The sequence below is a fragment of the Aegilops tauschii genome, chromosome 5, assembly GCF_002575655.3.
Source record: "Aegilops tauschii subsp. strangulata cultivar AL8/78 chromosome 5, Aet v6.0, whole genome shotgun sequence".
Classification (NCBI taxonomy): Eukaryota; Viridiplantae; Streptophyta; class Magnoliopsida; order Poales; family Poaceae; genus Aegilops; species Aegilops tauschii.
Window position 1 is genome coordinate 371,754,087 of NC_053039.3, and position 144,179 is coordinate 371,898,265.

Below are 144,179 nucleotides of genomic sequence, written 5' to 3' on the forward strand. Positions count from 1 at the left end.
TTTTTGCAATAATATTGTAGACCACATTACTTACACAAGCTAATCAGTCTAAATTGATTATCTTTTCCGGAGAGTTAACCTTCAGAATCATTACAATAGCGGTGTCATTCCATCATGTAGGAATAATACACGTGACCACTTGCAAAACCTCCTCGATCAAATGCGCCCCTAACATGACGAGCCCCTACCATAGTCCTCTTGGACTACATTGACCAGGGTCATCAGGTGTCCATCCTATATCTCGCCTACTGCGAGGCATAGCTGTTGCTCAACTATAACGGCTCTAGCACGGGTCAGCCCAGTATCCCCAGACTGAAACGGTTCCTGGCAGTTTTGTTCCTAGTTTTTCCATATTTTCTACTTTGTGTGCACTCCAGCGATTTCACTTTTTGTTTTTTATCTGGCGTTTGTGTGGTAGCTCCAGTTTTTGTCTACTTATATGTTTTTCTCTTGTTTTTGTTCTTACTTTTTATATCTTTTCTTTCATTTTCTTTTTCTTTTTTTCACTTTACTTTACTTAAGTAAAAAAAATACATGTTAAATACTTCCCACTCGTTTCTCCTTCTTCTTATGTTTCCCTTAAAACAAATAACTATAAATAATATTTTAAAAATTTCCCATTTAAGGTTACAAGAACTTTTCCTATAAAAGGCTTGACCACTTCTTTTAAATCACATGGTCATTTTCAATACTTGAAACTTTCCCAATTACATGAACATTTGTTTAAAGTGCACCAAACCCTTTTTTAGTTACATGGTTTTTAATGTGGCAATTTTAGTTTTTTCAATGTGTCAAACATTTTTTTAATACATGAATATTTAAATGATTACCATTTCTCTAGTTACATGGATATTTTGTAAATGCATCAAACAGCTTCTTTATAATAAAATTATTCAGAAGAAAAAAAAGCTTGTGGACATTTTAGAAAAGGACATAAACATTTTTTATTACGCCCTGACTATTTTCTAAATGTGTGATTAATACCTTTAAAACACATGATGAACAATATATATATAGGGATTGACTATTCATCACCCTGGGTGAGGAATAGTTATTCTTCACCCCCTATATTTTACCACCAGTGCACTGTAATTTTACGTTCTATAAGTTTTATCTTATTTCTGACGTAAAAAGAGAGCGTAAGAAAATATATCATCGCCGTAAAAATATTTTATGTTATATAAAATTACAAACGTAAAAATATAGTGTAAAATATACATAAACTCCAAATTTTCTTGTCTTATGACCTATAATTTTATTTTCTTATACCAAATTTTATGTAGTGAATCAATAGGAACGTAACTATTTGAATTCCAAATGTAATTTAATTACGAAGTGATCATAAGATTACCTTGGGTGAAGAATAACTTATTCTGCACCCTGGGTGATGAATAGGGATCAGAATAGTTATTCTGATCACGATCGGCCCTATAAGGGCGCACGCAGGTCCTCCCGAACTCCCGAATCGGTGAAAAGAAAAAGAAAAAAGAAAACCTCCTCCACCTTCTCCCGCACCGAACCTCCACCTCCCCACGTCTCTGGATCCATCCCACCTCCCTCTCCCACGCGCCCCTCCCAACCCACCCCGGCCGGCGCCGGCCCGCCTCCACCCGAGTGGCCGCCTGCTTCCCACCGGCGCCGCTACTCCCAACCCACACTGTCGCCCCTCCGTACCCACACCGCTGCCTCTGCCGACCCACATCACCACCTGCATCCCAGCGAGTCGCCACTCCGGCGACCCGATCGGATCTGACACGATCCCGGCGATATACCTCCGCCCCGGCAACACGAGGCCCTCCCGGATCCACGCGCTGCCCCACCCCGCTCCTGGAACCACCAACCCAGCCGCCCCTAGATCTCCTGCCTCTCGACGAGCTCGAAGCCGGCGATGTGGGACGCAGCCCCCTCAATGAACACCACAGTCGTCGCCTCCCACCACCTGGACACGCAGCCCAACCATGAACCTCCGCACGAGCGGTCCATCACCTCGGGGACGAGCAATCCGTCGCCTCAGACGCTAGCAATTTGTGGTCGATGCTCCTCCTCTTGCTCGCGTAGGCAGAGTTGCTCCTATGTCGGCTGGCCGTCCTGGGCCCCGCCACCGGCTCCCACGAGCTCCGCTGCCCTTCTGCTCCATCCTCTCCGCATGAACCACCGGACCTCGAGCTCGACCAACCTCGGCTGTGTGTGCGAGCAAGCATTGGTGCGCTCTGTTTGTGGTGTGTTCGTGCGTGCAGAGCTACCATGTGGCCCCTGCTGCCAAGCAGCCTCCTTTCCCCCGCCCGGCTGCAAGCACCCTCCGGCGAGGCGTCAAGATTTCAAGATTTGCCACCTCTGTCGCACTCGACAAAATCAACCAAATCCCCTAGCTCGTCCTCATCGCTTTCAGCCGTGAATTTTCGCCAAAGTTCAGTCGAAAAGAGGCATAACCGTTCAGAGTTTCAGTGTTAGAAGTTCAGAAAAGAGAAAACGAACGAAATTTTAAAAACATGAGAAAATGTATTGTTTCCTGGCGTGATGAATGATGGGACAGTGAAACACGGACTTCATGTTTGTTACATTAGTTACCAAATGTTCACTGTGGGACGTGGACTTTAGCTTCTTGTCTCATGTATATCTGAACTTGATTTGTACTACACCATTGACAAAAGATTCAGGAAGCAATGATTTGCACAACTATATTCAATTCAACTCTCAAAAAAGATGGGTGCCCGGATCTAACATCGGCTTGGCCTCTGTCTGAGCTGTGCTGGCCGCGCGTTCCGACGAGCTCTTCCGTTCCAGAGCATCCTGCTATCATATGGTGGCGGAGCCTTTTACTATCTCTCTAATTTTTGTTGCTATTACTTTTACAGAGATAGCAAGGAGAAAGACAATAGTGTATGCACGTTCTAAAATAATTCTAGAAGTTCAGACATGCTAGCAAGAGAAGTAGAGACAACACGTTAGAAGAAAAAATTGTTAAACAAACACACAAAAAACAAGGAATTAAGAAAAAATAACACATCATAGTTGCACGCACAAAAAAGTAGATATACATTTTAGTTCAAGCTCATTTGTTTTCGGATAAACCTGCAACATTTGGAGAGAATACTGTGATACTAGATTGCATGAAAAAATAGAGGTTTACAAAAACTTACGAGGATGTTGATATTTAAAAATCTCAAAGTTCAAAATAAATTGAGCAAGAAGTTCAAATAAAAAATGTACTTCAAGAATCTTTATAATGGATTTTCCCCGTTTATAAAAAAAATCATAGAAGTCCAAATTAAAAAAGAGGAGCATTTCAAAAAGATTTTATAAAAACAGATTTCCCCCACTCTATAAAAACTAGAAGTTCAAATTAAAATAACGGTGCGGTTTATATAAAAAAAGGATTTTCCCCGTTACTAACCAATAAAACTAAGAAGCTCAAGTTTAAAAAATGGTGAAGTTCGATGTCTATAAAAAATTCAGATTTTTCACATTATAAAAGAAAATCAAGAAGTTCGAAATATTAAAACGAGGAAGTTCAAAAAACTCGATTTTTCTCGTTACTAAAAAATAAAACTAAGAAGTTCAAATTAAAATAACAGAGAAGTTCAAAGTTGATAAAAACCTCAGATTCTTGTTCTAAAGAATAACTAATAAGTTCAAATTAAAATAAGGGAATAAAAAAAGTTTTAAAAAGATTTTCCCCATTTTTTTTAAATTCGGATTTTCCCCGATACTAAAGATTAAACCAAGAAGTTCAATTTTAAAAAACTGAGTAATTCAATGTACATTAAAAACTCAGTTTTTCTCGTTACTGAAGAATAAAACCAAGAAGTTCAATTTTAAAACATGGAGAAGTTTGTACTACATGTGTTTAATATGAGAGAAATGAATTAAAAGGCAAGGTCCAAATTTTTAAAGAGAACTCACATTTCCCTTGTTATAGAAAACTCAGATTTTCTTCGTTATTAAAGAATGGAAACAAGAAGTTCACAAATAAAATAACAAGAAGTTCAACTTTTAAAAATAGAGCACTTCAAAATTTCATAAAAGATTAAGAAATAAAACCTGGAAGTCCATATTAAAAAGGTGGAGAAGTTCGAGGATTATAGAAAACTCAGATTTTCCTCGTTATTAAAGAATGGAAACAGGAAGTTCAAAAATAAAATAACAAGAAGTTCAAATTTTTAAAAAATAGAGCGCTTCAAGATTCATAAAAAGGGATTAAGTAAATCAGATTAAAAATTCATAAAAAAACTCAGATATTTTCACGTAACCGAGAGAAGTTCAGATTGATAACTGCCGAAAGTTCACGTACTACACGGTTTGCATTTTGTATTAAAAAAGAATAAAAAAGCAAAGTCTAGAAGTTTTGTTATTATAAGTTCAAGTCCTCCGTCGGAGAAAGTTTAAAAAATATTGTGAGAGAGGTTTGTACCAAAGGAATATCATTTGTGTAACACGGACGAATGTATGAGAAAATTACAAACGAAAATGCGTCACAGAAGTTCAACGTGAAAACAGCAGGAAGTTCGACTACTATAGTGAATGAATTTCAGATGAAAAACTTTTAAAATCGTCGCGAGTATGAAAAAATGATCAACACAGGAAAGTTGCGTGTTTATATCAGCTTTCCACCGGTATATTACTTGCTCAATTCTGGTGTGTGTTCCGGTGAGTGGATGGAGAGCTACGGGCAAAAAAAGCACGTGAAAACAGAGTGAAGTTCAAGTAGACATACCAAGAAGTTCAGGTTCTTCACGCGGTGCATTTTTGAAGAATATGTTTCGCGATAAAGGCAGAACAAATGATCTCGCCATTTTCAAAATTACTTGAAAACGGCTAGGAATCAGAGAAAACCATCAACATGAAAAAGTTTCGCATTTTCCTTAGCTTTTCAACGGTATATTATTTGCCCCATTCCGATAAAGTTTGTAGAAATTACAACGAAAATGCATTTTTAGCCATTTTCAAAATTGACTTAAAACAGTAAGGAATTAGGAGACGCAATATATACCAAAACGTTTCGCATTTCCTCAAGCTTTACAACGCCATATGATTTGCTAAATTCGGAAGTACGATTAAAAAAATAGCTCAAAAATACGAACTTGCTGCAACTTGGACCGTTTTCTAAATTGCTTTTAAACAGTTCAAAATTAGAAAAAACTTTAAATATGAAAACGTAGCGCATTTTCATAAGCTTTCCAACGCCATATCATTTGCCTCAATTGGATGAGCCGTTTAGAAATGACATCGAAAATACGAACTCGGCTGTTCCATTTGCAAAATTTTACAATTTTCCAAATTACTCTTTAACCGTAGGGAATTAGAGAAAACTTTCAACATGTGGAAGGAGCGGTTTTGCAGCAGCTTTCCAACGCCATATTATTTGCCTCATTCTGATAAACAGTTTAGAAATGCGATTGAAAATACGATTCACGTTTTTTGTATGAAGAAAAAACGGTTTTCAAAACTGCTCTTAAAACCGCTCACATTTTGCCAAAAATTTAACTTGGGTCATGATACTGGTGTTCATAGCTTTCCAACGGTATACCGCAAGCCCCATTTGGGCAATGTTGGCGGAAGTTCAACCTAGCACTGGGAGAAGTTCAGGTCGAACAACTCAGGCAATAAAATTGCAAAAAACGCAATTTCATCACGACCCGAGAGCAAAATCTGCCAACGAGCGAGATTCCTATTTAAAACCGGTATTTAGTTGCTAAAAACGTTTCTAGATTACACTAACATCATATAGAACACGACTAACAAGAATAATTCGCGGGGGAAGCCACGGTTGCCAGGATAGCCCGAAGGTCGGGTTCGTACACAGGGAAGTTCAGGCGCGTTACTCAGGCAGTTCAGGTTGTGATCAGAATATTATTCTGATCCCGTGATCAGAATAGTGTTTATGTATGTATATATATATAATTAGTAAATTAAAAATATTTACTCCAACAATTCAAATGTGTATTTCAAAAAGTAGAGGCAAAAAGAGAAAGTATGAAAAGAAAAAAAGAGAGGAAAAAGTGTGCATATGTGTGCTCCTTTGTGTGTGGCTGGGAGGGGGTGGGTACCTCGTGCATTCGGCCTACCCTATACACAAGGGTGGTCGCATATGATCATTATCTTCTCCCTTCCTCTGTCCCAGCCGCCTGACAGTCAAGTCAAACCCTAGACATTGTTGTCTCCCAACATGTCATCGAAGTGGACGCCCAGAGTGCACGACCACGAAGCCGGGGTCCTCCTCGGGGCGGCGCCGCGCGGCAACCTTCACTCTAACATCGTTGGGGGCTATGATGCTGGCACGCGACCATGCGTACGTGCCCCTCCGCCGGTGCCAGCACTACTAGGAGCACGCCATCCCTGTGCCCTACCGGGGCGTGCACTTGTCGAACGATTGGCATCTGAACCCGGATAGGGTTCCGCTACCGGTCATTCCGGCCTTCGACCGCCTGTGGGTGGCAGAGATCTGCCACCATCGCTCAGTTACCCGACGACCTCCATCGCGACCCGGCGTTCCCGTCGGATTCAACACACTGGGAGACTTGGTTCATGGACGAGCACGACCAGCATTGTCGGTCGTGCTTCGCAGCTCGTGCGCTAGCGCCCCCGCGCTTGCATGCTCTAGCACCATAGCCCGCGGTGAAGGAGGGCGAGGCCCTCAAGCACTCCGAGCTGGCCGACCCCCCCAATCGTCACCTCGGGAGTCGTGGTCAATGGCAGGGCTAGTGGCCCACGTGTGAGCGTGGATGTTCATGGTCCCTGGTACGCCGGAGCTACAGGAGGCGCCTGCCATGCCATCACGTGCCTCGGTGGCAGGACCGGCATCGTGGCCATATCCATGGCCGGCTCCGGTCTACATCGACCTGGTGGACGAGGATCATGACGAGGACGAGTAGATCTATGGTTTAGTGTTTTTTTACTTATGTTTCTTTAGTTTAATTAGTGTAATCAACGTAATTTTAGAGTCTAACAAATATATTTTAAATGGAAATCCGAAAAAAGTTGAATGTATCCCGCGCATTGGTTGCACCTATGGACAAGCAGACACGGACACTTTTTATGTCCATTTGGGTCGGCCCATTGGAGTTGCCCTAAAACAAACTTTAAAAAAACTGAATATATACAAATAAACACAAATTTAAACATTAGTATAACAATGAACAAAAAATTTAAAATTGCTCGTTTAAAATTACATGAACATTTTCTTTAAATGGCTTGAACACTTGTTTTATACCAATTGGACATTTTTAATAGGCGCACATATTTCTAATTACATGAAGGTCTGTTAGAAATGTGCCGAGCAACTTTTTTTATTACATGAACATTGTTTATAATGTGTTGAACATTTTTCTATTTACATGAATGTTATTATACATGAAATATTTTCCTAATTACATGAACATTTTTGTTAAAATGCATTGAACATTTTTTAATTGCATGAGGGGTTTCTTAAATGTGTTAATTTTTTTATAATTACATGGTTATTTTTAACAGGTGATCATTTTTATAATGACATGAGCATTTTTCAAAATACGTTGAACACCTTTTAAATGACATAATCACTTCTTAAATATTGTTAATTATTTTTAATTACATGACATTTTTTAGAAGACAAAAGTAAATATGGTAACATATTATAAAAGTACATGAGTTTTTTTTAAGTACAATACAAATAATTTTCTGGGAGAAAGACCTTAAATCGAGTAGCCATGTTTTTTGCAATAATCTATACACAGGCTAATAGGCCTAAATTGGTTATCTTTTCCGGAGAGTTAACCTTCAGGATCGTCACAATAGCAGTGTCATTCCATCCTGTAGGAATAATACATGTGACCACTTGCGAAACCTCCTCAATCAAATGGTCCCCTAACATGACAGGCTTCTACCATAGTCCTCCTGGACGCCAGGGTAATCGAGGTGTACATGCTATATCTCGCCACGTCAAGGTATAGTTATTGGTCAACTAAAATCGTTCAAACACGGTTCAGCCCAGTAGCCCCAGACTGAAACAGTTCTTAGCAGTTTTGTTCCTAGTTTTTCCATATTTTCTAGTTTGTGTGCACTCCAGCGATTTCATTTTTTATTTTTTTTATGGAGTTTGTGTGGTAGCTTCATTTTTTGTCTAGTTTTATATTTTCTCTGTTTTTTCTTCTTACTTTTTTCTTTCTTTTTGTTATTATTTTCTCTTTCCTTTTCCTTAAATAAAAAATATTTTATATAGTTTAAACACTTTCCACTTGTTTTTCCTTCTTCTTATGTTTCCCTTAAGAAATTAACTATAAAGAATGTCTTTAAAAAATTCTGTTTAAGGTTACCTGAACATTTCCTATAAACGGCATGAATGATTGTTTTATATCACATGGTCATTTTTCAATACTTGAAATTTTTCCAAATCCATGAACATTTATTTAAAGGGCATCAAACCCTTTTTACTAATTACATGGTTTCTTAGTGCTGCACTTTTAAATTTTTCAATGTGTAGAACCCTTTTCAAATTACCTGAATATTTAATAAATTAACATTTCTCTGGTCACATCGGTATTTTTGTAAATGCTTCAAATAAATTCTTTAGAATTAAATAATTTAAAATTAAAAAAAGCATATGAACATTTCTTTAAAGGACATCAAAAAATTTAATTACCCCTGACTATTTTTCTAAATATGTGATCAATACTTTTTAAACACATCATGAACCATTTTTCAAACACACAATGAACACTTATGGAATACACTTTTAACAAAAAAAATATTGTATGTTATTTTGTTATAAAAATACTAAATTGAAATATTTACTACAATAATTTAAATGTGTGTTTCTAGAAGTAGATGCAAAAAAAATTGCATGTGTGTGCTCCTTTGTGTGTGGTGAGGAGGAGGGGTGGCTACGTCGCTCATTCGGCCTACCCCATGTACAGGGGGGCTGTGAGTGATGCTCTCCTCGCGCTCGCTACAAGCGAGGCATAGCCACGCCCTTTGGGGAAAGAGGGTGCGAGTGAGCGGCCACATATGATCATTATCTTCTCCCTCCCCAGCTGCTCACAGCTAAGTTAAACACGAGACATTATTGCCGCCCACAATGTCATGGAAGTGGACGCCCGGAGCGCACGAACACGAGACCGGCTCCTCCACGGGGCGGTGTCACGCGACAACCTTCACTGTGATACCACCAGGAGCTGTGCCGCTGATGCACGGCCGTGCGTGCATGCCCGTCCATTGGTGCCAACACTATTGGGAGCACGCCACCCCGTGCCTTGACCAGACGTGCACCAACCAAATGGCTGACATATGAACCCGGATAGGGTTTCAGTGCTCGTGGTTCTGACCTCCGCGCACGCGTGGGAGGCCGAGATATGTTGCCGTCGCGCTCAGCTGCCCGATGAGCTCCGCCGTGACCCGGCGTTCATGTTGGATTCGACACACTGGGATACTTGGTTCATGGACAAGCACGGCCAGTGTCGTCGGTCGTGCTTCACCGCTCGTGCACCAGCGCCCCCCCGTATGCGCGCTCCAACGCCATAGCCCGCGGTGAAGGAGGAGGAGGAGGCCCTAAGAAGGCCATCGAGGACTCCGAGTTGGCCGAGCTCGCCCAATGGCCTGACCTGGAACTCGCAAAATCCCTCTGTCGTCGCAGACGGAGTCGTGGCCACTGGCAAGGCTAGTGGTCCACATGTGGGGGTTGACGTCCATGGTCCCTGGTATGCCGAAGTAGTGGAGGCGCCTACCACGCCAGCGTGCCGGTGGCAGGACTAGCACCATGGCCATATCCATGGTTGGCTCCGGTCTACTTCAACCTGGTGGACGAGAACGATGAGGACGACAAGTAGATCTAAGGTTTAGTTTATTTTTTACTTAACATTTTTTGTATAATTAATGTAATTGACAAACTTTTGGCAGCTAATATATGTATTTTAAGCTAATATATGTATTTTAAATGGAAATCTGGAAACTAAGTTGAAATGCGTCTCACGCGCCTATGGGTAGACGGATACGAGCGGACTTTCGGTATCAGCTTGGGCACGCAAACGGACAAAAATGGGACGATTTTTCTATCCGTTTAGCTTAGTCCCTTTGAGTTGCCCTAAATGAAACTTAAAACCCTTGAAACAAACACATAAAAGCACCTATTTAAACATTATACTAACAATGAAGTAACATTTTTTAATTTCTTGTTTGAAATTACATGAACTTTTTATTTAAATGGCTCAAACACTTGTTTTAAATCGATTAGACATTTTCAATACGTGAACAATTTTCTAATTACATGAACATCTGTTAGAAATGCATCGAGCAACATTTTTATTACATGAACATTTTTTAATAATGTGTCGAACACATTTACTAGTTACATGAACATTTTTAATACATGAAAATTTTCCTAATTACATGAACATTTTTGTTAAACTGCACTGAGCACTTTTTTATTTACATGAAAATTTCATAAAAATGTGTCAAACACATTTATAATTGCATTGACGTTTTTAATAGGTGATCATTTTCATAATGGCATGAGCATTTTTTTAAGTATGCTACAAACATTTTCTAAATGCACTATTAATACTTTTCAAACACACAATGGACATTTATGGAATAAACCATGAACAGTTTCTTAAATCTTCCTGGTGCGAAAATAATCTTTAGTCAGACTAATAATTTGTGGGAGGAAGTCCTTCAAACAAGTAGCCACTATTTTTTGCAATACTCTTGTAGACTACATTACACAAGCTAATCAACAAAAAATTGTTATCTTTTCTAGAGAGTTAAGCTTCAGAATCATCACAATAGGAATAATACACGTAGCCGCTTGCAAAACCTCCTCGGCCGAATCGTTCCCTAACATGGAACAAAATATCTTATAAAAAGGCATGGAGTCCATCTCACCTTGGGGCTTTTAAATCAATAATATAAAAAAGAGCCTTCCAAACATCTTCCCTCCCTCTCTCAGGCAACATGCATACATAATTAAAATATCTTGTTCGTATGTATATTTCTTCTACTTGCTACTATATATGTATAGCGACTTGAGTCTCCTTTGGTTCATAGGATTGGATTACCATAGGATAAGGAAACTAATAGGAAATGAGATGACATGTATCTCATATCCTATTATTGGATTAGGAAAAGTCTTGTCATTTGGTTCACATCATAGGAATTTTTTGAGTCTAAACTTATATTTATTTTCTTTGAAATGTGGAGGATAGGAACCAATTCTATGTAGGAATAGGAATTCATTCTTATGAACCGAAAGGATCTAAAGAAAAATTCATAAAAATCCCATCCTATAGAATTCCTCTGGTTTGGAGGCCCTAGAGCATCTCTAGCGGTTCCAGTAAAAGCTCGTCGAGGCTCATTTTTCCGACGGTTTTACGGGACAGACGAAATTGACGACCCGAACAGGTCCGCAAAAAATGGCCCGGCCCATAAACCGCCCTCCATTCCGCCATATATGCCGATGCCGGGGATATTTAGGGTATCCATCTACCTTTTCCCCCATCCCTCTCCACCGCTTTCCTTCAACTTCGGCGAGAAATCAATCGAGATCCGGCAGCGTTTTGCGGCGAGATTTTCCACCGGAAGCGAGCGGAGATGTCACCGGCGGGTGCGGGTCGGGGTGGCAAAGGGGGACTCGGCGGACGCGGCGAGAACGGTGACCCGCCCCACAAGCGCTGCAATCATGCGGTGGCCGGGAGCTCCTCCCTGTTAGAAGTATGCCCTAGAGACAATAATATTATATTATTATATTTCTGTGTTCATAATCTAGAGTTTATATTCTATGTTATAACTGCTATGATCTTGGAATATGCTATTCAATGGAAAACTCATATGCACGTGTAGAATGATAAATATTAAAATAAGGTTCGTAGTCTCGCCTCTAAGACTAGCTCAAGTGTTGTTGGTGATCACGTTTTCCGGATCTTGAGATATCGTTAACTGTAACGATAGCCTCAAAACAAAATTGGGAGTATGACGTTAGAAGAATGGTGAAAGGATAGATATGGTTGACTAGAGGGGGTGAATAGGCAACTACCAATTTTTAGCTTTTCTAAACAAATTAGGTTTAGCAACAAATACGTTGTCTAGATATGCAACTAGGTGAACAACCTATATGATGCTAGCAACAACAACAACAAAAGCAAGCACGAAATAACAAGTAAAGCTTGCACAAAGTAAAGGTAACAAGTAACCACAAGTGGAGCCGGTGAAGACGAGGGTGTGTTACAGAAGTTCCTTCCCTTTGAGGGAAAGTACGTCTTCGTTGAAGCAGTGTGGAGGCACAATGCTCCCCAAGAAGCCACTAGGGCCACCGTATTCTCCTCACACCCTCGCACAATGCAAGATGGTGTGATTCCACTAGTGGTGCCCTTGAAGGTGGCGACCGAACCTTTACAAACAAGGTTGGGTCAATCTCCACAACCTAATTGGAGGCTCCCAACACCACCACGAAGCTTCACCACAGTGGATTGTGGCTCTGAGGTGACCTCTTCCGTCTAGGCTGCTCAAACACCCAAGAGTAACAAGATCCGCTAGGGATTGGTGGGCGGAATCAAATATCCCTTGATGGAAGTGTGGATCGGGGCCCTCTCAAGGAAACCCTAGAAAATCAACAAGAGTTGTTGGCTAGGGACAGAGAACGGAGCAACAATGGAGCTTTTTGGAGCAAAAGAGATGAGTCCACTTGGGGAAGAAGACTCACTTATATAGTGGGGGAATGAATCCAACCCTTATGCACTGCCAGCCCGTGCATAAGAGATAGTACTGCTCAGGCGAGTAGTACTTCCGCTGGAATGGAAGTTCCGGACTACATGCACAACTGAACGAGTTAGAGAGGCGGTAATGTCGCCGGAGCGGTACTACCGCTTTCACCAGCGGTACTACCGCGTAGTGTTGAGCGAACAACAGAAACTGCGGTAGTATAGAAGGGCAGCGCAGTACTACCACTCGGTACTGCCCCTCTACTTCCGCTCGAAGGACAGAGCAATCTAGAGGGCAAAAAATGAGCGGTACTTCAAGCGGTAGAAGAACAACGGTGGTTCCGCCGGGTGATACATCTCCAACGTATCTATAATTTTTTATTGTTCCACGCTGTGATATTATCATTCTTGGATGTTTTACATTCATTTTATAGCAAATTTATATCATTTTTTTGGACTAACCTATTGACGTAGTGCCCAGTGCCAGTTGTTGTTTTTTGCTTGTTTTTCACTTCGCAGAATATCAGTACCAAACAAATTCCAAATGCCCCAAAACTTTTTGGAGATTTTTTTGGACCAAATGAAAGCACAAGTGCTCCCTGGGTGGTTTTGGCAATTAATGACAACATATCTATTGTTGGACTAATGTTTTTATCTAGTATATTTTAGACAAGTTCAACAGATGGAGTGGCATGGACAAGAGGATGTGGAACCCCTTCAAGATGCTAAGGACAAAGGATTGGCACAAGCTCAAAAGCTCAAGACTCTACATTTTATTTTTAGTGATCCAAGATCACATTGAGTCCATAGGAAAAGCCAATACTATTAAAAGGGGATGAGGTGTTGCTTAATGGCTTGCTTGCTCAAAGTGCTTAGTGATATGCTCCAAATCCCTCAACCACTTTCTCATATCCACATTTGTCCCCAACCAAAAGTCAAACTCGGTCCCATCGATTTGATCTATACGGCGCCACCGAGTTCAATTGATATAGCCACTACCAGAAACCCTAATCAATTCGGTCTCACCGATGGGATCCCGGTCTAACCGAGATGGGCCTGCAAACTCTTTGGTTCCTATTGCAATAAATTCGGTCTTACCGAGATTTGTAATCGGTCTCACCAAGTTTGCTTGACCAACTCTCTGGTTAGCTTATAACCAAAATTGGTCTCACCGAGTTTGTGTAATCGGTCAAACCGAGATGAGGTTTTACCCTAACCCTAGCACATCGGTCCCACCGACTTGATCATATCGGTCCCACCGAAATGCCTAACCGTCACATTATGAACTAAATCGGTCCGACCGAGTTTTCTGATCCGGTCCCACCGAGTTGGGTGAATTGTGTGTAGCGATTAGATTTTGTGTGGAGGCTATATATACCCCTCCACCCACTCTTCATTCATGGAGAAAGCCATTAGAACATGCCTACACTTCCAGCATATATTTTCTGAGAGAGAACCACCTACTCATGTGTTGAGGTCAAGATATTCCATTCCAACCACATAAATCTTGATCTCTAGCCTTCTCCAAGTTGCTTTCCACTCAAATCATCTTTCCACCAAATCCAAATCCATGAGAGAGAGTTGTGTGTTGGGGAGACTATCATTTGAAGCACAAGAGCAAGGAGTTCATCATCAACACACCATCTATTACCTTTTGGAGAGTGGTGTCTCCTAGATTGGTTAGGTGTCACTTGGGAGCCTCCGTCAAGATTGTGGAGTTGAACAGAATTTTGTACGGGCAAGGAGATCGCCTACTTCGTGAAGATCTATCCTAGTGAGGCAAGTCCTTCGTGGGAGATGGCCATGGTGGGATAGACAAGGTTGCTTCTTCGTGGACCCTTCATGGGTGGAGCCCTCCGTGGACTCGCGCAACCGTTACCCTTCGTGGGTTGAAGTCTCCATCAACATGGATGTACGATAGCACCACCTATCGGAACCACGCAAAAAATCTCCTTGTCTACAATTACGTTTGCACACTCCAATCCCATCCCTTTACATTCTCGCAAATTGCATGCTTTACTTTCCGCTGCTCATATACTCTTGTCATGCTTGCTTGGTATGTATTGTGAATGTTTAAACATGTGCTAAAACTCCACCTTAACTTGAAGAAAATAAAAACTGCAACTTTTCTTTGCTAAGAGTCTATTCACCCCCCCTCTAGACACCTCTTCTCGATCCTTTCAATTGGTATCAGAGCATTGGTCTCCATTGCTTTGGTTTAAACACCTTTGAAGGAAGATGGATGAGTCTAGGTTGGGGAGTCTTAGGCGTAGAGTGCCTATTCTTGATGGAGAGTACTTTCATGAGTGGAAAAATGAGATGCTTGTGATTTTCAATCAATATCATTTGAGCAAGTATATTACTAGCCCTTGTGCACCTCATGTTGATCCTATGCATCCTACCCTTGATGAGTCCATTAACATGATCCGCAACCTTAGAACTGTTAATCTTATCACTAGAGGTTTTCCTAGAAACTTGATTTGTTGCTTGCCTACTCTTTATTGTGCCTACACCATATGGAGATTTCTTGAGGAGTGATTTCCAAACTATTCCTTGAAAAACTTAGATGAGATTCTTCACAAGTCTATTGCTTTGACTAAGATGAGTCCAAATGATCCCAAGTATGGTGATTGTTTGTTTGAACTTCGTGACCTTATGCGTGCCAAAGGAGATGTAGGAATCATTAGCAATATCATCTCCGAAGTCATTAGAATCCATAAAGATGCACATTGTCCTGGTCATAAATCTAATGAATCACTCTCTCTAGGAATTGATGAAGGAAATATGCCCTAGAGGCAATAATAAAGTTATTATTTATTTCCTTATTTCATGATAAATGTTTATTATTCATGCAAGAATTGTGTTAACCGGAAACTTAGTACATGTGTGAATACATAGACAAACAGAGTGTCCCTGGTATGCCTCTATTTGACTAGCTCGTTAATCAAAGATGGTTAAGTTTCCTAGCCATAGACATGTGTTGTCATTTGATGAACGGGATCACATCATTAGAGAACGATGTGATGGACAAGACCCATCCGTTAGCTTAGCACTATGATCATTTAGTTTATTGCTATTGCTTTCTTCATGACTTATACATGTTCCTCAGACTATGAGATTATGCAACTCCCGAATACCGGAGGAACACCTTGTGTGCTATCAAACGTCACAACATAACTGGGTGATTATAAATATGCTCTACAGGTGTCTCCGATGGTGTTTGTTGAGTTGGCATAGATCGAGATTAGGATTTGTCACTCCATGTATCGGAGAGGTATCTCTAGGCCCTCTCGGTAATGCACATCACTATAAGCCTTGCAAGCAATGTGACTAATGAGTTAGTAGTGGGATGATGCATTACGGAACGAGTAAAGAGACTTGTTAGTAACGAGATTGAACTAGGTATTGAGATACCGACGATCGAATCTTGGGAAAGTAACATACCGATGACAAAGGGAACACTGTATGTTGTTATGCGGTTTGACCGATAAAGATCTTCGTAGAATATGTAGGAACCAATATGAGCATCCAGGTTCCGCTATTGGTTATTGACTGGAGACGAGTCTCGGTCATGTCTACACAGTTCTCGAACCCGTAGGGTCCGCACGCTTAACGTTCTGTGACGATTTGTATTATGAGTTATGTGATTTGATGACCGAAGTTTGTTCGGAGACCCGGATGAGATCGGGGACATGACGAGGAGTCTCGAAATGGTCGAGACGTAAAGATTGATATATTGGAAGGCTATATTCGGACATCGGAAAGGTTCCGAGTGATTCGGGTATTTTTCGGAGTACCGGAGAGTTACGGGAATTCGTATTGGGCCTTAATGGGCCATACGGGAAAGGAGAGAAAGGCCTCAAGGGTGGTCGCGCCCCTTCCCCATGGACTGGTCCAAATTGGACTAGGAAAGGGGGCGCCCCTTCCTTCCTTCTCCTTCTCCCTTCCCTTTTTCCTATTCCATGTGGGAGGTGGAATCCTACTAGGACTAGGGAGTCCTAGTAGAACTCCACACTTTGGGCGCGCCCTATGAGGGCCGGCCTCCTCCCCCCTCCATCCTTTATATACGTGGCCAGGGGGCACCTCATAGACACACAAGTTGATCATTGATCTCTTAGCCGTGTGCGGTGCCCCCTCCACCATAATCCACCTCGTTCATATCATTGCAGTGTTTAGGCGAAGCCCTGCGCCGGTAGCTTCATCATCATCGTCATCACGCCATCGTGCTGACGAAGCTCTCCCTCGACACTCTGCTGGATCGTGAGTTCGTGGGACGTCACCGAGCCGAACGTGTGCAGATCGCGGAGGTGCCGTGTTTTCGGTGCTAGGATCGGTCGATCGTGAAGACGTACGACTACATCAACCACGTTGTCATAACGCTTCCGCTTACGGTCTACGAGGGTACGTAGACAACACTCTCCCCTCTCGTTGCTATGCATCACCATGATCTTGCGTGTGCGTAGGAATTTTTTGAAATTACTACGTTCCCCAACAGTGGCATCCGAGCCAGGTTTATGCGTAGATGTTATATGCACGAGTAGAACACAAGTGAGTTGTGGGCGATAATAGTCATACTGCTTACCAGCATGTCATACTTTGATTCGGCGGTATTGTTTGATGAAGCGGCCCGGACCGACATTACGTGTACGCTTACGCGAGACTGGTTCTACCGACGTGCTTCGCACATAGGTGGCTGGCGGGTGTCAGTTTCTCCAACTTTAGTTGAATCGAGTGTGGCTACGCCTGTTCCTTGTTGAAGGTTAAAACAACACATACTTGACGAAAAATCGTTGTGGTTTTGATGCGTAGGTAAGAACGGTTCTTGCTCAGCCCGTAGCAGCCATGTAAAACTTGCAACAACAAAGTAGAGGACGTCTAACTTGTTTTTGCAGGGCTTGTTGTGATGTGATATGGTCATGACGTGATGAGATTTAAGTTGTTGTATGAGATGATCATGCTTTGTTGAAGTTATCGGCAACTGGCAGAAGCCTTATGGTTGTCTCTTTATTGCATAAGATGCAAGCGCCAAATAATTGATTTACTTTATCGCTATGTGAAAGCAATAGTTGCAAGAGCAATAGTTTGCGAGACGGCCATGTAACGACACGTTGATAGAGATCAAGATGATGGAGATCATGGTGTCATGCCGGTGACGATGGAGATCATGACCATACTTTGGAGATGGAGATCAAAGGCACAAGATGATGATGGCCATATCATGTCACATATTTTTGCATGTGATGTTTATCTTTTATACATCTTATTTTGCTTAGTTCGGCGGCAGCTTTATAAGATGATCCCTTACTAAAATTTCAAGGTATAAGTGTTCTCCCTGAGTATGCACCTTTGCGATAGTTCTTCGTGCTGAGACACCACGTGATGATCGGGTGTGATAAGCTCTACGTTCACATACAACGGGTGCAAGCCAGTTTTGGACACGCAGAATACTCGGGTTAAACTTGACGAGCCTAGCATATGCAAATATGGCCTCGGAACACTGGAGACCGGAAGGTCGAGCGTGAATCATATAGTAGATATGATCAACATAGTGATGTTCACCATTGAAAACTACTCCATCTCACGTGATGATCAGACATGGTTTAGTTGATATGGATCACGTGATCACTTAGATGATTAGAGGGATGTCTATCTAAGTGGAGTTATTAAGTAATTTGATTAATTGAACTTTAATTTATCATGAACTTAGTCTTGATAGTATTTGCATAACTATGTTGTAGATCAATAGCTCGCGGTGTACCTCCCCGTTTATTTTTGATATGTTCCTAGAGAAAAACTATGTTGAAAGATGATAGTAGCAATGAAGCGGACTAGGTCCGTGATCTGAGGATTATCCTCATTGTTGCATAGAAGAATTATGTCCTTGATGCACCGCTAGGTGACAGACTTATTGCAAGAGCAGATACAGACGTTATGAACGTTTGGCAAGCTCGGTATGATGACTACTTGATAGTTTAGTGCACCATGCTTTACGTCTTAAGACTGGGACTTCAAAAACGTCTTGAACGCCATGGAGCATATAATATGTTCCAAGAGTTGAAATTGATATTTCATACTCATGCTCGTGTCGAGAGGTATGAGACCTCTGACAGTACTTTGCCTACAAAATGGAGGAGAATGGCTCAACCAGTGAGCATGTGCTCAGATTGTCTGGGTATTACAATTGCTTGAATCAAGTGGGAGTTAATCTTCCAGATAAGATAGTAATTGACAAAGTTCTCTAGTCACTATCACCAAGTTACTAGAACTTCGTGATGAATTATAATATGCAAGGGATAACGAAAACAATTCCCAAGCTCTTCGCGATGCTAAAATCGGCGAAGGTAGAAATCAAGAAAAGCATCAAGTGTTGATGGTAAACAAGACCACTAGTTTCAAGAAAAGGGCAAAAGAATAGAAAGGGAACTTCAAGAAGAATGACAAACAAGTTGTCACTCCAGTGAAGAAACCCAAAGCTAGACTCAAGCCTGAAACTGAGTGCTTCTACTACAATGGAAATGGTCACTAGAAGTGGAACTGCCCCTAGATACTTGGCGGATAAGAAGGATGGCAAAATGAACAAAGGTATATTTGATATACATGTTATTGATTTGTACTTTACTAGTGTTTATAGCAACCCCTCGGTATTTGATACTAGTTCAGTTGCTAAGAGTAGTAACTCAAAACGGGAGTTGCAAAATAAACAGAGACCAGTTAAGGGCGATGTGACAATGTGTGTTGGAAATGATTCCAAGGTTGATAAGATCACCATCGCACACTCCCTTTACCTTCGGGGTTAGTGTTGAACCTAAAATAAATGTTATTTGGTGTTTGCGTTGAGCATGAATATGATTGGATCATGTTTATTGCAATACAGTTATTCATTTATGTCAAAGAATAATTGTTGTTCTATTTACATGAATAAAACCTTCTATGGTGATACACTCGATATAAATGGTTTATTGAATCTCGATCGTAGTGATACACATATTCATAATATTGAAGCCAAAAGATGCAAAGTTAATAATGATAGTGCAACTTATTTGTGGCACTGCCGTTTAGGTCATATTGGTGTAAAGCGCATGAAGAAACTTCATGCTGATGGGCTTTTGGAATCACTTGATGCTTGCGAACCATGCCTCATGGGCAAGATGACTAAGACTCCGTTCTCCGGAACAATGGAACGAGCAACTGACTTATTGGAAATAATACATACTGATGTATGCGGTCCGATGAGTGTTGAGGCTCGCGGCGGATATCGTTATTTTCTGACCTTCACAGATGATTTGAGCAGATATGGGTATATCTACTTGATGCAACATAAGTCTGAAACATTTGAAAAGTTCAAAGAATTTCAGAGTGAAGTGGAAAATCATCGTGACAAGAAAATAAAGTTTCTACGATCTGATCGCGGAGACGAATATTTGAGTCACGAGTTTGGTCTTCAATTAAAACAATGTGGAATAGTTTCACAAATTCGTGCCACCTAGAACACCACAGCATAATGGTGTGTTCGAACGTCATAACCATACTTTATTGGATATAGTGCAATATATGATCTTTCTTACCGATTTACCACTATCGTTTTGGGGTTATGCATTAGAGACAACTGCATTCACGTTAAAAAGGGCACCATCTAAATCCGTTGAGACGACACCGTATGAACTGTGGCTTAGCAAGAAACCTAAGCTATCGTTTCTTAAAGTTTGGGGTTGCGATGCTTATGTGAAAAAGTTTCAACCTGATAAAGCTCGAACCCAAATCGGAGAACTGCGTCTTCATAGGATACCCAAAAGAAAATGTTGGGTACACCTTCTATCACAGATCCGAAGGCAAGATCTTTGTTGCTAAGAATGGATTCTTTCTAGAGAAGGAGTTTCTCTCGAAAGAAGTGAGTGGGAGGAAAGTAGAACTTGATGAGGTAACTGTACCTGCTCCCTTATTAGAAAGTAGTTCATCACAGAAATCTGTTCCTGTGACTCCTACACCAATTAGTGAGGTAGCTAATGATGATCATGTAACTTCAGATCAAGTTACTACCGAACCTCGTATGTCAACCAGAGTAAGATCCGCACCAGAGTGGTACGGTAATCCTGTTCTGGAGGTCATATTACTTGACCATGACGAACCTACGAACTATGAGGAAGCGATGATGAGCCCAGATTCCGTGAAATGGCTTGAGGCCATGAAATCTGAGATGGGATACATGTATGAAAACAAAGTATGGACTTTGGTGGAATTGCCCGATGATCGGCAAGCCATTGAGAATAAATGGATCTTCAAGAGGAAGACAGACGCTGATGGTAGTGTTACTATCTACAAAGCTCGACTTATCGCGAAAGGTTTTCTACAAGTTCAAGGTGTTGACTACAATGAGTTTTTCTCACTTGTAGCGATGCTTAAGACTGTCCGAATCATGTTAGCAATTACCGCATTTTATGAAATCTGGAAAATCGATAAACAAAACTGCATTTCTTAATGGATTTATTAAAGAAGAGTTGTATATGATGCGGCCAGAAGGTTTTGTCAATCCTAAAGGTGCTAACAAAATATGCAAGCTCTAGCGATCCATCTATGGACTGGTGCAAGCATCTCGGAGTTGGAATATACACTTTGATAAGTTGATCAAAGCATATAGTTTTATACAGACTTGCGGTGAGGCCTGTATTTACAAGAAAGTGAGTGGGAGCACTACAACCTTTCTGATAAGTATATGTGACTGACATATTGTCGATCAGAAATGATGTAGAATTTTCTGGAAAGCATAAAGGAGTGTTTGAAAGGAGTTTTTCAAAGAAAGACCTCGGTGAAGATGCTTACATATTGAGCATCAAGATCTATAGAGATAGATCAAGACACTTGATAAATTTTTTTTCCAATGAGTACATACCTTGACAAGTTTTTGAAGTAGTTCAAAATGGAACAGTCAAAGAAAGAGTTATTGTCTGTGTTGCAAGGTGTGAAGTTGAGTAAGACTCAAAGCCCGACCACGGCAGAAGATAGAGAGAGAATGAAAGTCATTCCCTATGCCTCAGCCAAAGGTTCTATAAAGTATGCCATGTTGTGTACCAGACCTATTATATACCCTGCCCTGAGTTTGGCAAGGGAGTACAATTTTTTATCTAGGAGTAGATTACTGGACAACGGTCAAAATTATCCTTAGAGGACTAAGGAAATATTTCTCAGTTATGAAGGTGATAAAGAGTTCGTCGTAAAGAGTTACGTCGATGCAAGCTTTGACACCGATCTGGATGACTGTAAGTCACAATCCGGATACATATTGAAAGTGGGAGCAATTAGCTAAAGTAGCTCCGTGCAGAGCATTGCAGACATAGAAATTTGCAAAATAAATACAGATCTGAATTTTGCAGACCCGTTGACTAAACTTCTCTCACAAGCAAAACATGATCACACCTTAGTACTCTTTGGGTGTTAATCACATGGCGATGTGAACTAAGATTACTGACTCTAGTAAACCCTTTGAGTGTTGGTCACATGGTGATGTGAACTATGGGTGTTAATCACATGGTGATGTGACCTATTGGTGTTAAATCACATGGCGATGTGAACTAGATTATTGACTCTAGTGCAAGTGGGAGACTGAAGGAAATATGCCCTAGAGGCAATAATAAAGTTATTATTTATTTCCTTATTTCATGATAAATGTTTATTATTCATGCTAGAATTGTATTAACCGGAAACTTAGTACATGTGTGAATACATAGACAAACAGAGTGTCCCTAGTATGCCTCTACTTGACTAGCTCGTTAATCAAAGATGGTTAAGTTTCCTAGCCATAGACATGTGTTGTCATTTGATGAACGGGATCACATCATTAGAGAATGATGTGATGGACAAGACCCATCCGTTAGCTTAGCACTATGATCATTTAGTTTATTGCTATTGCTTTCTTCATGACTTATACATGTTCCTCGGACTATGAGATTATGCAACTCCCGAATACCGGAGGAACACCTTGTGTGCTATCAAACGTCACAACGTAACTGGGTGATTATAAAGATGATCTATAGGTGTATCCGATGGTGTTTGTTGAGTTGGCATAGATCGAGATTAGGATTTGTCACTCCATGTATCAAAGAGGTATCTCTTGGCCCTCTCGGTAATGCACATCACTATAAGCCTTGCAAGCAATGTGACTAATGAGTTAGTAGTGGGATGATGCATTACGGAACAAGAAAAGAGACTTGCCGGTAACGAGATTGAACTAGGTATTGAGATACCGACGATCGGATCTCGGGCAAGTACATACCGATGACAAAGGGAACACCGTATGTTGTTATGTGGTTTGACCGATAAAGTTCTTCGTAGAATATATAGGAACCAATATGAGCATCCAGGTTCCGCTATTGGTTATTGACTGGAGACGAGTCTCGGTCATGTCTACATAGTTCTCGAACCCGTAGGGTCCGCACGCTTAACGTTCTGTGACGATTTGTATTATGAGTTATGTGATTTGATGACCGAAGTTTGTTCGGAGACATGGATGATATCGGGGACATGACGAGGAGTCTCAAAATGGTCGAGACGTAAAGATTGGTATATTGGAAGGCTATATTCGGACATCAGAAAGGTTCCGAGTGATTCGGGTATTTTTCAGAGTACCGGAGAGTTACGGGAATTCGTATTGGGCCTTAATGGGCCATACGGGCAAGGAGAGAAAGGCCTCAAGGGTGGTCGCACCCCTTCTCCATGGACTGGTCCGAATTGGACTAGGGAAAGGGGGCGCCCCCTTCCTTCCTTCTCCTTCTCCCTTTCCTTTTTCCTATTCCATGTGGGAGGTGGAATCCTACTAGGACTAGGGAGTCCTAGTAGGATGATGTCTACTATGCAACCTTCTTCTTGTAGATGTTGTTGGGCCTCCAAGTGTAGAGGTTTGTAGGACAGTAGCAAATTTCCCTCAAGTGGATGACCTAAGGTTTATCAATCCGTGGGAGGCGTAGGATGAAGATGGTCTCTTTCAAACAACCCTGCAACCAAATAACAAAGAGTCTCTTATGTCCCCAACACACCCAATACAATGGTAAATTGTATAGGTGCACTAGTTCGGCGAAGAGATGGTGATACAAGTGCAATATGGATGGTAGATATAGGTTTTTGTAATCTGAAAATATAAAAACAGCAAGGTAACAAGCGATAAAAGTGAGCGTAAACGGTATTGCAATGCTAGGAAACAAGGCCTAAGGTTCATACTTTCACTAGTGCAAGTTCTCTCAACAATAATAACATAATTGGATCATATAACTATCCCTCAACATGCAACAAAGAGTCACTCCAAAGTCACTAATAGCGAAGAACAAACGAACAGATTATTGTAGGGTACGAAACCACCTCAAAGTTATCCTTTCTGATCGATCTATTCAAGAGTCCGTAGTAAAATAACACGAAGCTATTCTTTCCGTTCGATCTATCATAGAGTTCGTACTAGAAAAACACCTTAAGACACAAATCAACCAAAACCCTAATGTCACCTAGATACTCCAATGTCACCTCAAGTATCCGCGGGTATGATTATACGATATGCATCACACACTCTCAGATTCATCTATTCAACCAACACAAAGTACTTCAAAGAGTGCCCCAAAGTTTCTACCGGGGAGTCAAGACAAAAATGTGTGTCAACCCCTATGCATAAGTTCACAATGTTACAGAACCCGCAAGTTGATCACCAAAACATACATCAAGTAGATCACATGAATATCCCATTGTCACCACAGATAAGCACATGCAAGACATACATCAAGTGTTCTCAAATCCTTAAAGACTCAATCCGATAAGATAACTTCAAAAGGAAAACTCAATCCATTACAAGAGAGTAGAGGGGGAGAAACATCATAAGATCCAACTATAATAGCAAAGCTCGCGATACATCAAGATCGTGCCAAATCAAGAACACGAGAGAGAGAGAGAGAGAGAGAGAGAGAGAGATCAAACACATAGCTACTGGTACATACCCTCAACCCCGAGGGTGAACTACTCCCTCCTTGTCATGGAGAGCGCCGGGATGATGAAGATGGCCACCGGTGAGGGTTCCCCCCTCCGGCAGGGTGCCGGAATGGGTCTAGATTGGTTTTCGGTGGCTACAGAGGCTTGCGGCGGCGGAACTCCCGATCTAGGTTTCTTTCTAGAAGTTTTTGTATATATAAGAGGTTTTGGCGTCGAGAACAAGTCAGGGGGGTCTCCGGGCTGTCCACGAGGTAGGGAGGCGCGCCCAGGGGTGGGCGTGCCCCCCACCCTCGTGGGCAGCCCGGGACTCTTCTGGCCCAACTCTTTTACTCCATGGCCTTTTTCTGGTCCAAAAATAAGTTCCGTGAAGTTTCAGGTCAATTGGACTCCGTTTGGTTTTCCTTTTCTGCGATACTCAAAAACAAGGAAAAAAAACAGAAATTGGCACTAGGCTCTGGGTTAATAGGTTAGTCCCAAAAATCATATAAAGTGTATAATAAAGCCCATTAAACATCCAAAACAGAATATATAATAGCATGGAACAATCAAAAATTATAGATACGTTGGAGACGTATCAAGCATCCCCAAGCTTAATTCCTGCTCGTCCTCGAGTAGGTAAATGATAAAAATAGAATTTTTGATGTGGAATGCTTTCTAGCATATTGTTCAATGTAATTTTCTTTATTGTGGCATGAATGTTCAGATCTCAAAGATTCAAGATAAAAGTTTAATGTTGATATAAAGATAATAATACTTCAAGCATGCTAACCAAGCAATTATGTCTTATCAAAATGACATAGCCAAAGAAAGCTTATCCCTACGAAATCATATAGTTTGGCCATGCTTCATTTCGTCACACAAAATGCTCTCATCATGCACAACCCCGATGACGAGCCAAGCAATTGTTTCATACTTAGCCTTTTCAAACTCTTTCAGCTTTTACGCAATATATGAGCGCGAGCCATGGACATAGCACTATGGGTGGAATAGAATATAATGATTGAGGTTGTGTGAGAAGACAAAAAAGGAGAAAGTCTCACATTGATGCGGCTAATAAACGGGTTATGGAGATGCCCATCGATTGATGTCAATGCAAGGAGTAGGGATTGCCATGCAACAGATGCACTAGAGCTATAAATATATGAAAGCTCAACAAAAGAAACTAAGTGAGTGTGCATCCAACTTGCTTGCTCACGAAGACCTAGGGCATTTGAGGAAGCCCATCATTGGAATATACAAGCTGAGTTCTATAATGAAAAATTCCCACTAGTATATGAAAGTGACAAAATAAGAGACTCTCTATCATGAAGATCATGGTGCTACTTTGAAGCACAAGTGTGGAAAAAGGATAGTAACATTGTCCCTTCTCTCTTTTTCTCCCATTTTTTCCTTTTTTTATTTGGGCCTTCTCCTTTTTTTGGCCTCTTTTTTTCGTCCGGAGTCTCATCCCGACTTGTGGGGGAATCATAGTCTCCATCATCCTTTCCTCACATGGGACAATGCTCTAATGATGATCATCACACTTTTATTTACTTACAACTCAAGAATTACAACTCGATACTTAGAACAAAATATGACTCTATGTGAATGCCTCCGGCGGTGTACCGGGATATGCAATGAATCAAGAGTGACATGTATGAAAAATTAAGCATGGTGGCTTTGCCACAAATACGATGTCAACTACATGATCATGCAAGGCAATATGACAATGATGATGCGTGTCATAATAAACGGAACGGTGGAAAGTTGCATGGCAATATATCTCGGAATGGCTATGGAAATGCCATAATAGGTAGGTATGGTGGCTATTTTGAGGAAGATATAAGGAGGCTTATGTGTGATAGAGCGTATCATATCACGGGGTTTGGATGCACCGGCGAAGTTTGCACCAACTCTCAAGGTGAGAAAAGGCAATGCACGGTACCGAAGAGGCTAGCAATGATGGAAGGGTGAGAGTGCGTATAATCCATGGACTCAACATTAGTCATAAAGAACTCACATACTTATTGCAAAAATCTACAAGTCATCAAAACCAAGCACTACGCGCATGCTCCTAGGGGGATAGATTGGTAGGAAAAGACCATCGCTCGTCCCCGACCGCCACTCATAAGGAAAGCAATCAAAGAACACCTCATGCTTCAAATTTGTCACACAACGTTTACCATACGTACATGCTACGGGACTTGCGAACTTCAACACAAGTATTTCTCAATTTCACAATTACTCAACTAGCACGACTCTAATATTACCACCTTCATATCTCAAAACAATCATCAAGTATCAAACTTCTCATAGTATTCAATGCACTTTATATGAAAGTTTTTATTGTACCCAACTTGGATGCCTATCATATTAGGACTAGTTTCATAACCAAAGCAAATTACCATCCTGTTCTAAAAGACTCTCAAAATAATAAAAGTAAAGCATGAGAGTTCATCTATTTCTTCAAAATAAAACCACCGTCGTGCTCTAAAAGATATAAGTGAAGCACTAGAGCAAACGACAAACTACTCCGAAAGATATAAGTGAAGATCAATGAGTAGTCGAATAATCATGCAACTATGTGAAGACTCTCTAACATTTAAGAATTTCAGATCTTGGTATTTTATTCAAACATCAAGCAAAACAAAGTAAAATAAAATGACGCTCCAAGCAAAACACATATCATGTGGTGAATAAAAATATAGCTCCAAGTAAAGTTACCGATGAACGAAGACGAAAGAGGGGATGCCTTCCGGGGCATCCTCAAGCTTAGGCTCTTGGTTGTACTTGAATATTACCTTGGGGTGCCTTGGGCATCCCCAAGCTTAGGCTCTTGCCACTCCTTATTCCATAGTCCATCGAATCTTTATCCAAAACTTGAAAACTTCACAACACAAAACTCAACAGAAAACTCGTAAGCTCCGTTAGTATAAGAAAATAAATCACCACTTTTGGTACTGTTGTGAACTCATTCTAAATTCATATTGGTGTAATATCTACTGTATTCCAACTTCTCTATGGTTCATACCCTCCGATAGTACTCATAGATTCATCAAAATAAGCAAACAACACAATGAAAACAGAATTTGTCAAAAACAGAACAGTCTGTAGTAATCTGTATCAAACGCAAACTTCTGGAACTCAGAAAATCTGCCAAAATAGGAAGACCTAGATAATTTTATTATTGATCTACTGCAATTGGAATCAGTATTTTATCACTTTCTGGTGATTTTTAACAATTGCTTTCGTGAGCAGAAAGTTTCTGTCTTTTTCAGCAAGATCAAATAATTATCATCCAAGAAGATCCTATAGGTCTTACTTGGCAGAAACACTAATTAAAACATAAAACCACATATAACCAGAGGCTAGATAGATTATTTATTGCTAAACAGGAGCAAAAAGCAAGGAACAAAAATAAAATTGGGTTGCCTCCCAACAAGCGCTAACGTTTAACGCCCCTAGCTAGGCATGATGATTTCAATGATGCTCACATAAAAGATAAGAATTGAAACATAAAGAGAGCATCATGAAGAATATAACTAGCACATTTAAGTCTAACCCACTTCCTATGCATAGGGATTTTTTGAGCAAACAACTTATCTCTACTCCTAATGGACGACTTGGTGAATAGTCTCCGCGGTTTTTTTTCACTGTTTTTTTTTCGTCTCTCCTCCCACCTCCGTTCACGCGCAACCCTCCCGCGAAAAAAATTATACAACAAAAAAAACCTACGAGCGATGTCTCATGCCCACAGCAGATCGTTCTCCGCCGCCAACCATCCCTTCGCACGCTGATCCACCCCTTCGCCCCCGCCGGACATCCATCCTTGAGCCGCGGCCGATCCTAACCTTCGTCGTCGCCCTCGCACATCAAAGTCGCCGCCCGTCCATCGCTTCAGGATCACTTCAGGATCGCTTCAGGAGACGGCGCCGCGATCCCGTTTAGGAGACGCCGGCGATCACGCCCAGGATCCGACGACGATCCCCTTCTGGACACGCACGCCCATCCCCTACGCCGCCGCTGATGCCGCCGCCGATCCCCGTTGAGGAGCCGCCGATCACGCCCAGGATCCGACGGCGATCCCCTTCAAGAGCCGCACGCCCTTCCTCTGAGCTGGCGCTAATCCCCGTTCAGGAGTACGTATTGCAAATTCATACCTATCTTCAAATACCTAGCACTACATCCAGGAATAATCGCATGAGTTCAAATTAGAAATAATCGCATGAGTTCATATACATCCATAATAATCACACAGTACCTATCTTCAAATACCTGGCACTACATCCAGAATAGAGCTCAAATTAGGGATCCAACAGATCCGCTTAGTGTGCATATACATCCAGAGTTATTACTACATCTTTCGACTGTTGGCACAGAAAGACCCATTCGTCTTTGAACAGAGCCGCTTAGGACCTGCTAATTCCAGAATAGAGCTCACATTGGAAAAACATCAACCTCATGACTTCCTTTCTCGGAGCAACTGAGGCCAGACACCCAGTCTGAAAATGACAAGAAAGAACTGTTTAAGAAAGTTGGCACAGAACCGCTTAGGAGCTGCTAATTCCATACATCAACTTCATGATGAACTATTTATGAAAGTTGCCATACAACTTCATGCACGCTGTCACCAACACGAGCATACATTATTTGCAAAACTGAGTGTGCTTCTTGTACTTACTTGGCGTGATCGCAGTCGGCAACTTTCACAGCCTCTATTCTTCTCACTTGACCTGCTTAGTGTGCTGCTTATTCTTCTTACTTTGCCAGAACTGTAGGTCTGCAGCCTGTCCAAGAAGCAGACTCAAATAACCCAATGTAACAAAAAAATAGGGCATAGGTGCTTTTGCCTTAGAAGAAACCACCAACAAAGTATGAACACAACTTATGTGATATCTGTGTACAGTAAACCTCCCAATACAATAAACCTTGATACGTACTTGTGGTTCCACTCCCACCGATCTTGGAGTTTAAGATGTTTCTCATGTAGCAATACCCTACTTCAGCCCTGTTGTCCATACACGAAACTCGATCACATCTACATGAAATCTCAACCCGCTCCTGTAAAACACAAACCAAAATAAAATGAATCCAAAAATCTAACGGGAAGAAACTTGGCAATCTGTACTTATCTATTTGACAAAAGCAGTTCGCAAAGTTAGTTCACAAAATCAGTTCACAAGCCATTGTTAAGAGTTCAAAACCTGTACTTATAGGTACGTATGGGGAATCCACAAAGCAAAGCAGCGGAACATATGACATCGTCGGATGTACCTACAGGTATATGTTCGTCTATAAAACTTTCTATACATGTCCAGCTAGATCCCGATTGTGATTTCATGTACTGAAGTTGTTGCAGATAAGTTGGATGGGACAAATGATGATGAGAACTACCCAAGTATGCCAGGTATGAGGCTATGCGGATATAGAAATCATAAATTAATTCTCTTTATTTGATCAATTATATCTCACTTACTTGTATGAACAACCCTCAGAATGTTTGATACTTGAACCGACCGAACAACCGGTTGTTCCCCAACGCACTGACGGTGATCCGCATAATGAGATTGTGAGTACTGAAGTTGTTGCAGATCAGATGGAGGGGAAAAACGTTGATGATAATTACCCTATTAGTCTAGGTATGAGGCTGTAAAGAGAGAGTACTCATAATTTTATTCTCTTTATGTGATGAATTATATCTCAGTTACTTGTATGAACCAACTTCAGATCGGTCCATACCTGAACAGACCGCACAACCGGTTGTTCCCCAACCCACTGATGGTGGTATCACAAATGTTCAGCGGCCTTCCCATCTGATCTCAGGTGAGTATAAACATAATGAATAATTGACTCTCTTCTGTTAGCAGAAAACTGACTCGTTATGTCAACTACCGGTTATTTTTACATCAAGCAGACAACCCAGCAACCTCGTTCATATTAAATGAAGCTTCGTTTGTGCCTCTCAGTTGTCTCACACACGAGTGTGCCACAGACGTAGCACAAAGTGTGAATGGTATTACCTGATTCGTCTTTCGATGTGAACCGTATCATGCTTATAGAGGTTGTGTTGCAGATATTCAAGAATCATATTGCTTTTGTGTTGTTCCAGAGGCTCTAGATGTGTCTCATATAGATGGAGGAAGACACGTGTGCATTAATGCAACTGCTCCTGATGCCTTACAAGTTTTACCCCAATCCGATTCAACATCCGAGCACATGACTACAGGATCCGTCGTGAATGTCTCCAAACAAACTAAGAAAGGTATCTTGTCTTACGATAAAAGGGAGCAGCTAAACGCCAAGAGGCGAGCGAATTATCGGAAGAAAAAAGAGGAGGAGGCAGAAAAACTACAACGTGAATATCAACCTTCCCTTACAATGTCTGGTATGATTGTTTAATTTTTAAACAATACGATGAAGAATTAATACAACTTGCATTCCTGCGTTGACTACTCTCACATCTTGTTCCTTCGATGAGTAGAGGACAAGAGGGAGCTAATAAACGCACGGAGCCGGGCAGCGTATCGTAAGAAAAAAGAGGAGGTTGACGAAAACAAGGAGCAGATAAAAGCTCCGAGGCGAGGTGGTTATCGAAAGAAAAATGAGGACGCCGCCGTCAAGCATCTCCATGGAAATTTTCCTGCCCTTAACATATTGGGTACGAATATTTTATATTTCAGCACAACGACGAATGTATATACTCCCTTTGTTACCAACTACATGATTGTTATCGGAAGATAAATGAGTACAACACCTTAAATCGTCAAGCAGATATGCAAAGTGTTCCACGGAGCCTCTCGATGATATCACTAATGGAGAACAACCATCCTCTATGCTCCTTGACGATAAAAAGGAGCAGATAAAGGCTCAAAGGCGAGCTACCGTGAAGCACCAAGATGAAAATCTTCCTGCCCTTATGATATCAGGTTAGAATGCTTTATGATTCAGCTCGCCGTCATAGTATATAGTCATAATGTTTCAGATTACATATGGTTAATAAGTTTTCATGCAAGTCAAACTTTTGAACCTTTGTCGATGTTTTTGTTGACGATAAAGAAAATATGACTGCCCTTATAATAACAATCTACAATGTTTTATGTTTCAGCACTGCGATTATAGTATATACTCCTTCTGTTTCGTAGAATATGGTTAATATATTTTCATTCAATTCAACCTTATGAATCTTTGTCGATAATGATATTTTTTCAAAGAAAATGGTTTATTGTTCACTCGTTTGACTTCTGATAAGACAAATAGACCTTATGTAAATGGACGGAAGGAGTCAGATTCAACAAAGCATTACATATATAGATAGATAATATGCTGGTACCTTCGGTATCAATGACCAATTAATTCAGTTCTGATTATGTTTTTACACTGTTGTATAACCAGCCAACCCAACTAGGTCCAGCTATACATCATTGTCACAAGATGATGCGGTATTGCCTCATTCCACTACAATCATGCCTGATGTCATTCATGATAACCACCTAGCTAGGAGGCAGCGTGATAAGGAACGCAAATGTAACTTAACTCCTGAGCAAATGGAGCAATCAAACGCGCGGAGGCGAGCAACATATCGGAAACAGGTGGATGACGGAACGATCGATCTTCAAGAAAAAAATAACAAGCTGCGAGAATGGAGGTCATGCAGCAAAGAGAAGGGGGAGTTAAGTGCAAAGAGAAAGGCAACTTATGCTGCAAAGAAAAACACACCGTGTGCTGAATCGATCGCAATGCCGCGTCCAGATCTAACTAGCATATTGTCTAGCTCTCACGCTTTCAACCCACAGGCACATTGTCCGACTCTCACGCCTCTTACCCACACGCATCAATCCGAAAGTGAACAAATAGATCGTGCTCCTACCGTCAAGTCGGCGCCCACATACATTCGCAACAACGAAACCGATGGTAGTTATCCCATCAACGATCATCTTTCACTTTGTAATCATTCACTATCGGATTTTTATAATGATTCGAAAATGTTGTAGGTGCCTACCTAAGCCGAACCCTAGGTGATGGTGCTATAGATGACAACAGTGTGAAAATCAATGAGCACCTAAAAAGTTCCTACTAGCAAACGAGTGATCCGCTAACAATTGCGGAAGATGGAGCTGACGAGCGGAGTCATGAGTCCATATCGCAGCGCATGAAGAGAGAGCGAGCTTCCAAGGGAAGTATGGGGGTGAAGAGGCGTCAGGAGAAATGTGGCAAACGAAAACCAACTACGCATGTACCACGTGGTGAGAGGAACGCTCTGCTAGATCGTCGTAATGAAAGCTTTGCAGGTAGGGTGAAGACCCCCACCATCAGGTCCATCTCCATACTGGAAATGAGCTCAACTGGACAACCTACCGTAGTTGAAGCACACGGTGCCTCGACCTCATCTAGCACACCGGAGTACACGATCCGAAGTGAAGGTAACACTCCCATCCTTACTCTTCTTGCATCCCTTGAGACTGAACCCTCATTTATTGGTTTCGCACCTGAGCAGACGACATGGACGCTTACCTTAGTCGTCTCATGAATGATAATGTCAACCCTGACAGCCTCTTTGACGATGAGTATTACCTGTTTGCCGGTGAAGGTATGTACACCCACTTGAGCAACATCCACCCGTTGGGAATAGCACACTAATTATAAACATTGTTTGCAGGCTCAGATGCTGATGACATGGAGCACGACAAATTGGAAGACTCAAGTCACAATACCTATGTCGACCATGATCCATTGGACTATGTCTACTCAAACCTCCCAGACCACACACACATCCTGAAGCACGCCGCAAATTGCGATCACTGCAAGGCCAAGAAGTTTGTGTCCGAGGCCCCGGGATTCTGCTGTCGCAGTGGGCAGATCCAGCTGAAGCAACCGGAGCCCATCCCGGAGCTAATGAGGCTTTGGTCTAGCATGGACGCAGACTCAAGGCATTTTCGGGAGAACATACGGTTCTTCAACGGCCACTTCTCCTTCACAACCCTCGGCGTCAGCGTTGATGAAAGCTACACAAACATGAAGTCTGGGGTGTACACGTTCCGGGCGCACGTCACCATCTACCACAATGTTCATTCCTTCGGGCCAACATCACGTCCAGATCATCTACAGTTGTACTTCTACGATGACGACCCAGGCCTAACCCATCGCAAGGCTGCGACCGAGCAATTAGACCAGGATGTCATCAGAAAGTTAGTGGACATACTCAGGGAAAACCCGTACTCCCAACAGTTTAGGAGTTTGGGTGCGCACAGGGACAACCTCGACGATTACAGGATAGACCTCAACACTGACCAGAGACTAGACCAACGTAAGTATAATAGACCTCTGTCATCTGAGGTCGCTGCAATTTGGGTGGAGGGCACTGACCTAGCGAAGAGGTTCGATCGTAGGATTACACTTTGCGGGAATGACAACCAGAGGCACAGTATACATGTGACGTCTGGCTCGTATGACCCGCTCTCTTACCCACTCTTCTACCCAAGGGGGGAGCTCAGTTGGCACCCGAAACTTCCTAAATGTGATGTCCCTTGGCCAGTTGTGCAACAACCAAGAGGTAGACGTGATGATAATGATGATGAGGAGGAGGATGCAGGTAAGGCTTATGCGTATTCTGTCGTTTAGATGAATTGTATACTTCTCATATGAATCCTAATGTCCGTGTTACTCATCCATGTGCAGAGGGGAATAGCAGGTTATGCGTCTCGGTGAGAGACTACTATTGTTACATGCTCCAGACACGACCTGGGATATTCAATCCCATACTCTGTGGAGCACGATTGCTCCAGCAATGGGGGGTGGACATGTACATCAAGATTGAGAGTTGTAGGTTGAAATGGTACAGGAAGAACCAGACAAAGATCCGTGCCGACCTGTATAAAGGAGTTGTTGATACAATTACATCCGGGGAGACCTGGGCAAGTGCTGTTGGAGTAAGGATAGTGCTCCCTGGAACGTACCCAGGTGGCGACCGCGACATGAAGCGGAGGCATATGGATGCCATGGCAATTGTCCATACCTACGGGAAGCCTGACATCTTCTTGACCATGACCTGCAACCCTAACTGGGAAGAGATAACGAGTGAGTTGTTTCCTGGTCAAACAGCGCAAGACCGACCTGATCTTGTGGCTCGTGTGTTCCATGGCAAGTTAGAGGCTATGAAAGAGATGTTGTTCAAGAAGAATATACTGGGTGTTGTTGTCTCACATGTATACATAGTCGAGTTCCAGAAGAGGGGCCTCCCCCACGCACACTTTTTGTTGATCATGGATTCTGCCTATAAGCTTGTCGTTCCAGAGCAGTACGACCGACTCATTTCTGCCGAGCTCCCAGACAAGCAGAAGTATCCTGAACTCCACGCCTTGGTTGTGAAACATATGATGCACGGACCATGCGGTGCTCTCAACCCCAAAAATGTGTGCATGCAAAAGAACGAGTGCAAGTGCAGATACCCGCGGCCGTTCAATGAAAACACGGCATAGGGTAAGGACTCATACCCAGTTTATCGTCGTCGAGATAATGATCGGCAGGCTAAGGTCCGGGGTAAAATGTTGGACAACAGATGGGTTGTGCCGTATAACCCTTACCTTCTGCGGATGTTCAATTGCCACATCAATGTTGAGGTTTGCTCCAGCATAAAGGTCGTCAAATACCTTTACAAGTACATATACAAGGGCCATGATAGGGCTTCTTTCAGCATCGAGCAGCCCGACACCGATGGTAACATTGGTGAGATCAAAAGATACGTAGACGCGAGGTGGGTTACTCCTCCAGAGGCGATGTGGAGGATATTTGGCTTCCCCTTGTGTGCCAATGACCCGCCTATCCTACAGTTGCCTCTTCATCTCCCGAATATGCACAGGGTGGCATTCAATGAGCAAGCTCACTTGACTGACGTAGTCGCCTCTGAGAATGCTTCCAAATCCATGTTGACAGAGTATTTCAAAGCTAACCAAAACCACACGTGGGCTACGAATATATTGTACAAGGATTTTCCTAGAAGGTTTACATGGCAGAAGGGTAAGAAGTATTGGAAAGAGCGGGTGGAGCGTTATCAGATAGGTCGAATTGTGTCTGCCAATCCTGCCGAGGGAGAGCGATACTATCTGCGTGTGCTGCTAAACCATGTTGCTGGCAAGACATCCTATGTGGACCTGCTCACCGTGGACGGTAGGCTATGCGGGAGCTTTAGAGAGGCTGCCGAAAGGTTGGGACTCATCGAGGCAGATAACACGCTCGACGACTATCTTACCGAGGCAGAGCAGTGGGCGATGCCATGTTCGCTCAGGAGGCTCTTCGCAACAATTTTGGTGCACTGTGAGCCAGACGACGTGTGTGGTTTATGGGATAGGCACTTCGAGCCTATGTCTGATGACTATCGGCGATCACACACGTACCCGATTGAGGTGGAACAGATAGTGTTGCTTGACATTAGGGGTATGTTGCAGTCCATGGGCAAAGACATAGCTGATTTCGCTCTACCATGCATTGACGATGCGTTCGACCCAACCGAGGGCGAGGCCAGAGAAGTGATCGAGGAATCCAACGTCGATTTTGACATCAACGACACTAAATTGGCTTCGTCGCTAAACTCGGAGCAGAGGGCTGCATACGACGAGATACTAGTTTCTGTTGAACGCGGTGATGGGGGTGTGTTCTTTGTTGATGGCCCAGGAGGTACAGGGAAGACCTTCCTGTACAGGGTGCTGCTCGCCAAGGTTCGAAGCAAGGGAAACATCGCTATCGCTACCGCGACGTCAGGCGTCGCCGCTTCTATCATGCCTGGAGGCAGGACTGCCCACTCGAGGTTCAAGATCCCATTGAGCTGCAACGATGGCGCCTCATGCACCTTCACAAAGCAGAGTGGTACCGCCAAGCTATTGAGGATGGCCTCATTGATACTATGGGATGAGGCTGAGGGAGTCCTGGACTAAGGGGTCCTCGGGTGTCCGGCCTGTTATCCATGGGCCGGACTGGTGGGCTGTGAAGACATGAAGACCGAAGACCATACTCGTGTCCGGATTGGACTCTCCTTGGCGTGGAAGGCAAGCTAGGCGACCAGCTGTGAAGATTCCTTCTTATGTAACCGACTCCGTGTAACCCTAGATCTCTCCGGTGTCTATATAAACCGGAGAGCATAGTCCGGATAGGGGATATTCATTACCATATACACATAGGCTAGACTTCTAGGGTTTAGCCATTACGATCTCGTGGTAGATCAACTCTTGTAACACTCATATTCATCAAGATGAATCAAGCAGGAAGTAGGGTATTAACTCCATAGAGAGGGCCCAAACCTGGGTAAACATCGTGTCCCCCGTCTCCTGTTACCATCGATCCTAGACGCACAGTTCGGGACCCCCTACCCGAGATCCGCCGGTTTTGACACCGACATTGGTGCTTTCATTGAGAGTTCCACTGTGCCGTCGACAAAAGGTTTGATGGCCCCTTCAATCGTCGATGATGACGCTGTCCAGGGAGAAACCTTTCTCCCCGGACAGATCTTTGTGTTCGGCGGCTTCGTTCTACGGGCCAACTCGCTTGGCCATCTGGAGCAGATCGACAGCTACGCCCCTGTCCATCAGGTCAGATTCGGAAGCTTGAACTACGTTGCGGACATCCGTGGAGACTTGATCTTTGACGGATTCGAGACCGCGGCAATCGCTCCCCGCCGCCCCGATGGACATGGCTTAAACCTGTCATCGGGCTGCATCCAGGAGAGAGCTCCTGCAGCAACTCTGGCCTTAGATCCGGAGCAGATCAAGTCCCCCGAAGATGGGAAGCTCAACCCCATCGCGGGGGCTACCGATTCTGCAGCGTTGGAGCCGCTCGCAGATTCCACTGCGTACGACATCTGCATCAACGGAACCCCGGACTCTTCTCCGGTGTCGGGTTCCGAACCCTGCGAGCTCGCGGATACCGAACTCGATCGGTTATCGATCTTCAAGTTCAGCGCCGCAGATGTCTTCCAACACTCGCCCATGGGCGACCTAGTAAACTCATTAAAAAACCTATCCCTGGCAGATGGATCATCGCCGAACCATGTTCGGTTCGAAGTTACGGCGGATGATGGAGAATTTTGCTTCCCACCCGCCACCCACTCTATAGCCACCGTCGAAGACCCAACCAACACGCCTGACCACCGCTCCGAAGACATCGCCGGTATGGACGATGATGAGGGGCAGGGCCAGAGCTTTCTACCCGCTAGACACGGGATGGCCACTTCCTGGTATGATGTGTGTATGATAGACACACCCGACGACGCTCTCGACGATGCCAAGGAGGATCCAGTCGAGAATAAACCTCCTGGTACACAATCCGAACACCGGCACCCACGGCGCCGCTCCAAGTCACATTGCCCAAGAGAAAACACTGCTAGCATCAGAAAAGACAACACTACGGACAATGAAGACCCTGTTGAGGTAGAATCCGAATAGGAGGAACAGGAAAGCGGGTAAGACAGCCCTGATGAACAGGCCACATATGGAGACTCGGAGGACAGCAATTATCTCCCACTCTTCAAGGAAGAGGAGATCCTCGGCAGTAAGGATTTTATCATGCCTAAGGAACCTCTCGAACAGGAACGCTTTAAACGCCGGCTTATAGCCACTTCAAGGAGCCTAAGGAAGAAGCAGTTGCAGCTTCAAGCAAGCCAGGATTTGCTCAATGATAGATGGACTGAGGTCCTGGCCGCCGAAGAATACGGCCTTAGCGGCCCAGACGAAAGCCACCCCAAGAGTAGGTGGCTCCCTCGGTACGATGGCAGGGCGTTGGAACCCACACCACCATCAAACAACGCGGTGAGCCGACCACAATTTGGTCCGAACAAAGCAGCAGCCCAAGCAGAGCACCATACCAACCCATCCGGCCACCCGAGCAAGAATAAAACAGCTCGGGGGAACACTCGCGACATCCAACAAGACCTGGAGGGTAGAACAGGACAAACAAAACCGACACCCAGATCGCGCGGACATGCCCCGACCAGTAACGACGGTTATCTATTCGGACACAACAGACCCGACCACACTCGGTCCAAAAACCGTAAGCGGAGTCCGCCGGAGGTGCTCCACAGTGTGGCCCAACATGGAGGAACTGCACACCCTCTCTGCTTCACCGACGAGGTAATGGAGCACGAATTCCCAGACGGGTTTAAACCCATTAACATCGAATCATACGATGGAACAACAGATCCCGCGGTATGGATTGAGGATTACCTCCTCCATATTCACATGGCTCGCGGAGACGACCTTCATGCCATTAAATACATACCTCTCAAGCTTAAAGAGCCAGCTCGCTGCTAGCTAAACAGTTTACCAGAAAATTCTATTGGTAGCTGGGAAGATTTGGAAGACGCCTTTCGAGACAACTTCCAAGGAACATATGTCCGGCCACTAGATGCCGATGACTTAAGTCATATTGTCCAGAAGCCCGGCGAGTCAGCCAGGGAGCTCTGGACTAGGTTCTTAGTCAAAAAGAACCAAATTGTCGACTGTCCGGACGTAGAAGCCCTCGCAGCCTTCAAACATGGCGTCCGGGATGAATGGCTAGTGCGTCACCTCGGCCAAGAAGGACCCAAGTCCATGACAGCCCTTACTGCTCTAATGACTTGCTTTTGTGCGGGAGAAGACAACTGGCTCGCTCGTAAAAGCAACAACGCCAGCGACCCGGGCACTTCCGAAATTCAAGACGGCAACGGTAAGCCACGATGAACCGAACACAACAGTCGCAGTAATACATGCGACACAGCGATGAACGCCGGATTTCACAATCTGAAGCCCGGTCAACGGAAGAAGCCACTAAAGGCAAACCAGGATGGACCATCCACCCTTGACAGGATATTGGACCGACCTTGTTAGATTCACGGTCACCCTGATAGGCCAGCTAATCATACCAACAGAAACTGTTGGGTCCTCAAGCAGGCAGGCAAGCTCAACGCCGATCACAAGGGGAGGAGGCCACCAGGCGATAGAGACGACGGATCGGCTCGCTAGCCGAACACCAGGGGCCAGAAACACTTTCCCTCTGAAGTTCGACCACTCCCAGAACGGAAATAGCAGTTCGGCTTCCGCCACCCACCTACTGTACTGGCAAATTTTACACCACGCGTACATCACTACGCACTTAAGATACCATGGGCATCGGCGGAAGCACAATATGGACAACCCTGCAAGAATCCCCGTAACGTTTCTATCCATTTTTCTTATTTTTCTGTATCACTTCTTAAAAATAGGTGACCGTCAGGACAACATCTACATCAGACTCTATCGAAGTTCGGATCCACACACTCACCTAAGGGGCCACTCCCGTTAAGGATTCCCCTCCCCAAGGACGGGCGGCGCAGACGTGCGACAGGAGGTCCAAAATAAGCTTTTGTAGACCGCACTCTTTCTTTTGAGCCTGTACCATGCCCTTCTCCTTTGTTCCCAACCCCGAGCATGTCAAATAGCTGGGTTGTGGTTTTTACTCTTTATATATATTTATCAGTGGCATATTGCTCCGCTCCCAGTAAACTTTATCCGAACTAATCTTTTATGCTCTTTCTACAATGAGTCCAGCCGTAACGGCTGCCTTACAAGACGCGCCTCGGCATAACTAGTCAGGGGCTCGGTATGGGAACAAACGAGTCGCCAGTAAAAGTCCGAACAACTCTATAGCGTACTTCAGCGTCGCAAGTTTGGCCTTATATGCATCAGCTCCGAATCATTGTCTTTGGTCAATAGTTGGGTTGCCCGGCTCCTGTGCTTGCTACCCTACGTTCCGCTCTATCGGCTAGGGTAGTAAAGGGAGAACTACTGCGATTGTGCCCTGGCCTAGACCGGATGAGCACCTCAGTAGAGAAAGCCGAAAACTGACTGTCATGATGCGGCGAGAGCTGGTCAACCACTTGACGACCTATTCGAATCTTTAGTGATTCTCCGTGTCACACGAGGGATCTTTTTTAGATCAACATATGTAAGGCACTATGCGTCGTATACATACCAGGGGCTATGTCGTAGCCCCACCATAAAACTCCTATGGCTAAGTGAAAGTGTTAATGCCTTATAGTCCGATTGCCTGGTTCGCTGCATTATCACCTCCTTTACGGACCAAGACGTTGGATAAAGAGTGATTAAATGTTTTTTCGAACACCCCCGTACTTCCTACGAGGGGTCTGAAGCCGACGACTGGAAAACTTTCAGATTATATTTAAAAAAAGGCCGCACAGGAGGAATTCAAGCTTTGGAGCAAAAATATAAAATAGATCAATTATAAAATTGTCTTTTACAATTCTAATACACCTCACTCGAACATTATGTTCTTAGAGCATTGACCCTCTATCAGGCGGGCGGCTTCCAGGACGCCTTCAAAATAATGCTCCGGCTCATTACGGTCCTTGCCCTTGGGCGGACTCTTCGCAGCATCATCGACGGCCTTCATCTTCCCCCAGAATGTCTTGACTCGGGCAAAGGCCATCCGTGCACTCTCAATGCATGCCGACCGCTTCGCAGCATCGATACGCGGCACCGCATCAACAAGACGCCGCACCAGGCCAAAATAGCTCTTGGGAACAGGCTCACTCGGCCACAACCGGATTATGACGTTCTTCATGGCGTCGCCGGATATCCTATGAAGCTCGGCCCATTGGGACATCTGTTCATTTAGCAACAGAGGGCGCTTTGATGCGCCAAATTGTGACCAGAAAAGCTTCTCCGTTGCATACCCCTCTTGCGCTTGGTAAAATTGCGCCGCATCAAAAGAACTCTTCGGCAAGTCTAAAAATTCGGCCGGAGAACTCCAGACCTGGTTTAGCTGAGTATAGTCCAGATCGCCAAACTTAGTTTGAAGCAAAAAGGGCTTACCGGCCGCTATCTCCTTAGCCTGCCGAATCTCTTCACGAGCTGCCCTAGATTCAGACCGAGCTTCACTCGCCTCTCGTACGTCCTTATCAAGTTCAGCCATTTTGGCTTTATTCTCCTTCTCAAGGAATTCACAGCGGCTGGCAGTATTCTTCAATTCAAGCGCCAGTGCGGATATTTTCTCCCCACTTCGGCGCCGAGCTGCCTGTTCGGGTCTTAGATCAGCCGATGCCTTCTCGGCAGCCGCATCACTACACCGGGCCAGCTCCTTGGCCCGGACTAGCTCCGCCCGAAGAGCTTCAACGGCGGCAGCACCATCTGCAACCATGCACATTTCATATAAAACCCTTTTCGGTGTCAGGCCTACATTACAAGAACATTGGTGTAAGTAATGCTCGAACTATATACCTTGCGAGTCGTCAAGACGCCTGTTGATCAATGCAACATCATCCTCTGCAATATCTAGCTTTTGCTGCAGTTCGGCCACTTCCGTATTTTGGGTAGCTACAGGAGGGGAGGCAGCCTGTATTCCAAGTTAAATCAAGGTTAGTAACTGAGCATATCTTTTTGATCCTCCGATCGCTTCCTTCGGACAGCAATCCGAGTCTCAGAGGCTACTGCATATACAACAGGTGCATTCTGTCAATATCATTCAATTGGCAAAACTACATCACAAACCTCAAAACCTCTTAGAAGGCTCGAGAAGGCCTCGTTGAATCCGCTTTTCGCAGATAGAACCTTTTCGACCACCGTAACCATCAAGGCACGGTGCTTCCCTAAAATGGACGCGCGCCGCAGCATGTCCGTCAACATTTCCGGCGCCCGACGTCTTCGGAAACCGCTGCCGGAGTACGGCATTCCTTTGAAGGAATCTACCTATTCTCCCCCAGAATCGTCTCCGGCTGTAAACCGGACGGTTCGGGGCCATCATTCTTGATTCCCGAACCCTGGGTGACAGAGGCACCACCTTCGGGTAACGCCTTCTTTGTTTCCTGCACCGCTTGACGATGGGGAGGAGCTCTTCGGGATGATACCTCGGTATCATCCCCCCTATTGGGCGAAGATGCCGGAGATAGCGTGTCACTCTCCATCATCTCCGGAAGAAGGTCTCCCGAGGAGGAGGACGATTGAGAAACACCAGGCGTTAACCTGCGTGGATGTGCATATGTCGGATGATTACTTCACTAATAGGAAAAGAATGAGGTACGTTTAAAGTGCCCCAGCCTCACTTACGGTTTGGCGAGAGGTTCATCCTCGCCAGAAAGCCTTGCGGCAGCATCGCTCGCCCGGCCCGAACTGCCCGATGATGGCATTTTCCCTCTCTTGGAAGGCTTTCCCTCCTGATCTTCAGAAGCAGCCCTCTTTTTGCCATGGAGAGCTTCCTCCGCACCTTTGCCCTTGGGTAAAAGAGTTTCAGTTTCCCCGAACACAGCGTCTAATTCGTCCTCAGGGCGGGTATCACCTTCGGGCCCCCCGCTCTCGCCCCCCTCTGCAGACACCTGGTACGGTGTGGGAATCAGCATTCTCGTTAGCAGGGCGGTCGTAGAGTCTTCGAGAAGGGGCGCCGGACACCAGATTAACACCGCTTTCTTTATCCAATCCTGTATAGGGATGGATTGTTCAGTATCTTGTCAAGAGATTCTTGAATGGAAGGTGTTCAGAGTTTGAATACTTACTGCAGTGTCCGGATGATTGCAGTCAAGGCCGACGTCTTCGGTGGTGTCCGGCCATTGCTCTCATTCCCCGAAATATAATTTCCACATTCCTTCGTGCGTGGTGCCGAAGAAGTGCTGAAGAGGCCACCGCCCTTCTGAATTAAACTCCCACATACGGAGAGGCCGCTGACATGGCAGGGTCCGGCGGACTAACATTACTTGAACGACGCTCACAAGACCGATGCCCTTCTCGATAAGGCTTCGGATGCGACCTTGCAGAGTCTGCACTTCATTGACGGATCCTCAGTCCAGTCCCTTATTGATCCATGAAGCAAGCTGAATTGGAGGGCCGGGTCGGAATGCAGGCGTAGCCGCCCACTTGGAGCCCCGCGGCTCGTTGATATAAAACCACCCCTGCTGCCACAGGCCGGAAGACTTGGCGAAAGATCCTTCGAACCAAACCACGCTGGCAAGCTTGCCTATTGTGACGCTGCCACACTCTGCCTGCTCCTCCTCTGTCACCTGCGGCCTCACGTCAAAGGTCTTGAGCCATAAACCAAAGTGCGGAGGAGTCTGGAGGAAGGCCTCACACGTGACGATAAATGTCGAGATGAGGAGAATAGAGTCTGGGGCCAGATCGTGAAAGTCTAGCCCATAGTAGAACATGAGCCCCCGGACGAAGGGGTTAAGTGCGAACCCTAACCCATGGAGGAAGTGGGACACAAACACTACCCTCTCGCCGGATTTGGGGGTAGGAACGACCTGCCCCTGTGCAGGAAGCCGATGAAGGATTTTCGGGGTCAGATACATCGCTGCGCGGAGCTTCGCAATATCCTCCTCTGTGATAGAAGAAGCCACCCACCGGCCTTGACGGCTGGATCCGGACATGATTATGGCTGGTGGCGATGGGAACCCGAGGGTTGGAACTTGGGGTGGCTAGGGTTGAGGAAGAAGCAAGCGCAAAGGAAGAAGACGAGTCTGGGACCCTATATAAAGACCCCAAATACTAAGCGTATCCACCTGGGTCTCGAAACTTACCTATCCCCAGAGAGTTGTACCCAGGGAACGGTTGGGTTACCCACGCTTGCATTAATGAAAATCCCGTGAATAAGGGAACACGATCTCTGCCTTGGCAAGACGTGCCAGTAAAACCGCGTCCCGAGACGTGGGGCGACGTGCTAGCCAACGGTTGGAAATAGTAGCCGGGCAGGCGTGATGCGATGTCATAAACAGTTATCAACAAATTAGACTCATGGAATATTGTATTTTCTGCAATTATATACACAGGTCCGAATATATCTACTACATCCGAAGACTATTCCGGAGTTCGGAGGGAGGGAACCCGCCTTGCAATGCCAAAGACAATCTGCGCGCCGGACTCCTCGTCATTGAAGCCAGGTTCAGGGGCTACTAAGGGAGTCCTGGACTAAGGGAGTCCTGGACTAAGGGGTCCTCGGGCTGTCGGCGTTCTGGGAACGGGGGTCCCCAGAACTTGCCTGCCTGCGGCCCACGGCGTGGCCAGGCCAGCAGGCCGTACGGCCCATCTTCATCAACAAAGCATCCAAGACCCTAGCGAGGGGCCAAGCCTCGCGAGCCAGACGAAGCAAGACCTCCTCAGGAGTGGCCTGGTCAGGCAGGCTCACGAGGAGTGGAGATATCAAGGCGGGGCAAACCTCACGAGGCTCTCGTGACGTGAGCCATGACGATCGGCGCTAGGCGGGCGCCAGTGCGCGCAGCGTCCTTGTTTCCTCTTTGGTGCTAAGGAGGCCAGCGCAGGTGAGGAGTACCGAGGCATCAGTCAAAGGTTGCCATATCGGTGCAACGAGACCAAGACCAGAAAGACGGCAAGGCGGAGGTCATCGTGGAGCCCAAGACGGTGTCACCACCAGAGCCTTCTGCAGGCGAAGACCACTTTTGTCAGGATAGCTTGTACTAGCTGTCCCCCTTCAAATTTGCCCACCGTTGTTGGCTCCATTCCCGCTCAATATTTGGGGAGAGGACCAGGGCCTATATAAGTAGAGCTAGCCACCACAGTAGGGGGGATCGAGCAGTTCATCCAGCTCTCACCCGCTAAGTCACCAAGCACAAGAACACCTCAACCTCAGGAGGCTGTTCTTCCCTCTGTACTGTTCATCATCAGCCCAAGAGGCAATCCACCACCACCACACTGGAGTAGGGTATTACGCCACAACGGTGGCCCGAACCAGTATAAACCTCATGCCTTTCTGTGTTGCGAGTTCGTCGAGTTCGTCCGCGAGATCTTAGCGAGCTAGGGCGTAGATCGGTAGGAGGGAAAGACTTCGCGCGCACCCCAGTGTTCGAACCTTAAGGGTTTGCCGGAACCCCACATCCGACATTTGGCGCGCCGGGTAGGGGTGCGCCGGAGCTTCTTCTCCGCCAATCGACTTGCCGACGTTCCACGGTCAAGATGTCCGGCGACCCAAGAGCTGACTCCGACCGCTGGGCAGCCTGGCCGGCCCGGGCGACGACACCCGCTCATGAAGACCTCGACCCCGCGCTCCAGGCGGCGCGGGCGTCGTCCAACGCTGCACGGCTAGGTGTCATCCACCCCCACTCCACGACAGGTATGAGCCGCTGCAAGGGCAGCAAGCCACACCGTGGCAACGGCGCCGCACTCGCGGCGAGAGCAGGCGAACATGCGGGCATCACTCACCGTGGCAAGGGAGCTGCTGCGGTGCCGGCTGATGGAGAGCGGCCGGGCGGCACTGCTGGAACGTGTTGCCAAGCTGCTGGACGCGGCGGCCTCTGGAACGCCACCTTTCTATCATCAGCTTCCTACTCAGGCCTCTACAGGGATTCACGGCGGGCCGCGTGATACGTCTCCAACGTATCTATAATTTATGAAGTATTCATGCTATTATATTATCCATCTTAGATGTTTAATGGGCTTTACTAAGCACTTTTATATGATTTTTGGGACTAACCTATTAACCCAGAGCCCAGTGTCAGTTCCTGTTTTTTCCCTTGTTTCAGTGTTTCGAAGAAAAGGAATATCAAACATAGTACAAACGGAATGAAACCTTCGGGAAAGTTATTTCTGGAACGGAAGCAATCCAGGGCACTTGGAGTGCACGTCAGGGAATCAACAAGGAGGGCACGAGGCAGGGGGGCGCGCCCACCCCCTGGGCGCACCCTCCACCCTCGTGGGCCCCTCGTGGCTCCCCTGACGTATTTCTTCCGCCTATATATATCCATATACCCTAAAACCTTCGGGGAACAGAATAGATCGGGAGTTCCGCCGCCGCAAGCCTCTGTAGCCACCAAAACCCAATCGGGACCTTGTTCCGGCATCCTGCCGGAGGGGGGAACCCTCACCGGTGGCTATCTTCATCATCCCGGTGCTCTCCATGACGAGGAGGGAGTAGTTCACCCTCGGGGCTGAGGGTATGTACCAGTAGCTATGTGTTTGATCTCTCTCTCTCGTGTTCTTGAGGTGATACGATCTTAATGTATCGCGAGCTTTGCTATTGTAGTTGGATCTTATGATGTTTCTCCCCCTTTACTCTCTTGTAATGAATTGAGTTTCCCCTTTGAATTTATCTTATCGGATTGAGTCTTTTAATGATTTGAGAACACTTGATGTATGTCTTGCGTGGGATACCTGTGGTGACAATGGGGTATTCTATTGATCCACTTGATGTATGTTTTGGTGATCAACTTGCGGGTTCCGCCCATGAACCTATGCATAGGGGTTGGCACACGTTTTCATCTTGATTCTCCGGTAGAAACTTTGGGGCACTCTTTGAGGTTCTATGTGTTGGTTGAATAGATGAATATGAGATTGTGTGATGCATATCGTGTAATCATACCCATGGATACTTGAGGTGACATTGGAGTATCTAGGTGACATTAGGGTTTTGGTTGATGTGTGTCTTAAGGTGTTATTTTACTACGAACTCTAGGGCTGTTTGTGACACTTATAGGAATAGCCCAATGGATTGATCAGAAAGAATAACTTTGAGGTGGTTTCGTACCCTACCATAATCTCTTTGTTTGTTCTCCGCTATTAGTGGCTTTGGAGTGACTCTTTGTTGCATGTTGAGGGATATTTATATGATCCAATTATGTTATTATTGTTGAGAGAACTTGCACTAGTGAAAGTATGAACCCTAGGCCTTGTTTCCTAGCATTGCAATACCGTTTTCGCTCACTTTTATCATTAGTTACCTTGCTGTTTTTATATTTTCAGATTACAAAAACCTATATCTACCATCCATATTGCACTTGTATCACCATCTCTTCGCCGAACTAGTGCACCTATACAATTTACCATAGTATTGGGTGTGTTGGGGACACAAGAGACTCTTTGTTATTTGCTTGCAGGGTTGCTTGAGAGAGACCATCTTCATCCTACGCCTCCCACGGATTGATAAACCTTAGGTCATCCACTTGAGGGAAACTTGCTACTGTCCTACAAACCTCTGCACTTGGAGGCCCAACAACGTCTACAAGAAGAAGGTTGTGTAGTAGACATCAAGCTCTTTTCTGGTGCCGTTGCCGGGGAGGCTAGGTAAGCGGCACTCACACCCCGTCAACTAAGCTCTTTTCTGGCGCCGTTGCCGGGGAGGTGAGTGCTTGAAGGTATATCTTTAGATCTTGCAATCAAATCTTTTAGTTTCTTGTTTTATCAGTTTAGTTTATAAAAGAAAACTACGAAAAAATGGAATTGAGGGTACCTCATATGCTTCATCTTTTTAATGTCTTCCGTGAAAATAAGGATTCTGATAATTGTGCTCAATTGTCAGAGGAAGAATGCATTAGAATGTTTGGCACTAAATATGTGAATGATGAGCATGATTGCAATGTTCTTAGTATGAATTCTTTGAATACCCATGATGCTAATGATATGCAAAGCCACAAGCTTGGGGATGCTATGTTTGATGAAGATGATATGTTTAGTCCCCCAAGTTTTGATATGCAAATTTATAATGATGATGGCATGCCTCCTACTTATGATGATTATATTGATGAAAGTGGGTTTGGAAGAGTGTCAACTTTAGGAAGTAGTTATCCCACTATTTTGGAGGATGTTGAATCTTATAATATTTATGAAAGTGGATTTGGAGAGGTCATGACTTTATTTAGTGATGAATCCACTATCTTGGAAGAGGTTTCAATTGATTATGATGAGAACAAAGTTGCTACTTATGATGATTATTGTGATGAAACTTATGCTATAAAGAGTAGTGATGATTTATTTACAAAACTTGTCATGATTATGAGTACCCTTTCTCTGAACATTACTCTTTTAATGTGGAAACAATTTATAGTATTCAAGTCTCTTATGATACTCCCACTATTCCGAATGAGAAGAATTTTGCTTATGTGGAGAGTAATAAAATTTCTATGCTAGTAGATCATGAAAAGAATGCTTTAGGTGCTGGTTATATTTTTGAATTCATTCATGATGCTACTGAAAATTATTATGAGGGAGTAATATATGCTTGTAGGAATTGCAATAATATCAAGTTTCCTCTCTATGTGCTTAAAGTTTTGAAGTTATGCTTGTTTTGCCTTCCTATGCTAGTTGATTGTTGTTCCCATAAGTTGTTTGCTCACAAAATCCCTATGCATAGGAAGTGGGTTGGACTTAAATGTGCCAGTCATATTCTTCATGATGCTCTCTTTATGTTTCAATTCCTATCTTTTTTGTGAGCATCATTGAAATCATCATGCCTAGCTAGGGGCGTTAAATGATAGCGCTTGTTGGGAGGCAACCCAATTTTATTTTTGTTCCTTGCTTTTTGGTTCTGTTTAGGAATAAATAATACATCTAGTTTCTGTTTAGATGTGGTTTTATGTTTTAATTAGTGTTTGTGCCAAGTAAGACCTATAGGATCTTCTTGGATGATAGTTATTTGATCTTGCTGAAAATTCCAGAAACTTTCTGTTCACGAAAGCAATTGTTTAAAATCACCAGAACGTGATAAAATACTCATTCCAATTGCAGCAGATCAATAATCAAATTATCTAGGATGTCCTATTTTGGTAGAATTTTTTGAGTTCCAGAAGTTTGCGTTAGTTACAGATTACTAGAGACTGTTCTGTTTTTGACAGATTCTGTTTTTCGTGTGTTGATTGCTTATTTTGATGAATCTATGGCTAGTAAAATAGTTTATAAACCATAGAGAAGTTGGAATACAGTATATTTAACACCAATATAAATAAAGAATGAGTTCAATACAGTACCTTGAAGTGGTGTTTTGTTTTCTTTCACTAACGGAGCTCACGAGTTTTCTGTTGAGTTTTGTGTTGTGAAGTTTTCAAGTTTTGGGTAAAGATTCGATGGACTATGGAATAAGGAGTGGCAAGAGCCTAAGCTTAGGGATTCCCAAGGTACCCCAAGGTAATATTCAAGGATAACCAAGAGCCTAAGCTTGGGGATGCCCCGGATGGCATCCCCTCTTTCGTCTTCGTTCATCGGTCACTTTACTTGGAGCTATATTTTTATTCACCACATGATATGTGTTTTGCTTGGAGCGTCCTTTTATTTTCTTTAGCTTTGCTTGCTGTTTGAATAAATTACCGAGATCTGAAATTCTTAAATGAGAGAGAGTCTTCACATAGCTACATAATTATGTAACTACTCATTGATCTTCACTTATATCTTTTTGGAGTAGTTTGTCATTTACTCGTGTGCTTCACTTATATCTTATGAGTAAATGGTTGGATGATTTGAATGTCATAAATCTGAAATTATATATGTTTCATATGCTTATTCCTTGGGGAGTAATGACTTTACATACAAGAAGTAGAGGTGGTAAATTTTTTGAAGGTTAGCAAACGTTGTATTGGTCACTTGAACAATTCATGAAAGAATATTGAAGGAAGAGAGATTTCACATATAAATATACTATCTTGGGCATCTTCTATGATTGTGAGCCCCATTAATTATTTTCAAACCTGAGCAAATTAGTTGAAGTTGGACAAGGAAGACAACGAAATGAGTTATTCTTGGGTATATTTGTATAGAAATTATATTGTTATGGATCCTCCAACATGTGGTGCTTGCTATTTAGAATCCTTTGCTAGCCAAAAATATCCGTACTAAGTGGGAATACTGCTTGTGCATCCAAACTCCTTGAACCAAGTTTCTTCCATGAGTGACCACCATATCTACCTATATGTGGTATTTACCTGCCGTTCCAAGTAAATTTGCATGTGCCAAACTCTAAACCTTCAAATAATAATATGTTTTGTATGCCCGAATCGCTCATGTAGTGACTAGGGGCTAGCAGTATCTTCCATGCTAGGTGGGTTATTCTCACGATGAGTGGACTCCGCTCATCATTCACGAGAAAATGGCTGGTAACTGGGATGCCCAGTCCCATGATCAAAAGATCAAAATCAAATCAAAAATAATTGCAAAGAAAAGTCCCCTAGGATTGATGTTAGTTGGAGGCACCCCTTGTTTCGGGCAAGCCATGGATTGATGATTGTTGGTGGAGGGGGAGTAAATTTTTTTTACCTTTCTGTTTGGGAACCGCCTATAATGTATGTAGTATGGAAGATATTGGGAACTCTTGGTCGTTATGTTGACAATGAAAGCATACCTCTCAAAATTATTTTCATCTCTGTTTTTGCTTCGAGCTCTGGCACCTCTGCAAATCCCTGCTTCCCTCTGCGAAGGGCCTATCTTTTACTTTTATGCAAGAGTCAGTAGTATTCCTTCTCATTCCAACCTACTCTTTAGTTGGCAAGCATCATGTGATGGAAAGATCTAGGCATATATGGCCATTCAAATATATTTGAGCATGAATTATCACTGTTGACATTACCCCTGAGGTAAAAGGTTGGGAGGCGAAACATTAAGCACCTATCTTTCTCTATGTTCGATGAATACTATTTGTTCTAAAAATATGCTTTGAGTGGTAGCAATCATAGAAGACTAAATGATAGTTGAGTATGTGAAGTTTGCTGAATCAAAGCTCTGACATAGACTCTTCCTGAAAATAAGATGAATTATAATTGTTTGATGACTAATAACATGGTTTGTTAGTTTGCAAGAGAGTTTATGTTCTATACTTTAACATGTGAATAGTTTGTTACTTGATCATGCAAAGTTTTATGATATGAGCTACTGTTATGACATATAATGATGCTAGAAAAGGTGATTGAAATTATCATTGATCAAACTTGTGCACCTGCTAGCATTCACACTTCATAAATTCTTTCTTTTATCATTTACCTACTCGAGGACGAGCAGGAATTAAGCTTGGGGATGCTGATACGTCTCCAACATATCTATAATTTATGAAGTATTCATGCTATCATATTATCCATCTTAGATGTTTAATGGGCTTTACTAAGCACTTTTATATGATTTTTGGGACTAACCTATTAACCCAGAGCCCAGTGCCAGTTCCTGTTTTTTCCCTTGTTTCAGTGTTTCGAAGAAAAGGAATATCAAACATAGTCCAAACGGAATGAAACCTTCGGGAAAGTTATTTCTGGATGTATGTCTTGCGTGGGATACCTGTGGTGACAATGGGGTATTCTATTGATCCACTTGATGTATGTTTTGGTGATCAACTTGCGGGTTCCGCCCATGAACCTATGCATAGGGGTTGGCACACGTTTTCATCTTGATTCTCCGGTAGAAACTTTGGGGCACTCTTTGAGGTTCTATGTGTTCGTTGAATAGATGAATCTGAGATAGTGTGATGCATATCGTGTAATCATACCCACGGATACTTGAGGTGACATTGGAGTATCTAGGTGACATTAGGGTTTTGGTTGATGTGTGTCTTAAGGTGTTATTTTACTACGAACTCTAGGGCTGTTTGTGACACTTATAGGAATAGCCCAATGGATTGATCAGAAAGAATAACTTTGAGGTGGTTTCGTACCCTACCATAATCTCTTTGTTTGTTCTCCGCTATTAGTGACTTTGGAGTGACTCTTTGTTGCATGTTGAGGGATATTTATATGATCCAATTATGTTATTATTGTTGAGAGAACTTGCACTAGTGAAAGTATGAACCCTAGGCCTTGTTTCCTAGCATTGCAATACCGTTTTCGCTCACTTTTATCATTAGTTACCTTGCTGTTTTTATATTTTCAGATTACAAAAACCTATATCTACCATCCATATTGCACTTGTATCACCATCTCTTCGCCGAACTAGTGCACCTATACAATTTACCATAGTATTGGGTGTGTTGGGGACACAAGAGACTCTTTGTTATTTGGTTGCAGGGTTGCTTGAGAGAGACCATCTTCATCCTACGCCTCCCACGGATTGATAAACCTTAGGTCATCCACTGGAGGGAAACTTGCTACTGTCCTACAAACCTCTGCACTTGGAGGCCCAACAACGTCTACAAGAAGAAGGTTGTGTAGTAGATCAGCCTGGGCGTTCGGCCTTTTCGGTTTGCTCGGTTCGGTCTTTTCGGTCTTTCAAGAATTCGGTCTTCCATAATTGACTACCGAAATAATTTTGGTCTTTTCGGTTTTCCACTATTCGGTCTTCGGTCTTTACATACCAATGTTCGGTCCCGACCAAACAGACCAAATTTTGTGACACAACTCAGATTCATATACATTACTTCCAGTATCTGTACATGTTTATTTATGCAAAATTGAGACAACAAATGTATGTACAGAGGTGCGTGTGTGTATAAGAAAAATTAGACAAGTGTTAGACAACAAAAGTATGTAACAGGCTAACATCACAAATTCTGAACAATATAGCTTTGCACATACATAAGTATGCGTTAACATAGGTACGCACACACATTCAATAATCTGGACATGACACAAGGCTCTGCACTTAGGCATTATTGGCCGATCTGATGCACTCATGCACATACATAGGAGTCACTTGCTCATCTTCAAGCTTCAGTTGTGAGGTAAAGCACCGGAAAAGGAGAGTAGGCGGCGGCTAGCTTGGAAGAGACGGTGGCGACGGATTGACGCCAGTGCAGCAGCATGGAAGGGGACGAGATCTGAAGCACCACTGGCGGATGGCGATTCGCAGGCTGTGGAGCGATGTACGGGAGGTTGGGTTGCCGGGCGGTCGTCACCGGTCACGGCAGCGGATCGGCGCGGATCTCACCGGTCACGGCTGCGGATCGGAGAGCTCCTTGGGGAGGCGGTCGTCACGGGGCCTGGTCTCTTAGCGGCGGCTAGGGTTGGTCATTGGCAGAGAAGGGGGAGGAACGAGAGTGAGGCTGCGGTTCGTGCCTCTGTGTCGCTCGTCGTGAGGAGGTGAGGTAGTGTCTCGCTCGTGAGGATTGGGCTAGCCAGTTGGGCCTTAGGTAAACATTGTTGTGCGTGTGGGCTTTTAAAATAGATTGGTCTATATGGTCTTTTCGGTCCTGCAGGGTAGAGGACTGATTTGACCTTATTAAATTCGGTCATGTAGTTTTGCAGACCAAAGTTTATTCGATCTTTTTTAGTTTGGTCTTTTCGGGTTCGGTCTCGGTCTTTTCGGGTTCGGTTTTCGATCTTCGGTTTTTATGCCCGGGGTGAGTAGTAGACATCACCACGCCACCACCACGCGCCGTCAGGTGCGCCAGGGGGCTTCGTCAACACCAGCATGGCCGGCGGCGCCGGGGGCTCTGCCGCCCCCATACCGCCCGCAACAAGCATGAGCACAAGCGTCGCCTCCCATGGCCCAAGTGGGATGCCGCGCTATCACCCTCAAGATGCCGCGCTGGGCTGGGCAACATGGAGTGTGGGGCACTATGGCGAAGTGTTCGGGGTAACAACCCCGGAAGCCTACGTGCCCCGCATGACAGACCAGGAGTACACATCGGAGGACGACCCCAGCTCGTTCGTTGGAGAAGATTGGGAAGAAGGGACGCTAGGAGTCGAAGCCTTCCAGGAGCCATCGGGGAACCACCACGACCGCGTGTGCGACGACCACTACAGGGTACCCCTAATCCCTCAGGAGCAAGCTTACGCTAATCATGAGTCGCAGGAGGAACAGATCACCGCAACGGCCGGCGGCCCTAGCTCGACGGCCTCCCTGCCGGCAGGAGGATCGCGTTGGGGGTTGCAAGAGAGGGGTCGGGAGCCAGGCCCCTCCCCATGGCGCGCGAAGCCAGGGGACACCCGGAGGTAGGCCCTCTGCCGGGGAGGCTTCGACGACCCTTCCCCCGGCAGAGGACCTGTGGTCGCCGAGGGCACCGCTGGCGTCCCCTTTCCCTCCTTTGTGTCGTCCTCGTAACCGGTCGGCTCAAAGGAGGTCAAGGGTGGCGCAAGGCGGGGCCCTCGTCTGGCGATATGAAGCAAGGCCGGTACCGGTTGTGGCACCCCGGCTCAGAGCGACCGGTTTACCCTGCATTGCCAGCCCAGAGACCATGTCTTCTGGCAACACACAACATCTTGGTACAGAAAACAACCGCTTTATTGATGCTAGCGGATCAGAGTTTATATTACAACAGATGTCGAGGCCAAGCGGCACGCACGGTGCGGCTGAACAATATGTACATTATTTAGTGAACATAAAGGGGCCTCGATGATGACAACTACGCGGCAGCAGAACAACGTCGTAGCGGAAGCTCCATAGCACAGGGACACCGATGGGGACACGATCTAGACCCGGACAACACTCCTTTCCAACGAGACTTTCCTGAAATCTGGCATGATACGCCAGGTCATTACATTGAATGCACTTGCAAGCTCACAACAGACATAATCATAATGACAAACAATATCATGATAATTAACCAATTAATAATAATGCAACACCATATGTCCAACATGCTGTGATCATGCTCGAACGTCCCTCGGGATGGACTTACCAACCGTGATCATTTACAGATCACAAACAAATCACCATCGTGGTCTTGACAAGAGTAACTCATGATCCTTACGGCGATCACAACCACGACCAATATTTGGTCTCGAACATCTCGATGGCCTTTCCGCCATCATCAACAGTGCAAAGTTCATAACTTAGTGTGCAAATTTATTACATGTTGACTCATGGTGGGACCTACTACGAGGCGTCCGTGACCGTGGACTCGGCTATCGATAGATTATACACTCTGTAGAGGTAGCACACTGTACCCACACCACGGAACCCATGGCCCCGCACTCCCATTCGGGTGGACCAACGGCATTCCGACGAAACCCCTCCATTGCCATGACACTCGCCCGACCACTCTGACCCAATCCCCCAACGGGCTAGTCCTGGGTGGCCCCGTGTCTACCAAAGACACAACGACCACCGTCGTGGCCAAAACGATCCCACTCGGGGACCTGGTACCATAATCTCAACAACGGGCACACAAGATTATGCCTGCTTACCGGGCCAGGGTAAGCATGCCCATAACCTTCCCTAGTTGGAGGCACCGACCAGGGGCATGTCAATGGACCGAATCAAGGCCTTCCCACAAAGGCAAATGTGGTTCCACTGGGAAAAACTCGATTCAGCGGCACCATGACCCAGTCAACGATATATTCAAGTTGAGTAATATTTAGGTTCAACTTAAAATGAAAATGACCGGTGTCATAGCATGCCATGAAATGCAATAATACACATGCATCACATATTAACGAAAATGACTGATGTCAACCATATTCACACTAAGCATAAACAGCAACAACTTATATTACTTTCCTGGTCAGGGTAACTCTCACTTTAACAAGATATTTTGTAGCAAGTTTTATTATTTTTCTCATGCAAGAAAATAACTTCGATTAATTTCTCATATGCATAGCAAAAATTATACTATCATCACCACAAGCAAATCCTAATTTCTTTACCAACCAAGTTAGGTTCAAACATTCTGTAAATCAAGAAAAATGGCTAAACAAGCACTTAACAGAATATTTTCTAGCAAATTTTACTATTTTATTTGTGCAAGAAAATAACTTTAAGTAAATACTCATATGCATAACAAATCATTTTATCATTACCACAAGTAGATCTTAGCTTCTTTACTAACTAAGCTAGTTTCAAACATTCTGTAAATCAAGCATAATAACTAACAAACACTTAACAGAATATAAATAACATAATAGTTATTTAAATGCATGGATTAATCATTTCATTCAAGTAAGAAAATCATAAATATTGAAATGACACCATGAAAATGTTGTTGTGGCTTGCCTTAGTGCAGATGAGGTTCACAAGCCTTCTGGTGATCCTCAAGACAAGCCTCACCCTCTGAAAATAATTTTAAATACAAGAAGAAGATAGCAAGAACACTTCTAAAAATCACCAGAAAATCTAGGCAGCACAGAAAAATCTCATTTTTGGTGAGCTGCTAGATTTCTTTGCAAAGAACACAATGCAAAAAGAATCAATTCATTTGGACATATGGTTGAAGAGTTATGGATGTTTGAAGCTTTATGTAAATTCAAATGAATTTGAATAAAAATAAAACAAGCTGGGGGGTGACGTCGAAGGCATAAAGCCCAGGGGCGCCACAACTCGTACCGCTTCGCGCGCGTACAGAGTGGCTGACTAGCGGGCCCCGCTAGTCAGGTGAGGAGGAGGGGGAGAAGGAAACAAAGGGGGTCACGGCTTCGCCGGCGACGAGGGCTCCTTGGCCAAAACGAGAGGGAGGGATTGAGAGAGGGGACGGAGGCGCATCTGCCCGTACCTGTAGCGTAGCTAGGGGTGGTCGGACGGCGTCGGAATCGACCTCACAAGCGGAGGAAGAACGCGGTGGTCGACGGAGATGAGGAAGACGGCGAGCAGAGGCAACTCCAGGAGCTTCAAGTGGTCGGAACAGCTTCACCGACGAGAGGCGGAGGCTCTTGATGGGTCGCCCTGGCCTGAGAGGGGCTAGAGCTACCGCGACGACCAGAGGGGATCGCCGGCGAGCTCGAGCTCGGGGACGGCGGCCTGCCCGGCCGGGCTACGGTTGCCTACATGCTATAGGAGTGGGTGGGAGTGGTGGATGGTGCTCGAGGAGGCTGGGGGCGGATCCATTTATAGGCGAGCGGAGAGGGGGGGTTCGGGCTCCGCCGATGGACACCTGTCCACCGGCGCCCGGCGACGAGCGGCGTCAGTGAGAGGGGGAGAAGGCGACGCAGCTCACGCGGCGACTGTTGGCGAACGGGGACGAGCACAGGAGCGAGGAGAAGGCGACGAGCACAGTGTGCACCGCACTGTTGTGTTGGCCAGACCGTGCCCGTGCTCGCTGCGGCGAGCTCCGGCGTCGGCGAGCGCCAGGGGGGAGTTAATGGCGTTGAGATGAGGATGGTGGCGAAGTTTGGCACGCTCGGGCAGACGGGGGAAGCGAGCACGCGTGAACAGACCGCTCGGCGGCACTCAGAGCGCGTTGACATGCAGGCATGGCATGGTGGACATGCGTGGTCACCGCGCGAAATCTTCCCTCAGGCCAGCCTACGTCCAAAAATCATGCCTGGCTTGTTGTTCATGGTGGTTTTGAAGTTTACCACCCTTTGGTTTGGATTCAGGTGCAGTAGGGGAGTTTTTACAAGCCAAGTAAGTTTCTAATCAGTAGCTTTGAGAGGTTACTGAGGTCAAATGGCTGGGAGTTGGGGGCTGTGCTTTGGAGGTTAGCCATGATCTACATAGGTGAAGATGCACAAGAAAATTCAGGCACAATGGAGCAAGTAAAATGGTAGTTGCTGTAGAAACCACCATTTCTGTCCAGAACAGAAAATATTTTCTGTAGCAAAAATATTCCAAAAAGTGATGAAATATTTTTGCTCAGGAAGGTGTCCTAGGGTTCAAAGAATATTTGTGAATTATCTCAGATTTTTCTGGGCCATAAAAATTGGGGTTGCTTTGGAGCATATTGAACTAGCTAGGGTTTTTGAGAGGAAAATGAATATTTCATTTAAGAAAAATATTCCAAAGATTATTTTGGGGTGGATCAGAAGGTAAATGATGATTAGGAAGGGAAATGAAGGACTTGGGTGAAAGTCAAGGATACCCAAGTGTTTAAGTCCATATGAAAAGATTCAAAAATTCCAAATTTCAGAATAACTCCAAATGAAAATCAGGCAAATAAGAGGGGGCAAAAACCAGGCTGTCACACCTGTGAAGAAGGCCCAGTGCCTGTGAAGCTCGCCGCCCGTGACACTCTCACGTAATAATGAGTTGGGGCTGTACACGCCCCGGAGTCTCAGGAGCGCCGGCCTCAGGCCCTGGGGCTCCCTCCCACGCCTAGTGGCAGCACTTAGCTCCGCGCTGGTGAGAAGACTTGAAGACCGGAAGACTAGACTAGGTGCCGGACGCGGCCTTTCGCTTTGGATCTCTCTTTCTTTAGCTTTGCTTTCTGGATCTGGATTTAAGTTGAAGCCGAATTTTTATCGATGCGCGCGGGGGGTGCCTTTTCTCATTCGAGCAATTTCTTGCCTTCTGGATCTCGTTTTGTCTGGGACTCATGTCCGTCGCCTTCCCCTCACGAGCTCCTCGCAAGTTGGACCGCACGAAGCGCACGCTCGCCGAGCGCGCACCAGCGCTGCGGCTGGTGCTCACCTCTTGCGGGGCCCCTTCAGACGGGGCGATAAGCTCCGCAAGATTCTCAGAAACTCGTCGCTTCACGACCCAGCTCGAAGCTGGCACTGACTAAGGTAAACCACGACGGAAAACTCGCCCCTGGATTCACGAGTTCACGAGGGCACATACTCACATCGCATCGGAAAGTAAAAACTGCAATTTACTTACATGAGGCGCTCCCCCTCTCAAAATGCTCTTACAAGTTTTCCAAGGGCCACGCCCGAGTTTTCTGTGCAGGGTGAAACGACAGGAGAACATTGGATCAACCAGAAATGTCACTCGCTACATCACCCATGGACGCGTCACTCGCGTCGTCATCGTCTTCGTCGGCATCGTCGCCGCCGTCGGCGACGCCCCCATCGCCGTCGTCGACCACGTCGCCTTCGTCTGCGACGACCACCACCGTGTCATCCTCCGAAGTGAAGTCCCTGACCAACGCGTCCACATTGTCCTCAACCCAATGCGCCAGGTCGCCTCGGACGGCCGTGGGTACGGGGGCGATGGCGGCGTCGAAATCAAAGTTGTGGTCAACATTCAGAAGGTGGCTGAAGACACGGGAGAAAGCGTGCTCAAGCAGGCCACGACCCCTTTACTCCACAAGCTGGCGAGCTCTGGCAGATCGAGCCTCCAGGCGCGTCACCGCCTCGGTGAAGAAGGTCAGGTGGTTGGCATAGTCATTCGATTGAGGGGCCGGTGCATCCTCGTCGCATATATGGCCCAGGGCGGTATTGGCCCTGTTCCGGAGATCCTGAAGCATAGGGGCATGCTCGCGCTCCAGCGTTTGTCGTTGGAGCACTTGCTCCGTGTTTTGCCGTGCGACGGCCTCAGCGTCATCAACCCGCCTCCGAAGAGAAAGCATCTCGGCGCGGGCGGAGGCCAAGTCTGCCTGCGCCGTAATCAGGGCGGCAGCCGTGGCTTCCGCACGCCTCTCAGCCTCATCCAACCTGGGCCTGAGGGCAGCGGCCCTGCCCGCATCCTCCGTACCCGCGAGCTTGAGCTTCAGGTCGTACCTACCCTCCAGGTCTGTGCGAACCTCGGCCATCCGGCGATTGACCTCTTCCTCGACTCTGGCCTCGCGAGCCCCGACGGCATCTTCTGCTTGAGCAACTTGACGCTCCCTCGTCTCCAGTTGCTCGAGCTCGAGGCTGCGCTCCACAGCTTCCAGGGCTAGCGCCTCCTCGCGCTTTCGGACCTCCTCTTCCTCCGCGGACGTCCCCCTCAGCGATGCAAGAGCGGCCCTGCGCGCCTCCACCTGCTGCTCAAGGGACGCGCTCCAGGCCTGGAGCTCCCACGCGCGCTTCTCCGCAGCCTCGCGACGGCGGTCAGCCTCGCTAGCCTCTTCCAAGGCCCGCGAGCGGGCTTCATAGGAAACCTTGAGGGATGCCTCGGCCTTTGCATTCTCAAGGTCACGCTGATAGCGGCCGAGGTTGATGACCACCCTCAGCTTGCGCCGCTCCTCCACCAGCCGGAGACCTTCAGCCTCAAGGCGCGAGTCGACACCCGCGAGCTCTTCACCAAGTCGACTCACCGCGCCCATCGCCTCCTGGAAGAGCTCGGGATGAACTACGCTCCGCCCGCGCTCGAGCTCGAACGCTCGGCCCACCTCGTCCTCCACCTCGGGGGCTGCGGGTGGGGCGCCAAGTGGCGCGCCACCTCCCGGCGGGGGCTGGGGGCTGACGCCGCACCTGACGTCAACCAGTCCTCGCGAGGAGCCCGAGCCGATCGGGGCTCGCTGCTTGAAGAGGAGCCGAAGATCGAAGCCAACCAGCTGCTGTCCATGAGCAAGGGAGGAGTCTTGGGCACGCCTGCCAAGCTCCACGCCAGACCGTGGGGGAGGGGTGGCCAAGCCGCGGGCTCAGCGCGCCACGAAGGCGGAGACACTCCCCCAACCGACCCTGCTCCGGGGGCGGCAGGCGGACCAGGAATGCTCAAGGCCGATGGGGGAGTTGATGAAGGAGGAGGCCGCTTCTCAGAAGACGCAACAGCTTCAACGGAAGGAGCCCTAAAGGACTGACATCAGGATAAGAAGACTACACGCAAGAAGCCATGACAATAAAATACTTACGCGTCAATGGCGATGTACTTTCGTTGCTTCAACGGCCCGAAGATATTGCTGCCGCTGGGGGATCCCTTCCTCTTACGGAGCTCCTCGAAGTCCACACAAAGACGACCGAAGCGCTGGACGTGACGGCTGGTGCGCGGCGGGGCCGAAGAAGAGCTGAGAGGGATGGCTTCAGGGGTGTCCGGTTGCGGCGAACAGCCGAGCGCCATCTCACCACAACCTCCCGAGGCTCCTAGAGCCTTGGCCTCGGGAGCCGCATGCTGCGTATCCTCAGCGACCGACGCCTCAGGAGGGGGGTCGCATGCCCCCGAGGACGACGCCCAGGATCACCACTCGGCATGTGCTCCTCAGCAGTCGAGCCACCAGCCCCCGTCGGAGCTCGCCCTCCCGCACCGTCACCTGGGGCGAGCTCGGCACCGGCGGCGAGGAAGGGAACCACGACGATGGGGTTCTCGCGGGATCCCACCAGGCCGATTGGGCGCAGCCCCCACTCATCAAAGGAAGGCATGCTCGCGGCAAATGCGGCTTTGTTCTCGCAGCGGTACAACAGGCAGCTATTCCTGGGCATCTCATCCGCCAGGGGGACACCCGATAGGACCATGAGCACCGTTTGCCGCGTCGCAAGAGGAAGCCCCTTCTCCTGAAACCTCATGTGGTCCTGGCTGCGGAGCAAGTCCCACATCGGGCGGGAGTGGCGCTGAAGTGGAGCGACTCAACACTTGATGAACTCCTTCACCACCATGGGCGCAGTCACGCCGAGATCCTTCAACCACCTCAGCCTGGCCCAGACGGGGGCAAGGCAGGGGCTCGTGCGCTTCTGATGGCCCCAGTCGGAGTTTGGAATAGCAGGCCCCGCCGGAACTTGGAGCAGAGGGCTGAGCACGCCGGCGTCAACAAACACCCATCGTATGCAGAACTCGCTCGTGGATGAAGGAAGCTCGAAGTCAATCCCCGCGCCCGCAGTCGCAGCCACGGCCTGGAAGCCCACGCACCCCGAGCTCTGCCGGGGACCGGTCAGATGCAATGAGAAGAAGTGGCAGAGGAGGGCCATGGAAGGAGCGATGCCCACCATGGCCTCGCACAAGAAGGCGAAGACGGCAAGAAGGGTCATAGATTGAGGGTCGAGATGAAGCATGTGGATCTAATAATGCTCGAGCACCGCGTTGAAGAAGGCGGAGAAGGGAGGAATCAGACCAGCCCAGAGGGCATCAATGAAGATCGGGACCTCAATGGCTGCCCGAGCCATGCAAGTGTGAGACGCGGGCCAAGCCATCGTCTCTCCCCACTCATTGAAGCTGGAGGCAAGCATGGGGTGCACCTTGTCCATGGCCTCGTCGTTGAGCACACGAGGCCGGCCGAGCGCAGGCTCAAAGGGCGGAGGCGCAGTTGGCAAAGACAGAGGTTTCTTCCCCTTTTCAGCCTGTTTCGACGCCATGGCGATGAAGCAGGCGGAGCGCAAGTCAGATTGGAAGGGCAAAGCAGGGCCTCGAGGAAGCAGGGGACTGGAGGAGCCAGGCGTGGGCGAGGGAAGAATAACTGTGTGAGAGGCGGGGGCCGCATAGCCAGGCGGATTCAAGGGCAGCGTGGGGAAGCGGAGACACCCACGTCCAATCAACCGCCACGCGTCAACCGAGGCCACAGGCTTTTGGGGCCCGCGGTGCTCCGTACTTGACCCATGGCTTCGCCGCGAAGCCAAGCCCGAGCGCACCTTGGGACCGGGGGCTACTATCGGCGTTCTGGGAACGGGGGTCCCCAGAACTTGCCTGCCTGCGGCCCACGGCGTGGCCAGGCCAACAGGTCGTACGACCCATCTTCATCAACAAAGCATCCAAGACCCTCGCGAGGGGCCAAGCCTCGCGAGGCGGATGACGCAAGACCTCCTCAGGAGTGGCCTGGTCAGGCAGGCTCACGAGGAGCGGAGATATCAAGGCGGGGAAAACCTCACGAGGCTCTCGTGACGTGAGCCATGACGATCGGCGCCAGGCGGGCGCCAACGCGCGCAGCGTCCTTGTTTCCTCTTTGGTGCTAAGGAGGCCAGCGCAGACGAGGAGTACCGAGGCATCAGGCAAAGGTTGCCATATCGGTGCAATGAGACCAAGACCAGAAGGACGGCAAGGCGGAGGTCATCGTGGAGCCCAAGACGGTGTCACCACCAGAGCCTTTTGCAGGCGAAGACCACTTTTGTCAGGATAGCTTGTACTAGTTGTCCCCCTTCAAATTTGCCCGCCATTGTTGGCTCCCTTCCCGCTCAATATTTGGGGAGAGGACCAGGGCCTATATAAGTAGAGCTGGCCACCACAGTAGGGGGGGATCGAGCAGTTCATCCAGCTCTCACCCGCTAAGTCACCAAGCACAAGAACACCTCAACCTCAGGAGGCTGTTCTTCCCTCTGTACTGTTCATCATCATCCCAAGAGGCAATCCACCACCACCACACTGGAGTAGGGTATTACACCACAACGGTGGCCCGAACCAGTATAAACCTCGTGCCTTTCTATGTTGCGAGTTCGTCGAGTTCGTCCGCGAGATCTTAGCGAGCTAGGGTGTAGATCGGTAGGAGCGAAAGACTTCGCGCGCACCCCAGTGTTCGAACCTTAGGGGTTTGCCAGAACCCCACATCCGACATGGGCGTCTGGCCTGTTATCCATGGGCCGGACTGATGCGCTGTGAAGACATGAAGACCGAAGACCATACTCGTGTCCGGATTGGACTCTCCTTGGCGTGGAAGGCAAGCTAGGCGACCAGCTGTGAAGATTCCTTCTTATGTAACCGACTCCATGTAACCCTATATCTCTCCGGTGTCTATATAAACCGGAGAGCATAGTCCGGATAGGGGATATTCATTACCATATACACATAGGCTAGACTTCTAGGGTTTAGCCATTACGATCTCGTGGTAGATCAACTCTTGTAACACTCATATTCATCAAGATCAATCAAGCAGGAAGTAGGGTATTACCTCCATAGAGAGGGCCCGAACCTGGGTAAACATCGTGTCCCCCGTCTCCTGTTACCATCGATCCTAGACGCACAGTTCGGGACCCCCTACCCGAGATCCGCCGGTTTTGACACCGACAGAGGCCACCATGACTAAGCGACAGGCAGTCGAGGCACTGGACAACAGCATGCGCGACATCATGGGAAGATGAGACCGACCCTTTGGAGGAAAAACTGTTGTGTTTGGCGGGGACTTCAGGCAGGTGCTTCCGGTCAACAGGAGGGTGTCCCGGGGTCAGATAATCAATGCAACCCTCCGAAGTTCACACCTCTGGAAGGGTATGCGCCACCTAAGGCTCGTCACCAACATGAGGGCTCATAATGACACCTGGTTTGCAGATTACTTGCTAAGGGTAGGCAATGGCACCGAGGAAGTTGACGATTAAGGAAACATACGACTCCCTGAAGATATTTGTGTGCCGTCTACAGGCGAGGGTGACGACCTGGAGAAGCTGATTGACCATGTGTTTCCGAGACTAGATGGCAACATGTCCGATCCGAATTACATGACTTCACGCGCAATCCTCTCCACCACGAACGAAAACGTCGACAAGATAAACATACGCATGGTAGAGCGTTTTCGGGGAGAAGAAGTAATCTACCATAGCTTTGACAGTGCAGAAGACGGCCCGTATGGCTACTACGCTCCCGAGTTCCTAAATGGATTGACTCCCAACGGTCTACCTCCGCATGCACTCAAACTGAAGCTCAACTGCCCTGTCATACTTCTGAGGAACATTGATCCGGCTAATGGTCTGTGTAACGGGACGAGACTTGTGGTGCGTGGTTTCGAGAGGAACGCCATCGACGCAGAAATCATGATCGGACAACACGTGGGTAGGAGGGTATTCCTTCCTCGAATACCCCTATGCCCGTCTGACAACAACATGTTTCCATTAAAGTTCAAGAGGAAGCAATTTCCTATAAGGCTTAGCTTTGCTATGACGATTAACAAGGCTCAAGGCCCGACGGTTCGGATTGTTGGCGTGTACCTACCTAATCCGGTGTTCTCTCATGGTCAACTCTATGTCGCATTGTCTCGAGCCACCGCAAAGAGAAATATAAAGATCCTCATTGAGAAGGAGAAGGAGAAGGAGAATGCCAAGAAGCAAAGCGGTAAATCTAAGAAGCGAAAAAGACCTGCCTTGTCCTTACAGACCTCGATGAAGAACATCGTCTATAAGGAAGTCCTTACAGGCTGAAGTCCGCTCTTAAATATGTGAGAGGATTTACTCTTATGCTACAGGTAATTTGGTGCTCTTTGGTGTCTTTTTACATATCTCTATCTTTCGATGTTTGCATTTGAACTTTATTATGTTTATATTACAAGGTTACAAAACTGGACCACCACACAATATCAAAACTGGACCACAAAACTGGACCACCACACAATATCAAACTATATCTTTATATTATTTATCATAGGTGGAGGTCCCTGTATAGTCTCTTATTTCCCTGCATGTTGCAGCAGTCTTTGTATGTGACATTATTTTTCGTTTTGCTGGTTTGCTTATGTATATTATTCTTTTGTTGTTTTGTAATCAATCATGTACTACATCTAAACCCGGCTTTGTTTTCCTGCACACATATTGCACACTGCCTTGGTCACTTCGTCATTGTAAAACTAGACTCCACTCAAGGGTTCTACATTACAGAAATATTTATGATCCGGCCCAAAAGCGGCCACAAAACTGGACCACCACACAATATCAAAACTATATCTTTATTATATCATTTATCATAGGTGGAGGTCCCTGTATAGTCTCTTATTTCCTGGTTATTTCAATTTTATAATCCTGATTTTTCAATACATATATAAACAGCCATGCTGTGTTGCAAGTTTGGCGCAAGGAAACGGCTGTTATTAGTTGCGAGGTCCAACGGCGGTGATCGGATTCGGATGACTTGATCAAAGCTGTGAAAATTCATGTGTACCAAACAATGTGTCCAGATGCATGGCTATTCACCATGAACGCAGACTGTATGCTTACTTATTTTCATGATCTTTGTGGGTCTATGCCTACAAACTACAGCCTGAGCCACTTCACGACCAATCTGTAATCTGCTGTTCTTCCGTGTTTATGTACAGATCTTTATCTTTGGTCGTTAGCAATTGAACTTTGTTATGTTTATATCTGCGGAATGATACTGTTAGCAATTGAAAGCATACATGTATATGAAGTTCTTTTACTGCCTTGAGCTGTATGAGTGTCTAATATTTGGTTTTCTCCACTCAGTTCTAAACGTTGTTCAGTTTTCATGAGCAGATATAGCTAACATGGCTTGCTGTTAGTATATATAGTCATGTCCCCCCTCATTGGCAAGCCTTCCACTCAACTATCACGTCAATGCCTACTTATCAACATCAGCACTAAAAGAAAAGCAGTTGTCGTAAATCATAGGCTGATGGAAAGTATGTACCTCATGTTCAAGGCTTATTGAAAGCCAACAATCATTTCCTGCAGTATGTACCTCATGTTCAAGGCTTATTGAAAGCCAACAATCATTTCCTGCATGCTTTGCCTGCAAATTAAAGTGGAGCTTGACCCTATTGTCATGATGTAATGGACTCGGTTATCAAAATTTAGTGGAGCATACTCTTACATGAGAAGGCTTCAAGGCTCCCCATGATTGTACATTCACCAAGGTTTAGTTGATCAAGGAACACATTTACACTGAAAATAGACATATGTAATACTATACATTAGGCCCAAGGAAATCCCAAGTTACCAGGAGCACGACGAGTACAAGAAAGAAGAAAATATGTCATACCGGTCAAACGGGGTGTATTCTAAAAGCTTCATGTCGAATGTCTTGTGAACTCATACAAATAACTACCAGATCAGATGTGTGTCCAGAAGCTTAGCTTCATAATAAAAGCTGCCAAATCAACACATCAAAAGATTACTACAATGAGTTAATATACAGTCAACCAAACAAGTGACATAAAAGGCCAAAGCATTATTTTTCAGTGAGAAAAGAAGTGAACAAAAAAATCATTATTATTTCACCATTACCACTTTAATAGTTGATATGTTAGTGTGCACACCGTGAATTTGCTATTGCGGTAGCTAATCTTGGCGTGCAAATCAATGATAAGTTCATTATTTAATTAATACAATAATTTAATTATTTAGAAAGTTTTAATTTTTGACATCTTTTCTAATTTATTAACAGGTGTGCATTTGATCTCACAAGGAAATAGATCTGCACCATACAACAATATATGGTAGGACTGGAATAAGCCATGATCTCCTACCCAGTTGTCCTCCGCATGGCCTACCTATATATGTTAACCTCTGCCATCCCTCCTCCCCTCCTTGCTCTCCCTGCGCCCATCACTGATAGCACATGATCAAATTAGCCAGAACTGGAGGAAAAATTCCCGAGGAGTACCTTGTGTAAGCTAGGAGCATCAAGAAGGCGAGTTCCTCTAGGTATGAACATTTCTGGATTTATCTCTTCTCTAAAAGTATAATAGTTATTAGATTATGATCATGTTTTGTTCAAGTATACTACAACTGATTGTAGATTTAATCAAGCAGTCGTATTAGGTGGGTTGCAACTGAAGAAACATAGATTCATCATATATTTTAGGCTGCATAGCCAAGCAAACTATTTTCATAGCCAAGCAAACTTCCACCACAACATGATGAAACTCTGTCAGCATAGGTGAACCTGATGGACCCCCCATCCAACTTCCACCACAAAAACTCATCCTTGGGCAAAGATTAACAAAATAAATATTGGCTTAGATGACTCTAAGGACTTGTAGTGTCTCTAAGTCATGAAGCTATAGTCACATGATCGACCTCTGTTAGCTAAAAAAGATTATTTGGCATTAGATGGCTCTAATGACTTGTAAGCACAATGCAAAATTCAGTCATGAAGCTCGAAAATACAACGTGCTCATGACCCCCTTTGGTAGGGTAGTTAGATCATCAGTACTCTAGCAAGCAACTAACATTTAGAAGAAATTGACGAAGAAAAAATCAACAGCAAGAAAGCTCATAAATTGGTCAATGACTTACCTTTCCACTTCTTCATCGCAGCTTCGGTCGCCCTCGCCCAAGACCACTTACCACTGTTGCTGCCTCTCTCCTTGCTACTGGTTTTTGCAGTCCTGAAACACAGCATATATATATATATATATATGAGATAATATGCTTGCCAAAATCACAGTGTTGCATACTTCGAAAATCAAAGAGTTATCTGAGAAAATATGATTGCAAAAATCACAATGTTGCATGCATCGAAAATCAAAGAGTTATTTAAAAGGTAACTTGGAAATTCAAATCCAAACTGGTATATCAACTTAATTGTTGTTGTGATTAGGAGGGGGGAGGGGGCGTGGTGGACTGCGAATCTGCGATTGACAGATAAAACAGCATATGTGCACCTGATGGACCCCCCATCCAACTTCCACCACAGAAACTCATCCTTGGTCAAAGATTAACAAAATAAATATTGGCTTAGATGACTCTAAGGACTTGTAGTGTCTCTAAGTCATGAAGATATAGTCACATGATCGACCTCTGTTAGCTAAAAAAGATTATTTGGCATTAGATGGCTCTAATGACTTGTCAGCACAATGCAAAATTCAGTCATGAAGTTCACCACACACCTGTACATATGTACTGAAAACTAAGACATGTCAAAGCAGTAGACAAGCAGTTTTTAGGGCAAGCGGTAGACAAGCAGTTTTAGAGCAAGCAGTAGACAAGCAGTTTTTAGTTCAAGCAGTTTTTATGTAGCTGAAATTAAGAGAGCTCATGCGTAGACAAGCAGTTTTTAGAGCAAGCAGTAGACAAGTAGTTTTTAGTTCAAGCAGTACCAATTAGTGTTGGCTGGAAGGAACTTCAGTGGCAAGCTCTGGGTATACCTAAATGACTGAGCCAACCAACAAATCACAAACTTGCGGAACTAACAAGACTAGGTACATCTATCAATTGTTTACTGGTACTAGGACGCTTAGCTTATTGGATGGTATGACATCTTCTAAATATTAACTTCTAATCAATAAACCATGTATCATCCGTACAAAACTAAAGTATTCAAGTGAAATTTTGCAACAGACCAATAGTATAGGCCAGATCTGCTGTATTAAGGAGCAGGAATATAGTTTTATTGATCGGGTTACAGTGTCCGAGGAGATCATCTCAAACCTCGATATGCAGTATATTATGTAGTAATCAGTCACTTGTACTTATGGATCATTTCTTTAACCTCATCCATCACCAGCCATGCTTTATGGCATCCAATCACTTCCTCCTTCCATTCTCCATCCTTCCACAACTGGAAATGAATAAGAGCAAGCATCGTCATAAGAAATTCAGAATTTCAATCATAAAGGGACAAATGCAGAACTTCAGAAAACAAATATGAGGTTAACTGAATAGTCAGCATTTTCTGAAGATTGAAGCAGAGACAAATGGGAGCCATGACAGAATCAAAATAAACTTGTCAGATGATATCAGAGTCGTTGCGAACCAATAAGTAAATTTCCCTTTCAAATTGAAGGGGCTAAGCTCAAATTTGCTGACTTACGCTTATATTTCCTCTTTTTACCATGGCCTGTGGAACTTTATTGACATCCACAAAGTAAAACCTGACTCTGCAAAAGAAACGAAACTTGTTGTTTAGCCTGAATCAATAAGCTGGACCTCCACATTCCACAATGATTGATTGCATCTCAGTGGTCTCAGTACCAAGAAACATGAAATTGTACCAATACAGCATGAAATCATTTCTAGGAATTCAGACCAACCCAACACTCACATGTCCTGGCTTGCACGACGGCAACGGCGGCGAACTGGTAAGCTGCGCTGCTCCCCCAGCCGCTGCTGCTCCGCCGCAGGGTCCCTGTCCTTCTCATCATCTCGTCGGCTCCGCGCTCCACCACCCCCTACTGCTCCGACCAGCCGCTCCCGCTGTCGCTCCTGCTGAACCAGCTGGCCACGGTCGAGGACGACAAGCGCCAGCCGCGACCCACCCAAGCTACGCGATGAGGACGACAGGTGCCGGGCCGCGGCGGTCACCCTCGGGGCGTGTAACGCCCACGATGCGGCTATATCTCCCATGTGTCGAGGCACGACTTAGAGGCATAACCGCATTGTGGTTTTGTCGCAAGAAGGGTCATCTTCACACAATCCCATGTAATGAACAAGAATGGGATAAAGAGTTGGCTTACAATCGCCACTTCACACAGTACATAAATATAATTCATACATCATCCAAAATACACACATAGACCGACTACGGTCAAGATCCAAATGAAAATAAGATAACCCCAAATGCTAGATCCCCGATCGTCCCAACTGGGCTCCACTACTGATCATCAGGAAAAGACACATAGTAACGACCACGTTCCTCATCGAACTCCCACTTGAGGTCGATCTCATCAACTGCACTGGCATCGTCGGCACCTGCAACTGTTCGATAGAATCTGTGAGTCACGAGGACTCAGCAATCTCACACCCGCGAGATCAAGACTATTTAAGCTTATAGGGAAGGATGGTGTAATGAGGTGGAGCTGCAGCAGGCACTAAGCATATATGGTGGCTAACATACGTAAATGAGAGCGAGAAGAGAAGCAACGGAACGGTCGTCAACTAGCAATGACCAAGAAGTGAGCCTGAACTCCTACTTACGTCATTCATAACTCAAACCGTGTTCACTTCCCGGACTCTGCCGAGAAGAGACCATCACGGCTACACACACGGTTGATGTATTTTAATTAAGTCAAGTGACGAGTTCTCTACAACCGGACATTAACAAATTCCCATCTGCCTCATAACCGCGGGCACGACTTTCGAAAAATAATACCCTGCAGGGGTGTCCCAACTTAGCCCATCATAAGCTCTCACGGTCAACGAAGGATAAACCTTCTCCCGGAAAGACCCGATCAGTCTCGGAATCCCGGTCTACAAGACATTTCGACAATGGTAAAACAAGACCAGCAAAGCCGCCCGAATGTGCTGACAAATCCCGATAGGAGCTGCACATATCTCGTTCTCAGGGCACACTGGATGAGCAGTCCATACAACTGAAACCAATCCTCGAGTTTCCCCAAGGTGGCGCTGCAAAGGGCTCTAGTTTGGACCAGTGCTCAGAGGAACACTGGCCCGGGGGTTTAAAATAAAGATGACCCTCGGGCTCTAGAAAACCCGGGGGAAAAAGGCTTAGGTGGCAAATGGTAAAACCAAGGTTGGGCCTTGCTGGGGGAGTTTTATTCAAGGCGAACTGTCAAGGGGGTCCCATAAATCACCCAACCGCGTAAGGAACGCAAACTCGAGGAACATAATACCAGTATGACAGAAACTAGGGCGGCAAGAGTGGAACAAAACACCAGGCATAAGGCCGAGCCTTCCACCCTTTACCAAAATATATAGATGCATTAATATAATAAGAGATATTGTGATATCCCAAAATATCCATGTTCCAACATGGAACCAACTTCGTCTTCACCTGCAACTAGCAACGCTATAAGAAGGGCTGAGCAAAAGCGGTAACTAAGCCAAACAAAGGTTTGCTAGGAAAAGGTTGGTTAGAGGCTGACATGGGAATATGGGAGGCATGATATAGCAAGTGGTAGGTAGCGGAGCATGGCAACAGAACGAACAACTAGCAAAGCAAAGATAGAAGTGATTTCGAGGGTATTGTCATCTTGCCTGCAAGGTTCTCAGAGTTGTCGAAAGCTTGATCCTCGTAAGCGTACTCAACAGGTTCCTCGTTCACGAACTCGTCTCCCGGCTCTACCCAAGACAAGAACACAAGCAATGGAACCACAATCAATCACGGAAAATGCACAAGCAACATGATGCAATACATGAATGATATGCAAGATATGATATGCGATGCGTATGCGTGCTCCGGGAGGAAAATGATGAACAAGGCAGTAACTTGGCAAACCAAGCATTCCACTGGAAAGATGAGATGATTTCGGTCGAAATCGATATAAGGATCACCGGAAACGGATGCACGGTTTGCAAATGGCAAGCAAAACAAGAATGACACGAATCTGCGATTAACAGCATGATAGCACTTAGAATGCAACAAGTAACAATGCTACAGCACTCCAACATAGCAAAAAAGCATATGACAGTAATCTACAGGAGATGCTTGACAAAAGATGAACACTGAGCTACGGCTAGATCACAACATAACAAGCTCAAACGAGCATGGAAAAAGTGCAAAAGAAATCAGGTTCACAGACTTGGTGAAATTACTGGACATGCCTGAAATAGCATCAGGTAGCAATGTTCAGAGCACGAAATCAACATGCTACAGGAACTTAACATAGTAAAACAAGACATGGCAGTATTCTACTAAATGCATATGACAAAATTCCCTTACTGACCATAAGCAAAAAAGGACCAGAAGATATGATGGCAACCATGTAAACATAGCAAGTTTCGTTAACAGGTTTCAGACTTGGAAGAAAACAGAGCATGGCAGAAACAGTAATATGAAGGCATCTTGGTGAGCTTGATGCACTCACCACAAAGCAATGCATGACAAAACAAGAATACCTACATCAAGATGGCATGTTTATGAAGCTATCAGGTTCACAGACTTGGCAGAAATTACTGGGCATGACAGAAATAACATCAGGTAGCAATGTTCAGAGCACGAAATCAACATGCTACAGGAACTTAACATGGCAAAAACAAGGCATGGCATGAATCTACTAAACGCATATAACAAAAGTCCCTTACTGGCCATAAGCCAAAAAGGGCCAGAAGATATGATGGCAACCATGTAAACATAACAAGTTTTGTTATCAGGTTTCAGACTTGGCAGAAAACAGAGCATGACAGAAACAGTAATATGAAGGCATCTTGGTGAGCTTGATGCACTCACCACAAAGCAATGCATGACAAAACAAGAATACCTACATCAAGATGGCATGTTTATGAAGCTATCCATGGCAAGAGAAAATAAATATCATGTATGAGACAACTACAACAAGCTTGGCAAAATTGCATATCATGTTCAGAATCTGCCAGAAATATTTTATAGCAAAAGTAGAGCAAGATTGAGTCATGCTATGGCACTCCATAATTGCAAACAAGGGCAGTAATAGATCAATTACAAAAATATCTACAAAACTTCCTTACTGAACATCTCCAAAATATGCATGGATCTCTCTGTAGCATCAAGTTTACATGGCAACAAAATAACAGCAGACAAAAACTTAGTAAATTTACTAAGTCGCTGAAATCAGAAACATTACGGAGGCTAGTTTGAATGCTTGTGCTAGTCACCACAGAGATTAAAAAATACATGGTATACACCCTTGGAAAGATGGCATGGCATACAACAAAACACATGTAGAGCTCATGCCCATAAGATGCACAGATTAAATGCAACAAAAATAACAAATCTCCAAGTTCTGCTAAGTAACAGCAGATAACAGCAACTAGCACTCTTGCATCAGAGATTTGGGCATCAAGATGGACTCAAATGAACATGGTGCAATGGAACAAAATTAAGAGAATCACGAGACGAACAATTCGATATATTACACGCGCGAAACGGAGCTATATGCAGAGAGTTATGATGCAATGAACATGTCAATATACTGTGAAGATAAAAGACAGAATTTTCGGGATACGAGAAAAGTCGACCTTCGGCGTTTGACCAGATCGGATCGGGCTAGGGTTCGAAGGTGCGGCGGCCGGAGTTTGCGAGGCAGCCGGAGCTCGGCCGGAGGGAGAGGGACGGCGGCCGATGGGGGAGAAGAGGAGGATGCCGGGCTCGGGCGGAGGTGGCGCGGCGTCGGGCGGCGGCGCCGTGGCGCGGGCGGGCGACGGCGGCGAGGGCGCGAGGGCGGCGGCGCGCGGGCGCGGGCGGAGACGGGCCGGCGGGGGCGGCGTAAGGCCCGGCGGGCCGCGGGCGCGCGCGGTGGCCGGGGCCACGTGTCGGGCGGCGGCGGCTCCGTCCGGCGCGGGACGGACACGTCCGGTGGCGGTGGGGGAATTTTGCTAGGGTTTCATCTGCGAAAAATTTCGGGAGGGATGCAAATATATAGGTAGAGGGAGCTAGGAGGCTCCAAATGAGGTGCGGTTTTCGCCCACACGATCGTGATCGAACGACCTAGAGCATGGAAGAGAGTTTGGTGGGTTTTGGGCGGTTTAGAGAGGGGGTTTTGCTGCAACACACAGAAGGCATCTGCGGTTACCCGGTTAACCGTTGGAGTACCAAACGACCTCCAAATGGAACAAAACTTGACCGGTGGTCTCCCGGTGGTATACTAGGGCCACTTGACAAGCCTCGGTCCATTCCGAGAACGTTTAACACCCGCTCACAAAAGAAAACAAGAGGGGTGCGCCGGGGGAGGTGGGAGCGCCGGATTGCAAAACGGACAACGGGGAAAATGCTCGGATGCCTGAGACGAACACGTATGCAAATGCAATGCACATGATGATATGATATGAGATGCATGACATGACCAAAATGCAAAACGGAAAACAAAACCCGACCACGAAGGGAATATCATAACACATTGCCGAAAATGGCAAGAGTTGGAGTTACAAATATGGAAAGTTACATCCGGGGTGTTACAACACTCCACCACTACGAGAGGATCTCGTCCCGAGATCTAGGACTGAAAGAACTCCGGATATTCGGAACGGAGATGGTCCTCGCGTTCCCAGGTGGCTTCTCGGTCGGAATGGTGCGACCACTTCACTTTCAGGAATTTGATTGACTTGTTGCGAGTCTTGCGCTCAGTTTCTTCAAGAATAGCAACGGGATGCTCATGATAAGATAGATCTTCTTGGAGGTCAATCTCTTCGAAGTTGATAGTGCGCTCAGGCGTCTTGAAGCACTTGCGGAGCTGTGACACGTGGAACACATCGTGCACGTTCGCGAAGTTGGAAGGAAGCTCAAGTTGATAGGCGAGGTCGCCTCTTTTGCCAATGATCTTGAAAGGACCCACGTATCTAGGGGTAAGCTTCCCTTTGATATCGAAGCGACGAGTGCCTTTCATTGGAGAGACGCGGAGGTAGACATGGTCTCCGATCTCGAAAGCCACATCACGGTGCTTACTATCATAGTAACTCTTCTGGCGCGATTGCGCGGCTTTGAGATTATCACGGATGACTTTACACATTTCTTCAGCTTCTGTGATTAAGTCATTGCCAAGAAGTTGGCGTTCACCAGTCTCTGACCAATTGAGAGGAGTACGGCACTTTCTGCCATAGAGGATCTCGAATGGGGCCTTGCCCGAACTTGCTTGGAAGCTATTGTTGTAGGAGAATTCGGCATATGGAAGACAATCTTCCCATTTCATGCCAAAGGAAATGACACAAGCCCTAAGCATATCTTCAAGAATTTGATTGACTCGCTCGACTTGGCCACTAGTTTGAGGATGGAAAGCTGTGCTGAAGCGAATGTTTGTGCCCATGGCCTTCTGGAAGGAGTCCCAGAACTTAGAGGTGAAGATGCTTCCACGATCTAAAGAAATCAATTGTGGAATGCCGTGCAAGGAGACAATCCTGGAGGTGTATAGCTCTGCCAACTGAGCTGTTGTGATAGATTCTTTGATTGGAAGGAAATGAGCCACTTTAGAAAGCTTGTCGATGACAACGAAGATAGCATCATTTCCACGCTTGGACTTGGGAAATCCAGTCACGAAGTCCATTTCGATATGATCAAACTTCCATTCTGGGATAGTAAGAGGTTGAAGGAGACCAGCTGGTCGTTGGTGTTCTGCTTTCACTCTTCGACAGACATCACATTCATTCATGAATTGAGCGATTTCTCGCTTCATTCGAGTCCACCAATACGACTGCTTGAGGTCATGGTACATCTTCGTACTTCCAGGATGAATGGAAAGGAGAGAATTGTGCGCCTCGTTCATTATGACTTTCCTTAGATCACCCTTAGGAACCACAATCCGGTCCTCGAAGAATAAAGTGTCTCTGTCATCAATGCGATAGCACTTGTATTTGGAAAGACCCTTGTCTATACCACGTTTCACCTTCTTCACCGTGGCATCAAGAAGTTGTGCCTCACGAATTTGATCTTCCAAAGTAGGAGAGACTATGAGGTTGGCAAGAAAGCCTTGAGGAACAACTTGAAGATTCAGCTTGCGGAAAGCTTCACAAAGATCCAGTTGGAAAGGCTTGAGAATTAAGCTATTGCAATAAGCCTTCCTGCTTAAAGCATCTGCAATGACATTGGCCTTGCCTGGAGTATATTCAATACTCGGATTGTACTCTTGAATCATTTCGACCCATCGAGTCTGCCTGAGGTTGAGGTTGGGCTGAGTGAAGATGTACTTGAGACTCTTGTGATCGGTGAATATGTCCACTTTTCTTCCCAACAAGAGATGTCTCCATGTTATTAATGCATGGACAACTGCCGCCAACTCAAGATCGTGAGTGGGGTAGTTCTTTTCATTGGGCTTCAACTGACGAGAGGTATAGGCCACAACTTTCTTCTCTTGCATTAACACAGCACCGAGACCTTGAAGAGAAGCATCACAGAAAACTTCAAATGGCTTGGATTCATCAGGAGGAGTTAAGACAGGAGCTGTGACGAGTTTCTCTTTGAGAGTGTTGAAAGCAACGTCACACTCAGGAGACCAGACATACTTCTGGAGGAGGTTGGAAAGAGGCTTTGCAATCTTGGAGAAATTCTCAACGAATCTTCGGCAATAGCTTGCAAGACCAAGAAAACTGTGGAGCTGCTTGACATTCTGAGGAGGTTCCCAATTCACAATTGCGGACACCTTCTCGGGGTTAACAGCGATGCCCTTGGCAGAGATGATGTGACCAAGGTAAAGAACTTCATCAAGCCAAAACTCACATTTGGAAAACTTCGCATAAAATTGATACTCTCTGAGCTTGTCGAGCACCAATCGCAAATGTTTGGCATGATCCTTCTTATTCTTGGAGAAGACCAAGATATCATCGAGATACACCAGAACGAATTCATTGGTATAGGGGTTGAAGATGAAATTCATCATCCGAGAGAATGTTGGAGGAGCATTGACAAGGCCGAAAGACATGACAGTATATTCATAAGAACCAAAGCTTGTTCTGAATGCTGTCTTGGGAATATCTTCTTCACGAATGCGAATCTGATGATAACCCATACGAAGGTCAAGCTTGGAGAATACTTTAGCACCTTTGAGTTGCTCGAATAGCTCATTGATGTTGGGAAGTGGATACTTGTTCTTGATTGTCTTCTTGTTCAATGGACGGTAGTCGACACAAAGTCGGTCCGTGCCATCCTTCTTCTGGACAAAAAGAACACCACAACCCCATGGAGATGAACTCGGTCTGATCAAACCCAGACACTCTTGTTCATCGAGCTGTTTCTTCAATTCCTTCAGCTCCTTGGGTCCAAGCTTGTATAGACGCTTGCAAACGGGTTCAGTGCCAGGCTCAAGATCGATAACGAACTCAACTGGCCGGTGAGGAGGGGAAGCTCTTCTGGAAAGACATCTTGGTACTCACAAACGACTGGAATCTGAGAGATGGCATTCAATTCGCCCTTCTCATTGAGAGAAAACAACCGAATGGTTTCATCACGAGCGGCATAAATGATAACATCCTCAGAAGAGTGTGTCAATTGAATTTCCCTGGCAGCACAATCCAGTTGAGCCTTGTGCTTAGAAAGCCAGTCCATCCCGAGAATAAGATCAATATCCGAGTCACCGAGAACAATTGGTTTGGCCAGAAATTTATAGTCGCCCATCTTGATTACGGAATCCCGAACAAATGCTCGAGAAGTCAGTTGTCGAGCCGGAGAAACAATAGACAGAGGACTCGGCAATACTTCAGTAACCAAATCATGCATAGCCACAAAAGGTCTTGAAATGAAAGAATGCGATGCACCAGTATCAAAAAGAACTTTTGCAGGAATATCATTAACTGAGAGATTACCCATTATCATATTAGTAGATTCCTCTGCTTGAGCTGCATTCATCATGTTCACCTTTGCAGACTTGGTATTATGCTTGACCACTGCATTGCTGGAAGATCTGACAGGAGGAGGAGGCGGAAGACGCCTTTGGTTGAAGCACTTTTAGCATAGTGATCTTTCTGCTGACACTTGTTGCAAGTCACCTCTGAGAGTGGACGATGATAAGGAGCATTCGACTTTGGAGCTTGATTCTGAGACTTGTTCTGATAGCCAGAGTTGGAAGAGTGGGAAGATCCATGGCCACCTTTGTTCTTCTGCTGGTAAGGCTGACGAAACGGAGGAGGAGGAGGCAACCAGAACTTCTATTGCTTAGCGGCCACTAGTGAGGAAGAAGAAGACTGAACTGCGTCCCTGACTCTCATCTTAGAAGCCTCACACTTGAGCTGAGCAGCCTCTTGCTTCAGTGCCATGTTATAGGATTGATCAAACTAAGTAGGCTCAACAAGAACGAGAGCTAACTGCAGATCCTCTCTAAGGCCACCTCTGAAGTGATAGATCATGCTCTTTTCATCAGGAACGTCTTGTTTAGCAAAGCGATCGAGTTTCTGAAACTGGATGTTGAATTGATACACAGACATGTTGCCTTGCTTGAGATTGCGGAACTCCTCACGCTTGCTCTCAACAACACTTTGTGGAATGTGGTGCGCTTTGAAATCCCGACAGAAGTCAGTCCAAGTGATCACACGACCTCCTCTGGAATCTTTGTATTGTTGATACCAATCAGCAGCTTGGTCCTTGAGCTGAAAAGAAGCGAACTTGACATAGTCCTCAGGCCTGACATTGCTACATTCAAAATGCTTGTTGATGTCCACGAGCCAATCATCGGCATCCGTGGCCTCGGCACAGTAGCTGAAAGACTTGGGCTGATTTGCGAGAAACTGGTTGAGGGTAGCAAAGTGAGACTGATTGTTGCCTTGACCTTGATTGCCTTGCCCTTGGGTGCATTCTTGCAAGAGTTGCAGAATCATCTGAGCATTGGCGTTGGTGGCTGCCATGATAGCTTGCCATGCCTCCGGAGGCGGAGGTGGTGGAGGAGGGTTTGCTTGACTCCCTTCATTGCGATCCGGATTCTGACGCGTTGGCGGAGCCATCCTGAAGAGTGTGACATCCGTTAGCATCTTGATAGACAAATAGACAAGTAGAATCAACGGATAGAAATTGCAACATATAGTCTTCACAATAAACATTCGAACGAGGATGAACGAATGAATTCCATAGTAAATCATCACACTTCCATAAATTGAGAAGCCACTTGAAAAACATATGGAATCAACATTTGACTTCGAAGCAACTCTAATACCACAATTCAAAACAAAACAAAGTATTGGCTTGCAGAATAAGCCGGAACAAACATATGATAGAGATTTCGTCCGAAGTTTTCGTGGTGGGGTGTAACGCCCCGGATCCGATGCGCTAGGTGTCTCCCAGTTATTCGCTGTCGTTGCCATGTCATTTGCTTGCGTGTTGCATTTTGCCATGTCATCATCTGCATTTCATATCATGTCATCATGTGCATCGCTTTTGCATACGTGTTCGTCTCATGCATCCGAGCATTTTCCCCGTTGTCCGTTTTGCAATCCGGCACTCCCAACTCCTCCGGCGCACCCCTCTTGTCTTCTTTTCGTGAGTGAGTGTTGAACGTTCTCGGAATGGACCGAGTCTTGTCAAGTGGCCTTGGTATACCACCGGGAGACCACCAGTCAAGTTTCGTTCCATTTGGAGGTCGTTTGGTACTCCAACGGTTAACCGGGTAACCGCAAAGTCCGTTTGTGTGTTGCAGCAAAACCCCCTTTCAAACAGCCCCAAAACCCCTCTAAGTCTCCGCCATGCTCTCGGTCGTTCGATCACGATCGCGTGGGCGAAAACCGCACCCCGTTTGGACTCTCCTAGCTCCCTCTATGTTTAGGATATAGACCTTAGAGTCACCCGCCAGAAGGGGCCGGGTTACTCATAATGGTCATCGCCAGAAGCCCGGCGACAAGCTTGAAGACGGTGGGCCAAAGATGGGCTTAAAGACCCGGATATGGCTTAAGGCCCGTAGTTACAATCATCATTATGGTAGAACTTGTAGTATAAGGCAGGAATAGTTGAGAGTCCGAGCCGGACACTCTTATGAGCCGGCCGGGACTCTGAGAGCCGCTGGGCGTCAACCTCTCTATAAAGGGACGACCCGGCAGCGGCTTAGGAACAAGAAAGATCTCATCGAGAGCCAGGCATAGCAGTTAAGCTCCCTGGTCATCGAAACCCTAATCAATACCACCTCAACTGGACGTAGGCTTTCACCTTCACCGTAAGGGGCCGAACCAGTATAAACCCTCGTGTTCCTTGTCCCGTTAACCCCTTCAAGCTTCCTAGCGGCGATGGCTCCACGACTAAGTCCTAGCTTGAGGACATCTGCCGTGACAATTCCACGACAGTTGGCGCCCACCGTGGGGCATGCACACGGTGGATTTGAGTTCTTGAAGGGCAGCTTCGAAGGGCTCAAGGGATACGCAGTGCAGTAGGTCTCCCCGGCTCAACAAACTCCGTCCGGGTGATTACCACGTCCGGGTCATTGGCCGGCTGAGCCGAGCTGGAGGTCTCCGGGTTAGCAGAAGTTTCTGCGGTTGCCTTGTCGGATGGAGCGGTGGCTTCCGGAGCGGAGGCAGCTGGCGGTTCTTGAGCTGCTACCTCCGGTTCAGGCAAGTCCGGCTCTTCGACCGGCTTGTTCTTCTTCGCCTTCTTGGTGAGTTTTGCCTGGGCACTGAAAAGACAGAAAGGTTAAGCACAAAAGTGTAAGTAAAAACAAAGTACAACATGAGATGATCATCATTACCCGGGCACGGTCTTGAAAGCCGGCAGATTCGACTGCATAGGGTCGCCAGAAGAGGGGGAAGTTTCCTGATAATTTGAGTCAGAAGAATTGAGCGGTTGACGTATAACACCTGCCAAAGGATGAAAAGGGTACAAGTTGGAGATAACCTCAGTTCGGCGTTTCCTTGATGCGTCAGGTAACCCGGAGGAGAGGTCAGTGTCCTTGTTGGTCCGGGTGTGATGCCGGCTCTCATGAACCTGTCGCTTCAAAATAAATTGAGGGTCTTGATAAGCTAAAGGATGTGAAAAGCTTACTTTCCGGGTTACCCTTCGGATTTTCAGCCTTGGCAAGGGCTCCGAGTCGGAGGAAAGTAGCATTACCTCTTCAACCACCGGGTTACTGGCTCCGGTGTCATCCTGTTGATGAACAAGTATTGATAAGGCGGACAGAAATAAACAATAAACACAACAAAAGCTTACAGGTTCAGGGGTTACCTCTGACTCGGAGCTGTCGCTCAGTTGCAGCAGCTCTGAAGCAGTAGGCCTACTTCCCTTCTTGCGAGGAGCGGCTCTCTTGGCGGCTTTCTTGGCTTTCCTGGCCTTCTTGGCCGCCTCATGGTCATATTTGACCTTCCAGAATTTGTCATCAGCCTGAAAAATACAATGATGATTTCTTAAATATTCAGATGACAGTTATCTACAGAAGAAGATAAGTTGTTCAGATCAGCGGCTTACCGTTGGGGCTGGGTTGGTCTTGCAGAAGGGGGCTAACCCGGTCCTCCCGCAGTCTGCCAAGCTCTCGTTCAAAAGAGCCTTGGTCATGTCCTCAGCAACGTCTTCAGGAAGATCGTTGCGGCTGTGTCTCAGGGGATCATCCTTTCGGCCCGTGTACTCACACATTAAGCCGGGGCGGCGGTACAATGGGATCACCCGCCAGGAGATCCAGACTCGGACCAGGTCAATTCCTTTGAGACCATTGCCCGGGAGAGCCTTGATCTTGTTGATCATGGGGAGCAGAGGTTGGCGCTCCGCTTGAGTCAGCTTGTCCGACAGTGGGTGTGTTGGTTCCAGACGCGAGGGGCGAAAGCCGGGCAGCGGACTCTCGTCAGCCGACGATGTGTCTTGGCAATAGAACCACGTCTGGTTCCAGTCTTTGGGGTGGCTTGGCGGCTCTGCGTAAGGGAAAAGGCAGTCCCTCCGCCGCTGAATGGAGATGCCACCAAGTTCCAAGCTTGGCCCATTGGCGCACTCGTTCTGACGGTTCAGGTAGAAGAGCTCTCTGAAGAGCAGCAGGCTGGGTTCCTCTCCAAGGTAGACCTCGCAGAACACTTGGAAATTGCATATGTTGGACACCGAGTTGGGTCCTATATCTTGTGGCCGCAGGTCAAAGAAATTCAGTACATCCCTGAAGAACTTTGAGCCGGGCGGTGCGAAGCCCCGGCTCATGTGATCCGCAAAAATCACTACCTCCCCGTCCTTTGGCTGTGGTCTCTCCTCTGACGGGTCAGGGGCACGGTAGGACATGACGTCCTTCTTGGGCAGGTAACCCGACTTCATAAAATCCGTTAAGGTCTCGTCGGTGACGTTGGACCTCATCCAGTTACAAGTGATGGGTGCTTTGGGAGCTTTGGGAGGCATGGTGTTGAGGATATAGACCTTAGAGTCACCCGCCAGGAGGGGCCGGGTTACTCCAATGGTCATTACCAGAAGCCCGGAGCCAAGCTTGAAGATGGTGGGCCAGAGATGGGCTTAAGACCCGGATGTGGCTTAGGGCTCGTAGTGCAATCGTTATTATGGTAGAACTTGTAGTGCAAGGCAAGTATGATTGAGAGTCCGAGCCGGACGCTCTTATGAGCCGGCCGGGGCTCTGAGGGCTGCTGGGCGTCAGCCTCCCTATATAAAGGGACGACCCGGCAGCGGTTTAGGGACGACAACAATCTCATCGAGAGCCGGGCATAGCAGTTTAGCTCCCTGGTGATCGTAACCCTAATCAATACCATCTCAACTGGACGTAGGCTTTTACCTTCACCGTAAGGGGCCGAACCAGTATAACCCTCGTGTTCCTTGTCCCGCATTAACCCCTTCAAGCTTCCTAGTTGCGATGGCTCCACGACTAAGTCCTAGCTCGAGGACATCTGCCGTGATAATTCCACGACAGTTGGCGCCCACCGTGGGGCCAGCGCACGGTGGATTTGAGTTCTTGAAGGGCAGCTTCGAAGGGCTCAAGGGATACGCTGTGGGCCGGATGACCAAGAGTCGTCGCGGCAAGCTCTACATCGACGATGCGAACTGGGGCCCCGACGCCAGCTCAATTGAGTACGGGTAGTGGGTCCCCTTCGGCGGAATTCATGTTTTCATTGGCAAGATTGGTGAGCCGGGCCCTGAGCCGGATCTCTGCGCCGATCTCATCGAGACGGATCAGCGTGCACGACCCGCCCGGGCCCTGCCTGCCTTAAAGCACGCTTTTGTGGGATGCATCCATGGAGGGCTCTCTGATCCAGCTGGGCCTGGTGATGAGACGGCCGCCGGCTCTGACGGCGAGTCGGCCACCGATGAGTCAAACTCGTTGTACCAACTTCAGGATGGCAGGCTCATGGGTTGTTCCGATGGTGACAGTATTCCGGACCTATTTGAGCCGCCAAGTCAGGTTGGAGTTTTTATGGCTGGAGCACAGCCTGTTCAGAGCCCCGCTGCTGGAGCGGGAACCCCGGTGCCTTCGCTGGCTCAGGTGCTAATGGATCTCACGGACAAGATGACGGCCCTGTTAACCGCCACGGTTGATCCGGCGGATCAAGCTCGGCATGACGCGGAGGTGGCACAGTTAAAATTGGATCTAGTGAAGGCTAAAGAGGATCTTGCAGCGGAAGGGATCAGGCTGGCTGCGGAGAGGGCGGCTCTCGATGCCCAAACCCAGCTGGTCCAGGCGCAGTCCTTCCAACTCACGATGGATCAAAATGCGGCCAATGAGGTCCTGAGAATGAGGCATCAAAAGGCCCAATCTCGACTCCCTCCGGTTTACGATCCACGCAACCTCTTCAACACGCCAGGAGCAGGGTCTAGTAACCCGCCAGGGATCATAGCGCCCGGGTCTGGACCCCTTATTCAGCCACGAGTGATGGGGCCTCCCCAGGTGCCCCCTGCCCCGCCTCAGTATGTGCCAATACCCCCGGGTCATTATAATAACCCGCTGGAGAACATGGTCGTTGCGGCAGCACGGCTGGCGGCTCTACCAGTTGACGACGACTCTCCGACGGCTATTGAAACCCGCCGGGTCAGGGAACTCCTTCAGACAGCACTGGCGCAGCAAGAGGCGTACTCCTACAGCCGGGACAGGATCCACTCGACCCCTCGTCCAGGCCAGAGCCCGAGTTACAGTCGGCACATGGTCTCAGCAACCGGCTCAAGTAACGTCCGACGCCATGACCCGCCCCCTGGCCATGACCCGGCTCATAATGGAGCCTTTTACGCAGCAGACCAAGCGCGTCAAGAGGCGGAGCAAGTGCCGAAATTGACGGCTTACCAGACCCCCCCGGCTTATCCGACGGCTTCCATTGATGTGGGTATCCCTACCAGGACTGGGGGTGTCCCTTGTTTAGTGCCAGCTATCCGTAATGAACGTCTACCTAAGGATTTCAAGGGCCCTAGGAAGGTGCCTTATTACACAGCTGACTTACAACCCACAGCCTGGATCGAGAGTTATGAGATGGCTATGGAGCTGCTGGAGGTCAGTGAAGCGGCCATGGCCAAGTATTTCACCATGATGTTAGATGGGACCGCCCGCACTTGGTTGAAAGGGCTACCACCGAACTCCATTGGGCCTTGGGCTGAGCTGAAAGCCCGGTTCATCCAAAACTTCCAAGATACCTGTAGGCAGTCTATGTCAATTGTGGATTTGACTAACTGTAAGCAGCAGGAGGGTGAATCCACGACCCATTGGGTTCGCCGGGTTAAGGAGATCATACATTCATCAGATAAGATGGATGCCGGCTCTGAAGTCTTAATGTTAGAGCAGAATTGTCGCTTCGTGCCCCTGAAGATGAAACTCGGGCGGCTTAAACGCGACTGCAATGATATGGGTACACTAATGGCGGCTCTTGTCAAGTACGCCGATTCCGATGGTACCAAGGATCCCCCTTCAGATGATGAAAGGACAGGGAAGGGAAAGAAGAACGGCAATGGCAAGGGTCCTCAGTTTAACCCGGGGAACCAAGGAGGAGGCAAGCGCAAGGCAGATGGCAGCCTAGAGTTTGTGGCCAACGCCAGCTCACAAGGTAATAACCAGCGACGCAAGGGGAGGCCCCCTCCCCAAGACGGCGGGTCAGGTCCGACGCTGGAGCAGCTGTTGAATGAACCTTGTCCAAGGCATGGCTCTAGAGAGAAGCCAGCGACTCACCTGTGGAAGGATTGTGCGATCATGAAGGCCTTTAAGAACTACAATGGCCCGGGCGGCGGCTCAGGCGCCGGCGGCTTTCATGGCCCGGGGGGCGGCTCAAATTCTGGTCCTCAGAGCGGTCAAGGGGGCTTTAATCAACAGTCTGGCCAGAGTCATCAACAGCAGCAGGTGGGTTATCAGACCAATCCAAAGCAGCTTAGCGGTGGACAGTATCATGTGTTTACCACTAATTTGTGCAAGCGAGATCAGAAGCTTCACAAGAGGGCTATGAATGCTGTGGAGCCGGCGATCCCACGCTACTTGTGGTGGCCTGAGCAACCTATAGTGTGGAGTAGGGAGGATCACCCTCCCCGGGTGGATAACCCGGGCCACTTGGCCTTAGTGGTGGCTCCTCAAGTGGGAGGATATAAATTCACAAAGGTACTCATGGATGGAGGCAGCAGCATCAACATCCTCTATTATGAGACTTTTCGCCGTATGGGGTTGGTTGATAAGAACCTCAGCCAGTCGAACACTATCTTCCATGGCGTGGTACCTGGTAAGTCGGCTTATCCAGTCGGCAAGATCGAATTGGAAGTGGCTTTTGGTGATGAAAACAACTACAGGGTGGAGAAATTGACCTTTGAGGTGGTCAAGATAAGAAGTCCCTACCATGCTATATTTGGACGGCCAGCTTACGCCAAGTTCATGGCACGGCCGTGTTATGTGTATTTACAACTCAAGATGCCGGGTCACAATGGGACCATTACGGTTCACGGCAGCCGGAAGGTGGCTCTGGAGTGTGAGGAAGGCGATGCGGCTTATGCAGAATCTGTGTGTGCTACAGAGGAGTTGAAGTTTTACAAGGACAATGTTGACCCAACAGATATGACCTCTCTGAAAAAGCCAACTACAGAACAAGAGCCGGCAATGAAATTTAAATCAGCTGATGAGACTAAACTTGTTGATTTTGTTCCAGGTGACTCCTCTCAGCAGTTTAGCATCAGTGCCAATCTGGATCCAAAATAGGAAAGCGCGCTCATCGAGTTCATCCATGAGAATAGGGACATCTTCGCATGGAAACCTTCTGACATGCCAGGTGTACCTAGAGAACTCGCTAAGCATACTCTCAATGTTGATCCTAAATTTAAGCCGGTGAGACAGTTCCTTCGGCGGTTTAATGAAGAGAGGCGGAAAGCTATTGGTGAAGAGGTGGCCCGGCTCTTGGCGGCCGGGTTTATCGTTGAAGTCTTTCACCCAGAGTGTTGGCTAACCCGGTGCTCGTACTCAAGAAGAACGGCACCTGGCGGATGTGTGTGGACTACACGGACTTGAACAAGGCGTGTCCGGCTGATCCTTTTGCCCTCCCCCGTATTGATCAAATCATTGATGCTACGGCAGGTTGTGCACGTCTAAGTTTCTTGGATGCTTATTCCGGTTATCATCAGATTAAGATGGCAGTTAAGGACCAGGAGAAGACGGCGTTCATTGCTCCCTTTGGAGCCTTCTGCTATGTATCCATGCCTTTAGGACTCAAGTGTGCACAGGCGACTTACCAGCGTTGTGTACAGAACTGTCTTCATAAACAGATTGGGCGTAATGTTCACGCTTACGTGGACGATATTGTGGTTAAGTCCATAAAAGAGGAAACCCTGATAGATGATTTAAGGGAAACCTTTGATAATCTTCGGGTCTATAAGATGATGCTTAACCCGGCCAAGTGTGTCTTCGGTGTTCCTGCAGGCAAACTCTTGGGCTTTTTGGTTTCTGACAGAGGCATTGAGGCTAACCCGGAGAAGATCAAGTCCATCACCTCCCTGGCTAAGCCGGCGTGTATAAATGACGTTCAGCGCTTGGCGGGTCGGATTGCTGCTTTAAGCCGGTTTATAAGCCATTTGGGTGAGAAGGCCATGCCCTTATATCAGTTGATGAAGAAAACTGATAACTTTGTCTGGAATGATGCAGCTAATACCGCCTTTGAGGATTTGAAGAAGCAGCTAGCAGAGCCCCCAGTCCTTGCTGCTCCGGTTGATAAGGAGCCCTTACTACTGTATGTGGCAGCAAATGCATGAGCTGTCAGTGTGGCCATTGTGGTAGAGCGCAAGGAGGAGGGTAAGGAACATCCGGTTCAGCGGCCGGTTTATTATGTCAGCGAGGTGCTCATTGAGTCCAAGCAGCGGTACCCGCATTGGCAGAAGCTCGTGTATGGTGTGTTCATGGCAAGCCGGAAACTTAAGCATTATTTTCAGGGTCATCCCATCACTGTGGTCAGCTCTGCCCCCCTTGGTGACATCATCCAAAACAGAGAGGCCACAGGGAGAATTGCTAAGTGGGCTATAGAACTTGGACCTCATGGTCTCAAATATGTGCCACGCACTGCTGTTAAATCTCAGGCCTTGGTGGATTTCATCAATGATTGGACAGAGTCACAAGTGCCTGAGCAGAAGCCGGATAACACATATTGGACTATTCACTTCGATGGGTCTAGGCAGTTGGAGGGCTCTGGGGCTGGTGTTGTATTGGCTTCCCCAAAAGGTGACAAGTTCCATTATGTGTTGCAGTTGATGTTTCCTTGCACTAATAATGCGGCTGAGTACGAGGCCTTGCTCCACGGTCTTCGGATGGCTAAGGAAATGAGCTTGAGCAGGGTAAGATGCTTCGGTGACTCAGACTTGGTGGCTCAGCAAGTATCCGGCAAGTGGGACTCTAAAGACCCGCTCATGGCGGCTTATCGACGCGAAGTCGATGCCATTGCTGGGCACTTTCAGGGCTACCAAGTAGAGCACATTGATCGCAGGAAGAACGAGGCGGCTGATGCCCTAAGCCGGCTAGGCTCTCAGCGAAAGCCGGTGCCGCCTAACACTTTCCTGGTGTCCTGTATAGCCCTTCGGTTAAGTTGCCTACGGAGGAAGACTTGGCTGTCCCTGACCCGGAGGCACGACTGGTGGCGGCTCTCCATATCATACCAGACTGGACAATGCCATATCTGGCTTACATGACCCGGGGCGAGTTGCCTGAGGATGAAACTTTGGCCAGGCAAATAACCCGGCGGGCCAAGTCAATGATTGTTATCGATGGCGAGTTACATCATCGCAGTGTTACAGGAGCGTTTCAGTGTTGTGTCTCCCCTGAGGAAGGTCAAGAGATCTTGCGTGAGATCCATGAAGGGGATTGTGGCCATCACGCCGGCTCAAAGTCTCTTGTGGCCAAGGCTTTTCGTCATGGTTTTTATTGGTTGACGGCTCATGCTGATGCAGAGGACTTGGTCAGTAAATGTGATGGTTGCCAGAGGTTCTCACGACGGGCTCATGTGCCGGCTCAGGAGCTGAGGATGATCCCAATCACTTGGCCCTTTGCGGTCTGGGGGCTTGATATGGTTGGGCCTTTTAAAAGGTCCAAGGATAAGAAGACCCACCTCTTGGTGGCAGTTGATAAATTCACAAAGTGGGTGGAAGCTCAGCCAGTTAGCAAGTGCGATGCAGCCACGGCGGTTCAATTTATGAAAAAGGTGATTTTCCGCTTCGGCTTTCCGCACAGCATCATAACTGACAATGGCACCAATCTCTCCAAAGGCGCTATGGAAGAGTTTTGTCAACGAGAGCATATCCGACTTGATGTTTCCTCAGTGGCTCATCCTCAATCCAATGGTCAAGCTGAGAGAGCTAACCAGGAGATTCTGAAGGGCATTAAGCCCCGGCTTTTGGTCCCTTTGCAACGGACGCCGGGTTGTTGGGTGGAGGAGTTGCCCTCCGTCTTATGGAGTATCAACATTACTCCTAACAGGTCTACAGGCTTCACGCCTTTGTTCATGGTTTATGGAGCAGAAGCAGTCCTCCCCAGTGACATCCGTCACGACTCACCTCGCGTGGCGGCTTATGTTGAGACGGATAATGAACAGGCGCGCCAAGATGCTCTTGACTTGTTGGACGAACAGCGTGATGTGGCCGCAGCCCGTTCAGCGATTTACCAACAAGACCTGCGCCGTTATCATAGCCGCCGGGTCAAATCCCGGGTCTTTCAGGAAGGCGACCTTGTGCTCCGGCTCATCCAGGATCAAACAGATGCACACAAGTTATCCCTGCCTTGGGAAGGGCCCTTTGTGGTCAGCAAGAACTTGCACAACGGGTCATATTACCTCATTGACATTCGGGAGCACAAAGATTCACGAAAATCGGAGGAGGAGACCCGTCGGCCATGGAACATAGCTCAGCTTCGGCCTTATTACACTTGAGCCACCGGCTCTCGTGGTGTACATACTTCTCTTAGCCATGTATATATTATGATAAGCAATAAAGCAGGACCTCTGTCCTTTTTTCTCCTCCAAATATACACGTGTTGTTCTTATTGCAAGGATACATGATGATTTAAAGGAGAATCCGGCTTATGATCGTCTTCGAATTTAGCCGTAAGCAGTAAAGTCACTTGGGGGCTTCCTGTTCAAACATGGGTCGTATTCGAACCAAAGAGAACATAGCTGTCGATACCCATTTGATTGGCAAAGTGCCGAGCTCATTGGGAAATTACCTTTGGTCATATTTGAATCATAGTTTAACCCGTCTGAGAACCGACGTGGATCGTATTCGAATCAGCGTCGTTAAACAATTCTTGAAATCACTTGGGGGCTTCCTGTTCAAACATGGGTCGTATTCGAACCAAAGAGAACATAGTTGTCGGTACCCTCTTGATTGGCATCGCCACACCCACTGGGGGCTGTGTGATCGTATCCGAATCTTAGCCTAACCCCTTTGGGCCGGGTTTCTGGTCGTATTCGAACTGGAAGCCCCTAAGTTCCTATGTTCTATCACAAGTTTACTCTGATTATGTCCAGGTGTGTACGGCCGGGTCTCGCTTTGCCGGCTTAACTTTGGTTTACAGTGTTAGTTGAACACCATGGGTGTCATAAAGACAGGTAACTCGGAGTTAAGATACCAACCGGGTTACCCGGGTTATCTAAACCGGAAGTATGTTTACCGGCCGCTAAGGGTGTTATTACGGCTGTGTTAAGGATATAATTGAGGACCAGTCTTTTTTGATTCATATTCCGGGTTATCTATCCATAACACCTGATTCTCAGGACGGTAAGTCGCCTCGAGACTTGTGATTTGCCTTTCTGTGCAGGATACTTAAAGGCACCTCTTTCAGGTTGAGAAAAACAAAGGGATGATTATGACCCGGAGAAACATCAAAGAGACAATTTCATAAGACCTTGGCATTCAATACGTGCATGATGGCACGGCAGAGATAGACTGTTGCACCTACTCTATTACAAAACTCATCAAGTCTAAAAAGGGTGGAGCATTGTTTGGTAAACCGCCAGCCGAGTTACGATGCCCGCTGAGTGGAAGTCTCCGGCTCGTTCCTGTCTTCTCCTCCGGCTGATCCCAAGACCTGGAAGGTTGATGACTTCCAGTCGATGCCGCGGAGAGCCTCGAATTGGGCTTCCTCGTCAATTAACCCGGCCGGGTCAATCTCCGGGGCGAAGGTGTGCTGACGAGCCGGCGGGACCAGGTTGAGGGCTTCATAGCGAGGGGTTGGAATCCTCTGATTCTCCGCGTCATAACCCGGCTGGTACTTGGTCAGATCAGTGTCGTTCCCGATGAGGGTGGCCACCGGGCGTACAGCCTTCATGCACGCCGCGAAGTCCTTCTGATCGAAAGCTGAGCCGTCTTCCTTCAGGCTTGGATAGCCAAGGGCGATGTCTGCCGGGTCTAACTCCGGCAGGAATGCCTTGGCCCGGCTCAGCGCGGCGATCGCTCCGGCTCTCGCAGAAGCCCGTCGCAGCTCTTGGATCCGCTGAGGCAGAACGGCGAGCCGGCGCAGGACTTCTGCCAGGTGAGTCGGCACCGCGTTGGAGAGGGCGACCACAGCTAAGGCACGCTGTGACCCGGTGTAGAGCTGCTCCACCAGGGTATACACGGTCTTTAGCTTGGTGACCACGCTCTGGTTGAGGTTGGCACTTCTGGGACCTGTTTAACAGAATCAAGTAAGTCGGCGACAAGGATGAATCATGAGATATACACATTCTAACATTGATGAAAGCCGGTGAGGCGACTTACCGAAGATGGCGGCCACCATTTGGGAAACCTGGCGCTTTAGGCCGGAGAGCTCGGCGGTCTTCTCAGAGTTCCGCCTGTTCTGCCCGGGTCACCAGTGCGGCCTTCTCTTCAGCCCAGGCCTTCCGCTCGGCATCAAATTCTGTCTTCAGCTTCTCTTGAGCGGCGATGCTGGAGACAAACTTGGCATTTGCCTTCTGGGTCTCCATCTCCTGCGTCTTCAGCCGGCTCTTGAGATCCGCAAGGTCCGACTCTAGTTTCTTGCCAACAGCCTGTATAAATTTCCGGGTTATGACATGAGCAGTTCCTATATAAGTCCCAAGCACTTTCCAAGCAAAGATACTTGGCACTTGTGGGCTAATGCATATTGAACGTATCTATCTACATACAGCCGACTCAATTGAGTAAGCCGGAACCTAAGTCTAGAACATATTCAAATCATAAGTCGTCGACTTGGGGGCTAGCATGGCAAAGATAACTATGTAGTAAGTAAGAAGATAAGAGAAGGATACCTCAGATTTTTGCTGGATCTGGTTTACCATGGCGACCTCGGCGTCCCGGCTCTTGTGTACTTGGCTGATGTAGCCAGAGACGAGCTCTCCAATGCTCAGGTTGCTGTAGTTGGAGAGGTCCAGATTCGCCCGGTGGGGCTGAAGCAGCTCCCCCTTAGCGGAGCACTTGGCCAACACGGTCGGTCTCCCCGGCTCAACAAACTCCGTCCGGGTGATTACCACGTCCGGGTCGTCTGCCGGTGGAGCTAAGCCGGAGGCCGCCGGGTTAACCGATGCTTCGGTTGTTACCTTGGTAGTTGGGGCAGCGGCTTCAGGTGCCGTGTCCATTGGAGTGGTGGCTTCGGGGGCGGAGGCAGCTGGCGGTTCTTGAGCCGTCATCTCCGGTTTAGGCAAATCCGACACTCCGGCTGATCTGGTCTTCTTTGATCTTTTGGTGAGTTTTGCCTGAGCACTGAAAGGACAGAAGTGTTAAGCACACAAAGAGTAAGTATAGACAAATATAATGTAAGATGGTTGTCATTACCCGGGCGCGGTCTTGAAAGCCGGAAGACTCGACTCCATAGAGTCGCCCGAAGAAGGGGAGGTCTCCTGATAATTGGAGTCAGAAGAATTGAGTGGCTGACGGATAACACCCGCCAACGGATGAAAAGGGTACAAGTGAGAAAAAACCTCAGTTCGACCCTTCCTTGTTGCGTCGGGTAGCCCGGCGGAGAGATCGGTGTCCTTGTTGGTCCGAGTGTGACGCCGGCTTTCATGAACCTGTCGCTTCAAAATAAATTGAGGGTCTTGGTAAGCTAAAGGATGTGAAAAGCTTACTTTCCGGGTTACCCTTCGGACTTTCAGCTGTGGCAAGGGCTCCGAGTCGGAGGAAAGCGACATTACCTCTTCAACCACCGGGTTACTTGCGCGGTGTCATCCTGTCAATGAGCAAGTATTGATAAGGCGGACAGCAACAAACAGTGAATATAATAAGGACTTAAATGCTCAGGAGTTACCTCTGACTCGGAGCTGTCGCTTAATTGCATCAGCTCCGAAGCAGTAGGCCTGCTTCCTTTTTTGCGAGGGGCGGCTTTCTTGGCGGCTTTCTTCGCCTTCCTGGCTTTCTTGGCCGCCTCGTGGTCATATTTGACCCGCCAGAACTTATCATCAGCCTGAAAAATACAATGATGAATTTTTAAAATGGTTCAGATGAAGGTTATATGCAGACGAAGATAAAAAGTTAAAGTCAGCGGCTTACCGCTGGGGCTGGATTGGTCTTGCAGAAGGGGGCTAACCCGGTCCTTCCGCAGTCTGCCAGGCTCTCGTTTAAAAGAGCCTTGGTCTCCTCCTCTGCAACGTCTTCTGGAAGATCATTGCGGCTGTGCCTCTGAGGATCATCCTTTCTCCCGGTGTACTCACACATTAAGCCGGGGCGGTGGCTCAATGGGATCACCCGCCATGAGATCCAGACCCGGACTAGGTCGATTCCGTTCAGACCGTTGCCCAGGAGGGCCTTGATTTTGTTGATAGTAGGAAGCAGAAGCTGGCGCTCCGCTTGAGTCAGTTTGTCCGACAGTGGGTGAGTCGGCTCCAGACGTGTTGGGCGAAAGCCGGGCAACGGGCTTTCGTCAGCCAGGGATGTATCTTGGCAGTAGAACCAAGTCATGTTCCAGTCCTTGGGGTGGCTCGGCGGCTCTGCGTAAGGGAAAAGACAGTCCCTACGCCGCTGGATGGAACTGCCACCTAACTCCAGACTTGGCCCGTTGGCGCACTCATTCTGGCGGTTTAAATAAAAAAGCTCTCTGAAGAGCAGCTGACTAGGTTCTTCTCCAAGGTAAACCTCGCAGAAGACTTGAAAATTGCAGATGTTGGATACGGAGTTGGGCCCTATATCTTGAGGCCGCAAGTCGAAGAAGTTGAGCACGTCCCTAAAAAACTTTGAGCCGGGCGGTGCGAAGCCCCGGCTCATATGATCTGCGAAAATCACTACTTCCCCGTCCTTTGGCTGTGGTCTCTCTTCTGACGGGTCAGGGGCACGGTAGGACATGATTTCCTTCTTAGGCAGATATCCGGACTTAACAAAATTGGCTAGGGTCTCATTTGTGACGTTGGACCTCATCCAGTTGCAAGTGATGGGAGCCTTGGGGGGCATGGTGAAAGTTGGCGGTCTATGACAAAAAGGAAAATTTCCGGGTTAATTATAAGCCGGAGATTTACAGTTCAAAATTAAGGTGGCGGCTTATGAAGGGGACTAATGATATATACTCTGGTACAGTGGGTTATTTAAGCCACAGGGGCATTCAGAGTAAGTTGGTTATCTACGGACTTACCACAGTTAAGCCGGAGGATTCTACGAAGCATGGTTTTGTTTAAAGCCGGAGGATTCTACGGCGCGTGGTTTCTTTAAACCGGAATTGTAAGCCGCCAAGGTTCAATGGTTGCAGTTTTTACTAAGTGTGGTAAAACAGGTTTCACATATTGCAGTAACTTTTTTGGATCAAAATGGTCGGGCAAAGGAAAAAATTTCTAGACCTAGAAACCGAAGTGAGGGAGTTCTTGGGTTCGAACAAGGTTCTTATGCAGTACAAGGAAGGCTACTTGCGTGTGAAATGGATCTTAAAACAACTACCGCACTAGTTCTATGCAGGCCTAAGGTCAAGCCGGAGCAGCAACTAGGAGAACTACCGAACTTGCGGGCAATGGTGACGAACACGAAGAACGTGGATGAACCCTACTGCAGATCTACTCTACGGGGTAGTGAGAACTTACCGGAGCTGAAGAGGTGCGGGAGTCGCCGCCGTTTATCTGGTCCGAGTCAGGGTGATGCAGCGGCCAAGGTTGACGAAGACCGGAGGCGAGATGACGGCGGCGAAGTGCAAGCTCAGGGAGAGAGGCAGCGGCGCGAGGAGGAAGAAGAGTGGCAGAGAAGCCCGTCGGGCCGGCCTATTTATAAGGCAAGGTCATAAGAAGGCGCGAGATTCAAGGAGACCACGGCGTGGTTATCTCCCCCCATGGCGCCTCGATTTTCGGGATGACAGTAAAGCAAAGATCCGTTGCGGATCTGGTGGAGTAAAAAAACGGGCTTAATGGAAGATGACGTCACGGCGGATTATCCGGAGACCAGAGGATGACGTCACGCCGGGTTATGGCCTTCACATGAATGGTAAGCCGGAGATTTTTTCTGTCGGCAGAGTTGAAGATTGACATGAGCCGGCTCAAATCAATCTGGGGCCTAATGTTGAGGATATAGACCTTAGAGTCACCCGCCAGGAGGGGCCGGGTTACTCCAATGGTCATTACCAGAAGCCCGGAGCCAAGCTTGAAGATGGTGGGCCAGAGATGGGCTTAAGACCCGTATGTGGCTTAGGGCCCGTAGTGCAATCGTTATTATGGTAGAACTTGTAGTGCAAGGCAAGTATGATTGAGAGTCCGAGCCGGACGCTCTTATGAGCCGGCCGGGGCTCTGAGGGCTGCTGGGCGTCAGCATCCCTATATAAAGGGACGACCCGGCAGCGGTTTAGGGACGACAACAATCTCATCGAGAGCCGGGCATAGCAGTTTAGCTCCCTGGTGATCGTAACCCTAATCAATACCATCTCAACTGGACGTAGGCTTTTACCTTCACCGTAAGGGGCCGAACCAGTATAACCCTCGTGTTCCTTGTCCCGCATTAACCCCTTCAAGCTTCCTAGTTGCGATGGCTCCACGACTAAGTCCTAGCTCAAGGACATCTGCCGTGATAATTCCACGACACATGGTGAACGTTGGAAGCCTATGATACAGGGAAAATATCCGGTTTAATAATGAGCCGGAGGAAATTTACAAGTCAAGGTTTAAGGTGGCGGCTTATGGAGGGGCCTAATGATATATATCGAAGTACATCGGGTTATCTAAGCCGCTGAAAAGGTGTTAAGAGTAATTCAACTCGTCTACAGCCTTGTTGTAAGTGAGCCGGAACATTTTACGGCGTGTAGCTTCCTTTGAGCCGGAAGATCCTATGGCGCGTGGTTTCTTTAAACCGGAAATGTAAACCGCCATGACTCAACGAGTGCAGTTTTTACTAAGTGTGGTGAAAACAGGTTTCACACATTGCAGTAAATAATTTGGATCAAATGGTCGGCTGAAAAAGAAAATTTCTAGACCTAAAAACAGACACGAGGGAAGTTCTTGGGCTCGAACGGGGCCTTTATCCAGTCAAAAGAGGTCTATTTGCATTTGAAATGAGTGCCAAACAGCCGCCGCGTTGATTCTATGCTATCTTAAGATCACGAAGAGGCAGTAAAAACGAAAACTACCGAAGAACTCGTGGGCGACGGCGAAGAACACGGAAGAACAACAGGAGCTTGGCGCAGATCTGTCCTATGGGGAGGAAGGAACTTACGGATGCAGGAGTTTCGCCGCGGTTCTCTGGACGGTTCAGGGTGATGCAGCGGCCAAGGACGACGACGACGCGGAGCTCTGTTGCGGCGGCGCCGGCGGCGGAGCTCGAGCAGCACGGGAGCAGTGAGAGGAAGGAGACGACAGAAGAGGGAGAGTGAGAAAGACCCGAGGGTCGGGCTATTTATAAGGCCAGTCTCATAAGTGGGCACGAGAAACGAGGAGGTCACGGCGCGGTTATCTCGCTCGAGAGGCGCCTCGATTTTTGGGATGACAGTAAAGATAAGATCCGTTGCGGATCTGGTGGAATAAAAAATGGGCTTAATGGAAGATGACGTCACGGCGGATCACCCGGAGTCCAGAGGATGACATCACGCCGGGTTATGGCCTTCACACAATTGTAAGCCGGAGGTTTTCTGTCGAAAGAATTGAAGATTGACATGAGCCGGCTCAAATTAATCTGGGGCCTAATGTTGAGGATATAGACCTTAGAGTCACCCGCCAGAAGGGGCCGGGTTACTCATAATGGTCATCGCCAGAAGCCCGGCGACAAGCTTGAAAACGGTGGGCCAAAGATGGGCTTAAAGACCCGGATATGGCTTAAGGCCCGTAGTTACAATCATCATTATGGTAGAACTTATAGTATAAGGCAGGAATAGTTGAGAGTCCGAGCCGGACACTCTTATGAGCCGGCCGGGACTCTGAGAGCCGTTGGGCGTCAACCTCTCTATAAAGGGACGACCCGGCAGCGGTTTAGGAACAAGAAAGATCTCATCGAGAGCCAGGCATAGCAGTTAAGCTCCCTGGTCATCGAAACCCTAATCAATACCACCTCAACTGGACGTAGGCTTTCACCTTCACCGTAAGGGGCCGAACCAGTATAAACCCTCGTGTTCCTTGTCCCGTTAACCCCTTCAAGCTTCCTAGCGGCGATGGCTCCACGACTAAGTCCTAGCTTGAGGACATCTGCCGTGACAATTCCACGACACTCTACCTATATAAACACCTTCCCCGTCCAAAATCGCAGTCCAAACCCTAAATTTCATCCCACCTCGCAGCCGGACATGTCCGTTCGTCGCTGGACACCTCGCGCCGCCGCGCCGGCGAACCCACGGCCGCCACGTGGCACCCGCCGCCTCCCACCGCCACCGGCCCGCCTGGCCCACGGGGAGCCCGCCCCGGGCCGGATCGGGCCGAGCTCCCTCGCGCCGCCTCCGCCGCCCCGGCGATGCTCCGCCCCGCCGCCTCTTCACGCCGCCCGCCGGACCCTCCGCCTCCGGTGCCGGCCGCCGCCGTCGGCCGCGGCCCCGCGCCGCCCCGCTCCCGCCGCCCGCGCCCCTCGCCGGCGCGCCCGTGCCTCGCCGGCCGCGCCTCCCCGCGCCGCCGCTGCTCTCCGCCTCCGTCGCCGGCCGTCGTCTTCCCCGCGGGCTCCGGCGAGCTTCGCCCTGAGCCGATCCAGATCCGCCGCCCGTTAGGTTGACTTTTTCTCCCCCCCCCCCCCCGAAATCCCAAGTCCTGGAAATTTTGCATCATATGCCCATGTTCTCTGTGCCATAACTCTCTGCATGTAGCTCCGTTTTACGCGTGTAATATGTCAAATTGTTCGCCTCATGATGCTCTACATTTTGTTCCATTGCACCATGTTCATTTGAGTCCATCTTGATGCCCAAATCATCGTTGCACGAGTGCTAGTTGCTATTATCTGCTGTTACTTATCAGAACTTGAGGATTTGTCATTTTTGTATCATTTAATCTGTGCATCTTATGGGCATGAGCTCTCCATGTGTTTTGTTGTATGCCATGGCATCTTTCCAGAGGTGTATGCCATGTATTTTTGTGATCTCTGTGGTGACTAGCACAAGCATGCAAACTAGGCCCCGTAATGTTTCTCATTTCAGAGACTTGGTAATTTCTCTAAGTCTTTGTCTGCTGTTATTTTGTTGCCATGTAAACTTGATGCTAGAGAGAGATCCATGCATATTTTGGAGATGTCCAGTAAGGATGTTTTGTAGAGATTGTTGTAATTGATCCATTTTTTCCCTTTTTGCAATTATGGAGTGCCATAGCATGACTCAATCTTGCTCTACTTTTGCTATAAAATATTTCTGGCAGATTGTTTACATGTTATTCAATTTTGCCAAGCTTATTGTAGTTGTTTCATACATGCTATGTACTTGCTCTTGCCATGGATAGTTTCATAAACATGCCATATTGCTGTAGGTATGCTTGTTTTGTCATGCATTGCTTTGGGATGAGTGCATCAAGCTCATCAACATGCCTTCATATTATAGTTTCTGCCATGCTCTGTTTTCTGCTAAGTCTGAAACCTGATAACAAAACTTGTTATGTTTACATGGTTGCCATCATATCTTCCGGCCCTTTTTGGCTTATGGCCAGTAAGGGACTTTTGTTATATGCACTTAGTAGATTCATGCCATGCCTTGTTTTTGCCATGTTAAGTTCCTGTAGCATGTTGATTTCGTGCTCTGAACATTGCTACCTGATGTTATTTCTGTCATGCCCAGTAATTTCTGCCAAGTCTGTGAACCTGTTATTATTTGCAATCTTGCCATGTCCTTTTGAGCTTGTTCTAATGATTTCTGGAGATAGCTCAGTGTTCATGTTTTGTTGTTCTTTACCTGTACATCATGTCCATGCCTTTTGTTTTCATGTTGAGTTGTTGTAGCATATTGTTTTGATGCTTGCTAGATGCATAGTTGCTGTTTTGGTCAGATTGTTGCTATGTCTTGTTTGGAGTGTATGTGTTGCACCGTTGCTCCGTTTTAAGCATGCTCTATATGAAACTTGCTTAGTTTTGCATGTAGACTCATATTATCATGTTGCATCCTTGTTTTGAGGTGTTTGCTTGATGTTTGTATGCATTTTGCATCAATGCCATGTTTAACTTGTTTTGCTCATATCCTCTAGGCCGTAGCTCCGAATCTAATGAACTTTATATGTAACTTGACTAGAATTTCGTGTAGATCATCATGGTGCTCTTTAACTTGCTGTTTAACAACTTCAACTTAATGCTTGTTCAGTTTTGGACCAATTTCGAAATTTGCATATGAGGACTTACCGGAATTGTTATATGTTGTTTCCGGCCTCATTTAAACTTGCTTTGATGTGTTGTTCTTGTATGCATCATCTCTTGCCGTGTGTAGCTTCATATAGCCTTGCCATGCATCATACTTGGTTGAGCATCATGCCTTGTTCTTTGTGTGGTGTGTTTACCTTGTTGTGTGCTTCTTCTCGATAGTTCCCATGTCGTTGCGATCGTGAGGATTCGTTCGTCTTCGTGGCTTCATCTTCTTCATGGACTCGTTCTTCTTCCTAGCGGGATTTCAGGCAAGATGACCGTCATCTTGGATCTCATTACTATCATTGCTATGCTAGTTGCTTCGTTCTATCGCTATGCTGCGCTACCTATCACTTGCTCCTCAAGCCTCCCAAATTGCCATGAACCTCTAACCTTTGTCACCCTTCCTAGCAAACCGTTGTTTGGCTATGTTACCGCTTTGCTCAGCCCCTCTTATAGCGTTGCTAGCTGCAGGTGAAGATGAAGATTGCTCCATGTTGGATTATGTTTATGTTGGGATTGTTGGGGATCGTAGCAGAATTTTTAAAATTTCCTACACATCACCAAGATCCATCTATGGAGTATACTAGCAACGAGGGGAAAGGAGTGCATCTACATACCCTTGTAGATCGCGAGCGGAAGCGTTCCAATGAACGGGGTTGATGGAGTCGTACTCGCCGTGATCCAAATCACCGATGACCGAGTGCACTATTTATAGGGCCCCTGGAGGGGGGGCGCCGGCCCTGGAACCCATCTACATGGGGGGGCGTCGGCCAAGGGGGAAGGGGGGTGGCTTCCCCCCAAGCCAAGTGGGGCGCCCCCCACCCCTAGGGTTTCCAACCCTAGGCGCAGTGGGAGGCCCAAGGGGGGCACCCCAGCCCACTAAGGGCTGGTTCCCTTCCCACTTCAGCCCATGGGGCCCTCCGGGATAGGTGGCCCCACCCGGTGGACCCCTGGGACCCTTCCGGTGGTCCCGGTACAATACCGATAACCCCCGAAACTTTCCCGGTGGCCGAAACTGGACTTCCCATATATAATTCTTCACCTCCGGACCATTCCGGAACTCCTCGTGACGTCCGGGATCTCATCCGGGACTCCGAACAACTTTCGGGTTTCCGCATACTAATATCTCTACAACCCTAGCGTCACCGAACCTTAAGTGTGTAGACCCTACGGGTTCGGGAGACATGCAGACATGACCGAGACGCCTCTCCGGTCAATAACCAACAGCGGGATCTGGATACCCATGTTGGCTCCCACATGTTCCACGATGATCTCATCGGATGAACCACGATGTCGAGGATTCAATCAATCCCGTATACAATTCCCTTTGTCAATCGGTATGTTACTTGCCCGAGATTCGATCGTCGGTATCCCAATACCTTGTTCAATCTCGTTACCGGCAAGTCTCTTTACTCGTATCGTAATGCATGATCCCGTGGCTAACTCCTTAGTCACATTGAGCTCATTATGATGATGCATTACCGAGTGGGCCCAGAGATACCTCTCTGTCACACGGAGTGACAAATCCCAGTCTTCATCCACGCCAACTCAACAGACACTTTCGGAGATACCCGTAGTGTACCTTTATAGTCACCCAGTTACGTTGTGACGTTGGGTACACCCAAAGCACTCCTACGGCATCCAGGAGTTACACGATCTCATGGTCTAAGGAAAAGATACTTGACATTGGAAAAGCTCTAGCAAACGAACTACACGATCTTTGAGCTATGCTTAGGATTGGGTCTTGTCCATCACATCATTCTCCTAATGATGTGATCCCGTTATCAATGACATCCAATGTCCACAGTCAGGAAACCATGACTATCTGTTGATCAACGAGCTAGTCAACTAGAGGCTTACTAGGGACACGTTGTGGTCTATGTATTCACACATGTATTACGATTTCCGGATAACACAATTATAGCATGAACAATAGACAATTGTCATGAACAAAGAAATATAATAATAACCATTTATTATTGCCTCTAGGGCATATTTCCAACAGTCTCCCACTTGCACTAGAGTCAATAATCTAGTTACATTGTGATGAATCGAACACCCATAGCGTTCTGGTGTTGATCATGTTTTGCTCTAGGGAGAGGTTTAGTCAATGGATTCTGCTACATTCAGATCCGTATGTACTTTACAAATATCTATGTCTCCATTCTGAACACTTTCACGAATGGAGTTGAAGCGACGCTTGATATGCCTGGTCTTCCTGTGAAACCTGGGCTCCTTCGCAAGGGCAATAGCTCCAGTGTTGTCACAGAAGAGGGTCATCGGGCCCGACGCATTGGGAATCACCCCTAAGTCGGTAATGAACTCCTTCATCCAGATTGCTTCTTTCGCTGCCTCTGAGGCTGCCATGTACTCCGCTTCACATGTAGATCCTGCCACGACGCTTTGCTTGCAACTGCACCAGCTTACTGCTCCTCCATTCAAAATATACACATATCCGGTTTGTGACTTCGAGTCATCCAGATCTGTGTCGAAGCTAGCGTCGACGTAACCCTTTACGACGAGCTCTTCGTCACCTCCATAAACGAGAAACATATCCTTAGTCCTCTTCAGGTACTTCAGGATATTCTTGACCGCCGTCCAGTGTTCCATGCCGGGATTACTTTGGTACCTTCCTACCAAACTTACGGCAAGGTTTACATCAGGTCTAGTACACAGCATGGCATACATAATAGACCCTATGGCCGAGGCATAGGGGATGACACTCATCTTTTCTCTATCTTCTGCCGTGGTCGGGCATTGAGCCGTGCTCAATTGCACACCTTGCAATACAGGCAAGAACCCCTTCTTGGACTGATCCATATTGAACTTCTTCAATATCTTGTCAAGGTACGTACTCTGTGAAAGACCAATGAGGCGTCTTGATCTATCTCTATAGATCTTGATGCCCAATATATCAGCAGCTTCTCCAAGGTCCTTCATTGAAAAACACTTATTCAAATAGGCCTTTATACTTTCCAAGAATTCTATATCATTTCCCATCAATAGTATGTCATCCACATATAATAAGAGAAATGCTACAGAGCTCCCACTCACTTTCTTGTAAACACAGGCTTCTCCATAAGTCTGTGTAAACCCAAACGCTTTGATCATCTCATCAAAGCGAATGTTCCAACTCCAAGATGCTTGCACCAGCCCATAGATTGAGCGCTGGAGCTTGCATACTTTGTCAGCATTCTTAGGATCGACAAAACCTTCCGGCTGCATCATATACAATTCTTCCTTAAGGAAGCCATTAAGGAATGCCGTTTTCACGTCCATCTGCCATATCTCATAATCATAGTATGCGGCAATTGCTAACATGATTGGACGGACTTCAGCTTCGCTACGGGTGAGAAAGTCTCATCGTAGTCAACCCCTTGAACTTGTCGATAACCCTTAGCGACAAGTCGAGCCTTATAGATGGTCACATTACCATCCGCGTATGTCTTCTTCTTAAAGATCCATTTGTTTTCTATGGCTCGCCGATCATTGGGCAAGTCAGTCAAAGTCCATACTTCGTTTTCATACATGGATCCTATCTCGGATTTCATGGCTTCTAGCCATTTGTCGGAATCCGGGCCCGCCATTGCTTCTTCATAGTTCGAAGGTTCACCGTTGTCTAACAACATGATTTCCAGGACAGGGTTTCCGTACCACTCTGGTGCGGAATGTGTCCTTGTGGACCTACGAAGTTCAGTAGTAACTTGATCTGTACCTTCATGATCATCATCATTAACTTCCTCCCCAGTCGGTGTAGGCACCACAGGAATATCTTCCCGGGCTGCGCTACTCTCCAGTTCGGAAGGGGTGACTATCACCTCATCAAGTTCCACTTTCCTCCTACTCAATTCTTTCGAGAGAAACTCTTTCTCCAGAAAGGACCCATTCTTGGCAACAAAGATCTTGCCTTCGGATCTGAGGTAGAAGGTATACCCAATAGTTTCCTTGGGGTATCCTATGAAGACGCATTTTTCCGACTTGGGTTCGAGCTTTTCAGGTTGAAGTTTCTTGACATAAGCATCGCATCCCCAAACTTTTAGAAACGACAGCTTAGGTTTCTTCCCAAACCATAATTCATACGGTGTCGTCTCAATGGATTTCGACGGAGCCCTATTTAAAGTGAATGCGGCAGTCTCTAAAGCATAGCCCCAAAATGAGAGCGGTAGATCGGTAAGAGACATCATAGATCGCACCATATCCAATAGAGTGCGATTACGACGTTTGGACACACCATTTCGCTGAGGTGTTCCAGGCGTCGTGAGTTGTGAAACGATTCCACATTTCCTTAAGTGCGTACCAAATTCGTGACTTAAATATTCTCCACCACGATCTGATCGTAAGAACTTTATTTTTCTGTCACGTTGATTCTCAACCTCACTCTGAAACTCCTTGAACTTTTCAAAGGTTTCAGACTTGTGTTTCATTAGGTAGACATACCCATATCTACTTAAGTCATCAGTGAGAGTGAGAACATAACGATATCCTCCGCGAGCCTCAACACTCATTGGACCGCACACATCGGTATGTATGATTTCCAATAAGTTGGTTGCTCGCTCCATTGTTCCGGAGAACGGAGTCTTGGTCATCTTACCCATGAGGCATGGTTCGCACGTGTCAAATGATTCGTAATCAAGAGACTCCAAAAGTCCATCTGCATGGAGCTTCTTCATGCGCTTGACACCAATGTGACCAAGGCGGCAGTGCCACAAGTATGTGGGACTATCGTTATCAACTTTACATCTTTTGGTATTCACACTATGAATATGTGTAACATCACGTTCGAGATTCATCAAGAATAAACCATTGACCAGCGGGGCATGACCATAAAACATATCTCTCAAATAAATAGAACAACCATTATTCTCGGATTTAAATGAGTAGCCATCTCGAATTAAACGAGATCCAGATACAATGTTCATGCTCAAAGCTGGCACTAAATAACAATTATTGAGGTTTAAAACTAATCCCGTAGGTAAATGTAGAGGCAGCGTGCCGACGGCGATCACATCGACCTTGGAACCATTCCCGACGCACGTCGTCACCTCGTCCTTTGCCAGTCTCCACTTATTCTGCAGTTCCTGTTTTGAGTTACAAATATGAGCAACCGCACCGGTATCAAATACCCAGGAGCTACTATGAGTACTGGTAAGGTACACATCAATTACATGTATATCACATATACCTTTGGTGTTGCCGGCCTTCTTGTCCGCTAAGTATTTGGGGCAGTTCCGCTTCCAGTGACCACTTCCCTTGCAATAAAAGCACTCAGTCTCAGGCTTGGGTCCATTCCTTGGCTTCTTCCCAGTAACTGGCTTACCGGGCGCGGCAACTCCCTTGCCGTCCTTTTTGAAGTTCTTCTTGCCCTTGCCATTCTTGAACTTAGTGGTTTTATTCACCATCAACACTTGATGTTCCTTTCTAATCTCCACCTCCGCTGATTTCAGCATTGAATATACCTCAGGAATGGTCTTTTCCATCCCATGCATATTGAAGTTCATCACAAAGCTCTTGTAGCTTGGTGGAAGCGACTGGAGGATTCTGTCAATGACCGCGTCATCCGGGAGATTGACTCCCAGCTGAGACAAGCGGTTATGTAACCCAGAAATTCTAAGTATGTGCTCACTAACAGAACTAGTTTCCTCCATTTTACAGCTGAAGAACTTGTCGGAGACTTCATATCTCTCGACCCGGGCATGAGCTTGGAAAACCATTTTCAGCTCTTCGAACATCTCGTATGCTCCATGCTTCTCAAAACGCTTTTGGAGCCCCGGTTCTAAGCTGTAAAGCATGCCGCACTGAACGAGGGAGTAATCATCAGCACGTGATTGCCAAGCGTTCATAACATCTTGGTTCTCTGGGATTGGTGCTTCACCTAGCGGTGCTTCTAGGACATAATCTTTCTTGGCAGCTATGAGGATGATCCTCAGGTTCCGGACCCAGTCCGTATAGTTGCTGCCATCATCTTTCAGCTTGGTTTTCTCTAGGAACGCGTTGAAGTTGAGGACAACATGGGCCATTTGATCTACAAGACATATTGTAAAGATTTTAGACTAAGTTCATGATAATTAAGTTCATATAATCAAATTATTCAATGAACTCCCACTCAGATAGACATCCCTCTAGTCATCTAAGTGAAACATGATCCGAGTAAACTAGGCCGTGTCCGATCATCACGTGAGACGGACTAGTCAAGATCGGTGAACATCCCCATGTTGATCGTATCTTCTATACGACTCATGCTCGACCTTTCGGTCCTCCGTGTTCCGAGGCCATGTCTGTACATGCTAGGCTCGTCAAGTCAACCTAAGTGTATTTCGTGTGTTCCGAGGCCATGTCTGTACATGCTAGGCTCGTCAACACCCGTTGTATGCGAATGTTAGAATCTATCACACCCGATCATCACATGGTGCTTCGAAACAACGAACCTTCGCAACGGTGCACAGTTAGGGGGAACACTTTCTTGAAATTATTATAAGGGATCATCTTACTTACTACCGTCGTTCTAAGCAAATAAGATGCAAAACATGATAAACATCACATGCAATCAAATAGTGACATGATATGGCCAATATCATTTTGCTCCTTTGATCTCCATCTTCGGGGCACCATGATCATCTTTGTCACCGGCATGACACCATGATCTCCATCATCATGATCTCCATCATTGTGTCTTCATGAAGTTGTCACGCCAACGATTACTTCTACTTCTATGGCTAACGCGTTTAGCAATAAAGTAATTTACATTGCGTTATTCAATGACACGCAGGTCATACAAAAAATAAAGACAACTCCTATGGCTCCTGCCGGTTGTCATACTCATCGACATGCAAGTTGTGATTCCTATTACAAGAATATGATCAATCTCATACATCACATATATCATTCATCACATCTTCTGGCCATATCACATCACATAGCACATGCTGCAAAAACAAGTTAGACGTCCTCTAATTGTTGTTGCAAGTTTTTTACATGGCTTGTATAGGTTTCTAGCAAGAACGTTTCTTACCTACGTAAAACCACAACGTGATATGCCAATTTCTATTTACCCTTCATAAGGACCCTTTTCATCGAATCCGTTCCGACTAAAGTGGGAGAGACAGACACCCGCTAGCCACCTTATGCAACTAGTGCATGTCAGTCGGTGGAACCTGTCTCACGTAAGCGTACGTGTAAGGTCGGTCCGGGCCGCTTCATCCCACAATACCGCTGAAACAAGATAAGACTAGTAGCGGCAAGAAGAATTGGCAACATCTACGCCCACAACTGCTTTGTGTTCTACTCGTGCATAGTAACTACGCAGAGGCCTGGCTCTGATACCACTGTTGGGGATCGTAGCAGAATTTTTAAAATTTCCTACGCATCACCAAGATCCATCTATGGAGTATACTAGCAACAAGGGGAAAGGAGTGCATCTACATACCCTTGTAGATCGCGAGCGGAAGCGTTCCAATGAACGGGGTTGATGGAGTCGTACTCGCCGTGATCCAAATCACCGATGACCGAGTGCCGAACGGACGGCACCTCCGCGTTCAACACACGTACGGAGCAGCGACGTCTCCTCCTTCTTGATCCAGCAAGGGGGGAAGGAGAGGTTGATGGAGATCCAGCAGCACGACGACGTGGTGGTGGAAGTAGCGGGATCTCGGCAGGGCTTTGCCAAGCTTCTACGAGAGGGAGAGGTGTTGCAGGGGGAGAGGGAGACGACAGGGGCTGTGGTGCTGCTGCCCTCCCTCCCCCCCCCCACCCCCACTATTTATAGGCCCCCTGGAGGGGGGCGCCGGCCCTGGAACCCATCTACATGGGGGGCGGCGGCCAAGGGGGAAGGGGGGTGGCTTCCCCCCCCCCCCAAGCCAAGTGGGGCGCCCCCCACCCCTAGGGTTTCCAACCCAAGGCGTAGGGGGAGGCCCAAGGGGGGGTGCCCAGCCCACTAAGGGCTGGTTCTGTCGTGGAATTGTCACGGCAGATGTCCTCAAGCTAGGACTTAGTCGTGGAGCCATCGCCGCTAGGAAGCTTGAAGGGGTTAAACGGGACAAGGGACACGAGGGTTTATACTGGTTCGGCCCCTTACGGTGAAGGTGAAAGCCTACGTCCAGTTGATGTGGTATTGATTAGGGTTTCGATGACCAGGGAGCTTAATTCCTATGCCTGGCTCTCGATAAGATCTTTCTTGCCCCTAAACCGCTGCCGGGTCGCCCCTTTATATAGAGAGGTTGACGCCCAGCAGCTCTCAGAGTCCCGGCCGGCTCATAAGAGTGTCCGGCTCGGACTCTCAACTATTCTTGCCTTAGACTACAAGTTCTACCATAATGATGGTTGTAACTACGGGCCTTAAGCCATATCCGGGTCTTAAGCCCATCTTTGGCCCACCGTCTTCAAGCTTGGCGCCGGGCTTCTGGCGATGACCATTATGAGTAACCCGGCCCCTCCTGGCGGGTGACTCTTAAGGTTTATATCCTCAACATTAGGCCCCAGATTGATTTGAGCCGGCTCATGTCAATCTTCAATTCTTTCGACAGAAAATCTCCGGCTTACAATTGTGTGAAGGCCATAACCCGGCGTGACGTCATCCTCTAGATTCCGGGTAATCCGCCGTGACTTCATCTTCCATTAAATCCATTTTTTACTCCACCATATCCGCAACGGATCTTATCTTTACTGCCATCCCGAAAATCGAGGCGTTTTATGGTGAGATAACCGCGCCGTGGCCTCCTCGTTTCTCGCGCCCACTTATGAGCTCGCCCTTATAAGTAGTCCGGACCGATGAGCCTTCAGCCACCCGTCTTCCTCCTCGCGCCACTGTTCTTCCGCTCGAGCTCTGTTGTCGTCGCCGCCGCGGGTCTTCTCGTCCTCACCGACTCCGGCCGCTGCATCAACCTGTTGTGTCCAGAGAACGGCAGCGACCTCCGCGACTCACCAGCACCTGTAAGTCCTTGCTGCCCCGTAGAACAGATCTGCAGTAGGGTTTCTTCTTGTTCTTCCCGTGTTCTTCACCATCTTCGCGGGCCCTCGGTAGATTTGATTTTTACCACCCTTTTCGATCTTAGACTTGTATAGAACCACTGCGGTAGCTGTTTCACTTCCATTCCTAATGCAAATAGATCCCCTTTTACTGCATAGATGCTACGTTCGAACCCGCGAACTTCTTCTGCGTCTATTTTTAGGTCTAGGAATTTTCCTTTTCAGCCGACCGTTTTGATCCAAATTATTTACTGCGATGTGTGAAACCTGTTTTCACCACACTTAGTAAAAAACTGCACCTGCCGAGTCATGGCGGTTTACGTTTCCGGCTTAAAGAAGCCACGCACCGTAAAAAAATTCCGGCTCATTTGCAGCAAGGTTGTAGATAATTGAATTACTCTCAATACCTCCAGCGGCTTAGATAACCCGATGCACCTAGATATATGTCATTAGTCCCCTCCATAAGCCGCCACTTTAACATTGAACTGTAAATTCCCTCCGGCTTATAATTAAACCGGGCATGTTTCCTTTTATCATAGGCTTCCGACTTTCACCATGCCTCCCAAAGCTCCTAAAGCACCCATCACTTGCAATTGGATGAGGTCCAACGTCACCGATGAGACTTTAGCAGATTTTGTAAAGTCGGGTTACCTGCCCAAGAAGGACGTCATGTCCTACCGTGCCCCTGACCCATCAGAGGAGAGACCACAGCCAAGGGACGGGGAGGTGGTAATTTTTGCGGATCATATGAGCCGGGGCTTCGCACCGCCCGGCTCAAAGTTTTTCAGAGATGTGCTGAACTTCATTGATCTGCGGCCACAAGACATAGGACCCAATTCTGTGTCCAATATATGCAACTTCCAAGTGTTCTGCGAAGTCTACCTTGGAGAAGAACCCAGCCTGCTGCTCTTCAAAGAGCTCTTCTACTTGAACCGCCAGAACGAGTGCGCCAACAGGCCAAGTTTGGAACTAGGCGGAATCTCCATTCAGCGACGGAGAGACTGCCTCTTCCCTTACGCCGAGCCGCCAAGCCACCCAAAGGACTGGAACCAGACATGGTTCTACTGCCAAGACACGTCGCCGGCTGACGAGAGCCCGCTGCCCAGCTTTTGCCCCTCGCGTCTGGAACCAACACACCCTCTGTCAGACAAGCTAACTCAAGCGGAGCGCCAACCTCTGCTCCCCACCATTAACAAGATCAAGGCTCTCCTGGGCAATGGTCTCAATGGAATTGACCTGGTCCGGGTCTGGATCTCGTGGCGGGTGATCCCCTTGAGCCGCCGCCCTGGCTTAATGTGTGAGTACACAGGCCGGAAAGATGACCCCCTGCGACACAGCCGCAACGATCTTCTTGAAGACGTTGCTGAAGACATGACCAAGGCCCTTTTAAACGAGAGCTTGGCAGACTGCGGGAGGACCGGGTTAAGCCCCTTCTGCAAGACCAACCCAGCCCCAGCGGTAAGCCGCTGATCTGAACATCTTATCTTCTTCTGTAGATAGCCTTCATCTGAATCTTTAAGAAATCGTCATTGTATTTTTCAGGCTGATGATAAATTCTGGAAGGTCAAATACGACCATGAGGTGGCCAAGAAGGCCAGGAAGGCTAAGAAAGCCGCCAAGAGAGCCGCTCCCCGCAAGAAGGGAAGTAGGCCTACTGCTTCAGAGCTGCTGCAACTAAGCGACAGCTCCGAGTCAGAGGTAACCCCTGAACCTGTAATCTCTTGTTGTATTTGTTGTTTATTTCTGTCCACCTTATCAATACTGTTCATCAACAGGATGACACCGGAGCAAGTAACCCGGTGGTTGAAGAGGTAATGACACTTTCCTCTGACTCGGAGCCCTTGCCAAGGCTGAAAGTCCGAAGGGTAACCCGAAAAGTAAGATTGTCTCATCCTTTAGCTTATCAAGATCCTCAATTTCTTTTGAAGCAACAGATTCATGAGAGCTGGCGGCACACCCGGACCAACAAGGACGCTGACCTCTCCTCCGGCTTACCTGATGCATCGAGGAAACGCCGAACCGAGGTTATCTCCAACTTGTACCCTTTTCATCCTTTGGCGCGTGTTATACGTCAACCGCTCAATTCTTCTGATTCAAACTATCAGGAAACCTCACCCTTTTCTGGTGACTCGATGCAATCAAACCTGCCGGCCTTCAAGACCGTACCCGGATAATGATGACCATCTCTTGTTGTACTTATCTTTACTTATACTTTTGTACTTAACCTTTTTGTCTTTTCAGTGCCCAGGCAAAACTCAGCAAAAGGGCGAAGAAGAACAAGCCGGTCGAAGAGCCGGACTTGCCTGAGCCGGAGGCCGCAGCTCAAGAACCGCCAGTCGCATCTGCTCCTGAAACCACTGCTCCAACCGACAAGCCAATCGCAGAAACTTCTGCTAACCCGGAGGCCTCCAGCTCGGCTCAGCCGGCCGATGACCCGGATGTGGTACTCACCCGGACGGAATTTGTTGAGCCGGGGAGACCTACTGCGCTGGCCAAGTGCTCCGCTAAGGAGTTGCTAGAGCGCCGCCGGGCCAATCTGGACCTCACCGACTATGCCAATCTGAGCATTGGAGAGATCGTCTCCGGCTATGTCAGTCAGGTGCACAAGAGCCGGGATGTAGAGATCAACATGGTGAACCAGATTCAGCAGAAGTCTGAGGTACCACTCTTCTTTCTTCTTGATTACTGCATAGTTATCTTGTTATTCTTACCATACTCTAGCCCCCAAGTCTATGACTTATGATAGAATATGTTGTAGACTTAAGTTCCGGCTTACTCGCTTGAACCGGTAATTTGTAGAAACTTTCGACATGCATTAGCCCCCAAGTGCCAAGTGTCTTTGCTTGGAAAACGCTTGGGACTTTAAATTTTCATAGTAACTGTTCATACTATAACCCGGAAATTATGCAGGCTGCTTGCAAGAAGTTTGAGGCCGACATCTCCGATCTAAAGACCCGCCTGAGGACGCAAGAAACGGAGACCCGGAAGGCCAACGCCAAATTTGTGTCCAGTATTGCTGCTCAAGAGAAGCTGAAAAAGGACTTTGAAGCTGAACGGAAAGCTTGGGCCGAAGAGAAGGCTACTCTGGTGAGCCGGGCCGAACAAGTGGAGAAGGCTCTGACAGAGAAAACCACCGAGCTCTCCGGCTTAAAGCGCCACGTGTCCCAGATGGTTGCCGCAATCTTCGGTAAGTCATTCCACCGGCTCTCGTCCAGTTTATAATCTTTATGTCTCATAATCCATCATCGCCAGCGGCTTACTTTATCCTGTTAAACAGGTCCCAGAAGCGCCAACCTCAACCAAAGTGTGGTGACCAAGTTGAAGGCCGTGTACACCCTGGTGGAGCAACTCTACACCGGGTCACAGCGCGCCTTGGCCGTGGTGGCCCTATCCAATAAGGTGCCGACTCACCTGGCGGAAGTTCTTCGCCGGCTTGCCGTTCTTCCTTAGCATGTCCAAGAGCTGCGACGGGCCTCCGCAAGAGCCGGAGCCATAGCTGCTCTGAGCCGGGCCAAGGCGTTCCTTCTAGAATTAGACCTGGCGGACATTGCCCTTAGCTATCCCAGCTTGAAGGAAGACGGCACCCCCTTCGACCAAAAGGACTTCGCAGCCTGCGTGAAGATCGTACGCCCGGTGGCCACTCTGATTGGAAATGACACGGATCTGACCAAGTACCAGCCGGGTTACAATGCCGAGAATCAGAGGATCCCCACTCCGCGTTACGAAGCCATCAGCTTAGTCCCGTCGACTCGTAAGCACACCTTTGCCCCGGAAATTGACCCGGCCGGGTTAATTGACGAGGAAGCTCAATTTGAAGCTCTGAGCGGCATTGACTGGAAATCGTCAACTTTCCAGGTCTTGGGAACAGCCGGAGGAGCAGAGAGGGATGAGCCGGAAACTTCAACCCAGCAAGCGTCTTAACTCTGTAGGCGGTTTATTTGAAACAATGCTTCACCCTTTTGGACTCGATGAGCCTTTGTAATAGAATAGGATCAACACTTTAACTTTGTTGTGCCATCGTGCACGTGTTGAATGCTGAATTCTATGAAAGTTAAGCTCAAATAGTTATCTTCTACTATCCGGCTTTTAAGCACACGTCCGGTTTATATAACCCGGAATAGCAAGGTTTAGTACCTCAATTCCGGTTTACCAGTCTGAATAACGCCGATTGTGTTCGACTAGTACTGTGAATCAAAGTTAAGCCGGCAAAGTGACACCCGCCGTGCACACTATTGAAATAATCAGAAGAACTTTTTGTAACTCAGAAAAGCTTAGGGGCTTCCGGTTCGAATACGACCAGAGACCCGTCCCAAAGGGGTTATGCTAAGATTCGAATGTAATCATATAGCCCCCAGTGGGTGTGGCGATGCCAATCAAGAGGGTACCGACAGCTATGTTCTCTTTGGTTCGAATACGACCCATGTTTGAACAGGAAGCCCCCAAATGACTTCAGGAGTTGTTTAACGACGCTGATTCGAATACGATCCACGTCGGTTCCTAAAGGGGTTAAACTATGATTCAAATATGATCAAAGAAAACTCCCCAATGAGCTCGGCACTTTGCCAATCAAATGGGTATCGACAGCTATGTTCTCTTTGGTTCGAATACGACCTATGTTTGAACAGGAAGCCCCCAAGTGACTATCTTGTGTATGGCTAGATTCGAATGCGATCATAAGCCGGATCCTCCTTCAAGTTATCATGTGATCTTGCAATGAAAACAACACGTTCATATTTGGAGGAGAAAAAAGGACAGAGGTCCTGCTTTATTGCTTATCATAATATATACATGGCTTAGAGAAATATGTACATTATGAGAGCCGAGGGCTCAAGTGTAGTAAGGCCGAAGCTGAGCTATGTTCCATGGCCGACGGGTCTCTTCCTCCGACTTACGTGAATCTTTGTGCTCCCAAATGTCAATGAGGTAATATGACCCATTGTGCAAATTCTTGCTGACCACAAAGGGCCCTTCCCAAGGCGGGGATAGCTTGTGCGCATCTGTTTGATCTTGGATGAGCCGGAGCACCAGATCGCCTTCCTGGAAGACCCGGGATTTAACCCGGCGGCTGTGGTAACGGCGCAGGTCTTGTTGGTAAATCGCCGAGCGAGCTGCTGCCACATCACGCTGTTCGTCCAACAAGTCAAGAGCATCTTGACGCGCCTGTTCATTATCCACCTCAACATAAGCCGCCACTCGAGGCGAGTCATGACGGATGTCACTGGGGAGGACTGCTTCCGCTCCATAAACCATGAAGAAAGGCGTGAAACCTGTAGACCTGTTAGGAGTAGTGTTGATACTCCACAACACGGAGGGTAACTCCTCCACCCAACAACCCGCGTCCGTTGTAAAGGGACCAAAAGCCGGGGTTTGATGCCTTTCAGAATCTCCTGATTAGCCCTCTCAGCTTGACCATTGGATTGAGGGTGAGCCACTGATGAAACATCAAGTCTAATATGCTCTCGCTGACAAAACTCCTCCATGGCGCCTTTGGATAGATTGGTACCATTGTCAGTTATAATGCTGTGTGGAAAGCCAAAGCGAAAGATCACCTTTTTCATAAACTGAACTGCCGTGGCTGCATCACACTTGCTAACTGGCTCCGCTTCAACCCACTTGGTAAATTTGTCAACTGCCACCAAGAGGTGGGTCTTCTTATCCTTGGACCTTTTAAAAGGCCCAACCATATCAAGCCCCCAGACCGCAAAGGGCCAAGTAATTGGGATCATCCTCAGCTCCTGAGCCGGCACATGAGCCCGTCGCGAGAACCTTTGGCAACCATCACATTTACTGACCAAGTCCTCCGCATCAGCATGAGCCGTCAGCCAATAAAAACCATGACGAAAAGCCTTGGCCACAAGAGACTTTGAGCCGGCGTGATGGCCACAATCCCCTTCATGAATCTCACGCAAGATCTCTTGACCTTCCTCAGGGGAGACACAACGCTGGAACGCTCCCGTAACACTGCGGCGATGCAACTCACCATTGATAACAACCATTGACTTAGACCGCCAGGTTATTTGTCTGGCCAAAGTTTCGTCCTCAGGCAAATCTCCCCGGGTCATGTAAGCCAGATAGGGCACTGTCCAGTCCGGGATGATGTGGAGAGCCGCCACCAGTCGTGCCTCCGGGTCAGGGACAGCCAAGTCTTCCTCTGTGGGCAACTTAACAGAAGGGTTATGCAGGACGTCCAGGAAAGTATTAGGCGGCACCGGTTTTCGCTGAGAGCCCAGCCGGCTTAAAGCATCAGCCGCCTCGTTCTTCCTGCGATCGATGTGCTCTACTTGGTAACCCTGAAAGTGCCCCGCAATGGCATCAACTTCACGGCGATAAGCCGCCATGAGAGGGTCCTTGGAGTCCCACTTTCCTGATACTTGTTGAGCCACCAAGTCTGAGTCGCCGAAGCACCTTACCCGGCTCAAGCTCATTTCCTTAGCCATCCGAAGACCGTGGAGCAAGGCCTCGTACTCAGCTGCATTGTTGGTGCAAGGAAACATCAATTGTAGCACATAATGGAACTTGTCACCTTTGGGGGAAGCCAATACGACTCCAGCCCCCGAGCCCTCCAATTGCCTGGACCCATCGAAGTGAATAGTCCAATATGTGTTATCCGGCTTTTGTTCGGGCACTTGTAGCTCTGTCCAATCATTGATGAAATCCACCAAGGCCTGAGATTTAACAGCAGTGCGTGGCACGTATTTCAGACCATGAGGTCCGAGTTCTATAGCCCACTTAGCCACTCTCCCTGTGGCCTCTCTGTTTTGAATGATATCTCCAAGGGGGGCAGAACTGACCACAGTGATGGGGTGACCCTGGAAATAATGTTTAAGCTTCCGGCTTGCCATGAACACACCATAAACGAGTTTCTGCCAATGCGGATACCGCTGCTTGGACTCAATGAGTACTTCGCTGACATAATAAACCGGCCGCTGAACCGGATGCTCCCTACCTTCTTCCTTGCGCTCCACCACCACGGCCACACTGACGGCTCGTGTGTTAGCAGCCACATACAGCAATAAAGGCTCCTTGTCAACCGGAGCAGCAAGGACTGGGGGCTCGGCCAGCTGTCTCTTCAAATCCTCAAAAGCAGTATTTGCTGCATCATTCCAGACAAAGTCATCAGTTTTCTTCATCAACTGGTACAATGGCATGGCCTTCTCACCCAAACGGCTTATAAAACGGCTTAAAGCAGCAATACGACCCGCCAAACGCTGGACGTCGTTTATGCACGCCGGCTTAGCCAGAGAGGTGATTGCCTTGATCTTCTCCGGGTTAGCTTCAATACCTCTGTTAGAAACCAAGAAACCCAAGAGCTTGCCTGCAGGAACACCAAAAACACATTTGGCCAGGTTAAGCATCATCTTGTAGACCCGGAGATTATCAAAGGTTTCTCTCAAATCATCTATCAAGGTTTTCTCCTCCCTGGACTTAACCACAATATCATCCACATAAGCATGGACATTGCGCCCAATCTGGTTATGAAGACAGTTCCGCACGCAACGCTGATAAGTCGCCTGTGCACTCTTGAGCCCAAAAGGCATAGATACATAGCAGAAGGCTCCAAAGGGAGTGATGAACGCCGTCTTCTCCTGGTCCTTAACTGCCATTTTAATCTGATGGTATCCAGAATAAGCATCCAAGAAACTCAAGCGCTCGCAACCCGCCGTAGCATCAATGATTTGATCAATATGGGGAAGGGCGAAAGGATCAGCCGGACACGCCTTGTTCAAGTCCGTGTAATCCACACACATCCGCCAGGTGCCGTTCTTTTTGAGTATGAGCACCGGGTTAGCTAACCATTTTGGGTGAAAGACTTCAATAATAAACCCGGCCGCCAAGAGCCGGGCCACCTCTTCACCAATAGCTTTCCACCTCTCTTCATTAAACCGCCGAAAGAATTGCCTGACCGGCTTAAATTTCGGATCAACATTGAGAGTGTGCTCAGCGAGTTCTCTAGGTACACCTGGCATGTCAGAAGGTTTCCATGCAAAAATGTCCCTATTCTCACGGATGAACTCGATGAGCGCGCTTTCCTATTTTGGATCCAGATTGGCACTAATGCTAAACTGCTGAGATGAATCACCTGGAACAAAATCAACAAGTTTAGTCTCATCAGCCGACTTAAATTTCATTGCCGGCTCATGCTCCGTAGTCGGCTTTTTCAGAGAGGTCATATCTATGGGGTCAACATTGTCCTTGTAGAATTTTAACTCCTCTGTTGCACAAACAGATTCTGCTTAAGCTGCATCGCCTTCCTCACACTCCAAGGCCACCTTCCGGCTGCCGTGAACCGTAATGGTCCCATTATGACCCGGCATCTTGAGCTGTAAATACACGTAACACGGTCGTGCCATGAACTTGGCGTAAGCCGGCCGCCCAAATATGGCATGGTACGGACTTCTTATCTTGACCACCTCAAAGGTCAATTTTTCCACCCTGTAGTTGTGCTCGTCTCCAAAGGCCACTTCCAACTCAATCTTGCCGACTGGATAAGCCGACTTACCAGGTACCACACCATGGAAAATAGTGTTTGACTGGCTGAGGTTCTTATCAATCAACCCCATACGACGGAAAGTCTCATAATAGAGGATGTTGATGCTGCTGCCTCCATCCATGAGCACTTTAGTGAACTTATATCCTCCCACCTGAGGAGCCACCACCAAGGCCAAGTGACCCGGATTATCCACCCGGGGAGGGTGATCCTCCCTACTCCACACTATAGGCTGCTCAGACCACCGCAAGTAACGCGGAACCGCCGGCTCAACAGCATTCACAGCCCTCTTGTGAAGCTTCTGATCTCGCTTACACAGACTGGTGGTAAATACATGATACTGTCCACCGCTAAGCTGCTTTGGATTGGTCTGATAACCCCCCTGCTGCTGTTGATGACCCTGGCCAGACTGTTGATTAAAGCCCCCTTGACCGTTCTGAGGGTTAGAATTTGAGCCGCCGCCCGGGCCATGAAAGCCGCCGGCGCCTGAGCCACCGCCCGGGCCATTGTTGCCGTTAAAGGCGTTGGAATTCTTAAAGGCCTTCATGATTGCACAATCCTTCCACAGATGAGTAGATGGCTTCTCTCTAGAGCCATGCCTTGGACAGGGCTCATTCAACAGCTGCTCCAGCGTCGGGCCTGACCCCCCGGCTCGGGGAGGGGGCCTCCCCTTGCGTCTCTGGCTATTACCCTGTGAGTTGGCGTTGGCCACGAACTCTAGGCTGCCGTCGGCCTTACGCTTGCCACCTCCTTGGTTCCCCGGGTTATGCTGAGGACCCTTGCCATTGCCGTTCTTCTTTCCCTTCCCTGTCCTTTCGTCATCCGAAGCGGGGTCCTTGGTACTATCAGAATCGGCGTACTTGACGAGAGCCGCCATCAGCGTACCCATATCATTGCAGTCGCGCTTAAGCCGCCCGAGTTTCATCTTCAGGGGCAGGAAACGACAATTTTGCTCCAACATCAAGACCGCAGAGCCGGCATCCATCTTATCCGATGAATGTATGATCTCTTTGACCCGGCGAACCCAATGTGTCGTAGACTCACCCTCCTGCTGTTTACAGTTAGTCAAATCCACTATTGACATAGACTGCCTACAGGTGTCTTTGAAGTTTTGTATGAACCGGGCCTTCAGCTCAGTCCAAGATCCAATGGAATTCGGCGGTAGCCCTTTCAACCAAGTGCGGGCGGTCCCATCTAGCATCATGGTGAAGTACTTGGCCATCGCTGCTTCACTGACCTCCAGTAGTTCCATGGCCATCTCGTAGCTTTCGATCCAGGCCGCGGGTTGTAAGTCAGCCGTGTAATTAGGCACCTTCCTAGGGCCTTTGAAGTCTTTGGGTAGACGTTCGTTGCGGAGAGCTGGCACTAAACAAGGGACACCTCCAGTCCTGGTAGGGATACCCACGTCGACGGAAGTCGTCGGATAAGCCGGGGGAGTCTGGTAAGCCGTCAACTGAGGCACCTGCTCCGCCTCTTGCCGCGCTCTGTCTTGGTCTGCTGTGTGAAAGGCTCCGTTATGAGCCGGGCCATGGCCAGGGGGCGGGTCATGGCGTCAGACATTACTTGAGCCGGTCGCTGAGACCATGTGTCTGCTGTAACTCGGGCTCCAGCCTGGACGAGGGGTCGAATGGATCTTGTCCCGGCTGTAAGAGTACACCTCTTGCTGCGCTAGTGCTGTCTGAAGGAGTTCCCTGACCCGGCGGGTTTCAATAGCCGTCGGAGAGTCGCCGTCAATTGGGAGGGCCGCCAGCCGTGCTGCTGCGGCTACCATGTTCTCCAGCGGGTTAGCATAATGACCCGGTGGTATTGGCACATGCTGAGGCAGGGCAGGGTTCACCCAGGGAGGGCCCATCACTTGTGGCTGAACAGGGGTCCCAGACCCGGGCACTATGATCCCTGGCGGGTCACTAGACCCTGCACCTGGCGTGTTGAAGAGGTTTCGAGGATCGTAAACCGGAGGGAGTCGAGATTGGGCCTTTTGATGCCTCCTTCTCATGACCTCGTTGGACGCGTTCTGATCCATCGTGAGCCGGAAGGACTGCGCCTGAATCAACTGAGTTTGGGCGTCGAGAGCCGCCCTCTCCGCAGCCATCCTGATCCCTTCCGCTGCCAGATCCTCTTTGGCTTTCACGAGATCTAACTTTAACTGCGCCACCTCCACGTCATGCTGAGCTTGATCCGCCGGGTCAACCGCGGCGGTCAACAGGACTGTCATCTTGTCCGTGAGATCCATCAGCACCTGAGCCGGTGAGGGCACCGGGTTTCCCACTCCAGCAGCAGGGTTCTGAACGGGCTGCGCACCGGCCATGAAGATTCCAACCCGGCTCGGCGGCTCAAACGGGTCCGGAATACTGTCACCATCGGAACAACCCATGAGCCTGCCATCTTGGAGTTGATACAACGAGTTTGACTCATCTGTGGACGACTCGCCGTCAGAGCCGGCGGCCGTCTCATCACCAGATCCAGATCCATCATGGAGCCCTCCATGGATACATCCCACAAAAGCATGCTTCAAGGCAGGCAGGGCCCGGGCGGGTCATGCGCGCTGAGCCGTCTCGATGAGATCGGCGCAGAGATCCGGCTCAGGGCCCGGCTCACCAATCTTGCCAATGAAAACATGAATTCCGCTGAAGGGGACCCGATACCCGTACTCAATTGAGCCGGCGTCGGGGCCCCAGTTTGCATCGTCGATGTAGATCTTGCCGCGACGACTCTTGGTCATCCGGCCCACGGCGTATCCCTTGAGCCCTTCGAAGCTGCCCTTCAAGAACTCAAATCCACCGTGCGCTGGCCCCACGGTGGGCGCCAACTGTCGTGGAATTGTCACGGCAGATGTCCTCAAGCTAGGACTTAGTCGTGGAGCCATCGCCGCTAGGAAGCTTGAAGGGGTTAAAAGGGACAAGGGACACGAGGGTTTATACTGGTTCGGCCCCTTACGGTGAAGGTGAAAGCCTACGTCCAGTTGAGGTGGTATTGATTAGGGTTTCGATGACCAGGGAGCTTAATTGCTATGCCTGGCTCTCGATAAGATCTTTCTTGCCCCTAAACCGCTGCCGGGTCGCCCCTTTATATAGAGAGGTTGACGCCCAGCAGCTCTCAGAGTCCCGGCCGGCTCATAAGAGTGTCCGGCTCGGACTCTCAACTATTCTTGCCTTAGACTACAAGTTCTACCATAATGATGGTTGTAACTACGGGCCTTAAGCCATATCCGGGTCTTAAGCCCATCTTTGGCCCACCGTCTTCAAGCTTGGCGCCGGGCTTCTGGCGATGACCATTATGAGTAACCCGGCCCCTCCTGGCGGGTGACTCTAAGGTTTATATCCTCAATAGGTTCCCTTCCCACTTCAGCCCATGGGGCCCTCCGGGATAGGTGGCCCCACCCGGTGGACCCCCGGGACCCTTCCGGTGGTCCCGGTACAATACCGATAACCCCCGAAACTTTCCCGGTGGCCGAAACTGGACTTCCCATATATAATTCTTCACCTCTGGACCATTCCGGAACTCCTCGTGACGTCCGGGATCTCATCCGGGACTCCGAACAACTTTCGGGTTTCCGCATACTAATATCTCTACAACCCTAGCGTCACCGAACCTTAAGTGTGTCGACCCTACGGGTTCGGGAGACATGCAGACATGACCGAGACGCCTCTTCGGTCAATAACCAACAGCGGGATCTGGATACCCATGTTGGCTCCCACATGTTCCACGATGATCTCATCGGATGAACCACGATGTCGAGGATTCAATCAATCCCGTATACAATTCCCTTTGTCAATCGGTATGTTACTTGCCCGAGATTCGATCGTCGGTATCCCAATACCTTGTTCAATCTCGTTACCGGCAAGTCTCTTTACTCGTACCGTAATGCATGATCCCGTGGCTAACTCCTTAGTCACATTGAGCTCATTATGATGATGCATTACCGAGTGGGCCCAGAGATACCTCTCCGTCACACGGAGTGACAAATCCCAGTCTCGATCCGTGCCAACTCAACAGACACTTTCGGAGATACCCGTAGTGTACCTTTATAGTCACCCAGTTACGTTGTGACGTTGGGTACACCCAAAGCACTCCTACGGCATCCGGGAGTTACACGATCTCATGGTCTAAGGAAAAGATACTTGACATTGGAAAAGCTCCAGCAAACAAACTACACGATCTTTGAGCTATGCTTAGGATTGGGTCTTGTCCATCACATCATTCTCCTAATGATGTGATCCCGTTATCAATGACATCCAATGTCCATAGTCAGGAAACCATGACTATCTGTTGATCAACGAGCTAGTCAACTAGAGGCTTACTAGGGACACGTTGTGGTCTATGTATTCACACATGTATTACGATTTCCGGATAACACAATTATAGCATGAACAATAGACAATTATCATGAACAAAGAAATATAATAATAACCATTTATTATTGCCTCTAGGGCATATTTCCAACAGGGATATCACAATCTCTCTTATATTATTAATGCATCTATATATTTGGTAAAGGGCGGAAGGCTCGGCCTTATGCCTGGTGTTTTGTTCCACTCTTGCCGCCCTAGTTTCCGTCATACCGGTGTTATGTTCCCGGAGTTTGCGTTCCTTACACGGTTGGGTGATTTATGGGACCCCCTTGACAGTTCGCCTTGAATAAAACTCTTCCAGCACGGCCCAACCTTGGTTTTACCATTTGCCCAGCCTATTTCTTTTCCCTAGGGAGTCGCTCTCTCGAGGGTCATCTTATTTTACCCCCCCCCCCGGGCCAGTGCTCCTCGGAGTGTTGGTCCAAACTAGAGCCACTTGCAGCGCCACCTCGGGGAAACTTGAGGTCTGGTTTTAGTTGTACGTAGTGTTCATCCGGTGTGTCCTGAGAACGAGGTACGTGCGACTCCTATCGGGATTGTCGACACATCGGGCGGCTTTGCTGGTTTTGTTTTACCATCGTCGAAATGTCTTGTAACCGGGATTCCGAGACTGATCGGGTCTTCCCGGGAGAAGGAATATCCTTCATTGACCGTGAGAGCTTATAATGGGCTAAGTTGGGACACCCCTGCAGGGTATTATCTTTCGAAAGCCGTGCCCGCGGTTATGTGGCAGATGGGAATTTGTTAATATCCGGTTATAGAGAACTTGACACTTGACCTTAATTAAAACGCATCAACCGCGTGTGTAGCCGTGATGGTCTCTTCTCGGCAGAGTCCGGGAAGTGAACACGGTTTCTGAGTTATGTTTGAAGTAAGTAGGAGTTCAGGATCACTTCTTGATCATTGCTAGTTCACGACCGTTCCTTTGTATCTCTTCTCGCTCTCATTTGCGTAAGTTAGCCACCATACTTGCTTAGACACTGCTGCAACCTCACCACTTTACCCCTTACTTACCCTTTAAGCTTTGCTAGTCTTGATAGCCATGGTAATGGGATTGCTGAGTCCTCGTGGCTCACAGATTACTACAACACCGGTTGCAGGTACAGGTTTTGCGATGATCATGATGCGAGAGCGATGTTACTTGTTTTGGAGTTCTTCTTCTGCTTCTTCTTCGATCAGGGGATAGGTTCCAGGTCGGCAGCCTGGGCTAGCAGGGTGGATGTCATTCGAGTTTCTGTTTATGTTTCATCCGTAGTCGGATGTTGAGCTTATGTATGATGTATTGTTGTATTCTTGCGGCATTTGTATGCCTTGTATGTATCCCCAAATATTATGTAATGTTGATGTAATGATATCCACCTTGCAAAAGCGTCTTCAAGATGCGCTTCTATCCTTGGTGGGACCTTCGAGTTCCTTTAGGATAGGGTCGCATCTTGGGCGTGACATGGGGCCCACACGGGCTCGATCGTACAGCACCATCATGTACAAGGCTATGCACATGACATACGAAGCGTCCCCGAGTCGGCATAGCCAAGGACTCTTTAAGACACTACGAGACCACTGTAAAACAAACCATGAAAAGGCGGACCACTAGACGTCGAACCCCAATCTCATATCATGCGTCTGTCGGAAAGATATCCTAAGAGCTACTTGAATTCCCACCTATAAACTCCCGAAACTTTCTGGTTATGCAATCTGGTGCTGGGGATACAGGGGACACAAAATATATCACCCAAACTAGCAATCCCTAGATCCAGCTGTATCCATCCGTCAACACATCACCAAGAAACCTTCGGAAATCGTGTACCTCAACCTTCGAAAAGCATCCGTTATACGAGTTATGGCAATACTCCCGAACTCCCGCCCCAGTACTGGGTGGCGTCGAGGTGATCTCACCAACAACTGCATAAAAGAGATTTCGATGTCGGCGAAACTCAGGTATTCCAGAACTGCAACGATAAAATTGTGACGACAACACCTCGGAGCTCAACTCCCCGGGACACTGCCACAACCCCTAAATGTCAGGAGGCACCAAGAACAATGTTCTCGTCACAAAACCATCGGAACGATTCTAAGATACCCGCGTGATCCTAAAAAAAATTAGTGAAATTTGAGGAGAGAAGAGTCAAAACTTCTACGTCAGGAGACCTCACCAGAGCGACGAAGGGACTGAGGAGTAAAAAGAATCCTACTCTCCGATATATATAATCCTAAGACTAAAAACATTTTTGTTCTAGACTCAACAACGCCAGCGATTCGATCAAGCAGGGGGCTCCTAAGTCGGGGATGGCTCTGATTACCAACTTGTAACGCCCACGATGCGGCTATATCTCCCACGTGTCGAGGCACGACTTAGAGGCATAACCGCATTGTGGTTTTGTCGCAAGAAGGGTCATCTTCACACAATCCCATGTAATGAACAAGAATGGGATAAAGAGTTGGCTTACAATCGCCACTTCACACAGTACATAAATATAATTCATACATCATCCAAAATACACACATAGACCGACTACGGTCAAGATCCAAATGAAAATAAGATAACCCCAAATGCTAGATCCCCGATCGTCCCAACTGGGCTCCACTACTGATCATCAGGAAAAGACACATAGTAACGACCACGTTCCTCATCGAACTCCCACTTGAGGTCGATCTCATCAACTGCACTGGCATCGTCAGCACCTGCAACTGTTCGGTAGAATCTGTGAGTCACGAGGACTCAGCAATCTCACACCCGCGAGATCAAGACTATTTAAGCTTATAGGGAAGGATGGTGTAATGAGGTGGAGCTGCAGTAGGCACTAAGCATATATGCTGGCTAACATACGTAAATGAGAGCGAGAAGAGAAGCAACGGAACGGTCGTCAACTAGCAATGACCAAGAAGTGATCCTGAACTCCTACTTACGTCATTCATAACTCAAACCATGTTCACTTCCCGGACTCCGCCGAGAAGAGACCATCACGGCTACACACACGGTTGATGTATTTTAATTAAGTCAAGTGACGAGTTCTCTACAACCGGACATTAACAAATTACCATCTGCCTCATAACCGCGGGCACGGCTTTCGAAAAATAATACCCTGCAGGGGTGTCCCAACTTAGCCCATCATAAGCTCTCACGATCAACGAAGGATAAACCTTCTCCCGGAAAGACCCGATCAGTCTCGAAATCCCGGTCTACAAGACATTTCGACAATGGTAAAACAAGACCAGCAAAGCCGCCCGAATGTGCCGACAAATCCCGATAGGAGCTGCACATATCTCGTTCTCAGGGCACACCGGATGAGCAGTTCGTACAACTGAAACCAATCCTCGAGTTTCCCCAAGGTGGCGCTGCAAAGGGCTCTAGTTTGGACCAGCGCTCAGAGGAACACTGGCCCGGGGGTTTAAAATAAAGATGACCCTCGGGCTCTAGAAAACCCGGGGGAAAAAGGCTTAGGTGGCAAATGGTAAAACCAAGGTTGGGCCTTGCTGGAGGAGTTTTATTCAAGGCGAACTGTCAAGGGGGTCCCATAAATCACCCAACCGCGTAAGGAACGCAAACTCAAGGAACATAATACCGGTATGACAGAAACTAGGGCGGCAAGAGTGGAACAAAACACCAGGCATAAGGCCGAGCCTTCCACCCTTTACCAAAATATATAGATGCATTAATATAATAAGAGATATTGTGATATCCCAAAATATCCATGTTCCAACATGGAACCAACTTCGTCTTCACCTGCAACTAGCAACGCTATAAGAAGGGCTGAGCAAAAGCGGTAACTAAGCCAAACAATGGTTTGCTAGGAAAAGGATGGTTAGAGGCTGACATGGCAATATGGGAGGCATGATATAGCAAGTGGTAGGTAGCGGAGCATGGCAACAGAACGAACAACTAGCAAAGCAAAGATAGAAGTGATTTCGAGGGTATTGTCATCTTGCCTGCAAGGTTCTCAGAGTTGTCGAAAGCTTGATCCTCGTAAGCGTACTCAACAGGTTCCTCGTTCACGAACTCGTCTCCCGGCTCTACCCAAGACAAGAACACAAGCAATGGAACCATAATCAATCACGGGAAATGCACAAGCAACATGATGCAATACATGAATGATATGCAAGATATGATATGCGATGCGTATGCGTGCTCCGGGAGGAAAATGATGAACAAGGCAGTAACTTGGCAAACCAAGCATGCCTCTGGAAAGATGAGATGATTTCGGTCGAAATCGATATAAGGATCACCGGAAACGGATGCACGGTTTGCAAATGGTAAGCAAAACAAGAATGACACGAATCTGCGATTAACAGCATGATAGCACTTAGAATGCAACAAGGAACAATGCTACAGCACTCCAACATAGCAACAAAGCATATGACAGTAATCTACAGGAGATGCTTGACAAAAGATGAACACTGTGCTATGGCTAGATCACAACATAATAAGCTCAAACAAGCATGGCAAAAGTGCAAAAGAAATCAGGTTCACAGACTGAAATTACTGGACATGCCTGAAACAGCATCAGGTAGCAATGTTCAGAGCACGAAATCAACATGCTACAGGAACTTAACATAGCAAAAAAAGGCATGGCAGTATTCTACTAAATGCATATGACAAAAGTCCCTTACTGACCATAAGCCAAAAAGGACCAGACGATATGATGGCAACCATGTAAACATAGCAAGTTTCGTTAACAGGTTTCAGACTTAGAAGAAAACAGAGCATGGCAGAAACAGTAATATGAAGGCATCTTGGTGAGCTTGATGCACTCACCACAAAGCAATGCATGACAAAAAAAAAAGAATACCTACAGCAAGATGGCATGTTTCTGAAGTTATCCATGGTAAGAGCAAATAAATATCATGTATGAGACAACTACAACAAGCTTGGCAAAATTGCATATCATGTTCAGAATCTGCCAGAAATATTTTATAGCAAAAGTAGAGCAAGATTGAGTCATGCTATGGCACTCCATAATTGCAAACAAGGGCAGGAATGGATCAATTACAACAATATCTACAAAACATCCTTACTTAATATCTCCAAAATATGCATGGATCTCTCTGTAGCATCAAGTTTACATGGCAAAAAAATAATAGCAGACAAAAACTTAGTAAATTTACCAAGTCCCTGAAATCAGAAACATTGCGGAGCCTAGTTTGAATGCTTGTGCTAGTCACCACAGAGATCACAAAAATACATGACATACACCCTTGGAAAGATGGCATGGCATACAACAAAACACATGTAGAGCTCATGCCCATAAGATGCACAGATTAAATGCAGCAAAAATAACAAATCTCCAAGTTCTGCTAAGTAACAGCAGATAACAGCAACTAGCACTCTTGCACCAGAGATTTGGGCATCAAGATGGACTCAAATGAACATGGTGCAATGGAACAAAATTAAGAGCATCACGAGACAAACAATTCGATATATTACACGCGCGAAACGGAGCTATATGCAGAGAGTTATGATGCAATGAACATGTCAATATACTGTGAAGATAAAAGACTTGGAGAATTTTCGGGATACGAGAAAAGTCAACCTCCGGCGTTTGACCAGATCGGATCGGGCTAGGGTTCGAAGGCGCGGCGGCTGGAGTTTGCGGGGCAGCCGGAGCTCGGCCGGAGGGAGAGGGACGGCGGCCGGTGGGGGAGAAGAGGAGGACGCCGGGCTCGGGCGGAGGCGGGGCGGTGGCGCGGCGGCGAGGGCGGCGCGGCGTCGGGCGGAGGCGACGCGGTGGCGCGGCGGCGGCGGTGTGGCGCCGGCGGGCGACGGCGGCGAGGGCGCGAGGGCGGCGGCATGCGGGCGAGGGCGGAGACGGGCCGGCGGGGGCGGCGTACGGGCCCGGCGGGCCGCGGGCGCGCGCGGTGGCCGGGGCCACGTGTCGGGCGGCGGCTGGCTGCGGGCGGTGGCGGCTCCGTCCGGCGTGGGACGGACACGTCCGGTGGCGGCGGGGGAATTTTGCTAGGGTTTCATGTGCGAAAAATTTCGGGAGGGATGCAAATATATAAGTAGAGGGAGCTAGGAGGCTCCAAATGAGGTGCGGTTTTCGCCCACACGATCGTGATCGAACGACCTAGAGCATGGAAGAGAGTTTGGTGGGTTTTGGGCGGTTTAGAGAGGGGGTTTTGCTGCAACACACAGAAGGCATCTGCGGTTACCCGGTTAACCGTTGGAGTACCAAACGACCTCCAAATGGAACGAAACTTGACCGGTGGTCTCCCGGTGGTATACTAGGGCCACTTGACAAGCCTCGGTCCATTCCGAGAACGTTTGACACCCGCTCACGAAAGAAAACAAGAGGGGTGCGCCGGGGGAGGTGGGAGCGCCGGATTGCAAAACGGACATTGGGGAAAATGCTCGGATGCCTGAGACGAACACGTATGCAAATGCAATGCACATGATGACATGATATGAGATGCATGACATGACCAAAATGCAAAACGGAAAACAAAACCCGACCACGAAGGGAATATCATAACACATAGCCGAAAATGGCAAGAGTTGGAGTTACAAATATGGAAAGTTACATCCGGGGTGTTACAGGGCGGCCATGCCGGCCGAGCATTGGACCTCGTCCATGACGCACGATGACGGTGATGTGGTCTCGTGAGTGGGGGGGAGGGGATGAGATGGAGCGGCGGTGGGAGACGACGGAGCCTCAACAAGCTCGCACCTGATTGCCGTCGGGTGCGTGGAGGGGAAGGGATGAGAAGGGGCGGCGGCCGTGGTTGATGAGGTCGCCGGCTATGGGGGGAGAGGGGAGGGAGGGGAGTGGCTGAGTGGATGAGGTCGCCGGTTGCGTTGGGTGCTTTTCTTTTTTGAGTTTTTTTTAGTAATACTGCTGGGTTCGGTGCTTGTTGGGCCGTGTTGTATAGCCGATTTGGGCCTTTGATCGGCAACGTTTTCTCTCCGAAGAAAAAAATACCCTAAAGTATATACATGGATCATATGAATAAATGTTTTAACCCTCAAAAAATATGAATAAATGTTTTTATACTTATTACATATATTCAAAGTATCACAAAAAAATAAAATTGTAGGGAAAAGAAACCGAATATACTTGGTTTATGTTGGATTGCTTGCATGTTTTTATCTTTTGTACAATTTTCCTTAGCCTGCATAAAAAAAATTAAACTCTTCTACTAAAAAATATAAATAGATTAAAGTGATTTAGGAAATTTCAGATGATATAGTATTTATATATGAACATTATAGTTGGTTGTTTCCTCCGAGATAAATGCAACATCTTTGACTAATAATATGAAAAACTGTTTTTCGTTTTTACAAAATAAAACATCATGTGAATGAAGCAAAAGACAACTTGCCTCATATTGTGAGAGAATTTCTTAAGTGCATCAAGTAGATCTCAATACTTTGTAATAGATTTTTCATTGGAGATCACTTATATGTATACATTGTTAATTTGCTACTTTGCTATCACTTTTGATTCCAAATGAAGTGGACTTCAATTATTATGCAATTGTGATTGTGTTATATTGTCTCTATCTATGACTATTTCACAAGCCCGTGGCAACGCACGGGCATTCTACTAGTGGGAATAATAATCAACTAGCATAGGAAGGCAAAACAAGCATAACTTCAAAACTTTAAGCACATAGAGAGGAAACTTGATATTATTGCAATTCCTACAAGCATATATTCCTCCCTCATAATAATTTTTAGTAGCATCATGAATGAATTCAACAATATAACCAGCACCTAAAGCATTCTTTTCATGATCTACAAGCATAGAAATTTTATTACTCTCCACATAAGCAAAATTCTTCTCATTCAGAATAGTGGGAGTATCATAAGAAACTAGAATACTATAAATTGTTTCCACATTAAAAGAGTAATGTTCAGAAAAAGGGTAATCATAATCATGACAAGTTTTATAAATATAATCATCACTACTTTTTATAGCATAAGTGTCATCACAGTAATCATCATAAGTAGCAACTTTGTTCTCATCATAATCGATTGAAACCTCTTCCAAGATAGTGGAATCATTACTAAATAAAGTCATGACCTCTCCAAATCCAATTTCATAATTATCACAATAAGATTCAACATCCTCCAAAATAGTGGGATCATTACTTCCTAAAGTCGACACTCTTCCAAACCCACTTTCATCAATATAACCATCATAAGTAGGAGGCATGCTATCATCATAATAAATTTGCTCATCAAAACTTGGGAGGCTAAAAATATCATCTTCATTAAACATAGCATCCCCAAGCTTGGGACAAACATTAATTGCAGCAAATATATTCTCAAACTTGTCATTCCCATCAAACATAGCATCCCCAAGCTTGGGCCTTTTCATATCATAAGCATTAATAGTATGGATAGCACCAATAGTATAGCAATTATCATCATCACAATGAGTAATAGGAGCACATCATTTGAGAGGGATGCATTTTTACCTTTGCTGCTCCGTCTTTTCTTTTTCTTCTTCGCATCATGTGTGGGTTTAACCCTCTTTTTTGAGCTCCTTATTAATGAGATTGGTTGGATAGAAAGCTCCTTCTCGTTACCTGATTCATCATAAGAAATAATAGGAGGATATTGGGAAGTCTCTTCCCTTTCATTAGTATTCTCTTCATCTTCTATTTTTTTTCTTTATGTAATTGGCAATATAAGGATTTTCAAGGCAATTCACCGCACAATACATATAAATTTCTTCTAGATCAAAATCAAGAAATCTATCAAGGTTAAATTTTGGAATACCCTCAGTTATACGTTTCATTTCTTCATACCCCAAAAGAAGACAAAGCTCTTTATGATGCTCAAGGGTAATCAAGTTATCACAATTTTTGGACACGATTTGATCATGAAACAAATAGCATTGGAGCTTTAAATGACCATGTTCATTGCAAAGTTCACAAGGATGGCGATAAATATTGAATCTTTCAGCACAATCATCTAGCCTTTCTTGCAACCATTTAGTTTCCAAATACTTATGCCTCTTGCAAAATCTATCTTCCCTATTTGGTGTGTGCTTGCAAGCTCTATGTATTCCACAAAAGTTGACATGCTTATAAGAGACATTTTCATCATGACTAGTGCAATCATCATTAGTTCTATGGATATTCAAAGAATTCATACTAACAACATTGCCATCATGCTCATCATTCAAATATTTAGTGCCAAGCATTCTATGTAATTCTTCTTCTAGTACTTGAGCACAATTTTCCTTCCCATCATTTTCACGAAAGACATTAAAAAGATGAAGCACATGAGGCAACCTTAATTCCATTTTTTTGTAGTTTTCTTTTATAAACTAAACTACTGATAAAACAAGAAACAAAAAGATTCGATTGCAAGATCTAAAGATATACCTTCAAGCACTCACCTCCCCGGCAATGGCACCAGAAATTGCTTGATGTCTACTACACAACCTTCTTCTTGTAGACGTTGTTGGGCCTCCAAGTGCAGAGGTTTGTAGGACAGTAGCAAATTTCCCTCAAGTGGGTGACCTAAGGTTTATCAATCCGTGGGAGGCGTAGGATGAAGATGGTCTCTCTCAAACAACCCTGCAACCAAATAACAAAGAGTCTCTTGTGTCCCCAACACACCCAATACAATGGTAAATTGTATAGGTGCACTAGTTCGGTGAAGAGATGGTGATACAAGTGCAATATGGATGGTAGATATAGGTTTTTGTAATCTGAAAATATAAAAACAGCAAGGTAACAAGCGATAAAAGTGAGCGTAAACGGTATTGCAATGCTAGGAAACAAGGCCTAAGGTTCATACTTTCACTAGTGCAAGTTCTCTCAACAATAATAACATAATTGGATCATATAACTATCCCTCAACATGCAACAAAGAGTCACTCCAAAGTCACTAACAGCTGAGAACAAACGAAGAGATTATTGTAGGGTACGAAACCACCTCAAAGTTATCCTTTCTGATCGATCTATTCAAGAGTCCGTAGTAAAATAACACGAAGCTATTCTTTCCGTTCGATCTATCATAGAATTCGTACTAGAATAACACCTTAAGACACAAATCAACCAAAACCCTAATGTCACCTAGATACTCCAATGTCACCTCAAGTATCCGCGGGTATGATTATACGATATGCATCACACAATCTCATATTCATCTATTCAACCAACACAAAGTACTTCAAAGAGTGCCCCAAAGTTTCTACCAGAGAGTCAAGACAAAAACGTGTGTCAACCCCTATGCATAAGTTCACAATGTTACGGAACCCGCAAGTTGATCACCAAAACATACATCAAGTAGATCACGTGAATATCCCATTGTCACCACAGATAAGCACATGCAAGACATACATCAAGTGTTCTCAAATCCTTAAAGACTCAATCCGATAAGATAACTTCAAAGGGAAAACTCAATCCATTACAAGAGAGTAGAGGGGGAGAAACATCATAAGATCCAACTATAATAGCAAAGCTCGCGATACATCAAGATCGTGCCAAATCAAGAACACGAGAGAGAGAGAGAGAGAGAGAGAGAGAGAGATCAAACACATAGCTACTGGTACATACCCTCAGCCCCGAGGGTGAACTACTCCCTCCTTGTCATGGAGAGCGCTGGGATGATGAAGATGGCCACCGGTGAGGGTTCCCCCCTCTGGCAGGGTGCCGGAACGGATCTAGATTGGTTTTCGGTGGCTACAGAGGCTTGCGACGGCGGAACTCCCGATCTAGGTTTCTTTCTGGAAGTTTCTGTATATATAAGAGGTTTTGGCGTCGAGAACAAGTCAGAGGGGTCTCCGGGCCCCCCACCCTCGTGGGCAGCCCGGCACTCTTCTAGCCCAACTCTTTTACTCCATGGCCTTCTTCTAGTCCAAAAATAAGTTCCGTGAAGTTTCAGGTCAATTGGACTCCATTTGGTTTTCCTTTTCTGCGATACTCAAAAACAAGGAAAAAACAGAAACTGGCACTGGGCTCTGGGTTAATAGGTTAGTCCCAAAAATCATATAAAAGTGTATAATAAAGCCCATTAAACATCCAAAACAGAATATATAATAGCATGGAACAATCAAAAATTATAGATACGTTGGAGACGTAGCATAGGACTCCACACTTTGGGCGCGCCCTATGAGGGTCGGCCTCCTCCTCCCTCCATCCTTTATATACGTGGCCAGGGGGGCACCCCGTAGACACACAAGTTGATCATTGATCTCTTAGCCGTGTGCGGTGCCCCCCTCCACCATAATCCACCTTGGTCGTATTTGTTGCAGTGCTTAGGCGAAGCCCTGCGCCGGTAGCTTCATCATCACCGTCATCATGCCGTCGTGCTGACGAAGCTCTCCCTCGACACTCTGCTGGATCGTGAGTTCATGGGACGTCACCGAGCCGAACGTGTGCAGATCGCGGAGGTGCCGTGTTTTCGGTGCTAGGATCAGTCGATCGTGAAGACATACGACTACATCAACCGCGTTGTCATAACGCTTCCGCTTACGTCTACGAGGGTACGTAGACAACACTCTCCCCTCTCGTTGCTATGCATCCCCATGATCTTGCGTGTGCGTAGGAATTTTTTTGAAATTACTACGTTCCCCAACAATTGATCCATCACAAGACGTTGTTGAACACGGATACTATGATGAGGATGATGATGGTGACTTCGATCTCGATGAATCTATGAGACACTTTGGTCTTATGGCTAATCTTCGCGGCTACATGGCTGGAGGAAAGGAATGGGTCCTTGATTGTGGATGTACCGATATGACCGGAGATAAGGATATGTTTCGTGAGCTTGCTGAAAATGACAGCCCTCGAAAGTATGTCACTTTTGGTGATAACTCAAAGGGTAAGGTGGTTGGCCTTGGTAAGGTGGCCATCTCACATGATAGCTCCATACAAAATGTTATGCTTGTTGAATCTCTTGGCTATAATCTACTTTTTGTATCTAGACTTGCTGACTTTGGTTTCAATGTCCTATTCACTGAAGTAGATTGCCAAGTGTTTCGTAGAGATAATCATAAAATGGTCTTTACGGGTATACGTAGAGGTGATCTTTACATTGTCGATTTCACTAAAAAGGCTCAACTTAGAACTTGCTTTATTGCTAAATCTTCTAAAGGCTGGTTGTGGCATAGAAAGTTAGGTCATGTGGGCATGCGAAATCTTGATAAGCTTATTAAAGGTAATCATATCCTTGGAGTGAAAGATGTTATATTTAACAAGGATAGATTGTGTAGTGCTTTGATACGTCTCCAACGTATCTATAATTTTTTATTGCTCCATTCTATATTATCTTCTGTTTTGGACATTATTGGGCTTTATTATTCACTTCTATATTATTTTTGGGACTAACCTATTAACCGGAGGCACAGCCCAGAATTGCTGTTTTTTGCCTATTTCAGAGTTACGCAGAAAAAGAATATCAAACGGAGTCCAAACGGAATGAAACCTTCGGGAACGTGATTTTCAGAACGAACATGATCCAGTAGACTTGGACCCTACATCAAGAAATAAAGGAGGAAGCCACGAGGTAGGGGCGCGCCTACCCCCCCCCCCCTCGGCGCGCCCTCCACCCTCGTGGGCCCCCTGTTGCTCCACCGACGTACTCCTTCCTCCTATATATACCTACGTACCCCCAAACGATCAGATACGGAGCCAAAAACCTAATTCCACCGCCACAACCTTCTGTACCCACGAGATCCCATCTTGGGGCCTGTTCCGGAGCTCCGCCGGAGGGGGCATCGATCATGGAGGGCTTCTACATCAACACCATAGCCTCTTCGATGAAGTGTGAGTAGTTTACCTCAGACCTTCGGGTCCATAGTTATTAGCTAGATGGCTTCCTCTCTCTTTTTGGATCTCAATACAATGTTCTCCCCTCTCTTGTGGAGATCTATTCGATGTAATCTTCTTTTGCGGTGTGTTTGTTGAGACCGATGAATTGTGGGTTTATGATCAAGTTTATCTATGAACAATATTTGAATCTTCTCTGAATTCTTTTATGTATGATTGGTTATCTTTGCAAGTCTCTTCGAATTATCAGTTTGGTTTGGCCTACTAGATTGATCTTTCTTGCAATGGGAGAAGTGCTTAGCTTTGGGTTCAATCTTGCGGTGTCCTTTCCCAGTGACGGTAGGGGCAGCAAGGCACGTATTGTATTGTTGCCATCGAGGATAACAAGATGGGGTTTTTATCATATTGCATGAATTTATCCCTCTACATCATGTCATATTGCTTAAGGCGTTACTCTGTTCTTATGAACTTTAATACTCTAGATGCATGCTGGATAGCGGTCGATGTGTGGAGTAATAGTAGTAGATGCAGGCAGGAGTCGGTCTACTTGTCTCGGACGTGATGCCTATATACATGATCATACCTAGATATTCTCATAACTATGCTCAATTCTGTCAATTGCTCAACAGTAATTTGTTCACCCACCGTAAAATACTTATGCTCTTGAGAGAAGCCACTAGTGAAACCTATGGCCCCCGGGTCTATTTTCCATCATATTAATCTCCCGACAACAAGCTATTTCTGTCGCCGTTTTTATTTTGTTTTCTTTACTTTGCATCTTTATTATAAAAATACCAAAAACACTATCTTATCAGATCTCACTCTCGTAAGTGACCGTGTAGGGATTGACAACCCCTTATCGCGTTGGTCGCGAGGATTTATTTGTTTTGTGTAGGTGCGAGGGACTCGCGCGTAGCCTCCTACTGGATTGATACCTTGGTTCTCAAAAACTGAGGGAAATACTTACGCTACTTTGCTGCATCACCCTTTCCTCTTCAAGGGAAAACAACGCAGTGCTCAAGAGGTAGCATGCTTGTCAAGTAGGAAAACAAGTTGGAGGAAGTCACCCCGTGAAGAACATCATGACCACGAGAAGACCGCTCGAGCTTCTTCATATGGACCTCTTTGGTCCCAATGCCTACAAGAGTCTCGGTGGAAACTCATTTGGTTTAGTCATAGTCGATGATTTTTCAAGATTTACGTGGGTGTTCTTTCTTGATGATAAATCGCAGGTCCAAAAGATCTTCAAGAACTTCGCTAGGGAGGCCCAAAATCAATTTGAAGTGAAGATCAAGAAGGTTCGCAGCGACAACGGAACGGAGTTCAAGAACGCAAATGTGGATACCTTTCTTGACGAAGAGGGGATTTCACACGAGTTCTCGGCTACGTACACACCTCAACAAAATGGAGTTGTTGAGAGGAAGAACCAAACTCTTATTGAGATGGCGAGAATGATGCTTGATGAGTACAAGACTCCAAAACACTTTTGGGCAGAAGCGGTTGAGACGGCTTGTCATGCAACAAATCGCTTGTATCTTCACAAGCTACTCGGCAAGACGGCATACGAGCTCCTCACCGGTAACAAACCCCAAATTGGATACTTCCGAGTATTCGGCTCAAAGTGTTACATTCTTGATAAGCATCGTCGGTCTAAATTTGCTCCTAAGTCTCATGAGGGATTCCTACTTGGTTATGGCTCAAACTCTCACACTTACCGTGTCTACAATAATTTCACCCGAAAGGTTGAAGAGACGGTAGATGTGAAGTTTGATGAATCTAACGGCTCGCAAGTAGAGCAACTGCCAATTGATGTAGGAGACAAAGACCCTTCGGAAGCAATCCAAGACTTGTCTATTGGCAAGATTCATCCAACGGAGGTGAAGGAGAGTACCTCGTCCGTCCAAGTGGAAGCTTCTACCTCACGACAAGGTGAACCAAGAGTTGACATGTAAGCATCCACGAGTGGGACAAACCAAGATGAAGAAAACGAGGAAATACACCAAGATGAACCTCATCAACCTCCTTTTACACCACGACAAGAGAACGACAACGTCAACAATGAAGAAGGCTAAGAAGAAGCACAAGATGATGAAGAAGATGTTCCACCCCGACCCAAGCAAAAGCTCTCACGAGTTCGAGCAAGAGTCTCAAGAGACCATCCCGTCGAACAAATCTTCAATGATATTCAAACCGGGAGAATCACTCGCTCTAAAACTCGTTTGGCTAACTTTTGTGAACATTACTCATTCATCTCTAGAATTGAACCTATGAAGGTTGAAGAAGCATTATAAGATCCGGATTGGATAAATGCCATCCATGAAGAGCTACACAACTTCGAAAGAAACCAAGTATGGACATTGGTCGAGAAGCCCGACAACAACCACAACATCATCGGTACCAAATGGGTGTTTCGCAACAAGCAAGACGAAGATGGACAAGTTGTTCGCAACAAAGCACGTCTCATCGCCCAATGCTACACTCAAGTCGAAGGTATGGACTATGGTGAGACATATGCCCCCGTTGCTAGACTTGAGTCCATCCACATCTTACTTGCCTATGCTAATCACCATGATATCACCTTGTACCAAATGGACATTAAAAGTGATTTTCTAAATGGTGAAATTGAGGAGGAAGTTTATGTTAAACATGTTGGAAATATGCCCTAGAGGCAATAATAAATGGTTATTATTATATTTCTTTGTTCATGATAATTGTCTATTGTTCATGCTATAATTGTGTTATCCGGAAATCGTAATGCATGTGTGAATACATAGACCACAACGTGTCCCTAGTAAGCCTCTAGTTGACTAGCTCGTTGATCAACAGATAGTCATGGTTTCCTGACTATGGACATTGGATGTCATTGATAACGGGATCGCATCATTAGGAGAATGATGTGATGGACAAGACCCAATCCTAAGCATAGCTCAAAGATCGTGTAGTTCGTTTGCTAGAGCTTTTCCAATGTCAAGTATCTTCTCCTTAGACCATGAGATTGTGCAACTCCCGGTTACCGTAGGAGTACTTTGGGTGTGCCAAACGTCACAATGTAACTGGGTGACTATAAAGGTACACTACGGGTATCTCCGAAAGTGTCTGTTGGGTTGGCACGGATCGAGACTGGGATTTGTCACTCCGTATGACGGAAAGGTATCTCTGGGCCCACTCGGTAATGCATCATCATAATGAGCTCAATGTGACTAAGGAGTTATTCACGGGATCATGCATTGCGGTACGAGTAAAGAGACTTGCCGGTAACGAGATTGAACAAAGTATTGGGATACCGACGATCGAGTCTCGGGCAAGTAACATATCGATTGACAAAGGGAATTGTATACGGGATTGATTGAATCCTCGACATCGTGGTTCATCCGATGAGATCATCATGGAACATGTGGGAGCCAACATGGTTACCCAGATCCCGTTGTTGGTTATTGACCGGAGAGGCGTCTCGGTCATGTCTGCATGTCTCCCGAACCCGTAGGGTCTACACACTTAAGGTTCAGTGACGCTAGGGTTGTAGAGATATGAGTATGCGGAAACCCGAAAGTTGTTCGGAGTCCCGAATGAGATCCCGGACGTCACGAGGAGTTCCGTAATGGTCCGGAGGTGAAGAATTATATATAGGAAGTCAAGTTTCGGCCACCGGGAAAGTTTTGGGGGTCGCCGGTATTGTACCGGCACCACCGGAAGGGTCCCGGGGGTCCACCGGGTGGGGCCACCTATCCCGGAGGGCCCCGTGGGCTGAAGTGGGAAGGGAACCAGCCCTTAGTGGGCTGGGGCACCCCCCATGGGCCTCCCCCCTGCGCCTAGGGTTGGAAACCCTAGGGTGGGGGGCGCCCCACTTGCCTTGGGGGGCAAGTCTCCCCCCTAGCCCCCCCCCCATGCAGATGGGTCTTGGCCGGCGCCGCCCCCCCTCCCAGGGGGCCTATATAAAGGGGGGAGGGAGGGCAGTAGTACGACACAGCCTTTGGCGCCTCCCTCCTCCCCTGCAACACCTCTCCCTCTCATAGAAGCTCGGCGAAGCCCTGCCGAGATCCCGCTACATCCACCACCACGCCGTCGTGCTGCTGGATCTCCATCAACCTCTCCTTCCCCCTTGCTGCATCAAGAAGGAGGAGACGTCGCTGCTCCGTACGTGTGTTGAACGCGGAGGTGCCGTCCGTTCGGCACTCGGTCATCGGTGATTTGGATCACGGCGAGTACGACTCCATCAACCTCGTTCATTGGAACGCTTCCGCTTGCGATCTACAAGGGTATGTAGATGCACTCCTTTCCCCTCGTTGCTAGTATACTCCATAGATGGATCTTGGTGAGCGTAGGAAATTTTTAAAATTCTGCTACGATCCCCAACAGTGGTATCAGAGCCAGGCCTATGCGTAGTTACTATGCACGAATAGAACACAAAGCAGTTGTGGGTGTAGATGTTGCCAATTCTTCTTGCCGCTACTAGTCTTATCTTGTTTCGGCGGTATTGTGGGATGAAGCGGCCCGGACCGACCTTACACGTACGCTTACGTGAGACTGGTTCCACCGACTGACATGCACTAGTTGCATAAGGTGGCTAGCGGGTGTCTGTCTCTCCCACTTTAGTCGGAACGGATTCGATGAAAAGGGTCCTTATGAAGGGTAAATAGAAATTGTCATATCACGTTGTGGTTTTACGTAGGTAAGAAACGTTCTTGCTAGAAACCTATACAAGCCACGTAAAAAACTTGCAACAACAATTAGAGGACGTCTAACTTGTTTTTGCAGCATGTGCTATGTGATGTGATATGGCCAGAAGATGTGATGAATGATATATGTGATGTATGAGATTGATCATATTCTTGTAATAGGAATCACGACTTGCATGTCGATGAGTATGACAACCGGCAGGAGCCATAGGAGTTGTCTTTATTATTTTGTATGACCTGCGTGTCATTGAATAACGCCATGTAAATTACTTTACTTTATTGCTAAACGCGTTAGCCATAGAAGTAGAAGTAATCGTTGGCGTGACAACTTCATGAAGACACAATGATGGAGATCATGACGATGGAGATCATGGTGTCATGCCGGTGACGAAGATGATCATGGTGCCCCGAAGATGGAGATCAAAGGAGAAAAATGATATTGGCCATATCATGTCACTATTTGATTGCATGTGATGTTTATCATGTTTTGCATCTTATTTGCTTAGAACGACGGTAGTAAGTAAGATGATCCCTTATAATAATTTCAAGAAAGTGTTCACCCTAACTGTGCACCGTTGCGAAGGTTCGTTGTTTCGAAGCACCACGTGATGATCGGGTGTGATAGATTCTAACGTTCGCATACAACGGGTGTTGACGAGCCTAGCATGTACAGACATGGCCTCGGGACACACGCAATACACTTAGGTTGACTTGACGAGCCTAGCATGTACAGACATGGCCTCGGAACACGGAGGACCGAAAGGTCGAGCATGAATCGTATAGAAGATACGATCAACATGGAGATGTTCACTGATCTTGACTAGTCCGTCTCACGTGATGATCGGACACGGCCTAGTTAACTCGGATCATGTTTCACTTAGATGACTAGAGGGATGTCTATCTGAGTGGGAGTTCATTGAATAATTTGATTATATGAACTTAATTATCATGAACTTAGTCTAAAATCTTTACAATATGTCTTGTAGATCAAATGGCCCACGTTGTCCTCAACTTCAACGCGTTCCTAGAGAAAACCAAGTTGAAAGATGATGGCAGCAACTATACGGACTGGGTCCGGAACCTGAGGATCATCCTCATAGCTGCCAAGAAAGATTATGTCTTAGAAGCACCGCTAGGTGAAGCACCAATCCCAGAAAACCAAGACGTTATGAACGCTTGGCAATCACGTGCTGATGATTACTCCCTTGTTCAGTGCAGCATGCTTTACAGCTTAGAACCGGGTCTCCAAAAGCGTTTTGAGAAACATGGAGCATATGAGATGTTCGAAGAGCTGAAAATGGTTTTCCAAGCTCATGCCCGGGTCGAGAGATATGAAGTCTCCGACAAGTTCTTTAGCTGTAAAATGGAGGAGAATAGTTCTGTTAGTGAGCACATACTCAGAATGTCTGGGTTGCACAACCGCTTGTCTCAGCTGGGAGTTAATCTCCTGGATGATGCGGTCATTGACAGAATCCTTCAGTCGCTTCCACCAAGCTACAAGAGCTTTGTGATGAACTTCAATATGCAGGGGATGGAAAAGACCATTCCTGAGGTATATTCGATGCTGAAATCAGCGGAGGTGGAAATCAGAAAAGAACATCAAGTGTTGATGGTGAATAAAACCACTAAGTTCAAGAAGGGCAAGGGTAAGAAGAACTTCAAGAAGGACGGCAAGGGAGTTGCCGCGCCCGGTAAGCCAGTTGCCGGGAAGAAGTCGAAGAATGGACCCAAGCCTGAGACTGAGTGCTTTTATTGCAAGGGAAGTGGTCACTGGAAGCGGAACTGCCCCAAATACTTAGCGGACAAGAAGGCCGGCAACACCAAAGGTATATGTGATATACATGTAATTGATGTGTACCTTACCAGTACTCGTAGTAGCTCCTGGGTATTTGATACCAGTGCGGTTGCTCATATTTGTAACTCAAAACAGGAACTGCGGAATAAACGGAGACTGGCAAAGGACGAGGTGACGATGCGCGTCGGGAATGGTTCCAAGGTCGATGTGATCGCCGTCGGCACGCTACCTCTGCATCTACCTACGGGATTACTTTTAAACCTCAATAATTGTTATTTAGTGCCAGCTTTAAGCATGAACATTGTATCTGGATCTCATTTAATTCGAGATTGCTACTCATTTAAATCCGAGAATAATGGTTGTTCTATTTATTTGAGAGATATGTTTTATGGTCATGCCCCGCTGGTCAATGGTTCATTCTTGATGAATCTCGAACATGATGTTACACATATTCATAGTGTGAATACCAAAAGATGTAAAGTTGATAACGATAGTCCCACATACTTGTGGCACTGCCGCCTTGGTCACATTGGTGTCAAGCGCATGAAGAAGCTCCATGCAGATGGACTTTTGGAGTCTCTTGATTACGAATCATTTGACACGTGTGAACCATGCCTCATGGGTAAGATGACCAAGACTCTGTTCTCCGGAACAATGGAGCGAGCAACCAACTTATTGGAAATCATACATACCGATGTGTGCGGTCCAATGAGTGTTGAGGCTCGCGGAGGATATCGCTATGTTCTCACTCTCACTGATGACTTAAGTAGATATGGGTATGTCTACCTAATGAAACACAAGTCTGAAACCTTTGAAAAGTTCAAGGAATTTCAGAGTGAGGTTGAGAATCAACGTGACAGGAAAATAAAGTTCTTACGATCAGATCGTGGTGGAGAATATTTAAGTCACGAATTTGGTACGCACTTAAAGAAATGTGGAATCGTTTCACAACTCACGCCGCCTGGAACACCTCAGCGAAATGGTGTGTCCAAACGTCGTAATCGCACTCTATTGGATATGGTGCGATCTATGATGTCTCTTACCGATCTACCGCTCTCATTTTGGGGCTATGCTTTAGAGACTGCCGCATTCACTTTAAATAGGGCTCCGTCGAAATCCATTGAGACGACACCGTATGAATTATGGTTTGGGAAGAAACCTAAGCTGTCGTTTCTAAAAGTTTGGGGATGCGATGCTTATGTCAAGAAACTTCAACCTGAAAAGCTCGAACCCAAGTCGGAAAAATGCGTCTTCATAGGATACCCCAAGGAAACTATTGGGTATACCTTCTACCTCAGATCCGAAGGCAAGATCTTTGTTGCCAAGAATGGGTCCTTTCTGGAGAAAGAGTTTCTCTCGAAAGAATTGAGTAGGAGGAAAGTGGAACTTGATGAGGTGATAGTCACCCCTTCCGAACTGGAGAGTAGCGCAGCCCGGGAAGATATTCCTGTGGTGCCTACACCGACTGGGGAGGAAGTTAATGATGATGATCATGAAGGTACAGATCAAGTTACTACTGAACTTCGTAGGTCCACAAGGACACATTCCGCACCAGAGTGGTACGGCAACCCTGTCCTGGAAATCATGTTGTTAGACAACGGTGAACCTTCGAACTATGAAGAAGCAATGGCGGGCCCGGATTCCGACAAATGGCTAGAAGCCATGAAATCCGAGATAGGATCCATGTATGAAAACGAAGTATGGACTTTGACTGACTTGCCCGATGATCGGCGAGCCATAGAAAATAAATGGATCTTTAAGAAGAAGACAGACGCGGATGGTAATGTGACCATCTATAAGGCTCGACTTGTCGCTAAGGGTTATCTACAAGTTCAAGGGGTTGACTACGATGAGACTTTCTCACCCGTAGCGAAGCTGAAGTCCGTCCGAATCATGTTAGCAATTGACGCATACTATGATTATGAGATATGGCAGATGGACGTCAAAACTGCATTCCTTAACGGATTCCTTAAGGAAGAATTGTATATGATGCAGCCGAAAGGTTTTGTCGATCCTAAGAATGCTAACAAAGTATGCAAGCTCCAGCGCTCAATCTATGGGCTGGTGCAAGCATCTCGGAGTTGGAACATTCGCTTTGATGAGATGATCAAAGCGTTTGGGTTTACACAGACTTATGGAGAAGCATGTGTTTACAATAAAGTGAGTGGGAGCTCTGTAGCATTTCTCTTATTATATGTGCATGACATATTATTGATGGGAAATGATATAGAATTCTTGGAAAGTATAAAGGCCTATTTGAATAAGTGTTTTTCAATGAAGGACCTTGGAGAAGCTGCTTATATATTAGGCATCAAGATCTATAGAGATAGATCAAGACGCCTCATTGGTCTTTCACAGAGTACGTACCTTGACAAGATATTGAAGAAGTTCAATATGGATCAGTCCAAGAAGGGGTTCTTGCCTATATTGCAAGGTGTGCAATTGAGCACGGCTCAATGCCCGACCACGGCAGAAGATAGAGAAAAGATGAGTGTCATCCCCTATGCCTCGGCCATAGGGTCTATTATGTATGCCATGTTGTGTACCAGACCTGATGTAAACTTGCCGTAAGTTTGGTAGGAAGGTACCAAAGTAATCCCGGCATGGAACACTGGACAGCGGTCAAGAATATCCTGAAGTACCTGAAGAGGACTAAGGATATGTTTCTCATTTATGGAGGTGACGAAGAGCTCGTCGTAAAGGGTTACGTCGACGCTAGCTTCGACACAGATCTGGATGACTCGAAGTCACAAACCGGATACGTGTATATTTTGGATGGAGGAGCAGTAAGCTGGTGCAGTTGCAAGCAAAGTGTCGTGGCGGGATCTACATGTGAAGCGGAGTACATGGCAGCCTCGGAGGCAGCACAGGAAGCAGTCTGGATGAAGGAGTTCATTACCGACCTAGGGGTGATTCCCAATGCGTCGGGCCCGATGACTCTCTTCTGTGACAACACTGGAGCTATTGCCCTTGCGAAGGAGCCCAGGTTTCACAGGAAGACCAGGCATATCAAGCGTCGCTTCAACTCCATTCATGAAAGTGTTCAAAATGGAGACATAGATATTTGTAAAGTACATACGGACCTGAATGTAGCAGATCCGTTGACTAAACCTCTCCTTAGAGCAAAACATGATCAACACCAGGACGCAATGGGTGTTCGATTCATCACAATGTAACTAGATTATTGACTCTAGTGCAAGTGGGAGACTGTTGGAAATATGCCCTAGAGGCAATAATAAATGGTTATTATTATATTTCTTTGTTCATGATAATTGTCTATTGTTCATGCTATAATTGTGTTATCCGGAAATCGTAATGCATGTGTGAATACATAGACCACAACGTGTCCCTAGTAAGCCTCTAGTTGACTAACTCGTTGATCAACAGATAGTCATGGTTTCTTGACTATGGACATTGGATGTCATTGATAACGGGATCACATCATTAGGAGAATGATGTGATGGACAAGACCCAATCCTAAGAATAGCTCAAAGATCGTGTAGTTCGTTTGCTAGAGCTTTTCCAATGTCAAGTATCTTCTCCTTAGACCATGAGATCGTGCAACTCCCGGATACCGTAGGAGTACTTTGGGTGTGCCAAACGTCACAACGTAACTGGGTGACTATAAAGGTACACTGCGGGTATCTCCGAAAGTGTCTGTTGGGTTGGCACGGATCGAGGCTGGGATTTGTCACTCCGTATGACGGAAAGGTATCTCTGGGCCCACTCGGCAATGCATCATCATAATGAGCTCAATGTGACTAAGGAGTTAGTCACGGGATCATGCATTGCAGTACGAGTAAAGAGACTTGCCGGTAACGAGATTGAACAAGGTATTGGGATACCGACGATCGAGTCTCGGGCAAGTAACATACCGATTGACAAAGGGAATTGTATACGGGATTGATTGAATCCTCGACATCGTGGTTCATCCGATGAGATCATCGTGGAACATGTGGGAGCCAACATGGGTATCCAGATCCCGCTGTTGGTTATTGACCGGAGAGGCGTCTCGGTCATGTCTGCATGTCTCCCGAACCCGTAGGGTCTACACACTTAAGGTTCGGTGACGCTAGGGTTGTAGAGATATGAGTATGCGGAAACCCGAAAGTTGTTCGGAGTCCCGGATGAGATCCCGGACGTCACGAGGAGTTCCGGAATGGTCCGGAGGTGAAGAATTATATATAGGAAGTCAAGTTTCGGCCACCGGGAAAGTTTCGGGGGTCACCGGTATTGTACCGGGACCACCGGAAGGGTCCCGGGGGTCCACCGGGTGGGGCCACCTATCCCGGAGGGCCCCGTGGGCTGAAGTGGGAAGGGAACCAGCCCTTAGTGGGCTGGGGCACCCCCCATGGGCCTCCCCCCTGTGCCTAGGGTTGGAAACCCTAGGGTGGGGGCGCCCCACTTGCCTTGGGGGGCAAGTCTCCCCCTGGCTGCCGCCCCCCCCCATGCAGATGGGTCTTGGCCGGCGCCC

General features: G+C 47.0%; 2 protein-coding genes across 2 annotated transcripts; both read left to right on the plus strand.

Annotated features, from left to right (window-relative positions):
* The first annotated feature begins 33,104 nt into the window (after nt 1-33,104).
* On the plus strand, nt 33,105-35,080 carry LOC109733059 (uncharacterized). The gene is made up of 4 exons (XM_020292261.1): nt 33,105-33,192; nt 33,262-33,909; nt 34,138-34,194; nt 34,281-35,080. Exons 1-4 carry the CDS (start codon nt 33,105-33,107, stop codon nt 35,078-35,080), a joined length of 1,593 nt encoding a protein of 530 aa, XP_020147850.1.
* A 66-nt stretch (nt 35,081-35,146) lies between these two features.
* Nucleotides 35,147-36,532, plus strand: LOC109733069 (uncharacterized). The gene has a single exon (XM_020292271.1). It carries the CDS (start codon nt 35,147-35,149, stop codon nt 36,530-36,532), a length of 1,386 nt encoding a protein of 461 aa, XP_020147860.1.
* Nucleotides 36,533-144,179: the final 107,647 nt, after the last annotated feature.

What these genes read in the sequence shown, in the direction of transcription:
- LOC109733059 (XM_020292261.1), top strand. Translation starts at nt 33,105, where the DNA reads ATGGACGCTTACCTTAGTCGTCTCATGAATGATAATGTCAACCCTGAC. An exon ending in TTACCTGTTTGCCGGTGAAG is followed by an intron (nt 33,193 to 33,261) that starts GTATGTACACCC and finishes CATTGTTTGCAG; the next exon opens with GCTCAGATGCTGATGACATG. An exon ending in TGATGAGGAGGAGGATGCAG is followed by an intron (nt 34,195 to 34,280) that starts GTAAGGCTTATG and finishes ATCCATGTGCAG; the next exon opens with AGGGGAATAGCAGGTTATGC.
- LOC109733069 (XM_020292271.1), top strand. Translation starts at nt 35,147, where the DNA reads ATGTTGGACAACAGATGGGTTGTGCCGTATAACCCTTACCTTCTGCGG.